The sequence below is a fragment of the Chelonia mydas genome, chromosome 10, assembly GCF_015237465.2.
Source record: "Chelonia mydas isolate rCheMyd1 chromosome 10, rCheMyd1.pri.v2, whole genome shotgun sequence".
NCBI classification, from domain to species: domain Eukaryota; kingdom Metazoa; phylum Chordata; order Testudines; family Cheloniidae; genus Chelonia; species Chelonia mydas.
The window spans coordinates 13,268,736-13,390,631 of NC_051250.2; the positions used below are offsets into that span (position 1 = coordinate 13,268,736).

The 121,896-nt window shown below is 45.0% G+C and overlaps 1 protein-coding gene across 4 annotated transcripts; it reads left to right on the forward strand.

The window, feature by feature from the left end:
• The first annotated feature begins 16,666 nt into the window (after nucleotides 1-16,666).
• Nucleotides 16,667-121,691, forward strand: ADAP1 (ArfGAP with dual PH domains 1). 4 transcript variants are annotated; one of them, XM_043523899.1, is made up of 11 exons: nucleotides 16,667-16,769; nucleotides 36,807-36,937; nucleotides 39,348-39,439; nucleotides 53,156-53,238; nucleotides 91,993-92,105; nucleotides 97,456-97,602; nucleotides 105,267-105,350; nucleotides 108,752-108,814; nucleotides 112,889-112,960; nucleotides 115,203-115,431; nucleotides 116,371-121,691. In XM_043523899.1, exons 3-11 carry the CDS (start codon nucleotides 39,351-39,353, stop codon nucleotides 116,397-116,399), a joined length of 909 nt encoding a protein of 302 aa, XP_043379834.1. In that variant the 5' UTR covers nucleotides 16,667-16,769; nucleotides 36,807-36,937; nucleotides 39,348-39,350; the 3' UTR covers nucleotides 116,400-121,691. The 4 variants fall into 4 exon arrangements, with proteins under 4 accessions (XP_043379834.1, XP_007065422.1, XP_043379835.1 ...); XM_007065360.4 differs by lacking the exon at nucleotides 16,667-16,769 and adding an exon at nucleotides 19,172-19,964; XM_043523900.1 differs by lacking the exons at nucleotides 16,667-16,769; nucleotides 39,348-39,439 and adding an exon at nucleotides 19,435-19,964.
• The last annotated feature ends 205 nt before the right edge of the window (nucleotides 121,692-121,896 follow it).

The following is a 121,896-nucleotide window of genomic DNA, read 5'->3' on the forward strand; positions in this document are numbered from 1 at the left end:
CGGATGCATTGAATGGAACATATAGTAAGATATACATATATATATATATATATATACACACACACAGATAAGTTGGAAGTTACCATACAAACTGAGAGGCTAATTAGTTAAGACGAGCTATTATCAGCAGGAGAAAAAAACTTTTGTAGTGATAATCAAGATGGCCCATTTAGACAGTTGACAAGAAGGTGTGAGGATACTTAACTTAAGGAAATAGATTCAATATGTGTAATGATCCAGCCACTCCCAGTCTCTATTCAAACCCAAGTTAATGGGTATATTAATTCAAACTCAGCCGTTTCTCTTTGGAGTCTGTTTCTGAAGCTTTTCTGTCGCAAAATTGCCACCCTTAAATCTTTTACTGAGTGGCCAGAGAGGTTGAAGTGTTCTCTTACCGGTTTTTGAATGTTATGATTCCTGATGTCAGATTTGTGTCCATTTATTCTTTTGCATAGAGACTGTCCGGTTTGGCCAATGTACATGGCAGAGGGGCATTGCTGGCACATGATGGCATATATCACATTGGTAGATGTGCAGGTGAATGAGCCCCTGATGGCATGGCTAATGTGATTAGGTCCTATGATGGTGTCACTTGAATAAATATGAGGACAGAGTTGGCATCGGGCTTTGTTGCAAGCATAGGTTCCTGGGTGAGTGTTTTTGTTGTGTCGTGTGTGGTTGCTGGTGAGTATTTGCTTCAGGTTGGGGGGCTGTCTGTAAGTGAGGACTGGTCTGTATCCCAAGATCTGTGAGAGTGAAGGATCATTTTTCAGGATAAGTTGTAAATCTTTGATGATGCGCTGGAGAGGTTTTAGTTGGCGGCTGAAGGTGATGGCTAGTGGCATTCTGTTATTTTCTTTGTTGGGCCTGTCCTGTAGTAGGTGACTTCTGGGTACTCTTCTGGCTCTGTCAATCTGTTTTTTCACTTCAGCAGGTGGGTATTGTAGTTTTAAGGATGCTTGATAGACATCTTGTAGGGTTGCTGAATAAGGATCAACTGAGACACTTCAATGTTCAAACTACTAAACTAAATGTAGTTCTAGCTGGTGTGGGAAAAAATAGCTTACTCCTATATACCCAGTACTGACTCGTGCACTGGCTGTCTGGGGCAATAGTGGAAATCAAGCCATTTATCTAAGAGATCTTAATCTATTAATGCCTACAGCTTTCCTTTCTATGTGGTTTAATTCCCATGGTAACTCCAGGCTTTCTACTAGTTATAGTCCAATCACAATGAACCTCTGAGAGGTTGTAGCTCAGTAAAACTCTGAGCACTGTATCTAATGACAGCATCACCCAAGGAATCTCTTAGTTATGATTAAAGTCAGTTTAGCCAAAACCTTTTAAATGTGAATATTGCAGTTATTTCCGCAAAGTGAATACTGCCATGAGGTAGCCCTTCTTTGGCCTCGCAGTGTGACCTTAACCACTCAGAACCTTAATGTATCCACCCATGTAATGGGGCTATTAGGACTTAGCTGGCTTCCAGACATTAACATTTCTAAAGCCCCTGGAGTACCTTGCATGAACAGTACTATATAAAGGCCTGATCCAGCTTCCATTGAGTCATTCCATTACAACATTGCTCCTACACAGACTGTATTTTACAGTTTTGAGAGCTGAGTTCCTTCCACCCCACTTATCTTTATCAAACAGTTCTTAAACTCACACACCACATCATGGGGAGTTTGTTTTCAGTTGTGTTCTGGTTCATCATAACAACCTGCAACGCGTGATTTATGAGATGTTACAGGCAGAAGTTTCTCCTTGGAACGTTCACCTGTCACCTTGGAAAGGGGACAAATACAAAATCGATGAAAAGACACTGTAATCAGACACTTATGTAAGTTCAGGCCACAGCAAATGAGCTGGACAGCACATCCACCTACGCTGCTTCCTGTAGATAAGGAGCCACAGTGGCTTCAGCTGCAACTGTTGGCTTCTCCCTCTGCAGCCTTTAAGATCCTGTGTGGTTTTTTTCACACCTGTGGAACTGTGTCTGAGCGCTGGCATCAGTCAGGCATGAGGGTGGGAGGGGGTCTCTGGAAGAGTGAGACCTGTCAAGTAGCCCTGATGCTACATGAGACCTCCATCATGGAGGTCTGAACCACCCACCCTTTCTTTACAGAGAGATGAGGCCTGAAATTTTCTCTTCTGACATGGGCTCATAGTATGAAAAAAGCCGAGAACTGCTGGCCTCAAAGCAACAACCCTTTGGCAGGATGGCCTGTAACTTCCTTTTGTATTCTATATAGACTATATTAGCCTTGCAAAATGGTCACAAAGCTATCAGCCTAGGCACAAAATCAATTTGACCTTCCTTTGTCATAATGTTTAATTAGTGTGAACTGCTCCACCTCAGCCACACCAAAGTGTTTCTTAAGTGAAATATTCCTGACAGACTATTAGCCTGGCTTGATTAATTTTATACTAAGGGTATGTCTACACTACAAAATTAGGTCGAATTTATAGAAGTCGGTTTTTTAGAAATCGTTTTTATATAGTCGATTGTGTGTGTCCCCACACAAAATGCTCTAAGTGCATTAAGTGCATTAACTCGGCGGAGTGCTTCCACAGTACCGAGGCTAGTGTCGACTTCCGGAGTGTTGCATTGGGGGCAGCTATCCCACAGTTCCCGCAGTCTCCACTGCCCATTGGAATTCTGGGTTGAGATCCCAATGCCTGATGGGGCAAAAAACATTGTCGCGGGTGGTTCTGGGTACATGTCATCAGGCCCCCCTTCCCTCACTCCCTCTGTGAAAGCAACGGCAGACAATCGTTTCACGCCTTTTTTCCTAAGTTACCTGTGCAGACGCCATACCACAGCAAGCATGGAGCCCGCTTAGCTCAATGTCACAGTATGTCTCCTGGGTGCTGGCAGACGCGGTACTGCATTGCTACACAGCAGCAGCAACCCATTGCCTTGTGGCAGCAGATGGTACAATAGGCCTGAAAACCATCCTCATCATGTCCGAGGTGCTCCTGGCCGCCTTGGTAAGGTCGGTCAGGAGAACCTCGGCAGATATGGGTGCAGGGACTAAATTAGGAGTGACTCGACCAGGTCATTCTCTTTAGTCCTGCAGGCAGTCCTATTGTACCATCTTCTGCCGAGCAGCCAGGAGATGTGGAAGGCTTCCAGTCCTTCTGCACCATCTGCTGTCAGCCAAAGATGTAAAAGATAGATGGAGTGGATCAAAACAAGAAATAGACCAGATTTGTTTTGTATTCATTTGCTTCCCCCCCCCCCCCCCCACCCGTGAAGTCCTGCCTGAAATACCAGAGGGAGGGATAACTTAGTGGGTTGAGCATTGGCCTGCTAAACCCAGGGTTTTGAGTTCAATCCTTGAGGGGGCCATTCTGTGTGACAGTTGTTTTTGTTTCTCCTTGAGATAAAGCCACCCCCTTTGTTGATTTTAATTCCCTGTAAGCCAACCCTGTAAGCCATGTCGTCAGTCGCCCCTCCCTCCGTCAGAGCAACGGCAGACAATCATTCTGTGCCTTTTTTCTGTGCAGACGCCATACCATGGCAAGCATGGAGCCCGCCCAGATCACTTTGTCAATTAGGAGCACATTAAACACCACGCGCATTATCCAGCAGTATATGCAGCACCAGAACCTGGCAAAGCGAAACCGGGTGAGTAGGCGATGTCAGCGTGGTGACAAGAGTGATGAGGACATGGACACAGACTTCTCTCAAAGCATGGGCCCTGGCAATGCATGCATCATGGTGCTAAAGGGGCAGGTTCATGCTGTGGAATGTCGATGCTGAGCCCAGGAAACAAGCACAGACTGGTGGGACTGCATAGTGTTGCAGGTCTGGGATGATTCCCAGTGGCTGCGAAACTTTCGCATGCGTAAGGGCACTTTCATGAAACTTTGTGACCTGCTTTCCCCTGCCCTGAAGCGCATGAATACCAAGATGAGAGCAGCCCTCACAGTTGAGAAGCGAGTGGCGATAGCCCTGTGGAAGCTTGCAACGCCAGACAGCTACTGGTCAGTTGGGAATCAATTTGGAGTGGGCAAATCTACTGTGGGGGCTGCTGTGATGCAAGTAGCCAACGCAATCAAAGATCTGCTGATATCAAGGTTAGTGACCCTGGGAAATGTGCAGGTCATAGTGGATGGCTTTGGGGCAATGGGATTTTCTAACTGTGGTGGAGCCATAGTCAGAACCCATATCCCTATCTTGGCACCGGAGCACCAAGCCGGTGAGTACATAAACTGCAAGGGGTACTTTTCAATAGTGCTGCAAGCACAGGTGGATCACAAGGGACGTTTCACCAACATCAATGTGGGATGGCTGGGAAAGGTACATGACGCTCGCATCTTCAGGAACTCTCGTCTGTTTCAAAAGCTGCAGGAAGGGACTTTATTCCCAGACCAGAAAATAACCGTTGGGGATATTGAAATGCCTATAGTTATCCTTGGGGACCCAGCCTACCCCTTAATGCCATGGCTCATGAAGCTGTACACAGGCAGCCTGGACAGTAGTCAGGAGCTGTTCAACTACAGGCTGAGCAAGTGCAGAATGGTGGTAGAATGTGCATTTGGACATTTAAAAGCGCGCTGGAGCAGTTTACTGACTCGGTTAGACCTCAGCGAAACCAATATTCCCATTGTTATTACTGCTTGCTGTGCACTCCACAATATCTGTGAGAGTAAGGGGGAGACGTTTATGGCGGGGTGGGAGGTTGAGGCAAATCGCCTGGCTGCTGGTTATGCGCAGCCAGACACCAGGGCGGTTAGAAGAGTACAGGAGGGCATGGTGCGCATCAGAGAAGCTTTGAAAACCAGTTTCATGACTGGCCAGGCTAAAAGTTCTGTTTTTTTCTCCTTGATGAAACCCGCCGCCCCTTGGTTTACTCTACTTCCCTGTAAGCTAACCACCCTTCCCTCCTCCCTTCGATCACCGCTTGCAGAGGCAATAAAGTCATTGTTGCTTCACATTCATGCATTCTTTATTAATTCATCACACAAATAGGGGGATAACTGCCAAGGTAGCCCGGGAGGGGTGGTGGAGGAGAGAAGCAATGGGAGGGGTGGTGGAGGAGGGAAGGACAAGGCCATACAGCACTTTAAAACTTTAAAACTTTAAAACTTATTGAATGCCAGCCTTCTGTTGCTTGGGCAATCCTCTGGGGTGGAGTGGCTGGGTGGCTGGAGGCCCCCCCACCGCGTTCTTGGGCGTCTGGGTGAGGAGGCTATGGAACTTGGGGAGGAGGGCGGTTGGTTACACAGGGGCTGTAGTGGCGGTCTGTGCTCCAGCTGCCTTTCCTTACTCATCCATACGCTGGAGCATATTAGTTTGATCTTCCAGCAGCCTCAGCATTGAATCCTGCCTCCTCTCATCACGCTGCCGCCACCTTTCAGCTTCAGCCCTCTCTTCAGCCAGCCACTTACTCTCCTCAGCCCACCACCTCTCCTCCTGGTCATTTTGTGCTTTCCTGAACTCTGACATTGTCTGCCTCCATGCATTCATCTGTGCTCTGTCAGTGTGGGAGGACAGCATGAGCTCAGAGAACATTTCACCACGAGTGCGTTTTTTTCACCTTCTAATCTTCACTAGCCTCTGGGAAGGAGAAGAGCTTGTGATCCTTGAAACACATGCAGCTGGTGGAGAGAAAAAAGGGGACAGTGGTATTTAAAAAGACACATTTTATAGAACAATGGGTACACTCTTTCACGGTAAACCTTGCTGTTAACATTACATACATAGCACATGTGCTTTCGTTCCAAGGTCGCATTTTGCCTCCCCACACCACGTGGCTAGCCCCTCACCCCTCCCCGGGGCTAACAGCAGGGAACATTTCTGTTCAGCCACAGGTAAACAGCCCAGCAGGAACGTGCACCTCTGAATGTCCCCTTAAGAAAAGCACCCTATTTCAACCAGGTGACCATGAATGATATCACTCTCCTGAGGATAACACAGAGAGATAAAGAATGGATGTTGTTTGAATGCCAGCAAACATACACTGCAATGCTTTGTTCTACAATGATTCCCGAGTATGTGCTACTGGCCTGGTGTGGTAAAGTGTCCTACCATGGTGGACGGAATAAGGCTGCTCTCCCCAGAAACCTTTTGCAAAGGCTTTGGGAGTACATCCAGGAGAGCCGCAAATGCCAGGGCAAATTAATCATTAAACATGCTTGCTTTTAAACCATGTATAGTATTTTAAAAGGTACACTCACCAGAGGTCCCTTCTCCGCCTGGCGGGTCCAGGAGGCAGCCTTGGGTGGGTTCAGGGGGTACTGGCTCCAGGTCCAGGGTGAGAAACAGTTCCTGGCTATTGGGAAAACCGGGTTTCTCCGCTTGCTTGCTGTGAGCTATCTACAACTTCATCATCATCATCTTCCTCGTCCCCAAAACCTGATTCCGTGCTGCCTCCATCTCCATTGAAGGAGTCAAACAACACGGCTGCGGTAGTGGTGACTGAACCACCTAAAATGGCATGCAGCTCATCATAGAAGCAGCATGTTTGGGGCTCTGACCCGGAGCGGCCGTTCGCCTCTCTGGTTTTCTGGTAGGCTTGCCTCAGCTCCTTAAGTTTCATGTGGCACTGCTTTGGGTCCCTGTTATGGCCTCTGTCCTTCATGCCCTGGGAGATTTTGACAAATGTTTTGGCATTTCGAAAACTGGAACAGAGTTCTGATAGCACGGATTCCTCTCCCCATACAGCAATCAGATCCCGTACCTCCCAGTCAGTCCATGCTGGAGCTCTTCTGCGATTATGGGACTCCATCATGGTTACCTCTATTGATGAGCTCTGCATGGTCACCTCTGCTGATGAGCTCTGCACTCACCTGCAGCTTGCCATGCTGGCCAAACAGGAAATTGAAATTCAAAAGTTCGCAGGCCTTTTCCTGTCTACCTAACCAGTGCATCTGAGTTGAGAGTGCTGTCCAGAGCGGTCACAATGGAGCACTCTGGGATAGCTCCCGGAGGCCAATACTGTCTAATTGCGTCCACAGTACCCCAAATTTGACCCAGCAAGGCCGATTTCAGCACTAATCCCCTTATCGGGGGTGGAGTAAGGAAATCGATTTTAAGAGCCCTTTAAGTCGAAAAAAAGGGCTTCGTCGTGTGGACGGGTGCAGGGTTAAATGGATTTAATGCTGCTAAATTCGACCTGAACTCCTAGTGTAGACCAGGGCCAAGTCTCAAGACTTTTATCCACAAGAGTCTTTATTCTTAGATCCAGGTTAAGAACATGGAGATATGCAAAAGCACAAATGGGAGGCAAGTGCCCCACTCCCAGTGGCTGTCAATGGGAGTTGGGTGCCTCACTACCCTTCCCCCAGGTTTTTTAATCACTCCTGTTTCTTTGAGGAACTCTGGCAAAGCTGAGTTCCCATCACCATAGGAGAGATTATTGGTTTTTTGGCTTGCACATTTCATGATAAAATGCTTTGGAATGTAGCTAATAATGCCATATGGCTTCCAACGCAAAATGTCAGCGTCATCGCTTGAGACAAAGGCTTTGGAGATAGCAATCCAGATCAGTTGCGTAGGCATGCAGAGTTCCTGTTAAGCAGCAGCATGTGCTTTAATTTCCTGGGGCCCACTGTTCTTATGGTGCAGTGGCAGCGTAATGGCACATCCTCACCTCGAGTGGCACCCCTTCGTGACTCAGGGTGCAATGTTTCCCGGGGTCCTCATCCCTGGCCTCCCCCAGTAACCACTTCTTCAGCCCTTCAATGGGCCGGCTCTCTCTGGGTCATCTGTAGCTGGACCTCCAGCCAGGTCACATAAAAGTGAATCCCCTTCCGGAACACTCAAAGTTCCAACATAAACAAAAGACCCTTTGCCTCTCCTGGGTTCAACTCACAGTTCTTCTCGATGGTCTCTTCATTTTCCTGCTCCTTAGAGGCCCTAGCTCAGGACTCCCCAACAGGAGCATTTCCTGCTCCCTGTGGGCCTCTTCTATTCCCTGTGCCCCTTCCATAACACTGCCCCAGGAATACCTCCCTGGACACCTGGTCCCTTGTTCCAGGGGTCCACCACAGAGTTTAGTGTGACTCTCATAGCTCAGCTCTCCAGCTCCAAACTGCTAGGCCTTCCCTGGCAGAAGAGTCCTACAGTCTCTCTCCACACTGAGTTCCCTCAGCCTGCTTATAAGGTCCAGCTGTCTAATGGATCATCACCTACGTCTGCCCTCTGTGGCAGGGAGGCAATCCATCACCCCAGAAGAGAAACATATCTCTAATTTTTTTCCCCTTTCTCCTGCAGGCGATGGGAGAGCCCCATCACAGGCAGTTTTCATTGTTCTTCATGGGGCCTTTTAGACAACTCACTGATGGCTCTCTTTCTGTCTAACTTCTGGGTTAGCCATTGGTTTCTGGATGACGTCACTTCTTCAGGAGATTGTCAGGTCAATAGGGGGCAGGTCAACAGATGAGCTAATGTGTGCATCAATTTCCATTGCTTACTAACCCCCACCCGGGTCTGGTTAAATGAATGCCATACTCTAAACAACATGAAGACTTGACAGTCATTGTATTGCATTGGTGAGCCTTAGTTTTGTCATGAGCCAAGGTGAGAAATAACCTAGCAAAGAGAAGAGTCAGATGCAGAAGTAAATGCTGTAATTATCAACAGTCAGTCTCGAGGGGAGTCAGTATGATGAGTTGGAATGATTCAGGCTTGTTTCTTTAATCGAGTGGTTTGAAAAGAACCAGATGTGGGCTGTCACTTCCCTCCTTTCAGGGGGCAGGGTACTTCTTCTTCTTCTTCTTCTTCTTCTTCTTATTTTTTTTTTCAGTTTCAACAACAGCTTTCCAGGACCTGGCTGATGAGGTTCCTTGTTTGCTTTTTGGATTCCCCGGTGCTAACAAGCCCTGTTGAATGGGAGTTCATTGTTCTATCACACCTGATACGAATGGCCGGATCCTGACCTCACTGATACAGGTGCTGAATCAAAAGGAACATGTTGGAAAGCAAGTACACAGGTGCCAATGCTCTGGGAGCCTGGCAGCAAGCCCAACAAAAACTTCTCAAATTGTTTGCATTCCAGATTGTAGCAAGTTCTGATGTAAATGCTCTGGAAGTGTTAATGGCTCTCCTTACGGGACAAAGCATAGAAATTAGGGCAGTCACTTAATTGCAATTAACTCATGCGATTAACTCAAAAAATTAATTGTGATTAGGGCTGTCAAGCGATTAAAAAAATTAATCACGATTAATCGTGCAATTAATCGCACTGTTAAACAATAATAGAATACCATTTATTTAAATATTTTTGGGTGTTTTCTACATTTTCAAATATATTGATTTCAATTACAACACAAAATACAAAGTATACAGTGCTCACTTTATTATTTTTTTATTACAAGTATTAGCACTGTAAAAAAACAAAAACAAAAGAAATTGTATTTTTCAATTCACCTAATACAAGTACAGTAGTGCAATCTCTTCATCATGAAAGTTGAACTTACAAATGTAGAATTATGTACAAAAAAACTGCATTCAAAAATAAAACAATGACAAATTTTAGAGCCTGCAAGTCCACTGAGTCCTACCTCTTGTTCAGCCAATCACTCAGACAAACAAGTTTGTTTACATTTACAGGAGATAATGCTGCCCTCTTCTTATTTAAAATGTCACCAGAAAGTGAGAACAGGCATTTGCATGGCACTTTTGTAGCTGGCATTGTAAGGTATTTACGTGCCAGATTTGCTAAACATTCAGGCCCCTTCAGGCTTTGGCCACCATTCCAGAGGACATGCTTCCATTCTGATGATGCTTGTTAAAAAAAAAAAATGCGTTAATTAAATTTGTGACTGAACTCCTTGGGGGAGAATTGTATGTCCCCTGCTCTGTTTTACCTGCATTCTGCCATATATTTCATGTTATAGCAGCCTCGGGTGATGACCCAGCACATGTTATTCATTTTAAAAACACTTTCAATGCAGCTTTGACAAAACGCAAAGAAGGTACCAATGTGAGATTTCTAATAGATAGCTACAGCACTCAACCCAAGGTTTAAGAATCTGAAGTGCCTTCCAAACTCTGAGAGGGAGGAGGTGTGGAGCATTTCAGAAGTCTTAAAAGAGCAACACTCCGATGCAGAAACTACAGAACTCAAACAACCAAAAAAGAAAATCAACCTTCTGCTGATGGCATCTGACTCAGATAATGAAAATGAACATGTGTTGGTCCGCACTGCTTTGGATTGTTATCTAGCAGAACCTATCTTCAGCATTGACGCATGTCCCCTGCAGTGGTGGTTGAAGCATGAAGGAACATATGAATCTTTAGCGCATCTGGCACGTAAATATCTTGTGATGCCGGCTATAACAGTGCCATAAGAACACATGTTCTCACTTTCAGATGACATTGTAAACAAGAAGCGGGCAGCATTATCTCCTGCAAATGTAAACAAACTTGATTGCCTGAGCGATTGGCTGAACAAGAAGTAGGACTGAGTGGACTTGCAGGCTCTAAAATTTTACATTGTTTTATTTTTGAATGCAGTTTTTTTGTACGTAATTCTAAATTTGTAAGTTCAACTTTCAAGATAAAGAGATTACACTACAGTACTTGTAATGGGGGAGTTGAAAAATACTATTTCTTTTGTTTTTTACAGTGCAAATTCTTGTAATAAAAAAAATAAAGCGAGCACTGTACACTTTGTATTTTATATTGTAATTGAAATCAATATTTTTAAAAATGTAGAAAACATCCACAAATATTTAAATCAATGGTATTCTATTATTAACAGTGTGATTAATCACACGATTAATCACGATTAATTTTATTAATCGTGATTCATTTTTTTAATCACTTGACAGCCCTAATAGAAATACATGTAGCCCCTACAAATATCCGTCCAGCTATACTTTGGGCACAGGCCTGGGCTCTGGCCTTCCCTGTGGACTTGCTATGATACTCTAGGGGACAAATCCTTCAAACAGACAGGACTCTGACCATAGCTGAGTCAGTGCTGTTCTTCTGCTGAGGAAAAGCAGGATTTGGGGGAGCCAGCACAGAGGGTCCAGATTCCTGCATGTCATGGGGGCTACTGGCATACTTGGATCCACTAGCCCTTCCTTTCACTCATGGAGGGTGGGGATGTAGGACTGGCATCTGAGTTACTGCAACCTTGATGCTTCAGGAGCAGCCTTGGGGTGAAATCCTGGCCCCATTGAACTCCCATTGACTTCAATAGGCCAGGATTTCACCTACGGAATGACCTGCTGTCATGCTGAGGATTTCCTCACTGGGTTATTCAGGCAGTGCAGTGACCGTACAGTTTGCTCCATGCCCATGAAACATCCGCTGACTTCATGGGAGATCAGAAAAGCAGCAAAGACAGAGAGTCAGGATTAAGATCTGCCGGGAAGATCCAAGAGGAGAATTTTGCCCTTCCTCTTAAATCCAGGGTGCATTCAGCATTGCACAGAAGCTGCAGGGTAGGGCAGTGCTGAGAAAATCATTAAGAATGCAGGCCGCTGAACTGAACAAGAAGAAATCATCAGTAGCGGATGAGGTCTGAAGTCACCATTAATAAATATTAATACAAAATGTCAGGGGACTGAGTCAATGAGTTTAATGAGGCTGGCTCAATCTGAATGCTTTCATTTATCTGTCATAGCAGAAAATTCCCATTTGAGGTAGCTTCCCTTTCCACTTGGGCTTCTGTGTCTTGGGTTTAATCTGAGTTCAATTTATGCAGGCTGCTGACTAAAAGGTGCAGGAACGCATCATTAACCCTTTGAGTTCCCCACCTTGTGCTACGTCCTAGCCACTTACAGAGCACACATTTTCAGGGGTCCATAGTCTGGCCCAGTGTGCGTATGTCTCCAGAGCATGAGCTCAGATAAGCTGCAAAGGCAGCACCAGCATGTGTCCATATCCTGGCTATATATTTCTGTCACTCCATCTCTGTCCAGACAATCCGCAGCTGGCTCATCTAGATACAGTAGGTGTTTATGCCATCATGCCTGTGAGTACCCACCTCAGATTATCTCAACCAGGAGTACCAATACACACATTATTGCCATCGCTGGCTCAGGTGGTACCAGTCTATGTGCATAGACTATGACACTCTACCCTGGCATGCCCCTCTTTGGCTTCTGTTGAGAATCAATGTGATATCATGCAGATGAACTGAATTTGCTCTTCAGTTCAGTCCCTGCCTCCCTGAGAGTCTGGGAGCACTGCAGAGGCAGCAAGCATACCTCCAGGGGAGTGCCTTGCACCATGTAGAAGTGGACAGCATGGGAACGGTGTTGATCCACTCTAGATGGAGCTACATCCAGCCCTCCTTACCTGGGGAGACGTGTAATGTGTGTGGCATAAGAACCTATGTAGAACAGAATCCATGTAGGGCCTTTGCTTGGGGAAATGTGGTGCTGGGGGAATCCCAGAGTTCATCCCCATCCCCTCAAAAAGAATCCGGAGAGGGAGGAATGAATTTTGCCTGGAATCTCTGCCCCCAGCTTCTTAAATATTCACTCCAGGACGTTTGCAGGAGTAGCTGCTCCGGTGCCAGCTAACATGGCTAATTTAAAGCAGAGAATGTTCTGGGTTGATGGCTTCATCTGGGCTGCCAGTGTGTGTAAGTGATAAGCAGGCTGGTGTTGTTTATTGTTGAATCCTGAGCTGGCTAATATTTTAAATCATTCTGGCACTAATAGGTTGGGCTGGCTGGTACGGCAAATCGCTCAGTGGCACTAAAAATGTGGGCTGACTGATATATTAAACCCACTACTGCAATAATAACCTGGGCTGGCTGGTACATGGAATCAAATTGGCACCTATAACCTGGGCTGGTTGGTTTAATAAAGCACTCTTGCAGCGGTCCCCTGGGCTGGCAGCTGGTCTAAAAAATCCATGGGTACAAAGAGCCTGGAAATGGTTGCTCTGTCTGTCTCTCTCCTGCCATTTTCTAAGCTGGCTTGGATCACTTTTATAACCCTTGGTAAAACAGTTTATTTTTTGCACCTGTTTATTGTAGCACTGAAGAAGTTTGGCTGCAGGTTCTCATGATGTCTTCATGCTCCCGCATGGCTTTGGCTGTGGAGCCGTGCTGCCCTCTCTTGCTAGAAGTAATCACTGAAAGCAAAAATATTTAACCAATATAATAAGGGTACAGCAGATATTTCTGGTTATGTTGTATGTTAGATGCCAAGTTATAAAGCCTTCCCAAAGCTATTCAGACCATTTTGTCCTATGGTATGCGAAAGGCAGGATTGTTAGGGCAACTTGGGACTTAGAACTGATTAATTTTTTTTTAATTGTGGTGAATTTTTTCCATAAAACATCTTTTTGGGGGGAGGGGAAATTGTGGGGAACATTGCCACCCTTCTCCAGCTAGCTCTGCTTCTTTCCTCTGCCAAACAGCCTCTTTCCAGAGAACCACACCTTAAATTCTGCCTAATGTTGTGTCCCCATCAATGCTCCGCAGTACTAGCATTTAGCCACGGAGGGCGACATGGTCTCATATGTTTGAATGGGTCTGACATTCCAGCCAGCAGTGGGCATTGGTACAAAGCATGGCTGGAAGACAGACTGACACATATGCCATATTATTATGAAGATTTACTACTTTTCTCTTCTCTGGGCCCAGTTTTTAAAGACCTCTTTCTGAGATACTAGGGCCAGAAGTGACCTACTGCTACTTCCTTTTTCTCTCTGTCACAGAATGCTCCTGTCATGGTCTTACTTGCAGGCAGCATTATCACTTCCATGTTCTATATACTGCATCACTTACAAGAACCACCAGTTCCCCATCTGCATGCAGCATTCAGCCCTTGGCATGCTTACTTTCACTTTCATCTCTGAAGCACAGTGAGACATTGTGCCATGCAGACGGCTGGTTCGCATGTCTCAGAGCTGTTCCCGTAAGGATGTGCATTTGAATAGGAAGAGATTAAATTACTGGAATTGAGCAAAACCAATTTCCCTGGTAAGTGCTTGCCTTGCATGCTGTACACTGTGGAACCTGTCCTGCTGCAGTCTCCTGCTAGGAATGAATTGATGATCGCCAGCACTGAGAAATCACTTCAGCTTTACTTGAATAAGCTGATACATACTTAGGGTCTGCGTCTCCTCTCACTCACTCCAACTTTCCCCCACTGGGCCAATTCTGCTGTAATTAGGAGTAATTCTGCTGAAGTTAGTGGATTAATAATGGTGTAAATGAGATCCGAATCAGGCCTACTGACTTCTGAGGAGTTTCCCCTGCAGTAAGTGTGTGCAGAACAGGGCTCATTGGTAGGGCCGGATTCTCAGCTGATGTAAAACTGTTTAGCACCATCAAAGTGAATGGAGCTATGCCACCTTACTCCAGCTGAGGATATGGCCCCAGATGTAATATTTCACACATACAAAACTGGTTCTGTTCACTAATGACAAGAGATCCATACGCGTATGTGAGTTTCATGTAGTGTGTTATATAGTTTATGTTACAAAGCAGAGGAATACAAATATACAAGTATCCCAAGTAGTGGGGGTGCTGAAAGCCATTGAATCCAACTGCAAACCCTGTATATGATGAAAACCACTTCAAGCTAGGGGTGCGGCAGCACCTCCAGCACCCCTAGTTCCAGCACCAGTGGCCATTAAAGGAGAAAAGCAGCTGTGGCCATTAACGTTCCCTTTTGTGATTTCCCCTTGAGCACTTTGTATGAATGAGACTCAGGACTCCAAATAATGTGAGGTGAAAATGGACATGACCTGGGTGCGGCTGGGGGCAGAGCTCACTGGCTGTTATGGTAACAGATTGAAAATGTGGGTTATGTGTCCAAAGTATCTAGACAAACCTCCCAGAAGCATCCAAGAAATCAAGCTCTTCTCCTTCCTCCTGCCCACGACCAGCCTAACTCTTCCTGTTCTCTCCCTCTTGCGTGTACCAGGAGTCCCGGTGAAGTCAATAGGTCTGCTTGTGTGACTGTTAGCCAATGGGAGGATGGGGCTCACAATCAGTCCAGGTCTCTGTAGTCATGGCACTGTGCTTTTGAGATGGACCGTGTGCTACTGGAATGCAGTGATGTTGAAATTACACAGGCCCTAAGCCTCCAAGCAGCCCCATCTCTGTGCAGTCCTGGATTTACATGTATCCCCCCCTGACTTCTGGCACAGGTGCAGGGGTCTGCCTGGGAAAGCTGTTTGCAGGGGTGAGGCTGAAGATTATCACTTTGCTACTTTATCACCCCTGCCTAATTTTCTTTTGCACTTTCATAGCCTGCTTCATCTTGGCAACATCTGATGTACATGAATCCATCCTCATGATTCCTCTTGGGAGGGAGTTGAGGGTTCTTGTCCCTGTTCTATGAAGGGAGATTTGCTCAAGGTCACGGAAGGGAGTCAGTGTCAGGGCTGGGATTAGAACTCAGGAGTGCCCCGTCCTGTGCTCCGCTCACTACTGAAGCTCTCTCTGAAATGCATCCTTTGTTTATGGATGGAATTTAATTATCCAAGAAACAAGCATATCTTAAAAAGGGAAACCCCTGAGGTTTGGTCTATGTTAACAGGAAGACCACAGTGTAACTGTTATCAATTCAGTTAGAAGTGGTAGGAGGAATTGCTTTGTACCCATCTGCTGATAAGGAAAAGTGTAATGGGGAAGGCTGCCTCTCTTCTGCTCATTGGGAAACTAACGATGTCCTTTCCAGATGATATAATATTCCAGACAGTTTTGCTTGTATTCAGTTACTGTCTGCCTGAATTATGGATATTTCGGTTAGGCTTTGCTGTACATGTATTTGCTGTGAACGGTTTACTTGTGTAATGGACTGAATACCCTTTAGAGTCACGTACAGGCTTTGAGTTTAATACCTTGCTACTTGCATAATCATGGTATTGATTTAGCCATTGCAGGATCGGGGCCTTAGAGACTCTCTCTCAGCTTCTTTGAGTTATTATTGCTAATATGTCCTCTTGGTTTCACCTATGAGTATCTCAGATTCCCCCTTTTGGGACAGCTGCCTTTGCACTTGTTCTATGTAATTCCCAATAACAGACCGAAGGAGTTTTATTTTGTAAAACAACTGCTCTCGGCTCTTGCCAGCTGCAGCGTAGACGAGATTTTTATGGCCAGTAAAACTTGAAAATAGAATTTCATAAGGGAAGATGCTGACACAGCTGTAACCATTTAACAGTGCAAATGGCTCCTTCATAATAAAAGGAAAGCAGCCTCTTTTCCTAGAGAGGAAAGAGACAACAGTGGGGAGGAAAAGATGGCCTTTTTGGTAGTCTCGGTCAGATATTTTCAAAGTATCACCAAAAGGAAGAAGCTCCTAGGCAGAAAGATTCCTATGAAACCGCCAGTGTTTCTCAGCTTGAGTGTAACTCTGCCACACAGGGCAGCATTTCCAAAGGTGCTTAGCTCCCACTGACTTCATTATGAGGGCTTGGAACTCAGCAGATCTGAAGATCAGGCTCACAATGGCTGCTACTAAGGCTGCTATTTTGCAATTCAGAAAATATTTGCTGGTTAAAAAGGTTTAAAATATTATTTTTTAATTAAATCTGACTAAAAATGCTGATTGGCAATGGAAACACAGAAACCATCGGTGTGAGGACAGCCTAGTATCAGAGCTGATCCCACCTCCAGTGGAGATAGTGGGAGCTTTGCCAAGCTTGCTAAAGTCCCCCAGCTGGTTACGCTCTCTGGGCTGATCCAGCACCTGTTGAAGTCATTGGAAAGGCTCCCACTAACTTCAGTGGGCCTTAGAGCAGAACCCTGGGCAGCATGATAGCAGGGGCTCCTCTTGTGTGTGTGCTTAAATCCATCCCTGCCTTTAAAGCTCCCATCATTGTGACTCAGGTCAGTAGGTGATTGTGTCTTTGCTGTGATGGGCCCTGCCTTGTGGAACTTGCTTCCCCCCAACAACCACCACAGAACATTCCTTCCTACTTCCGCTGTTTGTGCTTTCACATTCCTGTACGGCAGGCATAGCTCCACTGAAATGCATGGCATGATGAGGCCAGATCCTCAGCTGCTATCCATCAGCATAACATTGTTGACTTTCATGGAGCTATGCTGATTGACTAAGGTTCTGGATCTGGTGTAAATCAGGAGTACTCAACTCAGCTGAAATCTATGGCGTTAACACAGTGTAAATCAGGAGTGAAGCCATGGAGTTAGTTATGTAAAGTTGGTGTAAGTGAAAGAGGATCAGGGCCCTTTATTTCCAAAGCATTTTTACTATGACTGCTTTGGGTCTCATAGGTATGACTTCTCCACCTCCCATTCTCTTCTTATGCTGGGCCCCTGTCCTCTCTCCTTACATGCACTTTTTGTTCTCCTCATTTGAAGTTTGCAGTGGGATTTTTACTACAAAGTTTTTCTTGCATTGTGGCACGGCATGCTCCACAAATTATTTTATTATTAGATTTAAATAATGATGATTGCTCTCAATTAATCTTCCACCCCTACCATCCCCCTTTCCTTTATGAGAGGGCTTGTTCTGATCATCTGCAACAGTCCCTGTTATATTTGATTTTATTACAAGATATAAATTTCTTTCTGCAGCCCTGGCACACAGCATGCAGAGAGGAGAGAGGAATTGCCTAGCAACCAGGAGAACAAAAAATTAAGAGAATCAATAAGCCTGGATGGAAAGCTAAACAGGGACTTTAAAACAAAATCTTTTGTTGTTGTTGTTCCTCCTCTGGTAATGATTTGCAATATCTCAGCTGTAGCATGGAGAAGCCTTTGTGTGCAATGGATGCTTCTGGGGGCAGGAAGGGCCAAGGGACTGGTCTGCATCAAAATTAAAGGATAGGTGAAAACCCAGCAACGGACTTACATAATGCCCTCATCCTGCAAACACGCATATGAGTAATCCCATTGACTTTAATGGAACTATTCACGTATACAAGTATTTGCAGGCATGGAGCTAAGAGTCTGTCTGAGGGCCAGTTCTGTTGTCATTTACACTTGTATAAATCCAGAGTAATTCTACAGAAGTCAGTGGCTTTACTCCAGATTTACACCCGTATAACTGGAAAAAGAATTTGGTTCAGAGTTTTAAGGAGGTGACAGGCTGTTTGACATACGAGTGGGGGGCCCAATTCTATAGATAGTCCAGATAAAGTCAATAGTAGGATTACTTCACAGGAGTTAGAGCTGCAGGATTGGACCTTTGGTTAGCATGATAGAAAAAGCAACCTGTAATGTACAGAGGGTCGCTTCATGATCACATCAATTTTAAAAAAGATCAGAAATTAATGCAGTTAAACTTAGTATCTATCCGTAAAAATGGCAAGATAATGTAGGAAAATATTTTCCAGATTAAGGAAGAGTCCGATCGAAATCAAAGGCACTATTTACAGAACTGAAGTTACACATGTGATTAAGTGATTGCAGGATCAGGGTGATAATTTGGATTTAGTGGTGGTTTTCTGTTGGGTTATTTGAGTCCTGATCCTGAAAACATTTGCATACATGCTTAACTTTGGATAGAAGTCAAGTCAATGGGATTCCTCACCATAAAGTCAGACTGATAAGTAAGCCTATGCACGATGAAAGTTTTGATTTTTCTTTTTAAGGGGATGGGGTATACTTGAACAAGTGGATTCACTTCACAAAACCAAAAAAGGTTCCATAATGAAACTGAAGTTGTATGAATCAAAAATTACTCTAGCACAGTAATTTCTAGGCTATGTATGATCTCGATGCAATTGACTAACAGTTGGAGAGGAAGGATGAGCCAGCATTTAGCATGTTCACCTAGGACCTGGGAGACCAGGGTTCAGCTTGCTGCTCCACCACAGACTTACTGAGTGACCTTGGATAAGTCCCTTAGGCCCAGCTCCCCATCAGTACAGTGGGGATTATAGCTCTTCCCTACCTCACAGGGGTATTTTGAGGATAAATATATAACAATTGGGAGGTAATCAGGTGCTATGATGATGAATAGATTTGTAAAGTGCTTTGAGACCCTTGCAAGGAAAATGCCATTGAAAGAAATGAATCAGTATTTTTTTTTTAATTTGAAATTTTATCAATCAAGAAGAAAAAAAAAGCAGGAGGGTAGGGAAAAAAATGTGGACATCAGTCAAGTTTTTTTTTTTTATTGAGGGGGTAGATATTTTAATTTTACTAAACAAAAATACACTAAATGATCAATAGAAAACAACAAAAAAAAGAAATTCCGAAATATCAACCCCCAACAACATCCGCTGAAATAAACACAAAAGAAGGCCCTGCTCATACTTAACTTTATGCACTGCGAGTGACCCCCTTTGGTTTCATGCAAACTAAGGCCCCAGCCTTGCAAATGGCTCTGTCCAGGTTCATCTTGGCACCCAGGCAGCCCTTCACTGCAATCAGAAAGTGCCCTGACAGATCCATGGCGCCGAGGGCCGCAGCCTGCCAACGCATAGGCAGGGGCTTACGCTGAAACCTCTCGGCTGTGGTGTCCGTGAAGCCGGCGGGGCTACTCGCCTCTGCAGGCTCGGGGGCAAAAGGTGGGATTGGGAAGAAGGTTTGGCTCTGTCCCCCCACCCACGCAGCGCGCCGCTCTCGCACCCAGGGGGCTCCGTGGTGCCCGCCTGCAGGAGGGAGGGTTGGCCACTGGAGGTCGCGGGCGAACAAGGCTGGCCAGGCGAGGGCCCGGCTCGGGTCTCCTGTGAAAGGCGGACCGTTCCCCGGCGCCGCGGGAGGAACGCGGAACCAGCCCCGTGCAAAGAGCCGCGGCTGCTGCTCGGGCTGGAGGCTGCTCAGAGCCCAGTGAGGAGGATGGGGAAGCGGGAGCCCTAAGCGCCCTGCTGCCCAGGGCGGTCCGCCTTGCCCGTCGGAGCCGGGGCCAAATGAAGCAGCCCCCGGCGGCGAGGTAGCCTCTGCAGCGCCCCCCAGCCCACCCCCATGAAGCTCATCTAGCGGAGGAGGAGAGAAGCCAGAGCCGAGCCCTTCTCACTCGCGCCGTCCCCATGGCGAAGGAGAAGCCCAGGAAGGCTTTGCAGGAGCTGCTCCAGAGACCGGGCAACCAGCTGTGCGCGGACTGCTCGGCACCTGGTAAGGGCGTGGGGCTGGAGCGAGCCCCCCCCAGCTGCCGCCCGGGGCTGGGGAGCGGCGTGGCCGGAGCATGCGGGGGAGTTGGGGTCCATGGGCGGCCGCCGCCCTGTGGGGTCAGGGCTGCACCTGCTCCCCTTCCGCCAGCCGCCCGGGCAGGGTGGGGTCCCGTCCAAGTTTGCCTGGGCCAGGTGGCCGCCCGCTCGGGGAGAGCCCTGCTGCGGCGAGCTCAGCGGCCAGCCTGCAGCGGGTGCTGGCCCCTGGCCGGGCGATTGCAAAACTGCGGGCTCTGGAGAAAGAGGAAACCGGCCGCCGGGCTCTCTGGAAGGGGGCCGCGAGAGCAGGGTCCGACCCCACCCTCGGCCGGGGGTTCCCAGGCCGCTCCCGTGGGCGACGCAGGGCAGGAGGAAGGTCTCTCAGCTGGGGAAGGGGATGACCCAGGAGAGGGGTGAGGCCCCGATCCGGCAGCTGGCCGGGCCAAGCCGTGCTCTAGACCCTGCTGGGGTGCCAGGAAAGACAGGGTGCCCTGGTGTTCCAGCAGGGAGGGCCGGGGTACCTCGCTTCCCCTCCCCCCCGCTCTCTGGGGCTGACTTATGAATGCTGATGTCATCCCTGGCTACTTCAGCCGGTTTGTGTGTGTGAGCTGCAGTGCAGATCAAGCCCTACGCTCACATGAGAATGCCACTTTATTATTTTGCCAGGGTGGGCAAGCAGGCAGCGCTGGGGTATGCAGGCGTTGGGCTGGGCCATCCATGTCAGGCTGGGTGCTCTGCCTCCTTGCTCCTGTCCTTATTTCCTCCCTGCAAACTGTGTGGGGCTTTTGTTGCCAAGTAGCCACGGTTCCCTTTCTCAGTGAATCAACAGACCTGGTGTACCCAATGCCTGGCTCTGTGCCGCTTTCTGCCAGCCAGCCTTTGACCACCACACAGGTGTTTGCTGAAGACTTTGCCTCTTTCTTCATGATTCATAACTATAGATGATCAAATACCAGTTGTGCTGGTTGCTGGGAGGGAGGGGATGGCCGGGTTGATTCTGAGCCAGATACACACCCTTCCTTGTCCTTTGAACAGAGAAGTCACTGGGGGCTGAGCCTGGTGGTTTGAATGCCTTACTGAGTCCAGTGATGCTCAGGTCTGTGTTTGCAGGTGTCTGTACAGATTCCCTGGGGAAAAGTCCTGTAGAGTTTAGTAGAAAATAACCTTCTGGGGGAGAGTGACCGAGAATGATACCCCTCTTGCAGAAATTGGTAGGTTGAGTTTAAAATATCAAACCTGCAGAAGGGCTATCTTAAGCTATTACGCTTGATAGGTTTTACGACGGTTCTACAGAATGTTATTACCTTTCTGTAGCACCTTATTGAGTTCCACCTTGTTAAATATCAATAGGACTCTACCATCTGGGATGGATCATTAACTGTGGGTTGGTGTCCCTAATCTGCATTGGAGCTGAACTGGGATCCCGAAAGATACTTTCAGTCACATTGTACCTGGCTAGTGATGCCTAAGAACCTGCTACTACACAGTGTGTGTGGCTTTGCTGGCTGGTAGAACTCCTCCTAGTCACTCCTACCACTTGCCGTATAAGCTTATTAATCCACCTTTTAGGCATCTTGCTGTACACAACTGGAGTCTGATTGCAGTAGGAATCTCCCTAAAAACCTTCCTGAAGAAGAATTTACAGGCCAGCGCTGTTCAGATGGATAGAATAAAAACCCACCCAACAAAACAGGGAGCAGTTACCCGGTGGTATTGTGATTAAGATGAAACTATGGTTCAATAAAATAGCTTGTGTTGTGGATAGGTTGTTAGGGACTCCAAAGGCGGGTTTTAAGGCTATGAAGCCACGGTCTGCTGTTGGTTTATGCCTCTGACTGGGGTTCAGTAACTGTAAACTGACATGTGGCTGCCTATGCATGTTATTTAGGACAATTAAAGATGAGACACACACACAGTGTGCATGTGTATGACATATAAAATCAGTGGACCAAATCTGGTTATTCGCATTGGGGTAAAGGAGAGTAGGATTTGGTGTAGTGTTTTCCAGCCTAGGCTAGGCAAGGCAAGGAGCAGTGAGGTGGGAACAGTTACATGACCCTTGACTTGCGTTGCCCTATACTACATCCTGGCATGTGCAGATTAAATAGCAGGTGGTGTATTTCCCTGATCCTGCAGTGGCTCCCAATACAGCCAGTCATGGGAGTTTCTCCTGTTTACAGGGCTGCAGGGGCAGGCATATTAGCACAAATTTCCCTTCTCATCCTAAAAAAATGTTAGTCTCTAAGGTGCCACAAGGACTTTTTGTTGTTTTTGGTGATACAGACTAACACGGCTACCACTCTGAAACCGTTCTCATCCTGTGTCTCACTTAGCTCAGGGATGAGGCCAGCTGTAGTCTACAGCAATGGTTTTCAACCACAGACGCCTGGGGTCACAGACTATGTCTAAAATTTCCAAAGGGGTCTGCATCTCAATTTGAATTTTCGTTAGCGTTCTGCAAATGAAAAAAGGTTGAAAACCAGTAGTTGAAAACCCATGGAGTCCTCAATGGAGAATAACCTTCCTTTTAGAGAGAATTGGGGCGGGGGGGAGGGGAGGGGAGGGGGAGAACGCACACAACAAAATAGAAATAGGGAAGGAAAAATTTAAAGAAAACAAGATGAGAATGGGAGAAGAGAGGAGAGAGAGCAAACAGAAGACAGGAAGGCTGGTGCCAATTGGCAGATGGTGCAAGGGGACAGAGAGAATAGGCATCCAGCTGCCAGTCCAGTGCAATCAGGGATTTGGTGAAAGTAAAGGCTGATATTCTCTCATATGGAGTGTATCTCTCTCTCTAACTAAAATACAAGGGATAATTCATGAGCCAGTGATGATTGGCTCCAAGATGCAGCTATTTAGTGAAGGGATTCTAACAATAGGGTAAATAATAGAGCTGTTTGGAAAAACAAAACAAAATAGCTACTGTTTTCAAATGATTTTCATTCCATTTGTAATGAAAGCAGCTCACTTCTTTTGAAATTTTCTGCAGAATCAAATCTTTTTTTAGAAACCAGTGATTTTTTTAAAGTTACATTTTTGTCAGTTTTGGAAAAACTCTCCCTTATCATTGATTATTTGTGTTGCGGTAATGCCCCAGAGTCCCAGTCACAGACCAGGACCCCATGGTCCTAGGCGCTGTACAAACTCTGAACAAAGAGATGGCTCCTGCCCCAAAGAGCTTGCAATCTAACCTCTCCTAGTGACTAAGCTGTGCAACCTAACAGCACAGCAAAAAAAAACCCAGCCCCCAGAATGGTAAATGAGCACACAAAAGTAACCTGAAATAAGCACCTTTCCCTCCAGGTTGTATAGGCCTCCTGGTCCACATACTCCCCCTGCCCTCCCCTGACCACTTAGGTTAACTGCTCCTCCCAAGCCTTATGGAAACCAAAACCAAAGGGAAGACCAAAACCCAAAGATTGGAAAGCAAACTAACAGGCTTATTTTTTCATTTTCAGTTTTTATTGAGCATTTTTTTTAAAAAAAGCAGAAACCTAATTGTGGGGGCGGAGGGGTGTTGTGGGTGTGCAAAAGTTCATTTTTGCAGAAAAAGGTTATTTTTGACGATAAGTGCGTTCTGTCCAAGAATTCCAACCTGCTGTAGGGAACAATGAGAGAGCATGTTGTCTGAGTCTTCGAGACTGAATTACAAATGCATAAACCATTGTAATAAAACTGTTACTCGGAACACATGGCCCTGGATCACACACACTGCAGGACTCTTCGTTGGATTGTGTGTCTCACCTGGTAGAAGCCAGGTTGCAGCAAGTCTGTTTCACTGGACCAAGGTGTTGGTCATCGGGGAAGGCAGAGGGTGGTGCGCAGGTCTGACGACACAGCGAATAATCTCTCCTGACGGCTGGCGTGCAATGTCTCCTAATATGTTGGAATTTTTTTTTTCTTTAAGACTAATATGGCAATGCAATTGGTTTTAAACCATTCTTTGTTTCAGGCAGTAGCTTTCTGCACATTTTGAGATGGATAGTTGTCTGGGGGCATAGCAAGGCTTTGCATGTTTCTCTTCATATTTCCATTCTTATCCAGTTTAGGGTTGCATTTCCACTGGTTCAGAATCTTTTTACATTGATTCAGGGAGGAAGAAACATGGACCCGCAGGCAAAAGTGCAAATGCCACGGGAGTGGTGCTACGGCTTAGAGCTCGTCAAGTGCATTTTTATGGGCTCCAACCCATTCATTGTTAATTTTCTGTCATGTGCTTTCCCATTTGACTGGGGTTGTCTGTACACAGCCACACACTGGAATGATTGAAATAAATGGGAAAAAGTGTAACTTCCACTTAGAATTAGATGAAATTCATCTAATTCTAACAGGATGGGTGATAGTGGGAAGGCCAGGAATGATAGTAGGGCGGGACCATGTTATTATAGGGCTTGATCCTGTAAGGTGCTGAGCACTCCATTCCCCCTGGAGTTGAGGGTATCTAGTACCTTGCTGTACTAGGCCACTCAGAACAGCCTGAGGGGTAAGGAGAGAGCTTACAGCAGGGGCCATTACAACCATAGCTCCCACATACCCAGGAACCGGGGCATCTTTCTGTGCTTAAATTGTTGCTCTAGTTAGGCAGAACCATTTAATGGAATAAATACATGACATAAGGTTGGTGACTGCAGGAAAATGTAAAGAAGTGCAAGAAACCCCTTGCCTTGTTTTGGGAGAAGGAGGGCATTGAAAGAGGTGGGCTGCGGCGGTTAAGATCAATCAAAAAGATGGGTAAGGAGCTAGCGGGCAGAGGCGGAGAGGAAAGAGTTCCCATTGTGTTTGTGTTTTGCTTTAGACCATCTCTGCAGGGAGAAGGGCTTTTTGAACCACCAGAACGCTTCATGTTGCAGGGCTGTGACTGTCCACCCCAATTTCATAACTCGCTAAGCTTGCAGCACTGCTGTGATCTGCAGATAATAAGCCGAGGGGGGTGCTCAGGCCCCGAGCGCTGGATGCAAAGGGTTTGGCATATTTGTAAAAATGTCTGGGTAAAAGCTCCGCTTACAGGGAGTAGTTGTCTGCAGTATTCATCCTCACATGTAAAGAGCAAAGCCCCTTTCTAAAACCCCAGCATTTTCTCCTAAAGTACAGTAGCTTCGAGACGCAACAAAATCCTGACTCTGCACACAAATGTCTTCTGATTCCAGCATTAAATCAAGCCTTTCAGCTAGCTAGCTACTGAAGAGATATTTGCTCTAGACTGGGCCAAACTCAAGAAATTGAATCAGTGGCTGACGTTTCTAATGTTTAATTGTATTAAAATTGCCATGGTTGCACCATGTGGTTAGTTAACATTCCTATTACATGGGAAGAAATGTTTTGCCTACCTGTCAAACTTCCCCCAAGGGTTTCTTCTTACCATCAGAAACTATAAACCTCCTACTAAACCACTGTTGCTGTCTTCTTAATAGGACATCAGTGCCAACCACAAATGGTTTATCTTGGATGCAAACATACTGAAATTATCGGTCAGGCCCTTTTTTCAGAACGACATGTCTGAGCCAGTGATGTCCACTGGAGGATGCATTAACATGTTATAGCATTACTGGCCATTGAACAAGGTCCCCGAGCAGGGTTGCCAGGCATCCAGTTTTCAACTGGAACTCCCAGTCGAAAAGGGACCCTGGTGGCTCTGGTCAGCACCATTGACGAGGCCATTAAAAGTCCGGTTGGCAGCACAGCAGGAGCCCGGGGTGAAGGAGGGCTCCCTGCCTGCCCTAGCTCCGCACGGCTCCCAGAAGTGGCCGCCAGGTCCCTGCAGCCCCTAGACCAGTGGTTACCAAACAGTCGATTGTGAGCTACTGGTCAATCCTAGAGGATCTCCCAGCCAATTGCGATCTCCATCGGTGCAGCCAGGTTCCCACTAAGGCTTGCTCGCTGCCTGCCCCGGCCCCACACCGTTCTCAGATGCGGCCAGTGCAGCCCCGGGGGCACGGGTCTCCATCTGCATGCTGCTCCTGCCTGCAAGCACTGCCCCCGCAGCTCCCATTAGCCGGGAACAGAGAGTTGCACCCAAACTCCCTCCCAGAGCCTGCACCCCCTCTTGCACCCAACCCCCTTCCCCATGCTCAGCCCAGAGTCCCCTCCCACATTGTGAACCCCTCAGCCCCTGCCCAGAGCCCGCACCCCCTCCCAACCCCCCACCCCAGCCCGGTGAAAGTGAGCGAGGATGGGGGAAAGCAAGTGACCGGGGCGGGGGGGAATGGAGTGAGTGGGACAGGGCCTCGGGGAAGGGGCGGGCTAGATCCTGGGTTGCATAAAAAGGTTGGAGACCACTGCCCTAGATGCATGGGCTGCCAGGGAGGCTCTGCACGTTGCCCTGGCCCCAAGGATCGGCTCTGCAGTTCCCATTGGCCAGGAGCAGTGACCAATGGGAGCTGCGGGGGTGGCACCTGTGGGTGCGAGGACAGTGTGCGGAGCCTCCCTGGCCGCCCATGTGTCTAGGGGCTGCAGGGACCTGGTTGCTGCTTCCCGGGAGCCGCAGTAAGCGCTGCCGGGACCCCGCACCCTAAACCCTCTCCTGCACTCCAGCCCCCTTCCCCAGCCCGGAGTCCCCTCCTGCACCCAAACTCCCTCCTGGAGCCTGCACCCCCACAACACCCTGCCCCAGCCCCCTCCTGCACCCCAATCCCCTCATCCCCAGCTCCACCCCAGAGCCCACAACCCCAGCCAGAGCCTTCATCCCCCCCACCCACATTCCAGTCCCAGCCTGGAGCCCCCCCTGCACCCCAAACCCCTCATCCCGGCCCCATCCCAGAGTCTACAACCCCAGCCTGAAGCCCTCTTGCACACCCTGAACCCCACATTTCTGGCCTCATCTGGAGCCTGCACCCCCAGCCCAGAGCCCATACCCCACCCGAACCCCCTGCCCCAGGCCGGAGCCTTCTCCTGCACTAAAACTCCCTCCCGGAGCCTGAACCCCTCCAACACCCTGCCCCAGCCCCCTCCTGCACCTCAAACTCCTCATCCCTGGCCTCACCCCAGAGCTCGCACCCCCAGCTGAAGCCTGCACCCCCCTCATGCATCCCTGCCCCAGCCCAGTGAAAGTGAGTGAGGGTGGGGGAGAGTGACAGAGGTAGGGGCTGGTTGGGGAAGTTAATTTCTGAATCCGCTCTAAATTTCCCATATGTCCTGGGTCCTTCTCTCGCCCTTGTCTAGCAGTGTCTTCATTTTCTGTACTTTCAAGATGAATGACCCATAAAAATGCCATCCGAATATCTCGCTCCTGGGCTTAGTTTGTAAAGATAGGCATGATAATAGCAGATTTGTAACTTTAAAACCAGTATAGTCCATCAGTAAACACCATAATTATCTGTAGTGTTTTGCAGTGGAAGTAGTCTGAAACTGGCATCTGTTGTACTGTAGCAATGATACTTAAAGATCAGTGGCTTATTGCATTTGTGGTGGTGTGTTCTATTTAATAATCTCCTAGATCCATGTTATTTTCCTTATATTGGCTTGGCTTAAGGGAACAAAGCCATTTGGTTGGCACTTAAGAATGCCTGGAGGTTTTCTTTTATCAGGTTGTACTGCTATTTACTAAAGGTAAAAGCTTGATCATAACTGTTTTTTCAGTAGTGGTCATGGTGATGGGAAAACTAACAGCAAGAACTGATTCCGTCAAACTTTATCTTGGGCAGACATAAACCTGCAATAAATTGAAACCAATGGAGAAAAAAGTGCATGTGAGTGACAGTATTTGTTACTGGCTCAAAAGGGGCACGGCACATAAGTTGTCTGAAACATAATTATTTTTGAAATACCTAGATTTACATTAGACAGCCTGTGTAACTGTGGTTTCACTATGGGGCACTTAACAAGAACCTTCTCTTTTAAAGCATAGATTTAATCAATGTGGTTAACTACAACTTGCTGCAAAACTTCGTCGGTGGCTCTTCTTTAAAACAGCTTCACGAGTGTAGTCATTTGCTTGGTTACATCAAATCCTGTCTCTGAAATCTGCTCGTGGTCCATCAAGACAACCAACTGCTGGGATGAAACCTGTGACTACCTCGAGGTCTGGGCATGTTTTAGGCTGCTCTGTGTCTGAGCTGAGAATTTTTCAACATGTTACCCTGGGGAGCAGTAATGAGGACAGTGAGGCTATGACTGGTGGTGGTTGTTATAGCTTCCTTCATCCAAAAGTAGAGCAAAGCACATTACAGAATAATACATGCAGAGCTGGGGACCAAACCTATAAACTGTGCAGGGAACTCTCTGACTCCAGTGGGAGTTCCCTGTGTGCAGGGTTTGCAGAATGGGGTGCTCTAATAATAATGTTATAAATGTACATAAGAGGACTACACAGTAGCAGAGGCAAGAGGGGAAAAAAGGGAGAAGCTGGGGACGGGGTGACCGTGAGTAATTGGAGGATGGAGGGGAGTGGAGAAATCAGTAGCAGATTATTTAACAATAGAGTTTCGAGGGCCAGTTCCTCTTGCGGAGCAGACAGTCCTGGCAAATTTTAATTCTCCACAGTTCTTTTCTCCCCCAGCTTAGGTTGGAGGGGATTAATTTCACTCTTGACACTTCTGAGCTATGCTCCTTTCCACTCATCCTGCCGGCACCAAAAACAATCACCAAGTTATGCTGTGAGAGGACCGCAGCTGTCGGTGCTCAGCAAAACACAGACATCAACGCACATCTCCCCGCTCCCCACCACCTCCTCCCCATTGCCATTCTGCATTTAGGAGCAGCTAAAATATTTGAAAACCAGAAGAGCAATAAACAGAAAGTCATTGCTAACACACAAGACGGTTAGTGAGAGCTGCCCAGCTTGAAAAATGAGTCCCTCTACCTTGTTGCTTATGCAGCTCTTTCATTGTGCTGTAGAAAAGGTTAACTTGCTCTGTTGCAGTTTGGTGGGACTTGAGTTTGGAGCAACTCCGCCTCTGTTGTAGGCTAGAGCTGAGCAGGTAAGGTTGAAAGGAAGGTGGCAGAGAGAGAGAGATGGCTAGAACAGCCAAAGGCTTTATCGGGTAAACTGGTACAGTCGCTCCAAAAGATTGGGTCTTCCCTCCCCTCGTGCTTTTGCCGCGCTCTGTTCTTCGGAAATATAAACGGACTGTAAGGTTCAGGAAAACGTGGTTCCTGCTAATGGCCCAAATTCTGCATCCTTAATCAAGAAAAGCTGCCACTGAATTCAGTAGGGGTTTTGTTTGATTAAGGACTGCAGAATTTATTTCAAAGAACAGATTAGTTGCACTAGGGTTGTGCCTAGAGGCCCCACCTGGGCCTGGAACCCCTTTGTGCTTGATAGATAGTAAAAGACAGTCCCTGCCCACAAGAACGCACGCTCCGAATAGACCAGACAAAGGGTGAGAGAGAGGTAGTGTAACTCTCCCCATTTTACAGGTGGGGAGCTGAGGCACAGAGTTATGAAGGGACAGATTCTGAGCTGGTGTAAATCATTGTGGCTGATTTATGCTAATTGAGCATCAAGCCATCCGGGGACTTGACCAAGAGTCACGCAAGGAGGCAGAGCTGGTTAGTGAAACCTGATCTCCTGTGTCCAGATTGTCCAACAGTTCTGAAACTGGCAGTCGTGAGATTGTTATGTGCGGGATCGTGAGTTGTCAGCCTCCACCCCAAACCCTGCTTCGCCTCCAGCATTTAGAATAGTGTTACAAATTCAAACTTTTTCTTATATTTAAGGGTGGTCGCACTCAGAGGCTTGCTGTGTGAAAGGGGTCACAGATACAAAAGTTTGAGAACCACGGTGATAACCTATGAAATGATCCCATCTCGAATATGGATTTTCTTCCCTTGATCTGTGATACTCTGTCCTTCCTCTTGTGTCCCACATTTCATCAATGGCAAGTTGCAAGCTTGGAGCCTGATCTAGTGGGTGGAGTAAAATGTGACCTCTCCCATCGGTAGAACACATTTTAACAGAGCTTTTCCAGGAAGGTTTTTGGAAGCTTGCACCTAGACAGTTCAGACAGTCTAAAAATTAAAAAAAAAAAAAAATCCCCCTAAATACTTCTGCCCGTTTAAGATAACATTTGTTTTGTAAAGAGACAAACCTGGTATTTTTTTTTAATCTCTTCTGACAAAATTCACACGGACTGATGTGCGCTTTGGTAGAAATTGTGCTGAAAGAGGCACTGCTTTGATCTGATCTCATTACGCTGAGAAATCTTAAAGCATGATAACGTCATTGCAGAATTGCTTTACTGGGACTATGGTACCAACCATCACTTGAGTCAGCCTCTGACAGGTTTATTCCTGTGGTTAAACACATGCTTTGCAGCCCTTGATGTTTATATTTGAGCCTTGTTCATGAATTTGTGAAAGAAAAGCAGTTAACAGCACTTTCTGCACATCTTGGATGTGCCATGGCCTAGCCAGATCTCAGAGGGCCTTGGTTCAAGAATAGGTTAGGGGGCCTCTTTCCCAATTCCAAAATCTAAAATTTTGCTTACATTTACCAACTTGGAAAATCAGAACATATCCCTCTTTTCCACAAATCCATGAACACAATATACAGGCTGTCTCTATACATTTTTGCAGGCTGTCTACACACAGAAACATTCTATTTACACACTTATACAACAATTACGTAAAATTGTTGTTTTCCAGCTTTCGGGTTGACAAATATATCAAACTTCTCTATCTTAAAGAGTAACTTCCAAAGTAACCATTAGAGTGTCAGGAAATTCAAAGAATAAGGCTTCTACAGTAACATTAACTCAGCCATATGGCACATTCATAGCAATTGATGTTCCTTTCTCACTCTTCAGTATATATTTTAGAACACGTTTTTGTCAAAACTATACAGTCACAGGTAACATTGTTTTAAAGCTTATAAAGATGCAGGTTAATCTTTTTTCATTGTTTCCTTACCTTTGCTTCGAACACCATTTTAGAGTAAGACTGAAAGAATTTTAAAAGTCTACTTTATTTCTCCACACTAAAGCTTAGTGAAATGCAAAGAATTAAAAAAAAAAAAAAAAAAAAAAAAAAAGCAAAATCATACATTCAACAAAGCAAAAGTAAAGGATACTGGAGACTCCATGAATTTCCAGGTGACTATCCCCCATGTGGAACAAGCAGGGGGAGTGCATGGGAGGATTGGGGAGCCTATCACCACAAATTGATGCGGTTGCCAGGTAGACAAACGCAAAACCGGAGGAATAATGTCTATATTTATTGGAATATTTGAAGTGTAGTGTTTACATGTGCTACTCCCTCCCCCGGATACTAGTTTGGGTTAAAAATTGCTAGAGGGGTATTTAAACAGTGTTATGTAAGGTTTTTGTTCTCCGGGGGTTACTGGTTAGCTTGATGATAAAACTGTGTAAACCATGTAAAATTGCTTAAAAGCTCATATGAGAAACTCGTAAGTGCACTCCAGATTTTTTTAAGAGCCTCTCTATCAAGAGCAAGTATTATTAACAAATTGATATAGTTCTTTATAATAACTACACACAAAAAACCCCAAGAGGCCAGAAAAGGGTTTAGAAGAGTTTGTAAAAATGACTTTCCTGTAGTTTCACTTCTTGTTTTGATGCATGTGTGCTGCGTGGTGTGCTGACAGAGCGGTATCGTAAGTGCATCAGTAGACTTGCAACATATTTTGCTACATATACTTTATTTTGTTTTGAAAACTCATGAATTAATTTAGCACTAATTAAGGTTTGTTTACACCAGATTAAATCATGCCACTGTCTGAGACAGGATACTGGACTGCAAGTACGAGATGCTTCACCGGAAGGTGCAATACCACAGCGGACAACCACAGAATAACCTCTCCATAGGGAAGTGTGTTCCAAATCCCAGCAGTATGTGGTTGGTTTAAACGCTGAAGCATAAGGGATATAAATATTCATTTTTAAAAAAACTTACGTGAGAAATTTCAGGGCGCTCTAACAAAGCTTGGTGACTGGGCAACATGTTAACAGATAGATGAAGTTCAGTGCTGACAAATGCAAGTTAAGGCACGTTGGAAGGAATAATCTGAACTACTCATACACATTGCTGAGTTCTACATTGCTGACTACTAAATTAACAGGACGGAAACCTAGGCATCCCTCTGACAAGTACAATGGAAATTGGAAACCTTTGTTCAGTATGCGGGGAATCCACAGAATAAAGGGGTAGGATATATAGGGACATCCCACAAAACACTGATGTTAGCATAACACCATAGATGTATATACTGTGTCCTCAACTCAAATAGCGTGTGCAGCTCAGGTAATCCTCCCCCCCCAACCCCCCCACTGGGAATAGAAATAGCAAAACCAGAAGGGGTTCTGAGTGATAATGAAAATGATTGAGGCAGGGAGAGACTGTTGAATGAAGAGAGAATTAAACTGTAGTTGACAGAGGAAATGAATCAGAGGGGACTTAAGAAAGGCGCACACAATAATTAATGTTATAGAGATGGTAAATTGGGGGTGCCCTTTTTTGCGGTGGGCACCCACCCGTGCAAGTGGGACACTCATGGCAGTGGAGAGGCAGCAAGTTTAAAAAGGCTAAAGATATTTTGCATTACACAGCATATGGTTAAAGTTTCACAGTTTGGTAGGAGACAAACAAGAATTATCCATTTATATGGATAACTAGAAGATTCACAGCTATTGTCAGTAGCTTTCAAAAAATGAAGAACTTGTCTACCTGAGGAAATTGGCTGGAATACCTGTTCTGGAATAAAGTGATTTTTATTTCAAAATAGCTGGAAGAGCCAACCCGGTCAGTTTCCCCTTGTAGTCTTCCAAGAGTTTGTCTATCAACCCTCATGCTTCTGGGCACAAACAAAGCAATAAGTGGGGCAGGGGGTGGAAGCACCTTCCCCAATGGATGGGTTCCCATTTGCTTGGGTTTCTTGATCTAGTTCTGAAGCATCAACCCCGGCTGGAGGCAGGATATTGGCCTGGCTGCTGGGCAGGGCAGTTCTTGTGTCACAAGCTGGTGTCCTCGTTATCCAGCCTGCCCAGACTCCAGGCAATGTCCTGTGGCAGGTTGTTCTGCAGACTGCTCGCATGCAGGGTGTAAGTGCCTTGCACAGCCTGGGTAAGGCTAGTTCCCCCCCCCCCCCCCCGAGCACCTGGGCTGCAGCAAGGCAGCAGCTATGGGGCAGTGGTTTGGGGGCTAGAGGGTTGCCACCTCAAGACAGAGATGATGGTGGGGGATGGGCAGGGGCTCTTTTCTAACACACACGTTGTCATCAGAACAAGAGACACGGATACTGATATGTGTCACAGCACATCCCTGTAGGAAATATCAGAGAAATTGATTGTTGCCCCAGGCATGGGCTACCCTGGAAGATGGCCCCACCTCCTGACAACCCTTTCCCTGTAGCCACTCAGCTCAACCACAACTGGACCTGGGGATCCCCCTTTGGCCCCCCTACACTCCACACCCCTACCCTGCACCCCCAACCTAACTCAGCCTGCACCCGCTGGTCAGCTCCCAGCAACTCCCACGCTGCCCGGTCCACCCTCCACACTTTTCCAGATGAGCTCCTCACTGCCTCAATGTGTGAATCCAGGCAGCAGGGGCTGGGGTCTTCCCAGGTAGCAGACCTGTGTAGGGGTTGGACATGGACCAGCAGGTGGGCAGGGTGCTGACCTGGAGTCAGGCGGGTTGCTGCTCTCGTGGCTGAAGCCCCAGATAGCAGCACCTGGTGGTGCTGCCAGGAGCAGCTCCAAGTCGCTCAATGTCTGAGGAGCTGTGGCCATGACCTTACTCATGCTGTGGATGGGGAGTAGCTGGGGTGGGCGTGGAAGCGCTTCCCTGGCAGGGAGGCCATGTCCTGCTGTGTCCTTGGAGCCTCGTCTGTCTATAGGTAGACTGTGGCCTTACTATAATGGGGCCGAAGGTCGAGTGACCTATTGGGCCCCCGTAACATCATGGGCACTGGTGTGACTGCACCACTTGAATCTTTGTAGCTATGCCCCACAGACGTGTCACGCGTCACTTTTATGAGCCAGGACTCCCGGGTGTGATTGGTGATGGCTGTCCGTGGTTATAAAAGTGCTCAGAGTCTCTATACAACTTGTTAATTCCTCTCCAAACCAAAGTCAATGAGAATTATAGACCCTACCTGCATGGGGCTGGAGTGAGAATAAGGTTTCATAACGATCATATCCACACCAATGTAGGAGGTAATTTTAAAGAGAAGCAGGTAGTAAAATTCTCTTTGCTGTTTGAGATGCGAGGAGTAAGCACCACTCACTAGAAGGTTATGGATCTGAGCATCTCACTGGGACTAGGGCTAATACACTGGCTGCTGTATTAGAGGGACAGGTTAGAGATGCCACCCTTCAGTCGTGATATTAAGCTGAAGTCCGGCCTTCCTTCCTGGCTGGAAGCTGTGCAGGTAGAAGTGAAGGACCTGCTACTTTTTGAGTCCTTGATGCTTCGACCTTGCCCAGCATTCCTCAGCAGATTCTGAAGGCCAAGGCTGTATGTGAGCTATTGTTGCACTTTGGACTCATTTACTGTTTGAAGCACAGAGATTCTGGGAGGTACCGTAGAACAGGATTTGATTCTACTGGTATGTTCTGAGATCACCTGATGGAAGGGGATAGAGCAGTGCAAAAAATTAAAGTGTGTGTTTGTGTACACGCATATCACATACTTTAATCACTCTCCGGGTACGCCTATAATCTATCTCAGTGGTTTTCAACCTTTTTTTTCATTTGCAGACCCCTATAAAATTTTGAATGGAGGTGTGGATCCCTTTCGAAATTTAGCTGACCACAGACTGAAAACCACTGATCTATCCCCTGACAACAATCTTCATTACTTTTGTGGTAGAAATATATGGGACCTGCATCTCCTCTGAATTTCGTTAGTGTCAATCTGAGTCACTCCACCTAACTCAATAGAGTAACACAGATGTAAGTGGGAGGAGAACCAGGCTGGTGGTGCAAAGTGCTGAGCACTCTCAACTCCCACGGATCTTGATAGGGCTGGAGGGTGCTTGGTATCAGACAAGATGTGCTCAGCATTTCACAGGATCATGGATATATCCCAGGCTTGAGCCTCGGCTTGTGTCCCAGAGCTTCCTAGGATGGTAGACTCCACAGAATGAAAGGAGCCCATAGGGTCTGGAAGCTGGATTCCAACCCTGGGACAGTAGAATTGTCACTGGTTCTCAGGACTAGGGTCTTCCTGGGAATAGGGTTTCTCCTCCTGTGCAGATGTGACAGAACCTTGTAGACTAAAATGGGGCATAGTGGTCATAAAATGAGTTTGACCAGGCAATTCATTTTGGTTAATTGGTTTTAAATCAGAACAACGAAACTGCAGGTTGATGTTGATAACCCATATTCCTCTTTTGGGGTGTGCCTGGGGAAGCAGCTCATGGTCCTCTCCTTAAGACAGACTTTAACAATGGATCCCAAGGAGCAGCTCCAAGCTAGCATGGGAGAACCACAGAGACTACCTAGAGCTGAGTTTCTTTGACTAGCCCCTCCTAACCCAATTCCTGTTGTTCGGTTGCACAAATTGCAATACAAGGGTGCCATTAAATATGCATAAGGAGAAAAAACACATTCTCTTGCCTTTTATAAATAATTGCTGCTCTGTATAGAGTAAATGTTTAGCATAATTACTGCAAGAGAATAAACAAGTTATGACAGTTTGCAAGAAAATGATCGTTCCCCATATTCATTAACAGCCTGATCCTGTGAGGTGCAGAGTGCCTCACTGCTCCTGCTGATTGGGGGCGGCTGAGAAGGAAGCTCAGCTGCTCCGAGGAGGCAATTTGCATTTGAGTTGGGATAGCAAGTGCTGACATTTATTACTGGGCGTTCAAACAGAGATCATTGCATGGGCATTAGCCAGAGACGCTGGCGTGCGTGTCCTGCTGTAACGCCTGCTCTTTTTCTCTGTTAATCGCATTAACTTACTTTAACCCTGCGTTTATCAGTAGAATGTGACGTCCCTCATTTGTGGTGCTAAGGAACAAACCAGGGATTCAGTGAGAGTGGAATCAAATTTAAAGTGCCCTTGCTGTTTGTCAGCTCAGAGCCCAGCACTGTAAACAGTGGGGCTTTGCTCAGCAGAAATGCAGAGCTACAGCTCAAGCATTCATCTTCCGCTCAAGCAAAGCCTGAAAACCCTTCTGGTTCAGATTCATCCGATGAAGTGAGTTGTAGCTCACGAAAGCTTATGCTCAAATAAATTGGTTGGTCTCTAAGGTGCCGCAAGTCCTCCTTTTCTTTTTGCGAATACAGACGAACACGGCTGCTACTCTGAAACTTTTCTACCATGGTTACTTTGGGGCCCTGTGTAGAATTCCTTTATTCTAATCAGAGAAACATAGGGCTGGAAGAGACCTCAAGAGGTCATTTAATCCAGCCCCTCGATGATGTCTCTTTTGTCTGGCTTTTTCTTGGCACAATAGTATGCAGTTTTTTTATGATTATTATTATTGTGATGTGTCTACTATAATTATAATTGTTTTCTTCAGTGCCTGAGCACCTCAGTGGGACATAGGTTTTATCACAAAAGTTGGAATTTCTCCTCTTCATTTCATGAACAAATGCTGACGATGAAGAGAGATGAACGTTACAGTGGTTAGGTTCACTATGACTGTGCATGCAGATCCAGGAACTGTGTGAATAAATGAGCCCTTCACATGATTTTGAATGTAAATTAGACCCACAAACTTGCCTTCCTTTTGCATGTACATTTTGCACATTAAATGCCTTCAAAATCATAAAGCCCTTCTGAGCTCTGGGAGATCTCCAAATTTCACTCTCTTTTAGTCCACTTTTCCCCTCGCTAAATTCTGTACTCCAATTAGCTGTCCCAAAGCAATACTTTTCCTTTTTTTTTTTTTTTTTTTGTCTTTCAGATCCAGACTGGGCATCGCATACCCTAGGAGTGTTTATCTGTTTAAATTGTTCAGGAATCCATCGCAATATCCCGCACGTCAGCAAAGTGAAATCAGTCCGTTTAGATTCGTGGGATGATGCTCAAGTTGAGGTATACGTTATTTTTTAACAAGTCACAAAAAATGTGATTCCATTTTTGGCAAGCTCAGACAAGCAGCGATATTGGGCACATTTTGTTTTCTCCCATAGAAATTTTGACTTTGTGTGTGTGTGAAAATTGCAAATTTCAAAAACTTTTAACCAGTCCTGCTGCTGACTCATGTTATTTTAGTTGCATTCTATCACCTCTAGTATGTTGGCTATTTAGGGCCTGAAAGCCCTCGAATCCCATCTTGCAGAATTGGGCTCTTACATTGTGCTCTCTGTGACAGAGACCTTAACTCTTCTCTGTATGAAAAACACCTCGCTAGCTGGCTGTGGGGCTATACTAATAATTAATAAATCTAACTAGAAAACCTGTAGGTTCTCACATATATTGTACTCCAAGGCATGAGCCGTGCTACCAACTCTCAGTTTCATCACGAGTCCTATGATTGGGGTGTTTTCTTAAAGCCCCAGCTCCTGGAGTCATGTGACATACATGAGAAAATGAGCTTTCATTTTAAAAAAATTGTTTCCAGCCTTCATGGCTATAGAGAAAAGTTAGAATACAGGAACCATAAAGCCTCAATCCATATAAAAGAACCCTAACATCATTATTTTTAGAGACTTGTGGTTTTTATGCAAATGTCATGATTTTGGGGGCTTTACTCATGTTTTTTGAATGCATAAGAATCTCTGGGACAAAATACAGCTTCATAGAGTGCAGAGGTTTTCTCTGTGTTTGTTTGTTATTGAATTTGTACTGAATTCTGTGAGCAGGTATGTGTCTATCACTGCAGAGTTTTCAGCTTAGCACTTTCAATCCTAGAACAGAAGGGAATGTGGACAGATACTGCCATGACAGACTGACTAATCATGTTAAAGGGCAGCAAACAAGTCCATTTTCCAATGTTGTTGTTGCTGAGGTAGTTGTAGGATGAAGGTTTAAAAGCACCTTTAAACTAAACTGCCAACCTTCAACCTACTTCCTGTAGTTTCTTCTCCAGGAGATCAAGGTTCTAGCCTTCCTTGTGATGCTGATTTCGCGTAAAACTTTGGATAGGTCATGTAAGCCTAGGGTTTCAAAAGTGGGTACTGACTCCTTGATTCTTCCATTCCAGGGGCCAGTTTGAGGCATGCTGGGTGTGATTTTTTTTAGAGTGATGAGCATCCATGACTTCGTTGACTTCAGTATGAGTTGTGAGTGCTTAGTACCACTGAATATCACACACAAGGCGTCTTGAGCTGGTCACCCAAACTCAGAGGCCACTTATGAAAATATTGCATGAAATCCTGGCTCTGTTGAAGTCAATGGAAAAATTCTCATTGACTTGGGTCAATGGAGCCAGGATTTCATCCCTTGATCATAACCTCTCTGATCCTCATTTTCCCTGAATGTGAAATAGGGGTGGTGTGTTGATCAACTAAATTTTGCCTGCAAACACCTCTGAGTGCAAATTACATTTATGCCACTGAAGTGTCAGAGGCAGGGGAACAGCTGCTTCTCCTTCTCTCTGCTGTATAGCAGCAGGAATTGCACTCCTCAAAGGCATGTACCTATGAGGAGTGAGCATAGTGAGACCTAGAGGCTGGTCAGGGTAATCATTCGCTGGTGTGAATTGCAAGAGCTCTTGTCAGTATAGCTCTTAAATTCTGCTTCCTTGTATAACAAAAGGGCCAGAATTGGATTAAGACACAAACTAATTGCTGCGTCCTGCACATCCTCATGCACCATCAGCAGCAGGGGGCTCTTCCAGGAGATTTAGCTTACTGGAGTGGCTTTGCACAGAAGCTTCACCCTTCATTTTTATGCCGATCACTTAATCTTTCCCAAGGAGCAAAAATAGGTACAGATTTCTTTAAAACAATAATAAAATCAGAGGATCTTTTTCTGACTGTCATTTGGCTAGGGTAGAAATGCTAGGGAGCAGATTCAGTGCCAGATTCTGCCCTTGAACATGGCCAAGTTAAGGCAGAATTTGGCTTGGAGAATCCGCCAGTGTGAAATGGGGGAGACCTGCCCTTAGTTCCATGCATTGACCTACACCTACCAATGAAACCAGTGGGGATCACACATGTGACCAAGGGCAGAATTTGGACCCGGGGATGAAATGTCCAATCTTGATGGAAGAGGTTGTTCCCAAGTTTGTAGCAGCCTATGTAGTCACCTGCCTGATGAATGATGCATCATGTTGACGACAGCAGCTGCTAAGAGAAATGGAAATCTATGGGTCCTATCCTGCAGATACACTGCTACAAGATCTAGCACGTCCTTCCATAAGAAGCCCCAAAGGAGTGTTGCCATACATGTGTGCAGAATTGGGTGCTATTACTACTCTGTTGAACCAAAGATGGGTGAAAGAACCAGAGCTAAAATTGCTTAATTTTTTCTCTTTTTTTTTTTTTTTTCCCTCTCACAGTTTATGGCCACAAATGGAAACAATGTAGCAAAAGCAAGATATGAATCTAAAATACCACCATTTTATTACAAACCAACATTTCCTGACTGTCAGTAAGTAACTAAATATTTTCACTGGTAAACAGCATTTATTTGTTTGTGCAACTGCAGCCTCTGTAATATTTTAGTTTTCAGGGTGTGGTTTGGTTTTAAATTCCCAGCGGGGTTTCGGTTATAAAGGGCCTTGAGAAGTTCCATTCCTCTGGATTTATATGGTAGGCTACTCCATACTACGCATGAGATTTTATTTAATAACTACAGTTGGATGGGGCAGGGAAGAATCAATAGATTGCTCATTCCCTAGACTCGTCCAAGTTTCTAAGGAATTTTTAACTATGGTTTTTAGACCCTCCCCCACCTTTTAAAATAGCCCTTCTGCATGAAAACGTGGCCCTACCATCTGATATACTAGATGCTATGTTGTTGTTTGTAATACAAAGATGCTCTTTTCTGTAGTGCCAAAGCTATCATCATATGCCCAAGACATAATCTTCCAGGATAGGACAATAAAAGAGAGACTCTACATAGTACTGTGCGGGTAAACACTCACAATGGACTGGGATTATTACAGTGGTGGAATCCAACATGACAAAGGTGCCATAGTATGCCCAAAATTACTCTGCTTCAGCATTTGAAGGGAGGGGAGAAAATCGGTTTATACTGCTTGTCTGATTAGACCCATCTCTAGGGCCCGATCCCCCAAAGTCCAGCGTGCCCTTGACACCAATTGAAGACAGCACTCTGCAAGATTGGGCCCCTGGAAGGCAGTACTTCCAGGAACGAGGTTGTAGTGTTGGCCAATCGGCAAATGACAGCACCACTTTGTCACTCTGTCATGGATCGACATGGATGCTCCAGCTTTTAAATTGTCCCTTGGAGGAATCCCTTCTGTTTGGCAGACCTTCCCCTCTCCCCAAGGGGTCATACTTGTATTTAAGATTGGGCTACATGGTCTCAATGCCTGTGAGACTGAGCCTCTAGGCTCCAGCACTCCTGTTTCATGCCGGGAGCTCTGCCCAGTGAGTCCAACTGAGAGAGACTCCTGGTCAGGGACTTGTGCATCCTTCAGGGACCCATGTACCTCAGCAAGTATATGCAGTGACACCTGGCAGCTTTTTAAAAACAGAGTAGGGGTTATTAGTGAACTGGAACACAGCATCGGAAGTCCTTGGGTTAGCACAGAGAAAGGTTAAGACGTAGTCCATCTGGCCACGCCAGTGCAATCAGCCAGCCAAGCTGCTCTGGATTCCATTCCAGGCTCTGTCTCTCTGTTCCTTTGTCAGTCCAAGTTGAGGGCTCTGCCTGTCTGCAGAGGGCAACTCTTAACCCTACCACCTGCCATCTTTCCCTTTGTTCTCAAGCTGGGGCCTTGGCTCTGCTTCCCTGCTGAGAGTGGGGGAAATGATTGAAGGATTCACAGAAGGGCCCATATTAAATATCAGATCTGACTTCCTGCCTAAAGCAGACCTGAAAATACCTCCCAGTAAGTCCTAGACCGAACCCATGTGCATGATACTGCTTTTACTAGATTCTTAATCCTGTTGCTATGGCTGTTAAGAAAAGTTAGTTCTCTTAGTTTTCTATCTCTTTTTTTTCTTCAAAACAAATCTTCCATGGAGAGGAAGAGAGTGTATGGGATCCCTAACTGATTTCTCTTGTTGTGTGCTAGAATCTGTGTGTGTCTTTTTCTCCCCAACCCTTGTTTTAAAATACCAATGGTAAGTGTAGGATTTTGGAAGCACCAGGTTGAGTCTGTCTTGGCTTGGCACTAAAGAATTGTTCATTTGCAAAGTGTTACCAGATCATGATTTTGGTCTGATATGATTTTTGGTATCAGATCCCAGTACTTACAGTTAGAGAAATCATTTGAGTAAATCACTGTAAATGACCGCTTTAGAACAATAATGCTGTAAAATGGAAAACAACCTCATCTTGTTACTGTTCCTCAAAAAAGCCTGCTCCCTCTCAGAAGAGTGACACCAAACCATAAAACAAACAGCCTGCCCCCAGGGCACAATTGGAGCCCCATTCATCCTGGAGGGTAACGTTTCTAAGGACTGGTTAGGAAAACATCTCCCAAGAACCTAGAGTTGTGGCCATTGTATTCGTGGGAAAAATAACAGAATTCCGGCTGGAACACTGGAGCTCAGTCATCTCAAAAAGTCATTTCAAAGAGGGAATAAAGTGCGTCTTTACAAATTCATGATATTTCTACAATTTGCTACTTTTTTGCCCAAATTTTCTGCCTCTCCATAGAGGGAGCATGGCCCAGAGCCTTGATTACAGGGCCGGGCATTCAGAACCTGCCAGGATCTGTTCCTGCCTCTGCCTGACCTTAATGCTTTGCTTGCATGCATCAGATGTTGAGCCAGACCTTTTAAATGCTGCTCGTGTAAGTGAGTCCCATTAACGTCAATGGGATTTCCCCTGTGATGAAGAGCTACTTTCACAAATAAGTTTGGAAGACAAGGCCTATTATTTAATAAGGCCTCCTAGCCCCCCCGGGAAGTTACGTAAATGTGATTGCATCCCAACCGAGGTTTAGAGAAAGTGAAGTGACCTGTCCAAGGTCGCACAGCCCAGCAGTGACACAATCTGGTGCCACCTGCCTGCCATTCCCATGCTGAATCGACAAGACCCCCGCCTCCCCATGCAAGCCACTGAATCTCTTTGACCCAGTTTCCCCATTCACAAGTGGTGGCAATAATAATTTACATAATCATCCCCGAGGTTTCTCATACAGTTTTGATTGACCTTTGGTTAAAGACACGTCTTGGCTGGATTGCCAAGTTTTTGTTTACCCCTGGGGCAGTCCCTTCAGACAGGTTGCACTGTGCCGAAGGACGGGACAGGGCTCTTCTAAGAATGGTGTTGTTGACACCAAGCAAGGGCTCAGATAGTGTCTGGCCCCCCCAGGTGCATATGGAGAAGGGAGGACACAAGAACCTTCCCTGTTGACTTCCCAGCCACAGTCAAACAAGAACTCCTTCTTGTTAGACCCCCACAAAAGGCCATGCCACTCCTTTTCCCCCCTGGACAAGCCGAGCTGGCCAGCTATGGAGGGGAGCACCCCTTACTGAATGATTCAACAGCCTCCATCCTCTTACAGACCTGGTAACACCCTTGAAGCAGGTCTCCCAGAGTCCCCATTGGCATGGTGCAGCTCAGCTCATCCCCAGGGCTTAGCTGCTGTAGGAATGGTCGTCACCATTCAGCTCCGTGCATGTGCAAGAGGAAACTGCTGCTGATTTTCTCTCTTGCATTGCTGGACTGAAACTGCCAGTCTATTTACAGCTTCTTGAAAGATTCTGTACAAAACATTCGTCATGTTAATTTTCCTGATTTAGCCTCTCTTGTCATACAGAGGAAAGTGGTCTGAAATCCAGTCCTCCTACCAGCAAAGACAGAAATTACTTGATACCGATGCAATTGAGACTATAGGGTAGTCTGTAGCCAGAAGAGCAAACTGTCCACTCGAGGACCGATAGCCACGTCTGCAGCTGTTTCCAAGCCCAGTTAGTCTAGGTCTCTTAGCTGCATTTCAGGCTTGCCCGGGGAGAGCCTAACAGAGGCCAGATGCTGGCAGTGTTTCATTCACTGTGTTGTCTGTACTTACTCTGAGCAAAATTAGACAACACTGTGCTTTAAAATACACCTGGAACCCTGTCTACAAATGCACTTCATATGCTCTGTAGCGTCCTCTCAGGTGATTCCATGTGCTTTGGGTGTTTACATGCCAGCTTCTTAAACTGTGCTAGCAACATCAAGAATAGTAAGACAACAAGCCATTGTTCCTGGTGAAACTGGGAGAGGCTTTAAATAGTGTTTTTAAATTACAGGTGATGTACATGAGTGGCCTGGGGCAAGTGACCCTTAGAGAGGGGCTAGGATAGGAAAACAGCTATCGGTCATCTGGCAGCCCAAAGGAATCCAGGTCGGGTGTTCATTACTCACATTGATTTGCTACAGTATCTAGCCAACCCCATTTGCTAGGGAGCAGAGGCACTGCAAGCATGGAACGAGGGCTATTCAGGAAACAGTCACACATGGAGGGTTGTCTGAGCTGTGGTTGACGTGCCTGCTCCTGCAGCCTCTGATACCTGCAGCCTCCGACTCGCAGGAGTGGTCCTACTGGTAAAGGCTAAGCTCTGACTACTCCCTCTTCGCTATGAGCAAGGACTGCAAGGGTGAGTAAGGGTTTGTAGGATCATGCTCTAACCATATGTCTACTGCAGGGAGGGGGCCTCCCAGCCCTGGTAGACAGACTCACACTAGCTGGAACTAGCATGCTAAAAATAGCAGTGTGGACATTGCACTTCGGGTGGTAGGTCGGGCAGTGGCTAGAGCCCTCAAGTCAGGGGTGCCAGAACAGAGGGGCCAGGGGGCCATGGCCCCATCACTTTTAAAAGTGGGAGAGCATAGTCTTAAGGGAGAGCAGGGGAGGGGGATGGTGTAGAGAGGAGCAAGCGGCGTGCAGGGCCCGGGGAAAAGGGTGGAGCAGCGGGGAAAGGATTGGGACTCAAGGGGGAAGGGGCGGGGCTCCACTTCTCAGGAGCTTCTGGCATTCCTGCCTCAAGGCCACCTGAACCCCTGGGTCGGAGCTCAGGTGGCTAGCTCCCCCAGAGCTGCAACATCCACGCTGCTCTATTTAATGTGCTAGCTTGAGCCTCTCTAGTGTGAGTCTGTCTGCCTGGACTGGGCGGCTCAGTCCCAGCTGCAGGGTAGACGTACCCGAGGTGAGCTGTGGATGAAGAAGGAAGCATACCAATACTTATCAACAGAGGCAAAGACAAGTCTTAATTTGTTGACACAGCTGGCTGAAAACCGATTAGAAAAATACAGAAACGCCCCTCTGTATATGGCTTTACTTTCTGTGGATCTAAATCCACACCTTCACTCACTACTTACCAGCAGCAAGATCTTCAGATTGAGTTGTAATCCTACTGTGGCATGACTAATGCTATAAGTGAAATCTAGTGTGTTGCCTCAGTCTATACGTTTCTTTGGACCAGGTTTTGATCTTGGTTATTCAAGGCTTACGTTGATGTGAGTGAAATCAGCGTCAGGCCCTTCATCTTTAACAACATAATATTTTAATGAATCAGCATTCAGTGCCCAAGTGCTTCTGGTGGGAGTGCGGGACACATTAGATTTAAATAAGAGTACAAAGTACCATGGGCTGTTGCCGTACCTGGGGTATGATGAGATGACAAACCAGAGCGGTCAGGTGCTTTCAAATCATCCAAGAAACAGCAATGTCCCAGTAGGGTCCATGCCCTGGATAGTCCTAAGAATATAAAAAGAGATAATTATAGGTAGAAAAATAGTGGTTTCTAATATCATTGCTATTGTGCAGTTATAAGTACTTTAAAAATGTGTTCAGTCTTCAAAGCGCTGCTCTAGTTGAAAAAGCAACTATGATTATTTATTGATATTTTTTCCAGGTTTAATGTGCTCAATATACAGATCGTTAGATGCTCGCTTGTTCTGTTCTGTTTTTGTCTTTTCCCTTAACTACCAGCCCTGCAAACCCATGCTGGGCCCTGAAAGTGAAGCTGGGTCCTCCCCTGCCCATGCAGCAGCTGTAGCAGCATCAGTAATGGGGTTTCTGTGTGCCAAATTCTGCCCAATTTGTTTCCCTCTTGTCTATGCAATCCCATTGTTTTTAGATCATGCCATCAGTTACAACTGTGTAACTCTATTGCCTTAAGTGGATTTGCACAAATGTAACAGACTGGAATTTAGAAAGCCATTCTGTTGATGTTCTGCAAACAGAGCTAGGATCCAGCTTTCACACTCACAGCTGGTTTGCGTCTTCAGACCTCACAAGAGCAAACGCAGTAGACCATGTTTATGTCTCTGAAGGCAGCAGGTGTGAAAACATGTATGGAACTGATCTGCTAAGGGAGAAGACTATCTACCCATTTACATAGCCACTTTTGGGCCAAAGCCCAGTGAAGACAAGGGAAAGGCTCCCATGGACTTGAAAAGGCTTTTGGATTAGGCCTATTAAGCCAGGTTCTAGCGGTGCATTCTAACTTGTGGTGTTCTTTCTAGCCATGCCACTGTAGTCTGTCTATGTTAAGCAACTATTAAGAATGACTTCTAGCTTCGTAGAAGTGTAATTGTTTTGATTGCCCTTTGCACCAGCCATGAGATACCAGTGGTGGTTTGCGGAGGATGATTGATTTATTTGGTGTAGTCATTTTTTTTAGAAATAAGCAAGTGAGAACTTCTGAAACCATCATAAATGGGCATTAGCTAATATAGGTAGCTATGGTGACGGTAACAGTGTCTTCTACACTTTGTACAGCATTGAGCATGTTGTTGGGGCTCAATAAATCATCAGGATATGGAGCATTGCGGGAGCTCCTTTGTCTCTCAGGCCACATGCTTCTTTTAGCCAGGTCCCATGTTTGTGCTATTGTGAATTTTCCATACTTGAATCACACAACAGGTGGCCTTTTCACAAAAAACACATCTCTTTTTTATTATTATTTGGGTTTTTGTATCTTTAAGCAAGGCAGTTCTCACACAGAAGATGGAATTTGAAAATTGGCTTCCCCAGCCTGTTAAAAAGGGTGTTACAGGGGGACTGGATGGTAAGCTAAGCCACAGGGGGTCTGTGTCTGGTCAGATGAGCCTGTGGCACATGACAGTGGAAACTGTAGGCAATTAGCAGAAGTCTTATGTCAAACTTAAAAAAAAAAATCCTCCATTCTTATTTGCCTCTATGCGTCTTCTGTTTTGTAGTCTGAACACATCCCATTAGGGGTCTTTTCGCATTTCACCTAGGTATTCAGGTCCAACCTGAAGAGAAGCATCATACAACACTGGCACCAATTTGGTGCTACTACACCTAGCCAGAAATACCTCTGCTACATCGGCTTAAGCTGCACTGAGAAGAGGCAGTGAGGTCCAGTGACTGGGACCCTGGACTGGGAATCAGGAGAACTGGGTAACACTCCCAGTTTACCAGTGACTTGCTCTATAAGCACTGGCAAGTCGTATCCCATCTCTGTATGTGTTTCCCCGCTCACGCTCTGTCTGTTGAGACTGTGATCTGTCCGAGACTCTCTCTTGCTAAGTGTTTGTATAGCCCCTAGCACAGCAGGGCCCCAGCCTCAGTTTGGGGCCTCTAGGTCAGAGGTGGGCAAACTACGGCCCACGGGCCACATCTGGCCTGCAGGACCATCCTGCCTGGCCCTTGAACTCCCAGCCGCGGAGGCGAGCTCCCAGCCCCTCCCCTGCTGTCCCCCTTCCCCCGCAGCTATGCCGCTGTGCGGGTAGCGTGGCTGGCTCCGGCCAGGCGGCGCGGCTTCCAGTTCTGCCGCTCTGAGCGGCATGGTAAGTGGGTGGGGAGCGAGGGTGTTGGATAAGGGGCAGCGAGTCCTGGGGGGCAGTCAGAGGACAGGGAACGGGGGGGGGTTGGATAGGGGGTGGGGTCCCGGGGGGGCAGTTAGGGGTGGGGGGTCCCTGGAGGGGGCGGTCAGGGGATGAGGAGCGAGCAGGGGGTTGGAAAGGTCAGGGGTTCTGAGGGGGGCAGTCAGGGGGCAGGAAGTGGGAGGGGGTGGATAGGGGGCAGGGGGCCAGGCCGTTTGGGGAGGCACAGCCTTCCCTACCCGGCCCTCCATACAGTTTTGCAAACCCGCTATGGCCCTCGGGCCAAAATGTTTGCCCGCCCCTTCTCTACATGCTCTTGTAATACAAATAATATGTCCAAGTAAGTCCTGCTTGGCACACACAGTGCAGTCCTGGTAAGGCAACCAGCCGCATAGGTTGGTGCAAGAGAGGTAAGAATCTTCAAGGGCTGTGGGCTACCTACAGGTAGATGTGGGCCACAACACACTGCACATGTTGCAGAATTAACCAGTTGCCGTTCTCCATGGCTTTGCCGCCATGCTGTCAGCCGCTCTCTGTGCAAACCCTAGTTGTTATCAACGTATGGCCCTGAGGCACTGTTTCCAAATTGTCGCTTCGCCGGGTGAATGTTTCAGAAAGTTGTGAGCCTATGAAAACAACTGTCATGGAAACGTGACAATAGCCAATGCTACTGGAATCTGGTATCGATACTAACAAGATCTTCTTTCCCTTTAGCCATGAAACATTGTGGTTAAAGGGTTTCATTTTATACCTGACTCTTGCCTACTTACTAAGGTATTATGGCCAACATTTTCAAAAGTCACCATTGCCCAACTTGAGACATTGTAAAATGGCCTGCTTTCAGAGAGGGGATGCTCAGCACTTTCTAAATCAGAACTCTTTATGGTGTCTCAGGCTGGACACCCAGAATCACTGGTCACTTCTGAAACTCTTGACTGAATTTGGTAACTTCTACTGGCACGTGATTGCTTATAATCTACCCACTTTCCTCGATTCAGTGCTATGGAATCTTGCCCCCCCCCCCGCCCCATACAAATCATCTTGTCTTTTGCCATGAGTCCTAAAGATTGATTTATTTAATTCATGGAGGAGTTCTGGGTTACAAACAGTACAGATACACAGGCTGTTTCCTGCACGTTTCTAACCCAAATGCTCACCATTTTAAAAAACAATGCTGCTGTGAGCCAGATGTGGTGTTTAACTGGCCCGTCCCTATGCAATGACTTTAACTGAGCAGGTGTTTTTAACCAGAGTATAAGTGTTTTTTGGTTGCTTTTCTTTCTTCATATCTCCAAAAAGAAAAGGAGGACTTGTGGCACCTTAGAGACTGACAAATTTATTTGAGCATAAGCTTTCGTGAGCTACAGCTCGCTTCATCGGATCTGCTCAAATAAATGTGTTAGTCTCTAAGGTGCCACAAGTACTCCTTTTCTTTTGGGGGATACAGACTAACACGGCTGCTACTCTGAATTCTTCATATCTGTGACACTGAAGCTGGAGGGAGACCGTTTATTCAAGGAAAATTGGCATTGGATTAGAGCAAGTTGAAAATTTTCAGTCAAAATTGTTTCTTGATGGAAAACTGTGTTTTTGATTAAACAAAATTGTTTGTGAAACGTGTCTGCTTTCTGCGGAAACTTTTTGTCAGAAAAACCCAGCACCTGAAAACCAAACCTTTCAATTCAGAAAGGACGTTTCCCAAATCACAAGGCTTTGTTTTGGCTTGATTCAACATTAAACTACATCCTCATGAGCCACCACAGTGCTACATGGGAATCATAGTTTGTGTGCGTTATGTCCCTATCTCCTATGTGGGCTAGATTTTCTGGCTGAACTACATCTTCCATGATGCCTCAGAGGCAGGTGACTTCCATGATGCAAGATAGGAGACTTTGGGGCATCATGGAAGATGTAGTCCAACCAGGGAGCCTGGCAGTAAGGGAGACTGGGGGCATAAGGTACTCTAATTACACCTCCCATGAAGCACTGTGGCAGTGCAGGCAGATACAGTTTGTCAGACTGCTCCAAAATGGAATGTTCTGTTTGGATTGACCCAGTATTTCATTTCAGTGTTTCCCAACCAAAACTTTACGTTTTCAGCCAAAAGGTTTTGGGCTTTCAACAATAAGCCTAAATGTTCCATGGAATTTTTTTATTATTATTTTTTTGGATGAAAATGAATTTTTTTCATCAATATTTTTCAAGGGGAAAATACCCTATTCGCCAGCCAGCTCTTTATTGGACACTCCTGGTGTTTTTGCTTTATATTTTCAATGGAAAATGGCTTTGAAGCAGTGAGGAAGGGAGGAAGACATCTGTTTCTTTCCTATTAATTTCACCTCCATAAATATATTTTTCCTGTGATGTGGTATTTTTTAAAATGTTATTAGACAGAAGCTGTGCCAGCTACTTGCTTCATTTTAAATGGCATCTGACTCAGAACTAAAATGACTCAAATGACTCCATCTGGAACCTTTGCTGCTGTCCCTTTGACCTGAAACCATCTACTTTGTCAATGGCACATTCTCATTTCCAAAAGCAAACAAGTAAAAAAAAAAAAATTATGAGATTTCGAGTTCTCAAGCACAACGCCATCTGACCCTTTCTTTGACCTCTCGCTCTGCCATCTCTTTCATTCAGATGGAAGTTTTCCATTTATTTTAGTGGTAGCATATTCAAGACCTGTTCTGTTTTCTTCTCCTCCATTAAAGTTTGCTCTCATTTTGATTTTTGATTTCAGTTTGCTCTTGTGTTAATTACAGAACAAAGAGCCCATTACCATCCTTCTAGTCATTTGCCAGGAATGACACATTCCCTGTATCTAACAGTCTGGCAGACTTTAGGTGGGCTGTAAGTTTTGGATCAGATTGCAAAAGCTGTGTATCTTCTAAGTTTTGAAATAGAAATTGGATCATTCCTAGAAATATCAACCTCATTACAGGGCCCACTGGTCACTATAAACCTAATAAATGGCGGCCGTTATTTCTGCTTAGAGAACTCCTATTGATGTTAATGGGAGTTTTCCATATTCGGTCCTCTATTTGGCATGTATTGTCTGTCCCAGCTTCTTTAATTCTTTACTTCTTTACCCTTCAGTTCAGTTTATGTAGAGCCTACATCATGGTAAATACAGCTAAAATCAAACATGCAGAAATAAGTTTACAGCACATATGTAGAGCAGCCCCAAGGGTTCATTAAAGTGAAACATCGGTCTGATTCAAAGTCCAGTGAAAACGGTGGAAGGACTGCCATTGAAATCAGTGGGCTCTGTGTTCTGAAGCCTTCAATTAAGGCTTCATTGGTCCTAACCACTTACAACTCCCGCTGACACCAGCGCAGAAATCCAGCCCCTACTGAACTTAATAGGAATCTTGCCATTGAGTTCAATGGGTCCAGGATTTCCTTGGGAGTTGCAAATTATTCAGACCTCTCAGGATCAGGCCTTTACGGCCAAATAAGCATATAGAGTGCATCCTGCAACTGACCTGCTCATGCAGAGCCCTGATCAAACAGATCGGAGTCCCAGCATAATGGCTCATGAATTTGTGCACATCTGCAGGTGTGTGTAGAAACATAGATTCTTGAGCATTGCCAGTTTCATAGAAAATACAGAATTGTAGAAAAGTGTTTCCTAAGGCGTACGGATGACCTAAAATACCTGCTGTAGAATTTGCATTGTACAGTGAGGGGATGTGTTTCAAACTTGTGTACGTGAACCTAAATCCATATTTAAGCACCTACATAAGAAGCCTGACTTTCAGAAGTACGAAGCGGGTGCAGCTCCTATTGAAATTAGCAGACTCCACTGAAGTTAATGTGGGTGCTCTGAATTTTCCTCCCCAAGGTAAATTCTGACTAGTGTTGTTTGAAAAGTTTCAAAGATTCAGTTGTGATCAGCTTCTCAAATGTTCGGCTGTGGATATGACAGTATCTGAATGTGATGGTTTTTGTTGGTCCCTCAGTGTCTCTCTAAGCTGTACCACAAGTACCAGCCCTCATCCCCAAAAGGGTAGCAGGTGTGGAGGTTTTAGTTTGGCTGAGGAGATATTGGCCTTCTGCAACAGCCAAACTGAAGAAAATAGTAGGATAGTAAAATTAAAAGTATTTGTGATTACGTCGCGTAATAGGTCTGTAGCTTCCTAGATGGACATAGCCCTTTACAAACATAAGAAGACAAGATCTGTGCTGCTCTGTAGAGTTTACAGTCTGGATTACAGCTACAAACCTAACAATTAAGGATCAGATATGAAAATAAGACGAAAAGGGATTTGGAGGCAAAGGGGGAAAGGCAGATCCAATACATTTATATTGTAGTAATGCCTAGAGTTCCCAACTAAGATTGGGCCCAGTTGGCCTATACACTGTGTGTACACACAGGGTATGTCTACACAGCATGTGAAGGTGTAGTGGTAGCACAGTTAGGCATGCTCATGCTAGCCTAAATTTGGGTAGCCTGGGTAACAGCAGTAGTGTAGACATGGTGACGTGGGCTTTGGTATGGGCCAGCCCCCGGAGTACATATCCAAGTTCCCTGGCAGGCTTGAACTCAGGTGGCTAGCCCATGCCACCATGTCTACACTGCTGTTGTTACCTGTGCTTGCTAGATTAAAGATAGCATGGATGTGCCTACCCATGCTCCAGTGACACCTTCATTTGTGGTGTAGACACACCCATAGTGAGAGTCAGTTCCTGCCCCGAAAAGTTTATAATCTAAGTAGATAAAACAGACAATGGATGGGAGAAAAGAAATATCACTATCCCCACGTTTACAGACCAGGAAATGATTATATCTACAGATATGGATGAATATTCTCTTGTAAATTTGATTAAGTTGTTTGCTGCAGCTAGAAATGATTTTTTTATGATGAATTTTGTATTCATTTTCATAAGGAAACAAGTACAAACAAAAGATAAATGAATTACAGCTTGTAGCTGCTACCCAAATACTGCACATTTCACAGGCTATCCAATCAAATAATGCAATCACGCAACTTTACAACTTGTCAAAGTTGCAAGGCCAGACAATACAGAATCAGGCAATATTACACAGACATAATACATTAAGGTTGGGGTAACAATAAAAGAAAAAGACATACACAAAGAGGCAAACAACGAAAGGAAGGAAAAAGTGGATGGGAAGAGGGAGGGGAAAAGGCAGAGAGGTCAGATGCAATGGAAGTCTGATATCATTTGAGCTATCTCAGCATTCTGTATCCAAATATATCAATTTAAAAAAAATTAACACTTTTTTTCTCCTCTGAAGCATTTTTTGAGAATGAGGAAGTTATGCCAAGCAGATACTGTGTTTAATTTTCATAAAAGCATGAATACATATGTGCTCCTTCCATGCACACATTATTTATTTATTTATTTGGTCTCACAGATATGATGGGGTTGAAGTGCCATGAGTTCTGCAAATGATGAGCAAATCTAACCCGATACGAGGTCATTGCTGAGTGATACTCTTGCTGAGATCAGTATAACCTACTTCTAAATGTGCCCACAAAGAAACAAACTTGGAGTAACACATGGTGCTCTTAAGATTGTAGGTCAATAGACAATTAGGAACAATTAAAACAGTCTTGAGGCTACAGCAAATTCCAGGCCAAATACCCTCATTAATGCTAGCAGTCACTTTTTTATTTTAATTTATTTGTAATCTTTGATCTCAATGTTTTTCTGAAAATAAAGACCTTGTGTGCCGTATAAATGACACCAGTTTCCTTTCTGGAGATTTCAGTTGGAAATGTAGGGCATTTAATAATAGACGGATGGTTTTCTACAAAGTTTTCTGCTATGCGCTTCGAGTTCAGCTCTTTTACACTGAGGAGTACCTTCTCATCCTGATGCACAGAGATCTCTTTGCATAGGCTCCAGGCATTGAGAAGAGACGATACCTCTCAATCTTTAATTGCTGAAAAGTCAACCATTTAAATGCATTGTCATTGGCATGCCTGATTTCTGCTGTATACCAGCAGCGCTGAGACAATCTTCTCCTTTTGTTCCTGGACTGATCCCCCTTGTTAAAGAATTCAATCCGACAAAAGTATTTCCTGGCCTAGCATTCCAAATTGAAATGAAATAATATTTGAAATTACTCTTATGTTAAGAAGGACATCTTGCACTGAGGCTAGATGCTGAGTTACTCTGCTAATTTTTGCATATACATTTTTAAAAGTTCCATTAGAATTGTGTGCACAAGAATCAACTTGTGGTCTAACTGACAAACAGAGAAACCCAAGCCAAGCCAATGACTCCGGCTCATGTACAGTTTAATTTTTGGAGGGCTTTCAACTTGCACTCACATTTCCATTGAAGAATTAATGATCATAAATTATTTTTTAGCTTATTCTGGACTATGTCTCCTTTTCTGTGTTTTTTTTTCAGACTGCTACGAGAACAGTGGATCAGAGCCAAATATGAAAGAAAAGAATTCATTTACACTGAGAAGCAAGAGCCTTATTCTGCAGGTAGTGAAAGAAATTCTCAGCAGATGATTTTTGCTGTGTACAAAAGCATCCATTTACTTTCCATGGTCTCCTTTTCTATAACATTGAAAAATTACAGCTCCCTAGAGAGGAGGGGAAAGTGCAACTCCTTGGGAAAAGACTCCCCTTGGGGTTGGGTCGAGACTTCAGAGTCCGATTCAAAGCCCGATGAAATCAATGGAGGGGTCATTTCATTGACTTCAGTGGGCTTTCGGCCATGCATGTGACCAACAAATAAAGTACAAATAGGATACTTTCTGGTTGCTGGGTGTGTTAATAGGAATTAAAATATAGGTCACTACTTGGTAAGGATATGACCAGGAAGAGTTTTCCTTTGGGAATGATGAAGTGGGGTTATTAACTCATTTGGTTTTGTTGTGATGTCTTTGCAGATAAGTGTTTGGGGGCAATATTTTTAAATTGTTTTTCATGCAAGGTGACTGTGTGTGTGTGTGTGTGTGTACATGTACGTACCCACAGGTACCTGCTCTTGTGGTTAGGGTCAAAAATTCAGCCAACGTTTAAGTGCCATTAAATGCAAGTTGACTGTTGTTTTTAACAAAAGAAATTGGGGGTTTATTCTTTAGAATTATCTGATAGCTAAGCCATCTGATTTGATTCAGAAGTCATGGGATCCACCCCACCTCCCCATTAACTTCAGGCCAGGAGGTTATTACTTATGTATATAGGGACTGATCCTTCTCCCATTGCAGTCAATGGTAAAACACCCATTGTCTTCAGTGGAGCAGGGTCAAGCTCATGGCATAACAAGTGTACCATTGAAAAGGCTTTCCATGCAGCCATTGAAGTCCCTCCTCCAAATAGTTCCAATCAATGCACGCAATACAATACAGCGAGGAACTGTGGAGTTTGTAGATAGATTGACTTGTGGAGCAGATGGATCTTCAGAAGAATTTGTTGGGGATCTTTTTAAGTGGAAGTATGGAATTTGGCGAACATTACTTTTGAGGCTGTTGTGGGTGACGTGAAAGGAGACATAAAATTGGCTGGTTTCCTGTTCTTTTCTTTTCATCAGATGAAGGTGGCATTGAATTTATTCTGTATTTATACTGTACTTTTTTTTTCTTTTGGTTTTTTTACACCAGCTATGTGCATGGATGGCGCCGGAATAATTATATTAACAAGGACCATGTTAGTGATGAAAAGGTTAAAATATTAATTTCATGCTGCTTGTGGAGCCTAATAATAAGCAGGTAGCACCTGCGGTTTGCTGCTAATAGAGCTACAATTAAAATCTGACCTCATGTATACCCAGCTTATGTTCAAAGAATTTCTGCTATGCCATTTTATGGTTATATGTCACTATAGGTAATGTACATATTAGAGTGAGCGAGAGAGAGAGTGTGTGTGTGTGTGTATATGTATGTATAAAAGTGGAGTATTTCAGATTTTCAAAGCTGCCTAGCAGATTTATATATAGTCTGTTAATTTTAATGGATGGGGGGTGTGTGTGTGTATATATATTTATATATATATATAAATCCCCTAGGCAGCTTTGAAAAATATAAACTAAGATATGTACAATACACACCCACAGAGTAACACTTTACTGTCCACGGAATATTAATCTTTAGTGTTAACGGACTTTAATTACATGCCTAACTTCAAACACATGAGTAATTCCACTAACTTTCATAAAATGACTGGTGTTTAAAGTTAAGCGTAAGAAAGAAAACATAAGAATGGCCATACTGGGTCAGACCAAAGGTCCATCGAGCACAGTATCCTGTCTACCGACAGTGGCCAATGCCAGGTGCCCCAGAGGGAGTGAACCTAACAGGTAATGATCTAGTGATCTCTCTCCTGCCATCCATTTCCACCCTCTGACAAACAGAGGCTAGGGACACCATTCCTTACCAATCCTGGCTAATAGCCATTAATGGACTTAACCTCCATGAATGTATCCAGTTCTCTTTTAAACCGTGTTGTAGTCCTAGCCTTCGCAACCTCCTCAGGCAAGGAGTTCCACAGGTTGACTGTGCACTGAGTGAAGAAGAACTTCCTTTTATTTGTGTTAAACCTGCTACCCATTAATTTCATTTGGTGGCCCCTAGTTCTTATATTATGGGAACTAGTAAATAACTTTTCCTTGTTCACTTTCTCCACACCACTCATGATTTTATATACCTCTATCATATCTCCCCTTAGTCTCCTCTTTTCCAAGCTGAAAGCATGTCCGAAGCATGTGCTTAAGTGCTATGCTTTGGATTGGGGCTTAAGTGTTTTGAGAGTTCTAAATAGATATTGTAGCAAGGACTCAAACAGGAGTTAATTTTAGCTGCATATTTTACAGGCGTTGTCTGATAACTTCATTAGTCAGGAAAAGCTATGCATTGTTTAAGCACATATTGATGCACTCTGGTTTTTTTTGCTTTTTTAAAAAATCTTCATGAAAAATTAAATAGAGAACAAAGTAGAACAATGAGACATTTTTAAATGAACATCACAACCATTTCTGTCAGTCTCTGGACAAAGGAATGCAACTACATGCATATGCATTGCTTTATGCTTTTAGCTTGTCTTTTTTTGGGGGGGAGGAGGGGAAGAGAATTTGTCACAGTTAAGACCTGACACAGGCCCATGTATATTAGCTACAAATGTAAACTAGAAATATTAGCCAAGATCTGCAGCTATGGCCAATGAACGCACAATACAAATCAGCCATGGGGTTGCAAAAAAGTTTGTTAGATACATTACTGTCCCTCAGTCCTAGGCCTGCTGCATGCCAGTTTGGTCATGTGGCACAAGGTAGAGCAGCCTAAGAGCTGCTCTAATTTACACTGCCTGCAAATGGCTCCAAGATCAACTGCCGTTTGTCAAGACCGAGGAAAATCCTGAGTGGAGATGGTTGAAACTTGGAATCTTCAGTTCACTGGAAATTTCAATATTTATTCTTGATCCAGATCAGAATGAATTTTCAAAATTTCCCATGAATCAGAATTTCCAAAAGATTTGAGTTCCAAAATTTCATTTTAATGTGTTCATTGTTATATTTATAATTTTTACATTATTTCATAACATGGCAGTACTAGTAGTGTCTAATATGTGCCGCTGACTTGTCATAATATGATGTAATACTTGAAATAGTCTTTTTATTTATTAGTTTTCAATCATTAAAGGCAGTTGCTGCTTAGTACACATTGAAATATTTCATCTTGTTTTTCTAGATCAAAGTTTCTACTGTCCCTATTCCTATGAAACAGTTTGACGCTTTGTGTCAACGACTCAACAGAAGCCACAAATTATGCACTGCTGCTACTGACGTGTTCATGAAATAACGTGAAAGTAATTTGACACTGACAAAAATCCATCCAATAAAATTATGAAGCAAAATTTTGGAGTTCTGAAATGAAATTTCATTTCCGTATTCATGAACATTTGTCCAGAGGAAAAAGCTTTTCGTTTGAGAATATTTCTTCCCATGGGACTGTTCTTTGAAATCAGCGCAGTTTCCGAAATGATTTGATTTTGAAGAAAATGGCATTTTTCATCGAAAAAAACGGTTTCAGTGCAACACTTCCAACCAGCCCTAGTCCCGACCACACTGCATGCTCCGGCCATTCCCCTCCCACCAAATGCCAGGGTGACGTGGCTTACGAACCACAACACCAGTTTGGTCAATTCCTCATGTGCTGGAATGAGCAGTATGTGGCTGGTGGCCCATGCTTATGGCTTCTTTGCACTGCAGGAACACATCAGGGGATCTGGGCTGCTGGTGTTCATTAATGACCTCATATACAAAAGGTGTCTTATATCACAACCATCTCACTGGAGTGTGCATTTTCCCTCTTTTGTCTTCCATGTGAAGTTATGTTTTCCCCCTTAACACTATGTTTGACTATTTTTCTCACCATTCTGAATTCCCTGGAGAGGCGCTAGATTGCCAGTTTCCAAGTACGAAACATTTTGCTACTAATAGAGACATCAAGATCCATTTCCTGGTGTTCGCTGGAAGATTTAATTCCATCTTCCAATCCCAGGGGCAATTTTGTGCTCTAATATCTTTGCGATAATTGCATATAAAATAGGAGAATGCTCTTCTTTCAGTAGCTCCAAGCGAGGTCCTTTTCCAGCCAGTCTAATAACGAGAAGTATTTTTTTGAAGCCCTCATCAGAAATTCAGCTTCCTCTGTTTCCGAACAGCCTTTGGGGAGAGATTGTCTAGAGTCTGTAAATGCCAAACAAAAACTACTGCAGCCTGACTGACAGTCACAGCTTAAAGGAGTCTCGGGACTGGAATGTCAGATGTTGCAAGTCAGGACTGAGGTGCACAGGGAAGCAGGAACAGAGTCTGCCAGGAGGATGTGAGTAAACCCTACAGCTGCCAGAGAGCAAGAAGAGGAAGGACCCAAGGCTGTGCAGGGAATATAAGGTTCCATCGCTGCTCCCATAGAGGTTTTGCAGAGCCCCTGAGCCAGCTGTCGTTGGGTCCCTTTGCTAGGTTAGTCTGCCTGGGGGGATAGGAGTGGTGAGGTGGGGGGGAGAATTCACTCTTACAGCCAGAGTAAGATGGGACTTGCACTGCTGCTCTGATTTCATACCCCAAGTGCCATCAGAGCACGTCCCCACCCATCTTATCCCCCCGAAGGGTCTGCAGGTTTCAGAAATCAACATCCAGTGTACCTAGTTTAACGTTCATTAAAATAAATCCTTCTTTCTGCAGGTGCAAGGCCTCATGGTGTTCCCAGCTACATCCATATCTTTCAGCTCCCAGGCTTTGATTCTCCCCCGCCACACACGCGCACCACACTCTGATGGTTTCATTGCTTCAGAAGAACCATCGTTAATGGATATATGAGCCCCACAGATTTTAGAGTGAGGAGTCAGTTCAAGTTCAGATGGCGCAGGAAGATTAGCAAGACAGCAATTAAATGCTTCAGTGATCTGCTATGGATACTTAACTGAGTTATACCTTTGATCTGCGGGAGCTGTTTAATTTCAAATGTAGTATTAGAGCTAAATAATTTGTTCACCCTCACCAAATTTTGAGGCAAAGAACTATTTGCATCTCAGTAATTTAGATTAATGCCGAAAGTTTGCATTCCTCCGGCAATTGAAACATTCGTTGCACAGTGACATATAATGATACTAGTTTTAAAGTGTCTCATATCATTGTGTGTGGTTCAGCCTGGCTTAGTTCCTTTTGATAAATGAGCTGATTAAATTACTGTCAGTCTACAGATCGTTATTCCCTTTAACTCAGTTTAATGGAGCATGAGTTCTGAATTTGTTTGGAACTCAGATGGAGATAATCCCAAACAAAGTATAGGGAAGATCTGGAATCAGAAGTCATCAGATAGGATTTCACTTTTCGTTCAATCATTTTGAAAAACTTAACATTTTCCCTTGGAATATCATAGTTAGCTGTCGGCATTTAGGGGAACATTTTCAAAAGAGCCTTAATCCCACTGAAAGCCAAGTCACATAGGTGCTTTTGAAAGTGTTACCCTTAATCAGCTGCATGTATATTTGTGACCAAGGAGAAGTATGGTGAGAGGAGGGAGGGGGTGCCAGCTTCAGGGTTAAAAGTATTACAATAGTTTGAAGTGATGAAGGTTGCAGCACTTGGTGCGTGCTGGGCAAAGAGCAGGAGAACGGTGTGGATGTATGGCTTGGAGCTGGTGATGGATACAAATGGGAAAAGTTAACTGATCTGAAAATGACCAGCATTCCAACTGTCCCTTTTATTGTCCCTGGGTTCCTGAATAAATCACTGCCTGGCCAGTGCTGTTTGTATGCTGTGTTACTGTGCATGCTGAACCCTAAGACAGGTAAAGGGGATACTCCTGGAGGATGCATGTGTAGCTCGTCTTTGTACTTGCTTTAACATAAGAAAACAAGAAGGGAGAGCTGGTGATTCCTGTCTTCAGTGGGTAGTAAGTCACTTGATCCTTGCAAGGAGAAATGACTTGACTTCACTGTTAGGATCTTTAAAGCATCCATTCAAAGGCTTGATATAGTGAGTGCTCTCTCTGAGAGGGCTAATCTGTGTCTTGGGAAGCTAACAGAACTGCCTCTGTATATGTGTTTGCCGAGGAAGGCAGTAACATCTCTTTCTCAGCTCTGCCTGTTAACCAGCGTTAGGATTTAGGAGTCCAGCACATTAATGGGATCCCTGCCTGTAACGTACACTGTACTTTCACCTGTACAGGCAAATGCAACCAACCCTATGCACATCAGTAATTTTATTTAACAATTTTTATCCTATACTCGTAGGATCAAACAAAATGAATCTATTGTCTAACTAAACACTTTCCCCAGCCAACTAGAATGAAATGATTGACGGCAACTAAACCAGCTTTAAATGTTCCCTCCAGCTTTCACTCTTGCTTCCCTTGTCCTTATCCTATTGCCCTTCTCTGGTGGGAGCAGCCATCCTTCGCTTCCCTCCCCGCCTCCTCCTGTTTCATCATCATCATGCATCTTATACAGGCTGAGATTTTTCAAAGATGCCTAAAGGTCAGGTGCCTAACTCCCTTTTGCTGTGGAGATCACAACCGATGCAGTAGAGATGTTCTGTTTGGGGATATGTAGACGCTATAGTCACTAGCTTTCATCTGTTTTGGCAAGATTTAAGATCATCTTAATCTTGGTGGCTGACACGGCAGTGCTGCCTTATAGGACAAGAGGCAATGTTGTCAGGAGTCAAGGCTTGTTGGCGCTACAGCTGCTTATTCTCTGTGGGATTTATTTTGCCTTGCGATCGCTCTGCAGGAGATGGCATTATAGATGCTCCAGAATGTTGTAGCCTGGAACATGATAAACTGAGCGGGGCAGATAAACGAATGAAGCATATATGGGACAGAATATATATATAACGTATCGCTAGGGAAAAAAAAATGAGCCCTCTTTGCATTCCAGTGTGTAAAATGGAAGGCTGATTTTAGAAGGCTCCAGTTATCCAGGCCCTTGAAACTTACCCCTGATTATCTTCTGGCTTTCACTAAACCATTCATGTCAGGGCTGTCATTGTGTTGCTACTAAGGTAATGCCCTAAGGCTGAGGTCCTGCTGCGGTGTGAGATGTTGTGAAGCTTCACGACGTTGCGCTGAGTGTAAGAAGCACTGCATAGTTCTGTCAATGCCTGTGCTTAAATCCTGTTGATCTTGTTGTGAGTTACACATATTACAAAAACCATGCCTGGCTAGTACAGTTGTAGCCCCAAACACTGCCGTGTTCCTCTTGTGAGCTGTACTGTTACAAACCATTGCTGTAGACCACTGGAGCACTGTCACTGAAGTGTATTCATAGCACCACTAGGTGATAACTATGGGCAGTCAGGGCACAATTGTGTATTAGCTGCACTGGGGGTTGAAGAAAGCTGTAGGGGCTGAGTGGAAATGGCGTGGGGGTGGGGGTGGGGAGGGGTTGGTGCAGTACCCTCTCCGCTTCTCTCTACGTCCTTTTGTAAACTTGACCAAAGGAGTGGATGTGCCGAAGGGAAGGAGGGAGCGGGGCAGAACCCATAGCACTCTGTCTCCTCCCCAGCTGGCTGCAGCTGGGGTAACCCGGAGCAGTCCTGGGGCGTCCCCAGCCCCACCTATGCTAGCTGTAAACTCAGCACAGCTTAGGACAGAACTCCCAAGTATTTTGTCTGCCAAAGTGATGCTGGTGTAGAATGTAGATGAGAGATCTTCTGCCATCTGCTGGTGTAAATGTGGTTGGGCAAAATTAGTGAATACAAATACCTTGCATCATATTTGTATGTGGCAGGTAACGGGTAGCAAGGACACGACACTTCTGGTGTTTGTGTGTGTGTGGGTAAAACAATCTCTGTGGAGAGTGGGAGAGGAAGGATTTCCCAGTGGTCACAGCTCTAGCCTGGGATGTAGGAGATCGACATCCAGTTCCCTGCTCCATCACGGATTTCCTGTGTGACCTGAGACCGTCCCTTAGTCTCTCCGTGCCTTAGTTCCCCCTCTGTAACATGGTGATAATAACACTGTCCTGCCTCACAATTAAGTATATTAAAGCCTGAGAGCTGCTATTGAAGACTGGGGTATCATAGAGTGAGTGCCAACAAGGAGAGGGGGACATTTTAAATGTTACATACCCTATTACCATCCAAACGCATATGCTTAGTAATTGGATCACATACTGCTCTCTGTTAAACTGGTGTAAATGCCGAGTAGCTTCACTGACTTGCACTGGTGTAAGAGAGAGAAGGATCTGGCTCATTGTTCTTAAAGGGTCAGCGTTCCGGGTATAGGAAGGAGAAATCCCATTGGTGAGCTACAGACACGGGAGAAATATGGACTGCTCAACAGTTTACCTGGTGTAGAGCTTTGTTATTTAATAAAATCATCAACACAATTCAAGAAAGTGACTTGTGTGTTTCAAATCAGAGGGTGCAAGTGCTTTTAAATACAACACAAACTGACAGTAAAACAGCTTCATCTAATGAAAAGTTCAGCCTTCTGCAATTTTACTATGGAATTTAATGTAGTGCCACTTTCTTGTTTGTTTGTTTGTTTTTTAATCCTATAAATCACATTGTTGTTAATTCCCAGACCCCCTTTACCAGGTTACAGAAGAACAATCAATGATAGGAGAGGATTTAGTGGCAGGAAAGGTGGATAATTGCGCTGCTACCAAACCTGTGTGCTGGCGTGAAATCGCTCTAACAGAATAAGAAACCTGTGGGCTTCCCTTAATCACTCCCTTCATTGTTACTAAGGATCCATAATGAGACATTTTGATTTCAACAAGCTTCAATCCAGACGCTGAATTGTCACAATCATTTGCCAGGGAAGGGGTGTAACGATCAGTGTCCATCTTTATGTAGAAGTCACCTTTCATTACTAATAAGCCACCTTGAATCATAGCAGGCCAGATCCTCAGCTAGTGTAAATCCAGGTAGCACCCTTAAAATCTATGGGGCTGCTTGGATTTGTGGCAGCAGAGGATCTGAAATGGGATCTTTAAGGTGGAAGCCAGAGCAGGTGGATGTGCATGTGACTAAACACACAGAGGATGCTATATCATATTATATAACGTGGAGGAGGTGTTTATAGCATGGGCCAATTTTTACTCTATTCAAGCCTATTGAAGGCAATGAGTGGGTGGAACTGAAGGCAGTGTTTAGCTGCGTATATGCATGCACTTCCATTACACTTTTCCCAAATGTTATATAAAATAATAGCGTATGTTAGTTCATATGTTGGCTATATGAATACAATATTAATGTAGAATTTTGGAAATATTACAACACCCCAAAATACCAGCAAAATCTCTTACTCTGTACTGGAATATTATCTGTTTTCTGCGCCAAAAGATTTTCATGTGACTTGGGAAATGTAGCTGGAATTCTTTCCCATCTGCACTTGAATTTGAAGGAGCCTTTGGTGGAAAGGAAATAGAGAAAATGCCTGAACATAAATACACTCCTCTTGGCTATGAGAAAGATGCTCTTATTAGCTCTGTCTGACCTGCTGAGACCCGGTGCAGTTTATTTTGGGCCTGATCAGACAAAGTGGTGAGGAGCATAGCAGCTAAACCCCAATTATTTTAGCCGCCAGACCTCATCCTCTGTCTCGGACCTGACTGCCACTAACTAGTGAAAGAGCGAAGTGTCTGAGCAACACATTGTCTCTAACCCACTGCAGCCTTGTATGTTTGTTATATTACACACAGCCTCAAAACCGAAGCTCCTCTCTCCTCCTCCTAGCTTCTCAAGCTGTGTGTGAAGGCTGAGCTGAAGCAAAAGAACAAACAAGCCCAAGTGATAATCTAACGAGGGCAAATCTTACTACTCATCAGACACAGCCCATAACACAGGATGGGCTATGTTAACCAACCAGTGCAAAGAAAATAAAGCACAATCTGGGAGGCACAAAGTCATTTGTCTAAATGTGAATGCCCAGGGTTCTTAAGCAAATGCGAATGCAAAGGGAGCTTGCAATGATATCCGAACCAGCACATCCGTCTTGGCTATGCAAACGTTTGTGCAGTACAGTGCGAAAAACATGCATAATGCCTCACTCTTACAATTGTCCCTAAAGCCCAGCAGCGGAAACGTTAGAGTAAGAAACATGGTAATTGATGAGGGAGGTAGATAAAGAGATGAGTTGTTGGTAAGAGACCGTGTCAGTGTGTGGAGTTAGATGTTGCCTGTGGGTGGGAGAGAAGAGCTGGTTGTGAGCTGTGATTTTAAAAAAGGATGAGGAAGCAGAGAGGACAGAGGTGGAAAGACTGTTACAGCTCCTACTGCAGGTAGGTAGGACTGGAAAAGGAAAAGGAGGACTGAGATGAGGCTAGAAGTAGAGTGCGATGGTCATTTTTGAATGACATTTTTTCACTGGAAAATGCCAGTTGTTCAAAACTGAACCTGTTCACAGGAAAAGGCCAGTTTTGACAAATTTCTCATTTCAAAAAATGTTTCAAAATTGTCAAAACATCCCATTTCAACACTTTCAAAATGAAAAAATTCTCTTTTAGGGGTTGAAATAACTTCATTTTGAAACTTAGGTTTTAATTTATAGTATTAAAAAAAGACAAAGAGGAGAAAAATGTAAAAGCTCAAAATCAGAAGGAGACATTTTGAAATTATCTAAATGAAACATTGTGCTTGATCCAATCTACAATAATTTTAGGAGTTTTGGTGAGTGAAAATTTTTGACTTTTTGGGTTGGGGGAAAAATTCAAAATCTCAAATCACAATGCAGGGAAAACATTTCCTGCCCGCCTCTAGGTAGAAGATGAGGGCAGACTGGGGCTGTCTCTCCAGATGAACTTTACAAGTTCAGAACATAGCAGGCAAGAAGGTAATCAGAATAATGGAACTTTAAGGATTATGATGCAGCTGTTTCCAGGAATGCTGGGATTTGTGCCCAACTTGTCAGTGACATACAGCATGCATTTTTAGCCCTGGTGGTTTCATGAAATTGTCACTGGACTGATCACTGGTCATAAAGAACAGGCCATGCTTTCAGCACAAGGGGTAACACCATCAGGCAGCAGAGTTTCTAGTTGGAATTGATGTCCAGAGGGGTAGGGGGGTGGTTGCAGAATAGGCTACCTAAGTCAGTGATGTTCTTGGGTGGAAGAGCTCTGCTCAGGACAGAAAGCTGCAAGCTGAGATGAAGGGTGTGTTGTCATACTGTCAGCAAGCTTTTAGATTGCAACCCACAGGAGAAAAGTAGTGAGAGAGAGGAAAATCCATACCCCAGCTAGGGAGATATTGAATAGAGAAGAGAGAACACCGAGGTTAGAGGGAAAGAATTTTCGCCAATGTCTTTCGTTCTCTCTCACTCTGCTTCCCTACAATATAGTCTATGTATACTTGGCTGCAGTTCCTTTGGCAGGAGGGTCAAAGCAAAAGAGAAAATGATGCTTGGGGAAAGGTCTTTGTGAAAGAGACTGCTGCAAAGTCTCAATTTTGGACCCTCGAACGGTGTCAAGTGTAGAAACCATTTGTTCATTCTCGTTTCTGCAGTAGATGCTGGAAGTAGCAAATTGTTCCATGCACTGTACTAGCACCGTACACTGGCTGTGAGGAAGGTGCACCAATACAGTTGAGATTTATGTCCGAAAGCATGCAAGCTTCGTGCACAAGATCTTGAACAATTGCTTGTGAAACAACTCTATTTGCAGCAGCAAAGGAGTGTGCTGTTCACAGGGGAGACTGTTTAGCGGTTAGTGCTCAGAATTAGCATCCTGGGTTCTGGTCCTTAACCTATCCCTGACTGGCTAGTGAGCCTGAGCAGCATGCTTGTGTGCCTGTATGTCCAGTTTATCCATTTGGAGAGTCACACTTTCTCTCCCATGCACAAGTGTTGGTATGCAGAATTAATGTTTGTAAAGCACTGTCTGGGTTCTTACGATGAAAAGTGTTACATAGATAAGTGCAAAGAAATTGGTGATGGTATTTTCTGATTGGAGCTAGCTCCCCTGCAGAAAGCTACATGAAAATAGCATCCATGTTGTAAGAAACCTCAGTCCCTCTTCTTACAATGTGTATGATAAACACCCATTTTTTCATAGTCTGTGTGTATATAAATCTCCTCACTGTATTTTCCACTTTATGCATCCGATGAAGTGAGCTGTAGCTCATGAAAGCTTATGCTCAGATAAATTGGTTAGTCTCTAAGGTGCCACAAGTCCTCCTTTTCTTTTAGTCCCTTGGTTTTTCCTATGAATGTGTATCCTGGCTTCTGTTTTCTTTCTATGTTTAATCAAAGATTTCCCTTTTCTGAATTTTTCTGCTAATATGTTGCCTGAATGATATGCACTGAAGGGCTTGATTCCCTTTGTGGGGAACTCCTGCTTTTTGGGTGCAAGTATTTTCAGTGAAAGTGAAATATACAGGGGAGTAAAGAGTTGGTTGCATTAGTGGCTCTGTAATAGACAGGCAGCATTTCTAAAACTCTGATGTTTATACTCGGACGCTTTGGGGAGGGTGAGGTGACAAGGAAAAATACAGTATGGTTTCAAAAGGGAAATTTACAAAGCATTGTGGGTAATGCTATTCTAATTAAGGCAATGGAGGTGGTAAAGTTATATATACACATACAACTTACTTATTTCAAAGCAATAAATTGTGACTATATGGTACCTGTGTATCCTGTCAAAGCTGGAAGAGAAACCACACGCACAAGTCTAATTTTTCTCAAGGCTACGCAGAGAGGCACAGCTGTTACTCCAATAAGCTGACGCTTCTCTGACTTAGACAACAGCTGCATCATGGTGATAGGAGTCAAGAAGTGTGTCAGGAGTTGCTATGTTAATTCAGTCAGGGCCTAGGCTTGCATCTGTTGCTGTTGGTAGGGAGCAGTTCTTAGCATCGCTGTCCTCATGGCAAGACTGCTTTCCACCATAATGCATGTGCTTTGCAATCTTACTGTAAAAGTGTTAAACTATAATACCCAGAGCATTTATAGCACCTTTCATCCAAGGATCTCAAAGTGCTTTATAGACATCAGTTAATTCACAAGGGCCTGATCTTCAAAGGTGATGAGCACCCACAACTCCAGCTGAAGCCAATGGAAGCTGTGGTTACTCAACGTATCCAAAATCAGGCCTTAGCCTCGCCTCACCTCACCTGTTCCCATTTTACAGATGGATAAATTGAGGCAGACAGACTGAACTTAAGTGGCTTGCCCAAGATTACTCAGTGAGCTAGGGATGAAGCAGGGGTTAAATCCAGGGCTCCTGTCATCTAGTCCTTTGCTGTCGAGACTACACAACATTCTTTCCAGACCTTAATTTAGATCTTGATTCTTCTGTTCCTCTGTTTGTCGACAGCTGTTTATTCTGAATTGTGTACAACTTCCAGCATAAAGCATAAGGGATCATAAATAGTTCCTGCCCCTTGTGGCCTTTGGAGTAAAATGTTCCAAGCAGGAGATTGGAGCTTTTAGAGGTAAACGAATGGCAAGAGATGGACGTGACCTGCCTCGTAAGAGCACATGTTTCTGTGAATGGCAATTCACAGCTGCAGTTAGACTTGTCTACAAGCCACCTCTAAAGTGCTGCTCAGAATATCAGTGACATTTCTGTTCCCCTCAAAATGCTCCCAAGTGGCAGGATGGCGCTTGTTAGTCTGGTATTTGCTGGGCTTTGCATCGGCCATAATCAAGTTTATGCAGCATCGTCACCCACCGTCTTTTTGGTACGGCATCTGCTCCAGACAGAGGTCCAGATTCTCAGCGTAGCACCATTGAAGCCAGCCAGTAGATTTAAGCTGGCTGACAATCTAGAGACCGAGACGTAGTCTCATCACTTGCAAAATGTGTTTTCACAACATCATCGTGGCAGCATTTGTCTGCAGCTGCATTCCCTTGCACAGTCCCTAATGGTACATGATCAAATGGTGATCGGGAAACCCGAGTGGCTATGCTATATGTAGTTCAATAGGCTGCTTTGTGAAATGAAACCACCTACTCTCAAGGGGCTTGAAGAAGTGTGGATGTTATCTGCCGAGCATCTTTACTGTGGTCATTAAGCTAGATGTGTTAAAACAACAGAGCCTGCTGCTCAGAAACTACACTCTTGCAGAAATGCCAGCAGCTGGAGAGGAGGCTCCTTTTAGCATGATTTCTGTTTGAATGCTGGCTGGTCCAAATCACATGAGCTATCTTACCTATTTTTTCCTAGAGGACAAACATAGCTTCACAAATGTAGTCTGCCAAAATTGGCCTGTGGGGCCAGATCCTCAGCTGATGTAAATGGGAGCATCTCCATCAACTTCAGTGAAGCTTTGCTGATTTACACCATACAGTTGCTGTGATTTCAGCTTCTCATAGTAAGTTTATTATTATTGATATCGTGAAAGCACATAGAAGGCCCAGACCCATTGTGCTAGGCACTGTACAGAACACAAAGATGGTCCCTGCCCCAAAGGCTTACAATCTCAATACAAGACAAGAGAGCACAAGTGGACTTATTACAACACATGAGAAACCAACATACAGCTATCCCATTAAGGACCCAGTTCAGCCAGGTACTTAAGCACATGGTTAACTTAAACATGTGAGCTGTCCCATTGACCTAGTGCACTGAAGCCATGCTGTGCCCCTCCTGTAAAGCTGATATGAACACACATCACACTTCTTCTGAGCTTCTCTAATATATCAACATCGGTTTTTTTATGGTGGGGAGCAAACTATGGCCTTGCCAAGTCCATGCTCTGGAGTAGTCCTTCTGGATAAAATATTTCCAGATTCAGGGCCTGATCCAGCTCCCACAGAAGTAAATAAAGTGACCTCTGTTGCATTCAGTGGACATTGGCTCAGACATGTGATGCAGAGATCAGACGTTTATCAAAGCAGAGAGAAGTATAACATCCACAGGGGTGGGAAATAGAAAAGACTAGGGCTATCAAGCGATTAAAAAAATTAATTGTGCAATTAATCACAGGATTAAAAAAATTAATTGCGCAATTAATCGCACTGTTAAACAATAATAGAATACCATTTATTTAAATATTTTTGGATGTTTTCAAATATATTGATTTCAATTACAACACAGAATGCAAAGTGTACAGTGCTTACTTTATATTTTTGATTACAAATATTTGAACTGTAAAAAACAAAAGAAATAGTATATTTCAATTCAGTTAATACAAGTACTGTAGTGCAATCTCTTTATAATGAAAGTTGAACTTAGAAATGTAGAATTATGTACAAAAAATAACTGAATTCAAAAATAAAACAATGTAAAACTTTAGAACCTACTGGTTTCAGAGTAGCAGTCGTGTTAGTCTGTATCTGCAAAAAAACCAGGAGTACTTGTGGCACTTTAGAGACTAACAAATTTATTAGAGCATAAGCTTTCGTGGGCTACAGCTCACTTCATCGGATGCATTGAATGGAACATATAGTAAAAACAGGTTTCAGAGTAACAGCCGTGTTAGTCTGTATTCGCAAAAAGAAAAGGAGTACTTGTGCCACCTTAGAGACTAACCAATTTATTTGAGCATAAGCTTTCGTGAGCTACAGCTCACTTCATCGGATGCATACTGTGGAAAGTGTAGAAGATCTTTTATACACACAAAGCATGAAATATACATACACACACACACACACACAGAGAAGGTGGAATTTGCCGTACAAACTGTAAGAGGCTAATTAATTAAGATGAACTATTATCAGCAGGAGAAAAAAACCTTTTGTAGTGATAATCAAGATGGCCCATTTAGACAGTTGACAAGAAGGTGTGAGGATACTTAACATGTGGAAATAGATTCAATATGTGTAATGACCCAGCTCCCAGTCTCTATTCAAACCCAAGTTAATGGTATCTAGTTTGCATATTAATTCAAGCTCAGCAGTTTCTCCTTGGAGTCTGTTTTTGAAGCTTTTCTGTTGCAGAATTGCCACCCTTAAGTCTTCTACTGAGTGGCCAGAGAGGTTGAAGTGTTCTCCTACCGGTTTTTGAATGTTATGATTCCTGGGGGGTGGGTGGGTGGGTGTGTGTGTATGTGTGTATATATATATATATATATCTTCTTACTATATGTTTCATTCAATGCATCCAATGAAGTGGACCATAGCCCACGAAAGCTTATGCTCTAATAAATTTGTTAGTCTCTAAGGTGCCACAAGTACTCCTGTTTTTTTTACGAGTCCTACTTCAGCCAATCGCTCAGACAAACAAGTTTGGTTACAATTTGCAGCCCACGTCTTGTTTACAATGTCACCTGAAAGTGAGAAAAGGCGTTCGCATGGCACTGTTGTAGCCGGCATTGTAAGATATTTATGTGTCAGATGCACTAAAGATTCATATGTCCCTTCATGATTCAACCACCATTCCAGAAGACGTGCGTCCATGCTGATGATGGGTCCTGCTCGATAACGATCCAAAGCAGTGTGGACCGATGCATGTTCATTTTCATCATCTGAGTCAGATGCCACCAGCAGAAGGTTGATTTTCTTTTTTGATGGTTCGGGTTCTGTAGTTTCTGCATTGGAGTGTTGCTCTTTTAAGACATCTGAAAACATTCTCCACACCTTGTTCCTCTCAGATTTTGGATGGCAGTTCAGATTCTTAAACCTTGGGTTGAGTGCTGTATCTATCCTTAGAAATCTCACATTGGTACCTTCTTTGTGTTTTGTCAAATCTGCTGTGAAAGTATTCTTAAAATGAACATCTGCTGGGTCATCATCATCTGAGACTGCTATAACATGAAATATATGGCAGAATGCAGGTAAAACAGAACAGGAGAGATACAATTCTCCCCCAAGGAGTTCAGTCACAAATTTAATTAATGCATTATTTTTTTAACGAGCATCATCAGCATGAAAGCATGTCCCCTGGAATGGTGGCCGAAGCATGAAGGGGCATATGAATGTTTAGCAAATCTGGCATGTAAATACCTTGCAACACCGGCTACAAAAGTGCCATGCAAACACTTGTTCTCACTTTCAGGTGACATTGTAAATAAGAAGCAGTCAACAGTATCTCCCGTAAATGTAAACAAACTTGTTTATCTTAGCAATTGGCTGAACAAGAAGTAGGACTGAGTGGACTTGTAGGCTTTAAAGTTTTTAATCATTTTGTTTTTGAGTGCAGTTATGTAACAAAAAAAGTGCAACTTACAAATGTAGATTTTCACAATAAAGAGATTGCACTACAGTACTTGGATGAGGTGAATTGAAAAATAGTATTTCTTTTGTTTATCATTTTTACAGTGAAAATATTTGTAATAAAATTAATATAAAAATAATATAAAAGAGCACTTTACACTTTGTATTCTGTGTTGTAATAGAAAATGTAGAAAAACATCCAAAAATATGTAATACATTTCAGTTGGTATTCTATTGTTTAACAGTGCAATTAATCCCGATTAGTTTTTTTAATTGCAGTTAATTTTTTTGAGTTAATTGCGTGAGTTAACTGCGATTAATTGACAGCCCTAGAAAAGACCTTAGGTGAAATCCAGATTCTACTGAAGTCAATGGGATTTTTTCTTTCTTACTCACAACATCGACAGTACCCGTTCTGCCTGCAATAAACCCCAACCATCCAAAACAATATAATAAAATGAAACCGAAACCCCTCCTCAAATAAATCAACCTAACTCCCTCCAAATAAATAAAAGTAAATTAGGAAAATTAAAAAAATCAAAAAACTCTACCCCAAGCAGTGTTTTCACCCCAAAAAGGCAGACGGTCCAGAGACTCCACGTAGTCCAGTAGGGATTTATATGGAAGGTGCTCAGATACAACGTGAAAAACCCAGAGATACATGAAATTTCATCTGTATAGTCCATCCCTCTGCAAGGGCAGGATGAGTGAGGGCAAATCCCATGAGAGAAGGAAGACTTTCCCATCCCCAACGTCTCTGATCTTACGGTTTTTCATCTTTCGGGAGAACAAGAAAGAAGTTAGCAAGACCCTTAAATTTAAAAAAAAAAATAAAGAAAAAAAAATTTTTTTGGCTTGTCTACGCTAGTGAGCTTTACAGCAGCACAGTTGAACTGATACAGTGACTCTGCTGTAAGATGCTCGTGTAGCCGCTCTATGCCAACAGGAGAGAGCTCTCCTGGTGACATAATGAAACCACCTCGACGAGCGGCGGTAGCTCTGTCGGCGGGAGAACTTCTCTCACTGACATTGTGCTGTGCACGCTACCACTTACACCGGTGAAACTTATGTCGCTCGGGAGGAGGGTCACACCCCTGAGCGACATTTTGCTGACAGAAGTGGTAAACACCCATTTTTTCATGCTTTGTATGTATAAAAAGATCTTCTCTACTTTCCACAGTATGCATCCGATGAAGTGAGCTGTAGCTCACGAAAGCTTATGCTCAAATAAATTGGTTAGTCTCTAAGGTGCCACAAGTCCTCCTGTTCTTTTTGCGAATACTGACTAACATGGCTGTTACTCTGAAACCTGTAGACATGGTGTAAGCCTAACATCAGGCACAAAGCTATGGAAAAGTTGCAGCCTGCAAAGTGAAAAAAAGAACTACTCTCTGGCATCAGGGAAAGAAACATTATGCATGTGTAATGTGTACACATGGGAGACTTAAAATGTGAGCAGGAAATGAAATGTGACATCCAGACTCAGCCATAGAGATCCTTGACTTAATATTTTATGTGACCAGTGAAAATCATGAATAAATCCAACCCTAGATGTGCAATCTGAACACTGGAACTCCCAAGCCTCTGTAAAGTACTTGGGGAAAAGGGGGTGGGTTGGAAATTCTAGAGCAGACTCATCCAGGCTGGTATTTACTTTTGCAGAGCGTCAAGTGTAAGGAGGTCTGTGAGAGGAGCTTGACACCTTTCTTCATGGGTAATGTGTGTGAAGTGAGCTGCTTTCATTTCTGAGCTCTGCCTTTCATCCTGTGGATCACTTAACAATAACGTTATTAATGCTGGGGGTGGGTAGGACTGGATGTGGTACAGCTGTGTGCATCTGGGACTTGACTCCATTAGGGAACACACAGTATCTTTCTCGTTATATGCGAGATCCTTTTGCCTTTTTTTTTTCTTCTCTCCAAAGAGTTCACAACAACTCCTTGTGGTTTAAAAAAAAGACCCTTGTTTCGTGGCCCGGCTGTACGAGGCTGAGCAGAGCCCCTGTAGATCTGGCTGCCCTTTGTTTTAAAAGACAACAACATAAACAAGGGAAAGGCTTGCAGGAATATTAAATCCTGGAGCACATCATGCGGCTAATGTGGCATGCTTTATAAAGCAGCTAGGAGCAATTTGTAATAAACCATAAATATATTTCTCCTCACTTAACAAAAGCCAATTTACTACATATGCATCAGTTTCCAAACCTCCAATACCTGCTTCTTCCTTTTGAGTAATGGGGAAGTAACTATATAGCAGTTGTCATAATTTTTACCTAAGTAGCCTCTTTCGTCCCGTGGTCATCAAAGGCTTGATCAAAAGCCCTGTGAGATCAAAGGAAAGAGCCTCATTGACGTCAATGGGCTTTGAATCAGGCCCCAAGTGTTTTGCAAACATGAAGTAACATTAGACCGTAAGTGTCATAGCGTACGTCGTAAGATTATATAAATATAATGTCAGACCATAAGCCTTTCGGGCCAGGGCTTTGTCCATCTTCCAACACTTCTGGTGCTGCATAAATAATGGATCTGATTCTCTGCTCACTCTGGTTTAGCATTGGTGTAACTCCATTGATTTCAGCAGAGTGACTCTTGATCTACACCACTGTAAATGAGAGGAGAATAAGGTCCAATACAGGAACAGCTGAATCACATACAGAACTTTCCTGAACCTGGCTCTTTTGTTAGGAAAATATAATTTTAAACACTGTTTTCCTGGATTTTTATCACTGGTTTTAAACTATAAGACTGTCTGTCTGGAAAGTGGTTGTTCCTGTATTTGGTTGTGGTTGTGCATTCTTAGCTTCCTTTATTAAAGATCCAAATAGTTAGTTAAGCCTCTTAAAAGAGCATAGAGCCAGACTGTGTGTGGTGTGTCACCGCCTCCCAGGCAAGTTCTGGGAGGGACTGTGCCTAAAGAACATTTCCACCAACGGTTGGCCAGCTTGCAGGTGAAGTGCACTCACTGTACACGGCCTGTGGATGTTGCAATGTGCTCCCCTCGGCATACCCCTCCGGTTCCACCAGCCAATGCAGCGAGAAGGCAGAGCCATGGCGGAGAGTCGAAGGGAGCAGTCTCTGTAGCTCTCGGAGCACCGCCCCCATGCACAAATAGTTTTTCCTCCAAGTTTGGATGACTTTAACTCCCTTCAATTCTCTTCCTCCTTGAACCTTTTTATGTTTTATTGTCTATCTTGAATGTGAATGTTATTTTCGGTGATACCATGAGTTGGAGCTGATCTACACAATAACATAAAGTATGTCCAAGGTGCTGGTCTTGTGCACACAGCGCAAATCAAGGAGGGTAAGCCACTAGTCAGTGTGTAATTGTCGCCCTCAATGCCTGATTCTTGTGCAGCACAGTTAAGTTCCATCCCACTGCAGGTTTTGACTGTATTGCGATCAGATGTTGTTATAATTAGGGCTGGCTGAAACTATTTTTCAATGGAAAATTGGGTTCTTGACTAAACAGATTTTTTTGTGAAAAGTGTCAGCTTTCCATGGAAAATTTTTATTATTATTTTTTATCAAAAAGCCAAACTCCTTCAAACTGAAATATTTTGATTTGGAAATGCTGCTGCAGTGCCTTATGGGAATACTAGTTTGGTTGCCTCATGTCCTCGTGTTCTTCTTATGGACTGGGCTTTTCAGCTGGACTACTTCTCCCATGATGCACTGTGGCCAGGGACTCCCAGGATGCACCGTCTCACCTTTCCAAGAAAATCAAAACTTTCTGTCGAAAATTTAGACAAAAATTCATTGAAATTTTTTCACCATCCGTAGTTATAACTAAATCTCCTTTTTTTTTAGGTAGCATATCTGGAGTTACATTTATAATTTTGGTTTCAGAGTAGCAGCTGTGTTAGTCTTCTTTTTGCAAATACAAAGGAGGACTTGTGGCACCTTAGAGACTAACCAATTTATTTGAGCATAAGCTTTCGTGTGTCTGTCCACCTATGCAAAATGTCACAGCCTGATCTTACATATCGAAAGACACTGACATATTAAACCCCCATCACCACAGCATATGAACCTCTCACAATCTTTCGTGTACTTATTCTTACAACACCCCGATGGGGTAGGCCAGTGCTATTATCCCCATTACGCAGATAGGGAACATGACTAAGGATATGTCTGCGCTGCAAGCAGAGGTGTGACAGCAGCACGGGCTAGCTGCTCGAGTACGTTCCCCTTGTACAGCCCGCGCTGCTCCTTCACAACTATTATCTGAGCTAGCTAGAGCCACGTGCTACAGTCGCACCCTAAGTGACTTGTCCAGGGACGCATAGAAGTTTATGGTAGAGCAGGGACCTGAATCCATGTATCCTGACTGTGTCAGGCTAGCACTATAACCACTGGATCATACTTTCTCTCCTGGTGCTCTGGTCTTACTACCTTTCCTGCCCCACTCCTCAAATCCCCTCACCGGCCTCCTCTTCAAGCACCTCATCCTGATCTTCCAGGTCCTGCCCAGCTCTGCTGCACTCACTTACAACTCTGCTCTCACCTCCCTGTGCTTTGGCTTCTCTCCTCTTCCACACACCTTCTTTCAGGCCATATACCTGAAACCGCCTCTCCCACAGTGCACCTGGTACCTCACTCGTCTCCATCCATTCTTCCTATCTTTTTTGAAGCCTCTGCTCTCTTTCGTTCCCCATGCCTTCTTGTCTCGCTGTGTAGGGCCTGATTCTGCAAACCCTTTTAGTGGGTTTCAGTGGAATTATGTACAGAAGGAAGCATGGCATCTGGCAGGGTTTGCAGGATTGGGCCCACAGATTGCAAATTTGCTGGGTTCAGATTTTCAAGTCCCACCGTATTTTGAGTTTGGGCCCCATCTCCATTTACCACGCAGGGACTGGGAAAGGAATAACATGATCCAATGGCTGGAAGTTGAAGCTAGACAGATTCAGACTGGAAATAAGGCATACATTTTTAACAGTGAGAGTAATTAACCATTGGAACAACGTACCAAAGGTGGTGGTGGATTCTCAGTCACAGACCATTTTTAAATCGAGATTGGATGTTTTCCTAAAAGATCTGCTCTGGGAATTGTTTTGGGGGAGTCCCGTGGCCTGTGTCATGCAGGAGGTCAGACTAGATGATCACAATGGTCTCTTCTGGCCTGGGAATCTGTGAAAAGAAAACAGCACATGTGTGTCATTTATCCTGCACTTTGGGGCTTATCAGTTTCCAAAGAGAGGGTGTGTGTGTGTATTAAGTGTCTGTGTTGTGGTCTAGGCGTGGTCTAGGCATGGACCAGGACCCCGTTGTGCCAGGGCTGTACAAACACGGAACAAAAAAACGATGCTTCCTGCCCCAAAGAACTTCCAGTCTAAGTAAGTTTGACCCTCTGCGTGCATGTGCTCTATAAAATCCCTCCTGTCCAGGCTGAGAGTTTAGATCATACACATCTACACGCACGTTCCCAATGACATTAAATATTGGTAAAAGAAAATATCTAAAAACGAACGTCAAGGTTATCGGATATACAGGCTTTACAAAATGCTGATGTGCTGTCGTCAGGGGTGGTTTAACATGCAGAAATTTCCCAGCTGAGCAGTGCAGAAGTAATAATGCATTACTGACAAGGCAGACACCTCCTGTACGTGTGGCAGGGGAGCTGGAGAGAGGGCTCGTGTTCTTTAGTCAATTCCATCACTCTACCATGCAGGGGAAATGACTCATCGTGAGAAGCAGGGACTGGACATCAGGGAGTTGGCTGCCGTACACAATACAACATGCTTTAGTGCTTCTAATAGGAGAGCTTTTAGACATTTCATTTAGCACCAGAGACTGTGTGGGTTCAAAGAATGCGTGCACCTAATATGGTAGTTAAAGCAAAACCTGGGCTGTCAGTCAGCTTAGTCACACATGAAAGCCTCTGTGTTCTATAGAACTAGGTGTATGAAAACAAGGATGTTAAATGGGAGTTGAGAACTGGCTATACTGAATATTAATACTGTCCACTGCTGAGAGATTATCCCACCCGCAAAAAGAGCTTATTATGCAGTAAGAAACCCATAGCACCAAGTCTCAGAGCCCGGGTCAGCTGACGGGCTCATGGGGCTTGGGCTGTGAGACTAAAACCTGCAGTGTAGACATCCAGGCGTGGGCTGGAGCCTGGGCTCTGAGACCCACCCCCATCCTAGGGTGTCAGAGCCCAAGCTCCAACCCAAGCTTGGACGTCTATGCTGCAATTTTATAGCTCCAGGACATGAGCCTTGTGAGCCTGAGTCAGCTGACCCTGGCCAGCTGCGGCTGTGCCTCCGGACTCTTGTGGCAGTGTAGACGTACCCTTTAAGACTTACATTACCTGCATTTTACATTGCAGCAGAGACTTGTGTGGGCCACAGTTAGAAGGGCAGAGTGTGCTATTGTGTTTGCTCACTCTCTCCAGGAAACTAACACACTGAACATGTGCCAAAGTGGAAAGAAATCAATATTCCTCTGAAAGGGAAGGTAGAGTAAGAAGGAAATAGACATGAGTAGGTAAATGAGCTGATGCCGTGGGCTAATGTGAAACATGGTGGCTCTTAGGAGGCAGAAAAGATGGGATCTGATTCACTGAGCTACCATAACTAATTTCAAACCAACCGGATTAACTCAGTGCTGAATCAGGTCCAAGGCTTCTACAAGTACTCACAATAGTAACTTTTTTTGCACAGATTAAACCAATGGCTTAATTTGCTACAGTAGAAGCAGGATTGTTTTAAAAATAAGGAGGTTACATGAGATGGAGCGAACTTTGCTCATAGGAACTATAGCTGCTCAGGAATTTTTTCATCAGTGTTTTGTGGTTTGCTTTCCTCTCCCCCCGCCCCTGCTCTCCTCCTCTGCCTCCCCAGTTTTTCTATTTGCCATCAGGAAAATTGGAATGAAGTATTTTGTTTCAGGTTGCCTCATCCTGAATTGAAATATTTCGGTTTGTCAAACCAAATTAAAATGTTTCATCTTGGGTCAGTTAGGCAGACACAGATTGATGTCAGAGCTGCCACAACATCTCATGAGAGTTATACTTTGGGTCCCTCGTGCCTCTGTTCTCCCCGCAGGCTAAGCTCTCTACATCTCCCATGATGCTCTTTGGCTGCTTAGCTGGGGGAGCACAGTGCATCAGAGGAGATGCGGTCCAGCCAGGAGACCCAGCCCACAGAGAAGAACGGGGGCATGAGGCACCCGAACTATAGCTCCCAGGAGGCATTGCAGTAGCTCAGGTTGGCACTGTTTAATGTCAGTCCAGCTAGAAACAAAACACTTTGGTATTGCCAGAGCGTGTGTAAAGGGAGTCTTCAGGAGGCTTAAAACATAACTCAGGGCTTCCCTGTGTCTATAACAACTGGTTGATATTGTTTCTATTCAGACATAATGGAAGATACAAATACAAGGAAATAATAAAGCTTGCGTGCATATGTCTTTGATGATACACTTTTAGGTGCAGACTAGCTGAGTCCCTGGTGTTCCTGACAAGTTGCCAAGGAATCCTGCAGTGTGGTCAGTTTGGAGATCTGTGCATTCAATGTTGTTCAGGGTTTAAACACCATATAAAGCACTTTTCCCTGCTTCCTGATATGGAGCCAAAAAGTTGGTCTAAATTTACAATGCAGCTAATTCTGTTTTAACAGTAAGGGAAAAGTGAGTAGACGAGTAATAATATAACTAAGTACTGTGACAAATTTAATTTCAGTGCAACTTTTCTTGTCTAAGCCTCCTGTAAGCAAGGACTGTCTCTTACATTTGAGTCCTGTGCAATGCCAAGCAGGCTTTTGGCTCTGACCAAATAAAGCTTTCCTTGGGGCAGGGCCCCGCCTTCCTCTGTAGGTTGCTGAGTGTATAGTTGATGCTTAACAAATAACAGGTCAAAACTGATGATAACTAACAGCATTTTGCTGACGTTGATGCTTGTATGGAACCGTCACGTCTCTCCTTATATTTCCAGGATCCAACAAATAAAATCATGAAAAAACACAGATATTGCAGATTGTAGAATAAGCTCTCATCCTGTGATGTGCTGAAGCCCCCCTCAACTGCCGTTGACACTTGTTGAAGTTGTATGTCACTTAGCATCTCTTGGGGTCAGCCCTGAAATGAACACCTGCCCTTTTCTTGAATGGAAAAGAGAAAAGTGAAAAAAGGCAACCATTCATTGATTTGGGGGCTATACATCTGATAGCATCATGGAAAGTAGGTCAACTTGCTAGAGCTACTGTTTCCAAAACCTGAAGCTTTGGTATGGTATGTTATACTAGGATGATTGCTGCTGGAAATGCTAATGAGGACAATATGAAGGAGTATCAGACAGCGGTACAGAGCAGAGAGGTGCATTGCATTCAGCCCCTGCATAAGCCTGTCTCTGTTTTCACCTTGAAATCTCTGATTCAGCAGATACATCTGCAACAGTAATTTCTTTCTTCAGATGCTTGGAGAGAAGTATTTACATTGCTGAAGAAGCTGTGGTCAGCACTGGATTGGAAGATACTTTGTCAGCACATCCAAAGCTGGGGGTCAGAAAACTTTTTGTGAAACAACACACAGTGGCCACCTTGCTGAGCTGTGAGCTCTTTTGCAGGATAGTGCCTAGCTCAGTGGAAATCTCTAGCTAGGACGTTCGCCACCACGGCAGTAACAAATAATAATGGTCTCCATTCCCATAGCATCAAAGGCCCTGTCTACATTGCCCCACAGTTCAGACTACAAACTCGAGACCTTTAAGCCCATGCCACAGTGTTCCCATGGGGGAGGTTTGCAGTTCAGCACTTTAGTGCACACTGCTGTTTGCACCCCCTTAGTCTGAACAGTGGGGCAGTGCAGACATGCCCTAAAAGGCCAGAAAGTTACACAATGGAGAGGGGAGTATTAAACCTTCACAAAGTACAGAAGCTACTGATGAAATCCTGAGCCCAGTGAAGGCAATGGGGGTTTTGCCATGGACTTCAGTGGAACCCTGGGTCCATACAATTGGATCATTCCATAAAATTAGATTACACTATTTTGTGGCAGTGCTCCTAGAAAAGTAAAACATGTGAGCGAGCACCCCTTCCCCCTCCGACATGCAAATTGTTGCAGCAATGTAGTGCATCAAATCAGCTAAATCAGCTTGCTAGTTACAGAAACCTGCAGTGTGAGCTGATGGCTGGGACAGCTGCAGAACCGGCAGAGGAGAGCGGAATGATTCCTACATTTAAAAAGTTTTTAATATGTGCACTGCATAAAGCAACAGTTTTGACTCTAAATGTGAGGTACACTCAATCATCGATGATAAGGAGCCATTCAAGACAACAACAGATGTGCTGAAGCCCTTTGGATTGCTCTTCAAAGCAAACAGAAAGAGAATGTTGTCTGCATGAGATCTCTGGCAAGATGTTTGCCTGGATTTGTTACTGTACTGGATGACTGCTAGTGGGAGGGGGGGGAAGGGGGGCACTTAATCACTAATTTATTCCAGAGTGAGTGCTCTGTAGTTAGGGTCTGATCCTAAGGCCATGGGGATCTTTTTCCATTGACTGCAACAAGCTGTGGATCAGGCCTAGTGAGTGAGTTCTTCCAGTCATTGCTAGTCCTGATCTACGTGAGCAGCTGTCCTGGACCGAGTTTTATTTACAGACGTGGCTATGCGGCGATTCATCTAAAACTATTCCTGGCTTGGAGAATAGTTTGGACTATTTCCACAACGGTGGTTTGAACAGGGCTATGCTTCACAGAGCCTATACTGCTGAATTTAGTTGTAGACGTGTCGGTCCCAGCATATTGGAGAGACAAGGTGGGTGAGGTAATATCTTGTACTGGACCAACTTCTGTTGGTGAGAGAGACAAGCTTTTGAGGCCCACAGAGCTCTTCAGGTCTGGGAAAGGTACTGTAGCATCACAACTTAGCATAAGTAGTTAGCGCACGTTCTACGGGACCATGCCAGGTAGGCCCGTTCACACCTCTGCAGTCATAGGACAAAGAGCGGTGGGAGGGGTTTAGGGGGTTACAGATTGTTGTAATAAGCCATAAATCCAGTGTGTCTATTCAGTTTTTAGTGTCTAGCAGAGTAATGGATTTAAGGTCCCAGGCTCGTCTTTTGAAAGAGTTGTGCAGGTTTCCTTTGTGGACGAGGACTGATAGATCAATATCACTGTAACTGTAGTTCTTCTTCAAGTGGCCTCTGCCATATTCCTACTGGACCTGGATCTCCTTGTGGGAATATGCAGAAGCCTCTCAAAGAAAAAATATTTGATTTCTCTGCAAAATTGGATTCCATGCCGCAGTTCTCAGTAATGCAACCACAAGACTTCCAGTAAAGAAATTCTCTTTAGGAGAGCACTTCCGAATTTCCCAGCAGATCCAGTCTAACTTTGCTATAGCTGCTAATTGCTGTGTTATCTTTAATATGTAAACACTCAGTAATTAAGTTATCAGGAAAGCTACTATATCAACCATCAGTTACAGGATAAACTGATAGAAGAGAAGGTGGCTGCAATCTCCATAGTACAACTTTATCAAATATCTCTGAAATGATCAGATGATGAGCTGGAAACATACTTTAAGTTTCAATATATTTCCTCCCCCTCCCCCAGCATTTTCTGAAAGGTTTAGTACTGGCTGAAAGGTGATTTTTCTTTCCTGGAACACTATAAATAAAGGAATCTTTTCTCTCCCATAGTCTGGGGCCTTTTCTGAGTCCGAAGCGCTGGCAATCACTGGGTGAGATTCTGGCTGCTCTTGCATGATGCACAAGTGAGGAGAAAGAAGATGGCATAGAAAGCTCTTTGCAACCTGGCTCACTTGTGCAGGGGACAGCCAGAATCTTGGTATTCGAACTCCCAGAGTCCAAGGGTAGATAGAAATATAGCAAACCCAGTGGTGCTAGATACGTCCCCAGGGACCAGGACGGGTGTGTGCATGCTGCATCCTGGTGAATGGACATACCTTCTTGGGGAGTGCATAGCATGAGCTTCCCCAGTACCACCCCTGTACCCTGTGGGGTTTCTAGTGCCATTGGGGGTTTTGTGCCTTTCTCCCTTTGTGTTCAGTGAATGCAAGTCTCAAGATTCTGGCTGCCTGCTGCGCAGGTAAACTAACCGCTCTTCCCCATCCCCTGGGCATTCATGGAAGCTGTAATAACCAGGAGTGCATCCACCCCTTCTAGCACCTAACCTTATAATTGCTAACCTGAATAGTGTAGTCTTCTGATCACTTGAATAGCTACCACCTTTCATCCCAGCAGCGACTTCTTTTCATTTCACACCTGTGCATCTTGCCATATGTTATTCCTTATGCACCGACTATAGATTCAATAAATGAAGGAACAATATGATGTCATCTCTGATACCGTCAGGGAGTATTAATGAAAATAGTAATTTCTTGTTTGCTGAGAGGGGCTCCAGTGGGAGTCCTAACTTGTGATTAAAGGAACTAGTTAAAAACAACTTATAAAGCTGGATTAGATACATGATCTCCTATTATGTTCCCTTTAGCTGACAACTCTCTGAGAGAAGGGGGGTCTGGATTATTCTGGGTAACGTCAGAATTGGCTGGAGTGTTTTCTGACTGTTAGGTTTAGTTGGTGTCATGAATGATTTTAATCAGATTTAAATCGTGGCAAACATCACAGGCTTAAAGGATTTTAGCTTTATTGTTGGAGATTTACTTAGAAGCAATTTGGATTTTCAGTCATGAGCCTGCAATGCAAATTTGTTCATGATGACATTCACAGGACCCTAAATCTCAGGAACGGACCTTGTGTTTCAATACAACACAAATCCATATAGGAAAGGTCCAATGCTCTTTGAAGTGAGCCAAGGACTCCAACATTTTGTTGAGCTCTGTCTGATGTTTTTCTTTAGAGACACTGTATTTTGGCTCCTTTTCACTATATTGATTTCCAACAGATGAGTAGCAAGAAAACTACACATTTGTCATTTCAAAATGCTCTCTTGCTTAAGATACAGCAAAATAACATAGGTATTTTTGCACTGATCTATCTATCTATATATATATATTTTTTTTTTTTCTTCCTTACCATTCACCTGGATCCAGCCCAAAAGTCAATCCGGATGTGGTCTAACCCTGTCTCCATTCTTGCTTCTGAGGCTATTAGTTCACACTGCTTGAACTCCTGGTGGTCAATATTTGTGTTTGCTATATTACTCTGCTTGAAAGCTGGGAATGTGCTGTCTCTTGGGCCAGTGTTGTTTGATCTGTGATTCATCCAGACCAGTACATAGATTTTGGAGAGGACGATGCCTATGTACATTGTCTCTAACTCCATATAGTCCTGACACTGCCTGCAAGTCCGGTCTTTAAGTGGTTGTGTGTTATGTTGTGGCAAAGGATACCTTGCATGAAAATCTGTGTTCAGACGGTTTTGTGAAATGTGTTCGACTTAGCTTGAAGGACTGGTATAGTGTAAGAGAGGGAGCCTGGAACCAGTAGCTTACCAGTTTGAGTCCAGCCAGGGTCACTAGTGATTAAATGCTATCGCCTCCTGATAGCTGTTCTTTGGCCTATGTGAAAGGGTTGGTGTTCTCAATGCAGCTTCACATGTGCTGATGGTCCCCACCCACCCACCCACAAAGTAACAAATGATCTTTCTGGGCTCCCTTGTTGGCATTCTCAGCGGAGGCGCTGAGCCTGGGAAATGAATGAACATTTCGTGTGTAGAGGATGGGTCCTCCAGAACCAGGTGGAGGCACTTTGCCGGCATGATGTGGGGAAGCTCATTCCACCCCACCACCGCCTGTGCAGTAGAAAATGACAAATCTTCCATCTTCAGGGGCAAATGATACATTTCCCTTTGTTATATGTTATACGCAGTGGTGTTGATGCTGTGTTGGTCCCAGAATATTAGAGAGGCCAGGTGGGTGAGGTAGTATCCTTTAGAAGTTGGTCCAATAAAAGAGATTACCTCACCCATCTTACCTTTCCCTTTATCAATAACATGTCAATTTTTCCCTAAAATCTTGTCTGAAAATAGCCTCTGTGTGCATGCAGTCTCTCCCCTCACCGCCCCTCCTGTCTTCCATTTTATATTTCAGCTAAAACCACAGACATGCCATTTCAGGCTGCTCCAGTACTGATCTGTACATTAATAATGACGTTATCCCTTGGAAGGTCCACTGAGATGTCCCTAACATGGCATCTCAATCACCTTCCAAGATATCTCTTCCTGCAGTGATTTAGCCATTCAAGTGCTAATTGCCTCTGATTAAGTCAATCATTTGCAGAGTGAGTGGGTTAATTGGGTATAGTGGAAGCAATCAATTTAATCAGCAGCTTGGTTCCATAGCTGAGGCGCTACAATGCAGCAGGACAATAATTGGTTTATTAGCTCCTGGAAGGCAGCAAAGACAGATTTGATGGCAATGGGAAACTCTTTTCTGTTTAAAATGGCCTTCAGGAAAGATAATTTGCATATTAAGTGATTGTTAGGAAAGGACTGATTCGTTAAAAGACTGGAAATTCTTGCGTTTGAAATATGTGCCTGCATAAGAAACCATTTGGTGCTAGTGCGTGGAGACCTGGGCCTTGGCAGCCAGTTACAATGTGAAGAATATGTGTTCTGTCTCCAAGGAGACTGGTTGTTTCAAATATCGGAGTGATCCTGACGGGTGCCAGAATGACAGAACTAGCAATGGAAGATTCATGTTTGGTCACAAAAAGGCGATGGCACAAGTAGCCGCAGTGCCTCCCACTGGCCTGACGAGCGTGCCTCCGCCTGATTCTTCAGGTACCACGTAAGCGGGCGAAAGGGTAATTCAGTGTCCATGCTCACTCTGCGTTTACTTGTTTGCCTTTCTGGCGAGACTCTCATTTTATACAGGCCACTGAACAACCTCAGCTGGTAACAACTATCAGTTGCAACCGACCTGATCCAGATATGGACCAGTGACCTAGAGGCAAAATCTCTCGTTAGCAAGTCCCTGAGCCACTCACTCCCTCTTAATTGACCTGCAGTTGCTGACATCTACACACCAGTAAACACTTACCTGGTAAAAAGAAAAGGAGGACTTGTGGCACCTCAGAGACTAACAAATTTATCTGAGCAGAAGCTTTCGTGAGCTACAGCTCACTTCATCGGTACCTGGTAGTAAGTGCATTTGTTCCAAGAAATGACTGTGTAATTATTTGTAAGACGCTGTGCAGCCTAAACTCTTCAGCACCACTACAGTCAGGGAAGAAAGAGCTGGAGACATTCAGTGGTAGATGAAGAGTGCATTTAGGGCCTTATACCGCAAACCCTTGTTTAGATAATTAGTCCTTCGTAACTGAACTAGTCCCATTGACTTATGTAGGGCTACCCCTGTGAGTCGGCGTTGCAGGTTGGCCTGGTCGAAAAATGGAATTTCTGCTTCTTGGGAAATTCTGACATTCAACATTTGTTTTCATTCTGAATCAGTAAGGGAAAGGGGTTTAGTTTTTCAAATCTAATAGCTTCCCCTGTAAAATGCTCTGCTTTTAGGAAAGCCCCTCCCTGCCCCCATTCTGCAGCCAGTATATTAAATGCCTTCCCGTAACTGTTTTCAGGATCTTTCAGACAGAGACATTCAAATCAGAGCCTCTTGCTGACATATTTAGTTTGCCTAGGGAACCTGGATGAGTTCGTGTTCAGTTCAAGTCCAAGTGAATGTTTTTTCTACTTATCGGTGTTGACAGGGGTACAGACTCTCATTTTGGGCAGGACAGAGAAGTAATTCCTAAGGACGTTGCCCTAAAGGAAGGCAGAGAGAAATGAAGCAAGCAATGTGCTTATGAAAATCCATGCCAGTGCATAAAGGGAAGTAGCAGCAACGGCTTTACAGCAACTAGGGTTCTCAGGACAAATTTTTTGGTGGCCTCAGAGAGCGGCCACCAACTCTTGCTGGTGGCCACTCTCACGCTTTCCCCTAAAACACATAATTAGCTTTAGGAAAAGCGAATAAATCTGCACATAGACACATCCAAATCATTGTCATTTATTTATTGCTAGCTAGTAAGTCCGTTGTGACAAGTGATATTAACAAACATACAAGTATCACTTTTCACAGCGCACTTACTCAGCCCTGCCAAGCCTGGGGACAAATTAATTAAGGCCTGGATGGGGGCCAGGGGAAGCATCGGGGAGGCTAGAGCCTTGGGCCTGTTGCCGTGCAGCCGGAGCCCAGGACTGGTGCCCGAAGCCCCGCGGCCAGAGCCTGCCACCTCGCTACCCCAGGGCTGAACCCCAAAGCCTGAGCCCCACCGCCCCGGGAAGGTGGGGAACTCACTGGGTGCCTGCTCCTCCAGTGTTGTGCCCCAGGTGTCTCCAAAGGGGGGCAGGGCCCAACCCGCTGCTGGTGGCCCCAGCAACCAGCACCAAGGCAGGGCAACCAGGAGCAACAGGGAGGGGGAGGGGACACTACTTTGCCCTCCCCCCCTTCCCCAGCCCAGGAGGCTGTGGCCGCAAGAAAAGTCCCTGGTGGCCACATTGGAGAACCACTGAACTAGACACCGAGCCAACTTGGGCTCGGGCTGCGGCGGGGCTGTTTCATTGCTGTGTAGACTTCAGCCTGAGCTCTGGGACCCTCCCACCTCAGCGGTCCTAGAGTCTGGGCTCCAGCCCGAGCCCGGAAGTCTACACAGCAATGACACAGCCCTGCAGCCCGAGCTCCGCAAGCCCAAGTCAGCTGGCATGGGCCAGCCGCAGGTCGGTGTCTAGGTGCCACGTAGACATACGTGTCTTGTAGCAGGGGGGTTCGTTCTGGAGACATCCTCCAGGTGAACTGCAGAAAAATATCACACAGTTCCGTTTAACGGATACTCAGGAGGTAATGCAGATAACACAATGCACCATGAAGTGATTAAAAACTGGAGATCATAATATTAAAAATCCATGTGTAGTAGGATGGCTGGGAGATCTGGGTCCTAAATCTGGCTCTGCCACTGAATCAATGTGTGACTCTGGCAAGTCACCAAATCTCTCTGTGCCTCAGTTTATATATATATATAATTTCTATAAAATGGGGATAACACCAATCTCCCAGAGGCAAGTGTGAGGTATAATTCACAAATATGTGATGCTTTTTGAGATCCCCCTAGGGACAATACTGTGGAAGTCCAGAGTATTAGTATTATTTATTCTTTAATAACAAAACCAAAGACGAAGAATATGTTTCTGTGAAGGAGCGAGTAGATTTAACAGAGAACAACTAATGTGTCCACTACCCAAGATACTACTCAAATATTTATAATTTTCCACTAAAATAAATGAAATAAAATTAAAACAAAATTCAGCCTACGGCTGCTTCATGGGCTACAAAAGACGTGTGTGCTGAATACAACATGGGGAGCCAGACCAGGCTGAGCTCTGATCCTCACTGTGCCACCTTCAGCAAGTCACTTGAGCTCTGTGTGCCTAAGTATTCCTGTCTGTAAAATGGGGGTAATAATGCTGCCATACTTTTCTACTTTACCAACGGGGTGCGGGGATTGGTGGCTAATGTAGCACACTGATGATCTGAAGTGCTGCCTAGGGGCGAAGCATTGTTTTTGTTCTGAGGGAATCAGCATAAAATCACAGTGACCCTTCTAAGCTCTTAACCAGGATAACGAAGCCTTGATACTACCTGACCTTAACTACCTGCACATTGAGACTGTGTCCCCACACAGTTAGCGCCTGGTTAGCGCCTGGTCTTTTGGGCAAGTCCTGCACCTCACAGGATTTTGCCCCTGCAGGGAAATCCTGCCCCTTCCTCTGCAGTTATGGAGAGGCGCCTGGCAGTGGAACCAGTGCCTGTTGGCTACCAGTATGGTGGGCAGTATATTGGGGGGTGGCACAGAAGGAGTGTGCACCTTCGGCATGGCACAGAGCCCCTGTGGGGGATGGTGGGGATGGGCAGAGTCAGGGAAGAGGATCACTTTGTGCTGGAGGGGAGGTGTGTGTTGGGGCCTAGGAGTGCTACCTCAGCCAGCAAGGTGTGATCGCCTCCCCAGAGCAGCTCTGCCACCTCGGGGGGGACTTCCTCCCAAGATGGTACCAACAGGCATTGGGAAGCTTGTTGTGGAAGTTTGGCTTGTAGGGAAGGAGGACTGTGAAGCCTCCAGTGGTTGAGATCATCATCATCTAAACTTCTAGATCTTTGTCTGAACTGCAATACTTCCAGGCAGCCCTGGAAGCTGAGAGCCCAGAGGCCCCCGGCCGTCCTTTATCCCGGACAAAACATCTGAAATGTTGGCAACTCTGAAAACCTGGAGGTGAGATTTTAAAGGGGGAAAAAAAATGCTTCCCTGCTATGCTTTGTTGACTTTGACATTGGTCACTGTGTCAGGCAGGTATCAGATGTTCTTCCTGTTCACTCTCTCCTGGCAATATCCTCCCCCCCCCTCCGCCCCCAATTCAGCCTCTGGCTAGCCTGTCATGCAGCTTCTTAAGAGGTGTTCTTGTTTCCCAGATGCCCCATACTGTTAAGTGCTGCTGAGATTCTGGAGCCGCCTCTCTAGTTTAAAGGGATGAATAGAAATGGCTTCTGATGTACTCTCCAATCCCTTCCATTAGCTCCATGTTGAATATTGATTTCCTCAAGGAAATACAAACACTCTAAATATCTACCCTTGATTTGAAACCACATGGCAAATCTTTGAGAATAAGCTGTATAGCATTCATTATTCAAGAGAGCAACCAACAGACACAGACCATCAGAACCCAGTACATGTTTCTGCCTCATGTGAAGCAAAACTCGCACTTTCATATCATATCAATGAGGCGTCACCTGCAGACTGTCTTCTATCAGCACCCTCAGAGGAGAAACACATTATTCCCATTCAGATCCATTGTGTACAGAGTATGTAGCATTTTCACTGATGGATACAGACTTGGCAGGTAGATGTATCCTATTAAGAAGACTTCAAAGCTTCAGTTCCTCATGAAGTCAAGTGAATTAATCTGTACCATGGTGGTGATGAGAGTCCTCTGGTGTCAATCAGTGTATTTCATGCTCACCTTGATATTCTCAGCTGTTGCAGTTGTTGGCCAGGTTGACACTAGAGCCTTTTAGCTGTTATACTAGTGGGCCACATATAGGCCAAATTAGGTGTGGGATTTTTCAGCTTGCTGCTTCTTCTCTTCTTCTTCCGACTATTCAGCTTCCTACTGACTCCCAGTTCTACTGTTTGGTGAAATGCACCCAGAGCTCCCAGGTGACTATTGAACTCAGATTTTTTGTTTTATTTTTTTCATTAAAAAATGAAAGAAAAAGACAAAAAGGGGGGGGGAGAAATGCCCCTGTAGTTTGAATTGGATTTGATGGGATAGATTCTCTGGCCCGCTCTGTCCTCCGAGGACAGGAGGCCTGTATAGGTCATTGGAAAGGACAATTTTGGTTCCAACTTGCAGTTCTGCAGAGAATATTTGTGCTTTTTTTTATTAATTCTTTGGATTCATACGTGTCTCTGTTGCTCATACTCGTGCAGTAGACAGATGTTTAACCTAAAATGGCAGAGCTTTTGCCAACACAGGAGAGAAGAAGAGAGCTGACAGGTAGAAGAATTTCACTGACCACAGACTGTAAAGACAGTAGCCCTGCTGGGGGGATGTGGTAACTGTAAAGGAAGTTGTGTAACACATCCTGGTGATCCCATGGGAGCAGGCTGACTAGAAGCATGGAGTAATGGAGCCAAATTTTGCTCTGATTTAAATTACTGTAAACGTGGATTAACTCCATTGACCATTTACATCAGTGTAACTGGGATCAGCCCTGAGGAAACAAAGAGAAACTGACGAGGAGTCCTTGTGGCACCTTAGAGACTAACAAATTTATTTGGGCATAAGCTTTCATAGGTTAGAACCCACTAAATTTGTTAGTCTCTAGGGTGCCACAAGGACTCCTCGTTATTTTTGCTGATACAGACTAACACGGCTACCACTCTGAAAAGAGAAACTAATTTATTCTAGATTTAGTGCAGGTGAACCAGGCAGAGGTGGTGGTTGGTGGGCTACACAGAGTCTGAGGAAAACCAGTGAGCAGGATTTTGACTGTAAAAAGTTAGTGAGGGGTTGGACACTGAGAGGTGGTGAGCAGCTCCTCGAGAGACTTGCTCTGCTGTGGTCTGAGGGACCAGCTGAGACCTGCAGAATGGCTGGCATCAGGCTAGTGAGTCCGTGGGACTTGTGGCACTTGGCAGTATTTAGGTTCAACTGACCTCAGGTAACAGGGATTGTACAGTGCTGTGTATGAGTGGGTACTGGCTCCAAGGAAGGATCCTTTCTGTTACACACCTGCTTCCATAGGCGCCAACTCCATGAGTGCTCCAGCCCCGGAGCACCCATGGGGAAATATAATAGTGGCTGCTCAGCACCCACCAGCCACCTGCCGACCAGCTATTCAGTGGCGGGTTGGGTGGGAAGAGGCAGAGCGAGGGTGGGGTCCACTCAGGGGAGGAGGTGGAGTGGGGGTGGGAAGAGGCGGAGTAAGGGTGGGGCCTTGGGGAGGGGGCGGAGCAGGGACAGGAAGAGGCAGAGCAAAGGTGGGGTCTTGGGGGAAGAGGCGGAGTGGGGGTGGAGCACCCACCCAGAAAAATGAAAGTCGGCGGCTGTGCATGCTTCATAGCTGTGTGTGTGTGTGGCTGTGCACAATCTGTACTAATTTTAAATGATAGGACTGTCAATAATGTATTATGGGATATCCCTAGAGACTGGTGAAAATGCAAGTGCTCTTTCCTGAGTGGTAGCACACATCTGTACCTATTGGCAGCCAAAGGGGTTGTCGGGGAAGGTACGACGGGGCCCAGCATTTTAAAAAGGAAACCCGCTCCACTATCTGACCCCGATAGAGGGACAAGGAAAAGAAAGCACTGCCGACAGGCTCTAAATTGTTCCATCACTTACATCTGTATCAAGTTATTGGCCCATTTACCATCCTGCATTCCAGCGGTCTGATGTGTATTTTGGATTTATGATGTGCTGTGGAGTTCACATTCGGAATTAGCAACAGCAGGGTTTTCACCATTGCATTTATTTATGCCTAACATTGATGGCTTTGATTAACACTTCAGGGAAGGTCCATTTCAGCTTTTGGGAGACCGGTTGGCCTTTGCTTTCATAAATCCAGAAGGGGTAAATATAGTCTTGAAAAAAACCCCAAAACTGTGTGATACTGGTTTACAGACTATAAACATAGGCACATTTAGGGGTTTTGTTTGTATCTTTAGCAGTAGCATATACAACTAAATTATCTTGCTTCAACCTCTCATCCATACAGAACATTTTTATGCAGCTCATACCTAGAAGGTGAATAGCACTTTTTTCCCTTTTTTGGGGGTCTGTGGTTTATATAAATTTGACATGGTGATGGACATTTACAATAACAGTCACTGGTAGAAATTTCTGAAATGCACTCCCAGGATGACATTTCTGTAAATTGCCGTTTTATAACGTGCATACAGATGATAGTCTGCCTGCTAATACTGTAGCTACTTTGCATATAGAGAAAGAGCTTAGTTACAAGTAAAAAGCATTTAATTTTTTCACTTTACAATCCTAGCTGCTGAGAGTCAATAATAAAAACTAGATAGAACAGAGAAGATAAATTGAGAGAGAGAGAGAGAAATCTCGACGGGAATATTTTTATAATTAAGATCTCAAACTGAAGGAGAGCATCAAACAGCTCAGTCAGTATTTATAGGGATTGTGTAGGAGACTGCTTGTGAAAAACAAAAAGAAAAAAAATGTTGCAAAGTAAGGACAATGCTTAAAAATATCATTTGGCTGGTTAATCTGCACATTCTGGCTATTGTGCACTGGAGAAGAGCGTGCAGTGGTGAATTGCCATTGTGTTTGCTGTTCGGGAACGCTGTGGCGGAATAAAAATCAGCCTTTTCCTGATTTGTTTTAAAAATAATCTAAGAAAACAAAACCCTTGTATTGACTTTAGTGCTGGTGAAAGCCATGTGGGGAAACAGAACAGGAGCAATATGGGTGGTGAAAGCTTCTTCTTCCAGTGATGGTCCCTATTGTATTCCACTGAGGGTTATGCGCATGCTTCCCTGTGATGTCTTGCTAAAGAATCTCAGAGCTGGATGGAGCAGCTCAAAGCGGGAGAAAGTAGTTGAGTGTCCCATGGCTCAGGTGCTGATCCAAAGTCCAATGAAGTCAGTGGAAAAGCTTGTAAGTGGGTTTTTTCCCTGTTTGTTTTTTTTAAGGTATTTGGAAATACTCCCATTGGCTTCAGTGGGCTTTGGGTATGTCCTGTTTGAGCAGACAGACAACAAAAGCAGTCAGCTATGTCCTTGTGGTTTTCTGTGTTATCAGCCACTATCCACCGGGAACTGGGTTTTATTTTTTCCTTCTGATTCCTTAGTAACGTCAACACGTGGGGCCAGATCCTGCTTGCCTCAGTTATGCTCGAAAGGGCTACTGACGCAAGCAAAATGAGCAAGGTTCATGGGGTGAGACATGCTGGTGAGGTTGGTGTTTTGGGAACCAATGAAAGAACGCAGCAGTGCTCCGAAGGCTTCCCCAGTGTCTCTGAATGCACTGTGCAGTGCGAATCCCAGACGGCCTGTCAAATCCCAGTATCAAAGAATGGTGACCTTTGAAGCACAAGATACAAAAGAAAGAGCAAGAGAGCAGAGTGAGGAAGGCACGTCTGAGGGGAAAGGTGGCTCTGTGGCCTGTCGGCTCTGTGTCTTGTAAAATGTTCATTTTTCAGCTTTTCTCTTTGAAAAACAAAACTTGTCAGCCACGATTCTCTGATTTTCTTTGCAGGGTACAGAGAAGGGCTTCTCTGGAAAAGAGGACGTGACAATGGGCAGTTCTTAAACAGAAAATTTGTGTTATCGGAACGGGAAGGTGCACTGAAGTACTTCAACAAAAATGATGTAAGCATCTGGGGCCACAGCACAGTCACCAGAGGTTTTATTCACGTGGGTTTGTCTTTGATCAAACAGTCCTCATGGTACCGTTTTGTCATAAGGAGTCACCAACTTTTCGAAGATGTCAGGTCGTTTATTCTTCTACTGCTCGAGGAACAAAAGCCCAAGGCCCAGATTTGTAAAGGTATTTAGGTATTGCTGGGCTCAGTGATGCAATGCTGAACTGATTTAGGAGCCTAAATTTCATGTTAAAAGGGGGTTTAGGCACTTAGGAGTCCAAATCCCATCAACTCTCAATGAGGGTTTGGCTCCTCAGTGCCTAAACCCCCTTTCAAAATGATATTTGGGCTCATAAATCAGTTATGCATTGCAACACTGAGCACAGCAACGTCTAAATACCTTTAGAAATCTGGGCCCACACGTATAGAGCACTACAGCTACCTGACCCCATCATCTTTGTTTTCTGAGAGGAAGAAGTTTCCCTTAGCTCTAGCTCTGCAGTGCTAGATCATAAGGATCCGCCAATCCACTCTACATCAGTTTTATGTCTGTGGCCACACTGTGGTGAGGACGATACCACGCAACAGAGGAGAGGCTGCAGCCCACTGTGGTGTTTGGATAGCAGAAGGAATTTGAAAGCCTACAGCAGCTGCAGTCCTTGGTTTGTAAACTCCAAGGGCACAGAGGGGCAGGCAGTGAAGAGTTCTCCTTTGGATTCTGAACGCTCCCTTAAAGATGATGACAAACAGTTACAAAGGAAAGTGCATCTGGTTTTTTATATTTCAGTGTCAAGCTAGGAAGTATTTGTCTTCTTCTCAGGAGTGGATCTCATCTAGTGTAAGTGAAACGTGGAGCCATTAAAAAGAAAATTACATTTGTGATGAATGGACAGGAACTTTATCATCATGCACTCACCAAGTAGAGAAATCCAGTGTGCTTTCCTGGCCTTTTTACATAAACCCAGAGGTGCCTTGCTATCCTTGTGAAAACCTGGCACCTCTGTGGGCCCCAGTCAGTAGGGAAGAGAAGCTGATTTGCCACCTGCCCCACTGCCTGCCCTTGACACATAGCTGTGCTGTATGTCTGAACAGTATTCTGTGCCAGAGGCAGCTCTGCCATTAAATGCATGATGGTGCCACTAGTCTGAATGAATGCTGGATGAAAGTATGTGGTGAGATGTGGACACTGGACATTATTTGATTTGTTTTACCCCCAAATCCTCTCGTTAGTTTCCCACACTATCCTTCCCACCCAAGTAAAACTGTTGTTAATGTCAAACCCAAGCAGTGCTGTACCCTCTCCCTCTCTCCCCCTCCCCCCAACTCCCCAATCTTGGTGCTTATCTGTAAGTACCATTGGGCCAGTTCATTTAGTGATGTCAGGAGTGACATTCAGATTCAATACTAACCTGCCGATGCATCAAAACAGCGTCACTTTTAATGCTGATCCCTCTCCCTCGCCCCTCAAGCATTATCCCTCTGCTCCCTGTAGCCTTTTTTAATGTCAGCCTTATTTCCTCAATCCTAGGCTTTGCCAGCCGTTTTGTGTGCGGGCTCAATGGTTATAAGATCTCTTGCTAACCAGCTGGGGGCAAAAGTTCCGTTAAAATAATAGTGGCTCGAACCAGCAGCAGTCTTTTCCTGGCTGATTGGTGAGCGATGGCGTCATGGAGGGGAATGGCAATGGAGGGAGCGACAGCTCTGCCGGTACTTTCTCCTCCATTCCCAGCAGCTAATTTAGAGGGGTATCGCTGTCATCATCTCTGCCACAGGCTCTATGATGCAGTCCTGGTTTGTGGGTGGGAGAAATGCAATCCTTGCCTAAAAGGAAGTGAGAGTCTCCAGTAACCCAGATGAAGTTGCTGTCGTCCACTCCAGTGGTTTAAAAGCTTCTTTCACGGTACTCAGTGTGACGCCAGCACCAACCATGGATGTGATGGGGACCATCTTGTCCACACGCTTCTGCCCTGCTTGGATTTCCCCACCACCTCACACATCCACATCGAAACCACAGTAAGGCTTCATAAGCCCAGGACTGCACACTTGTATCCACTGTGAGGTGGGGACTTACCCTCTGGTCACTGGGATACAGGAGCTCAGCTAGTCTGACCATATGCACACGGTAAAAACCAGCTGCTGTGATCCTAGATGTACTCCGCTCCCTGCCCAAAAATAATTGTGGCAGATGTCGCATCTCACTCAAGCCAGTAGTTGTAAGCCAAGTCGTGGGAAAATAAAAACCTTTCACGATGCCTGTCCAGAGAGATAGCGATGTTCATAAATCCAGGATTTTGGTTTCGGCCCATTCTTCCAGGGTCCATTTCTAGTGGGCCTGCTTGTGTATTGTGTCATGGCCTCCGTATTGGATGTCTGTCTGGCTGCCATCTCTGAGGCGTATTAGATATATTTGAAGTATTGCCTGTTCGTCAAATTCAGTGCAAGGATCTTAGGCCACCTGCAGGAGGTGGGAGCTGGTTTATTTTTCTTCTTGGCTGTAGGTGGAATGGGCTGGCATCAACATTTTTAGATTCTGCCCCCAGTTATTTTTCATCGCTGCCCTCTCACTTGTGCGAAGTAAGTGCATGTCATAGAATCATAGAATATCAGGGTTGGAAGGGACCTCAGGAGGTCATCTAGTCCAACCCCCTGCTCAAAGCAGGGCCAATCCCCAATTTTTGCCCCATCCCTAAATGGCCCCCTCAAGGATTGAACTCACAACCCTGGGTTTAGCAGGCCAATGCTCAAAGCACTGAGCTATCCCTCCCCCCCTGTGAAAAATGGAATGTTTCTTCTGTCTCTAAAGCCCAGGGATCCAAAATCATCAGCAGGCTCTCCTCTGAAAGGACACTTGGCTGTTTTGGGATAACTTTGCTCAGGACCCAAGTGGTCCATGACATGCTGTATGTGAGCCTCCTGTGAAAAATGGGTGTAATGATGCTTTCCTACTTCGTGATGGCCTTGGAGGCTTATTTCAATAAGCACTTAGAGATCTTCGCCTAGAAGGGGCCTTGGAATAGGGAGTATGAGTATTGTAAATTCACTGTTGAAGTGGCTGGGAGAAAAGATTACAAAGAATGAGAACCAGCCTCCTGGTCATTGTTTCTGTTAGAACAAAACAGATACAAACTTCTGGCCAATTTCCACCACTGAATATACATGGCTTCCAGCAAGTTTAGTGGCTGTTCCACTCTTATGCATCTAATCATAGAGTTTAAAGCACTTGGCGCCTCCAGCCAAGCATCATAAAACCAGTCTCCAGTTTGTTCCATCTTCATCATGCCAGCGCAACCCGAGAACTGCATGTTTCTCTGAATGGTCAGAAGGTGAAGCATGAAGCAGAACCGATCTGTCTAGGTATGACCTTAGACTGCACACTGAGTTATCATGCCCACCTGAAGAAGACAGCAGCTAAAGTTAATACGTGCAACAATCTTCTTAGCAAACTGGCAGGTTTGTCGTGGGGCGCTCGTGCTCCAACTTTGCAGACGTCAGCTCTTGCCACCCCGTATTCGGTGGCGGAGTCCTGCGCACCAGTCTGGAGTCGATCGTCACACACCAAACTGGTGGATACGCAGTTACATGCCACCATGCGCGTCATCTCCGGTACCCTGCATCCAACTCCACTCCCATGGCTTCAGTTCTGAGCAATATCGCTCCTCCTTATATCAGATGAGAGGTTGCTACTGGCAAGTTACTGGAGAAAGTACGTGCTAACTCAAGCCTGCTGCTGCACAATGACCTTTTTAAACCACCAGCTGCATGTTTGCCGTTACGTCATTATGCTCTCATCTGCCACTCCAGGATGTTAGGGCGGAAACGCTCTGGCAAGAGGAATGGATATCTGTTATAATCCCCAGCCAGTCCCTCATTGCTGACCCCACAATTTGCCTGCCTAGTTTTGACCTGCCCTGTCGCCAGTGGTCCCTGTTGAACGGGTTCCAGATCGGGCAAGGTCTCTGTGCAGCCAACCAGTATTGCTGGGGCCTTCGTGACAGCCCTTTGTGCAGCTTTGCCGCAACACAGACGATGACGCACATTGTTGATGAATGCCGGCCGACTCGGTTCAGCAGTGACTTAGAAGAACTGGACCACGCCACTGAAGATTCCATCGCTTGGCTAGACGACCATGCACACGCTAAACAAATAAAAGCACTTACAGGGCAAGATCTTTGACTGACGTCGGGGAGGTACTTTGATTTGCACCAGCTGAAGTTCTGACACGCGGTGCATAGGACTTTTAGGGCCTAGTTCTCCATTGTCTTACCCCAGCTGCACCCAGTTGTAAGTCAAGGGAGCTACAGCGGCATAAAACCAGTGGTACCAAGTGGAGAGTGGGGTCTTTAATCTTCAAAGGGCTTTATTCACCTTCAGTAGCTAAATCCACAGAGGGCCCCTTTGAGGCAGGTTAATTGTTAGACCTACTTCATGTGTGTGGAACCTGTGCTGCAGAGAGATGTTCAGTGAGCTACCCGGAGGGAGTCTGTGTCAGCCCTGGGATTAGTGCTCAGGAGGTCCCAGCTCCCAGACTCCTACTTAGACCTAATCCATAAAACAGATCTAACCAGAGAAATACATGATTTTCCTCCTTTGTGAGGGTTGGAAAGTGCTCTGCTGTCTCTTGCTCTGCCCAAGGACCTCCCAGTGTGGGGGCAGATAAGAGCAATGTGAGGAGTTCAGTTAAAAGCAAACAAATGTGTTTGTGTAGGAGAGAGAGCATGACCTGTGTGGAAACTGGCACTTTGTGTCCAGACAGATAGCGTGGCAATAAGAGCTTCATTGTCATTGGCAAGGGAATAATGTTCAGTCCTTCCAGGCCAGCAGTGGACTGGTCCAGGATGATTGGGATGCTAAAAGCATCCTGGCCTATTTGGTAAGTGGTCTGTATTTTTTACGTGGCTGAGCACATTTGTAATAGTGTTCAGCCAGGCAAAAATACAGGCCATTTACTAGTCCAGTGAAGATGCCAGTGGGAATCTGGAGTCAGGAGGGAGGTGATTGAGAAGGGCATGGGAGCGGGGGTTCTTGTACTAGGGAGGAGGCATTTCTGAAGTCACTGTGTTGCACAGCATCCTATCTTGTGACCTAGCTGGTTCACCCCACTTCTGGCCTGAACCTTCCCCCTTGTGCTATAATATTATACCAATTCTTCTGTATTTCCCAGAGCTGCAAAGCGCTTTCCCAGGCTGACGGCAGCCATTCATGGTGGGCTAGGAAAGTTTACTGCATCATCACCAGGCCGTTTTGTTGGCCAGCAGCCTCAATAGGGAGTGTTTATGATTACATGAACTGCACTGTGATTTGAAAGATGCTTTTCTGGTTGCTTTTCAGATGTTTATTCATTCAACTGTGTTTTCCAGGCAAAAGAACCCAAAGCAATTATGAAGATTGAACATTTAAATGCGACTTTCCAGCCTTCAAAAATAGGGAACCCACATGGACTGCAAATCACTTACTTGAAGGACAACAGCACAAGGAATATCTTTGTCTATCATGACGATGGCAAGGTGAGAGCTCCAAGTTAACGGAATAGGCTGGTTTAGGCCCCAGGGGACATGAGTGCTTCCACAGAGCCTCGTCTAAGGGATGCCCTTAGGGTGACCAGATAGCAAGTGTGAAACATTGGGACGGGGGTGGGGTAATAGGCGTCGGTATAAGACAAAGCCCCGAATATCGGGACTGTCCTTATAAAATGGGGACATCTGGTCACCCCAGCCTAGATGACGTAGTACAGCGACATGCGGTGCCCCCTTGCCCAGCGTCTTCCAAGCAATGGAACCACAGGGTTAGCGGCAATAAAAATTTTCTTTTTATTTAATAGAAAGCAAATAGAAGGGGCAGAAGAGGCAGAGCCTCCTGGGGAGGGGGAGGGGAGAAACCAGGTGGTCCCTAAATGCCTCTAAATAAATGAATGTACCGTGTAAAAGCTCAAAAGCTGGTCTCTCTCACCAGCGAGTTGGTTCAATAAAAGATATTACCTCACCCAGCTTGTCTCTCTAAATATATGTGAGATCAGCGCTGCCCATGGGCGTCACAAAATGCAGTCCTAACCCGCTTCCCTCTCAGCTGTGGGGCAGCCAGATTGGAGGGGCAGTTGCGACAGTTTGGGGGGGTGTCTGCCTCCAGTTATGAATTCCTTTGGGTTGTTGAATGCTATCTGCAATTTGAACCGTCGCTCTGGATCAGATCATCCGCTCTGCAGCAGGAGTGTGCCATGTAGTGGGGAAGCTGTGTCTCGAAAGCTGCCACAGGCTGCCATCAAGGGCCATCTACACTGAAAGGCTCTCCCCTGGTGAAACAATGGGGATGCTCCCATAGGGACAATGACTTCGAATAGACTTTCTAGGCAGAAACCAGTTGGAGGGGGGAGGGGTCTGGAATTCCCACCCTCCTCCAGCCTACGCACCCAGGGTGTTTCCCTGCTTGACCACCTGAGCTAGAGAGGCAGAGATTGTTTCAAAAGGCGTGCTCCTCCTCCAAGCCAAAGGAAGCTGTTCCCACTCCAGGAAGAGAGAGCCCAGCAGAGGAGAGGAGGCTGGAGATACCGTGCCTTCCCTCAGGACCTAACTCGGGCTCTCAAAAGGGGATGAGATCAGCCTGAGAAGGGTGGTCAGCAGTTTGTGGTTTTCCATAGATCTGTTACTCTCTTATCCTCTGTGTGTGTGTGTGTGTGTGTGAGGGGGGGGGGGGAAATCCCTTTCCTAAGCCTGTGTGCCTTGCTTTACTGCCATGTGGTCCCTGAAGGGTATAGCTAAGACCAGAGCTCCCACAGCCACGTGGTCTCTGGCAGGGAATGTGTCCAAACACCTCGGGGGCTCTGGAGGACAGAGCCTTCAGGGTCTGCACCTCAGAATGCACCTGAGACACCCAGACCAGAAGCAGGGATCCAGAGACGACAGGTAACTCTTGTTGGGGGAGGGTGACCGCCCCATCTGTCGCCTCTGGGCTGAGGAGCAGCAGCAGAGCCAGGAGTGCCAGGGCAGCAGCGAGAAGTGCCTGAGGGAGCTTCTGGTGGCAGCCAGGCTCTGCGGGCAGGGGCCAGCTCCAGGGGGCATCGCTGGCTGGCGACAGGCTCCTTCAGGGGAGAGGCAAAAATGCATCAGGTGTTTACGTATCACCCTGCCTGGGGCACGCCCAGCCGTGCAAAGGCAACCCGGCTTGGGGGGCGGGCAGGAAGGGCTGCTGGGCAGCCAGCAAGTGCCCTGGCTTTCACAGAGCTGAAAGACAGGGGCCAGGAGGCTCCCACCAGTTTCTGATCCGCCGGTTCCTGGCAGGAGGTGATGGTTTTCATGGGGGTGCGCTCCACAGATTGAAAACCTCTGTGCTAAATAGAAGACAGAAATCGGGAGGGGAGGGGCTGCATTGCCTCTGCAGTGGTCAGTCACTATCCAGACCCAGGGAGCTTAGCAGTGGATAGGATCCAGTGGTTGGCTCCCATCACTGGTGTCTTTTCAGAGAGTAGGACCAGAGTGACAGGAACCATCTCGCAACCTTATTTCCTTCCCCCAGCTACCTGGAATCCACTGGATCATAAGGCCAGCCCTGAAATGGTCATCAAATTAAAGCCCATCCATGCTTATGGATTTATTTTCCTTTGAATGTCAAGCTGCCTTTATCCTTGGACGCTGCATGAAACTAAGCAGGGACTGTCAGAATAGCACAGCAGGGTTTCACAGTACTAGCCACTCCTGCAGGAGAAGGATCACCTTGCTGCTTAACCAGTTGCTCACTATCTGTCCACACAGACATTGTAAATCCAACAGCTTTCCTAGTGGCAAGCAGTCAAGATGCAGAGCAGATTCACTCCCCAACTCATCTCCAGACAAAAAGGCCCGTGATGCTAGTAGGAAACAATGCTTCATTGATAGATCTGTAACCAAAGCGATCTCTTCCCCTGTAACAGATTCAGGGTGAGGTAATTATTGAGAACACCTTTTTGCTTCCGTGTCTCACTGTGGTGGATCTGAACTGGCTTCCTGCTTAGTTCTGACCCTCCTTGTAGGCAGCAATTAGCGCATCAGGTCAGATTAGTCAGTGGAATGGTGTGCTTCTATGGTGTTAGCTTTTCTGTCTAGCAAAGGATGGATGGACGGACGGATGGATGAAAGCAAACACCGATTCCCCATTTTTAAACGGGTAGGTCTTGGAAGGGTTGCTTGATTACGTCTGTGTACCTTGTGATTGCTTTGGTGATTTACTTGCAGAGCTGTTTTTCGTTAGCCTAGTGGTCTGAATCAAGTGGCGGTGGCTTCTCCGTCTTAGCACACTGCAGTTCATTGCTCAGCGCACCAGGAGACTCGGTCACAGTTAATAGTGCAATGTGTTTCTGAATCTCAATGAGCTACCCCCAAACTCCCACTGCCCCACATGTGAATTCTGTGACAAGGTATCAGAGTCCTATACAATGGAGGTGGTGAACCTGATCACGAGATAGCTGTTCAACATGGCAAGGTGTCACTCATGTCATGAACAGTCAATTCCCTGGCAACAATTTTACTCCAGCGACTCCTGCTTATGAAAGATGTAATTGTTATCATGACTATTTATGATTGGTTTTGGGCTGATAATCTACTTGGCCCTGTGCAACGCACAAAATAGAAACATTCCCTGCCCCGAACAGCTGGAAGACAGATACAGACAAGATGAAACAAACGGGGAAACTCAGACAAGGCTAGTTTTTTTTCTTTTAAAATGATAAAGTCCCTGCTGAACAGTCTCATAGAAGAAGTGGTTTGTGTGGCTTTGTCTGTTCTTTTAAGAAGAACTTTGTGGTCTGATTCTCCTCTCGCCCTGGAGTTATTCCTGCTTTACAACGGTGAGACAAGGTGGGTGAGGTAATATCTTTTATTGGGCCAACATCTGTTGGTGAGAGAGACAAGGTTTTGAGCTTACACAGAGCTCTTCTTCAGGTGAGTGAGAGGAGAATCAGACCTCTGATGTATCTTTTATATGCTGAGCTAATGTTTTTTGTGCAGACTATAAAGTAGAGGTTTTCAAACTGTGGGTCTGGACCACAAAGTGGGTCATGACCCCCTTTGAATGAGGGTCATCGGGGCTGGCTTAGACTTTCTGGGGCCCAGGGCTGAAGCCTGAGCCCCATTGCCCGGGGCCAAAGCCAAAGCCCGAGGGCTTCAGCCCTGCGCAACATGGCTCAGGTTGCAGGCCCCGGGCCTGGGGATGAAGCCCTTGAGCTTCAGCTTTGGCCCCCCTGCCCAGAGCGGTGGGGCTCAGGCTTCCGTCTCCCCTTCCGGGGTCGTGTTTGTTGTCAGAATGGGGGTGGGGGGTCACGGTGCAATTAAGTTTGAGAACCGCTACTATAAAGGAATGACCTGATTTGGGACCTTTACCTCTACTGTCTCCGGGCCTCATTCATTCCCAGTGTAACGAGTATTCAGGGTTTAGCTACTGAATTGGTTTTCTGAGCTTTTCTCTGCAGCTGGAGCTCATGCTACAGGAAGTCTCCTGTCGGGCACCCTGCTTGGAAGGTTAAAAGCCTCAAGCTGCTAGGTTACTACCAGGCTAGAGATGAGATGAGTTGGGGGAACCCCTCTTCCTGAAGCTTCCCGGGTTTCTAAGCCATACACCAAGCTTTTGGTAAGGTTCTGAAATGTTTGGTTACAGGATTGTGCTGGGTCCAACAGAACTGAAAGAGGTGTCAACATAGCATCTCTAATACAACTGGGGATGCGCATATCTTAAGCATCTGTTGCTTGAGGGCCAGCTGTTCCAGGGTCTGTCAGGTAGAAAGGCACACTGGAAGGTTGTATGTTTACCTGGGCTCATGAATCTGAGGCTGGCCCCACAATGTATGGATGTTCAGGTTCAAGTCTGGGGCTGGAGGCACAGTGTGGTTGCTTAGAGTCAAGAATCTGGAGTGGGAGTCTGCACTGGCAGTTGTTCTTTTTTTCCTTCACAAGTGAGGTGGCAAAGAGCTGAGACCCCACCAAAGTCAAATGTAACAGTCAATAGCTTAGTTTCTGCAGCTGAGGGTATTAGAGGCATAAAGCGATAAATGAGTCTCTTTTTTTAGAGGCTGTTGAAAAGACATCTTTTTAGTCCTAAAATAGGCAAGGAGTTTTAAGTGTTTTTCTGGTTGATGTTATTTTGACATTATTTCCCTTATATTTATAATTTAATTTCAATTCCTGATGGTTTATCTTTCTGTCTTGCCATACTCAGCTGTAGATTTTTTTTCTGACTTGCTAGAATAAACTTGATTTTACCATTGCCCCACGTTTAATAAGCTAAGAAGAAAATTAATGGAGCAATGACAATTTACCCTAGCTGGGACCAGCCCCCATGTAGGGAGGAAAGATGTCATAAAACACTATAACATATTATAAGGCTCAGGGAGGCAACCCTCCAACCTGAGATCCCAAGCAAACACACTAATGATCCATTTGGTGGCATTGTATTTATTCTTCATCTGCATTTTGATCATAAACCTTCCCCCACCCATAATTCTAACTCAATTTGCTCTTCACTAACATCAGATTCCACTGCCTTCTGCTCTTCCTCTTTCTGGTAGTATGGCGAGGGCTGGGTCTGTTTAGTTACTCCAGATAAGAGTAAAAGACTATTAAGTAAAACCTCAGCCATTTGTCCAAGACTTTCCAAAATGCCTAGCTATTTTGAGTGCTACTATTTTTGCCGAACTTGAGACACTTAAAAGACCTGTGAGTTTTTGAGGGCACATCTTTAAGGTGTCTCAGGTTGGACATCCAACAACGGAAGCCTTCAAAATCACTAGCCGATCTTTAAAATCTTGGCTCTGAAGCATAGAAAAGTTTAGCATCCCTAGAAGTTGGCTTCTGGTTTGATTTATTCTCTCCTATGCTAAAACAACTTCCCTTGAAAGAGTTTGAGATGTTTATTGTAGGTTCAGTTCTTGCTTATTTAAAATGTTCCAGACTTGTGAGTTAGTGAAGTCTTCACATGTATTAATAACATGCAGTTATTTCAAAATCTTCCTCCACACTAATGATTATTGAGACGCAGACAGGTGTCAGACATCTCTTCCAGAACACCTTCCATTGTCCCGTACCTTTGAATTGTTATGCAATAGTTGAAAGTGCACCGATGCAGGTAATTTACTTTAAATTCATCTAAAATTTCCTGAATGAAACTTTAAAAAAGTCCAGCAGCACAAGATCTGGAAATCTCTCCAGAAACAAATCCACAAATCAGCCTGGGGAAAAAAGGGAACTTAATAAAATCTAAATAACTAAAGACATAACCCAAAAAGGAAAAAGTGCTAGGGACTCCAGGAAGTCCATTAAGGACTTTACTATTACTGTAGATTTTACATGGAAGGTGGTCAGAAACTACAGCGATGAGTGGCAGTATAAAACCCTAAGATAGGCCCAAATTCAGCAAAGAATTTAAAATATGTGCTTAAGCCCCATTGGCCTCAGTGAGGCTTAAGCACATGGTTAAGTCCTTTGCTGAATTGGAACCTACCTATAGTCTCTCATTCACTATTGAAATGTTGACTACCACTTTTTATCAGCCAATGATGCCAGCCTACGTTGCCTACTTGTTACATTTTCAAGCAAGCATTCTAGCATACTGCCACTCACGCTTGGGGTGAACTCACCGTAAATAGCTACAGAGCTCCCTCGTTATTTTCCTTCAAATCCCTCCTTAAAACTTTCCTTTGCTGTGATGCCTACAGTCAATTTTACCACTGGTTGCTGGTGTGCTGAGAGCATTGCCTGTCAGGCTAACCAATATTGTCTCATTGTTTCCTTGTATTTCCCCCTCTGTCTGTGTCCACCTGTTGTCTTACACTTAGATTGTAAGCTCGTTGGGGCATGGACCTTCATTTTGTTGTGCTTGTACAGTGCCTAGCACAATCGGGTCCTGGTCCACGACTGTGACTCTTTGTTGCTATGGCAATACACATTATAAATAGTAATAAATGCACCTTCTGATTCACCAACCTCACTTCCTGCAGCACCTGGGCTTTCCTCTGGAAACCACCCATCCTAATCAATCCCAGTCCCAGCTTGACTTATTTTACATAGATAGAGACCAGACCTCTGAGGTGTTGAGCTGCAGGCTGGGAGCTATGGATTATGAATCATGTGGTACAAGTTTTTCTCAGCCCCAATAGAATTTTGTTTCTTTGTTTTGTTCTGAGAAATGAAACTTCCCAGTTCTGTAGTGACGGTTTTCTGTTGTGGCATCTGGAGACTGCTACATGTTACCAAAGAACTAATAAAATGCACTCTGTCAGATGAAATGTTGTGTAAGCATCCTTTATGGTAAGCTTTGGTGCAGGGACTTCAGACGTATGTACACTGAAATGGCAGCTGTACACTGTGAAACTGTGTGTTCTGTATTGTCCAATCCTCATCATAATGTCCCACCTAGTAAGGAGACAGGGCTCTGTTGTAGTGAACAAAGAGGGGGTTTCTGTTAGTTCTCTGACTCTGTAGCCTCCAGTCTGACTAGAAGAACATGTGTGGCTTGTGGTTGCCACACAGGGTTTCCCCATGGCCTGGCCTGAGCTAAGCAGTTGTAGAAGAAATTGCTGACTACGCCCCATGTGTTAATGAAAACAGTTACTGCATAGTGTAGGAGTGGCCATTGCCACCTGCATGCATATTTTTGTCCTGTACTCAAAGGGTTAATGGTCATTCCATTATTTACTATAGAATATGAACTCTGTGCTGCAGAATGTCGCCAGGTCTTTCAAGCTGATCACTGCTGGCTAATGAAGGGGGGAAAATACTGAAGGAGCAAAACTTAACTTCTTTTTAAATAGAATACAGTGTTCAAAGAACACCATTGAGATGAATGTGAGAAATACTGGGTAGTACAATTCAGCCATGGAAACTGAATTACATTCTAGATTTTGATTTAATTTTGTTTGTACCTTTAGGCTGCAATTCAGCAAAGCACTTGAGTACGTGCCTTAACTTGGGGCATGTGCTTAAGTCCATCCCTCTTCAGCAAAGCCCTTAGGCACCCTTTGAGTTCCGTGGGGCTTAGGCATGTTTTTAAAATCTCTGCTTTTGCCTGGCCCTCCCTCTTCAGAACCACAACTCAGCTGAGCCCTGTTACCAGAGTCAAAATGATGGGAAAGACAAATCGGAGCAAAATCACCACAATGATCACTGTGTAGATTGTATGTTTGCTGACTCCAATCTCTCTTTTTCATTATCAGGAAACAGTGGATTGGTTCAATGCCATCCGTGCAGCACGGTTCCATTATTTACAAGTGGCGTTCCCTGGAGCTAGCGATGTCGATGTGAGTTTTTCCTAGTCATTTTTAGTATCTTGTTAACAAGCTGGAAAGCCTGGCGAGCGCTCGATTCTTCAGAGTGTGCTTTACAATTATTATGTTTAAATGATTTTACTGGGAACTAGAGTCCAGGTGCAACACCTGTTACTATGTCTAACCACAGAAACTGGGGTGGGGGGTGTACATTTTAATTCCTGCATTCTCAGTATTGTGCCAGATTCTGTTTCTGTGTTTGTAAAGTGCTGGTTGCTACGAAGCTACTCAATTAAAACTGTGTTTAAAATAAAACGGTGAGGAGGAGATGTCCTACCAAAACCCTGCCTTCTGGCTGAGATCAAGAGCAGTATTGCTTTACAATTTGATGCAGCTTCTGTTGCAAGAGTCTGCCTTGCATTTGCTGGAGGCTGGAATTGATGATCTAGCTACAATTTGCAAGTATAGTCACAAAATATAGTATAATATTAGGATGAGTTACCTTTATAATGAGTTTATTAGGTTGTAGGTACACTGCAATTACCGTTTAATTACACTATGGTTTTGCTTTTAGATATGTGTAATTACCACTAATTCATATAATCACCAAGTTAACAACATGATTGAGTTATCCACTGTTACCTCCTTGGTTTTATACCTAATACATGTATTTTAGAATCCACTTGCATTAACTAATGATTGTATGAACTAGTGGTAATATTGGTATTGAAGAGCATCACCAGAGCATAATTACTCTGTACTTGCAGTGCAAATGCCGCATAATTATAGCCACTGTAGTGTAACCTTTGTCTAATAAGACTTTTCCATCTCTAAGTACTTGATTCTGTTAAAATTTGTTTACACTGCCATATAAAATTCTCATGAAAATGCACAAGCCCTAAACACAAAATGTTTTTGCCTGGCCATTCGCATGATGATTAATGTTAGAAATCTGGTTGCTCTCCCAATACCATTGACAACAGAAGAAAAACTAACGAGATTTTACGTGCCCATCAAAATAAATGATTACCTGGTGGGGCTAGGTTGTGAGTAGAATTTTGGAAGCCTGGATTTATGACCTTGGAATGTAAAATTCCCGTATTTTTATGCTGGTGGAAAACTCTGTCAGACCTTATTGTTGTTTACACTAACGCATCTTACAGTGGGTATTACTGGAATTTATACCCACTTTCAAGCTCCTTTCCATTGCTAGAGTGGTGTAAAGGGGCCTAGATGTAAATGAGAATCAGGCTGAGTGCTTCAGGAGACAGGTACTGTAGATATTTTGATATAGATACAAGAACCACAAACTACACCTCTGAAGAAACCTGCAGCCTTTTATAATGTTTTAAGCTGGCCCATCCCTGCTATGTGAGGAAAGTCTGTGTCCAACAGGAAGGATTACACAAAAATACTGCACCCTGGACGCAGCTTAGCATGATGCTTGGCGGCAAAGGGTTAAGAATCTTGAAGTGATAAAGGTTCTTTCCAGTAAATACAAGACTACTTTCTAAAAGCAGCTGGCTGCCAGTCTAAAGACTGGAGATTAAGATATTCAGGATCTCTGCAAACTGGCTGTGGGATTCTCCAGGGTGCTTTTTATGTGATCACATAACCGGTTTATCAGAGCCTTTTGTTAGACAGAATTACATGTCTCAGGAATATAATTTTTAAAGCTTTGCCATAAATAACTTGTTTAAATGCGAGGCTGGGAGTGGGGGAAGGTGAGAAGTGTTTAATCAGTCCTGTCAGCTCCATTTGCTGGTGAGTCTCACTTTTCTTTTTAAAGAGCCTCACGCATCCATCTGCAGAGATCTCACAGCTAGCAGCTCATCTGCAGCAAGCATTTTTAAAAATAACCTAGGCCCTGTAATTATTGTCAAGTAGATCTCAGCAAAAGGGGAGTTCACAGACATGTGTAATAGCCTTTAAAGGCAGATGGCATATTAGAGCTTGTGGGTCTTCTGTATGAGCTTTTGGGTCATACTGATCTGAGAACAGAGGAGAAAAGGAGAAAACAACTGGGTGTCTGGGGCTCATACCTGATGTGAAAATGATCTGGGACCAGCTCTTAGGGGCCCAATCCTGCAGTCCTTACTCCAGCGAGTAGGTATGTTGGTGTCCCTGGGGCTACCTTCCTGTTCAAGGGTTTACAGAACCAGGCCCTGAGTTTTACTCAGCCCTTACTCCAGCAAAACACCCTTTGCGATGAGAACCTACCAAGTCGTGATGATCCCAACCCCATAGAAATGAGTGGGAGTTTTGGCACCGAGTTCAGTGGAAGCAGGACTGGGTTGAAGGACTTCATGAGCAATATCTGTAGGCCAGTTAACCATAAATGGGGCTGCCTAGAATGATCCGTCTCTTTACTTTAACCAGGTTGAATGTTTAAGGACATAGTGTAACTATCGAAGAGTGAGCCAGGGAACCCTGGCATGGCCCCAAAGCTGAGGGACAGTGGGCATGGGAAACTGGGACATGGGAAACTGGGACCATCTCAGGGCTTCCCTGGAGTCTGCTCCCTCCTCAAACCCAGGAGCAGGGATCATCTTTTCATTATGTGCATACAGCACCCAGCACGGTGGACCCTGACTGGGGCCTCTAGGTGCCACTGTAGCACACGTAATGAATTATTAAATATTATCGCTACATCTTTGCATACAACCCCAGTTCTCACACTACCTGGGGACGACAGGCTCCTGGACTGCAGCCTGATTTGGCTTTCTTTGAGGTCAATGGGAGTTGTGTTGTTGACTTTAATGGGAGGCAGGATTAGGCCTCAGAGAGCTCTTAGGTAAGAATTTAACAACTGGGAGCTTCAAGTTAGATCCTAAATTCATAGTTTGGCATTTAAATAAGTGGCCTGATTTTCAAAAGCACTGAGACCCTGTAGTCCTCATGAAAGTCAGTGGAGCTAGTGAGTTCTCAGTACATGTGAAAACAAGGCCACTTATTTAGGTGCCAGACAATGGATAAACCTAACTTAAGGCCTCCAGTTCTGAATATTCTGACACACTCACCGGGTTTCAGAGCTCAAGCAGGAACATCTACACTGCTGTTTTTAGCCCCATAATGCGAGCCCGAGTCAGCTGACCTGCACTCTGAGACTCGCAGTGGTTGGGGGTTTGGGGGGTTTTTTGCAGTGTAGTCATACCTGTATTACAAAGCTAACACGGGGTCAAAGAAGCTGAAAAATTCTTAGGGGAAGATGAGAGAACAATAGGAATAAATAAATCCACTTCAGTATGCCTTGATAAGCTGACCCCAGCCTGCATGTGGGCCGGAGGTAACTCTTTCTCTTGGCATTTTTTTCCATAAGCTCCCATTGAAATGATAACTGGGGGACTATGGCATGACAGCACATAAGCCTGTGTTTGTGACTAACGTGCACTAACATTGTACTTTTTTTTGCTTTCTTATTTTGACAACTCTAGTTGGTGCCAAAGCTTTCTAGGAACTACTTGAAGGAAGGTTACATGGAAAAAACTGGGCCAAAGGTGGGACATCATGTATTTTGTCTTCATACCAAAAATGAGTTTGTTCTGTACTGCGTTGTGATCCACATAATGGTGGGGCAGATATGCTTTGAGAGGGTTACTGTGTGAATCCAGCCATGTACCAACACTTCAATGCCTTTGAATGTATCTCTTTGTTCTGCACCTCACCCTGGATTTTATGTCCAAGTTTCTTGTGTTCTCCCCTCTACCCACCCTTGTTTCCACTATTCATTGCACTTTTCTGTGTGCTTATAGTTTTGTAAGCGGGCTAGAGATAGCCTAAAGGTAAAATTCACATTCCCCCATGCAATGCACGAGTAAAAGAACTTGGTGTGGGACTGAGAGATGGAACTTGTCTCTCCCTCCATCAGCCCCACATCAGAGGTAGTACATGCAACCTTTCCATATCACTGTTTCCCCACTACATGGTGTTCTGGACCAACGGATCCACCAGCTCAACCCCATCACTGCGCTCCCAGCAAATCCCATGCACAGAGCCACTGTTGCTCGCTACTTTGTAGTGCCTTTTCCCCTCTCTTGGAATGGAGGGCATGTGGCTGGCATGGCTGCAGAATGGGAGGTTTCCCTGCCCAGCTGGCAGCCAGGAAAAGGGGTGTCTGAAGGCGTTCAAGGCCTCTGTGAAAGCACAAGGAGTTGCTGCGTACGTGGGAAATGCCCACGTCGCTGGATTCACTGCCAGTCTCAAACCAGGGAGCGGGTTTGGCTTTTCAGGCCCCTTTGTTAGCAAGTGAAAAAGAAAGAATAAAATCTCCTACTGTGCCAAGAATTGAGTAATGACTCTTCTCTTTGGGCTTTATATCCCTCTGGAGAAAAGGAAATGCTTCCGCTCTTGAAGCTGGACTCACACCTTTCCTGCCAACTAAATCCCCATTTTCACACTCTCTAGTACATGGACTAACCGCTTATGACTCAGAACCCCCTCTTCTCGGTAGCTATTATATGAGGTCACCTCCCCGCCCCCTGTTCATTAACACGGGAGTGCACAGCTGCAGTGGGGACACAATCAGGTGAAAGAGGAGCATTTTGAACAGTATAATCATCTATTCATACATGGGTGAAATTCATCCCCATGCAGAGAGCTAGCACATGGCGTAAACACTGCTTAAGCCCACTAGGCATAGACCTCGTGCTGGCCTTCTTCATAGTGGTAAATGTCATCTATGCATGAAGAAACCTTTAGGCCTGATCTGCACCTGGTTTTTGTACTGCTATCACTATGTCGCTTAGGGGTGGGATTTTTTACCATCATACTGGTACAACCCCTAGTGTGGGCACTGTTATACCAGTATAAAGGTGCCTTATACCTATCAAGCTTATTCCCCTTCCCGTACTGGAATAAGCTACATCAGTATAAGCACTCTGACATCAGTATCACTGCATAGACACCAGGTACCAGTACCGCTTTAACTGATAGAAAGTGGTGCAACTATTGTGTGTAAACAAAGCCTTAAAAACCACTGGGTGAAAAGGAGAATGCCATAATTTATGGCAGGCCCTGGATATTAGTAATGTACGTACCATTGATTTTACATGATTTACATCTATTTTTTTAATGACTATTTCCCCTAACAGCTGCTGTATGTTATGGGGCCTATCTTACTAAAGAGCTACAGAGGGTCTCCTTATGTAGCCCTGTTACGTGTTGGGAACTTCCCAGGGTTTTTCAGCATTTAGTGGGTGGAGGTTGAGTTCATCTTTTTAGACGCAGGAGCATTTCTTTAGCACTGTAGAACTCTGTTTCTTATTCTCTCTTAAAATTCTTTTTCTTCATTTTAAGGGAGAGGGGCAAGAGATTGTAGTTGACAGAACAGAAACATTTCAGAAGCCAAGACCAGATAAATTGGTTAGGGTCATTTTTGTTTCCTTCTGATGCCTATTCTGTGATCAGCCCTTATAGGACTGGGACACCCGTAATTAGCTCAACTGAGAGCTACATGGGCAGGGCCAGAGAGCTTCATAAAATGCATAATTTGCATGACATGGAGCAGATTGCAGCCATCCACTTATATAATACAGAGCTGAGGTCTCCAGAGACTACAGATCCCAGCATGCAATTCTACAATTCAATGCACGTGGATGGCTGGGTTGAGAACATACCATGCTGGGATCTGCAAGGTGCAGCTCCCTGTTAAAGATAAGGACGGCCACGGTTTGCTTTCTAGAACTCTGAGGGCCACATTTGACCTCCAGGCTATGCTTTGGGCCTCTTGTTTCAGGGACAGGCATTTGCCATCGGTCCTGGTGATTCTCACACTTGCAGAGCAAACGGCCTTCAGTGTCAGCACCAGCCATTCCAGCACTCTGCAAATGACTGAGTGATGAGGCTCCTCAAACAGCACTTAGCTTAGAAAAGCCCCGTCTCGTAGGCACTGAACTTTTTCCACTCCCACTCCACCCCGAGGCCCCATCAACATTCCACCCCCTCCCCCAAGTCCCTGCCCTCGCTCCGCCTCATCCTGCTCCGCCCCCTCCCAGAGGCTCTGCCCACCCACCACTCGCTCTCTGCCTCCCGCAAGCCCCTTCTCAAGCCACCAAACAGCTGTTTGGCTGATCGGAGGTGCCGCCAAACAGCTGATCGGCAGTGCCTCCAAACAGCTGTGGCTGGTGGGTGCTGTTTTTCCCCAGCACTCTCAGAGTCAGCACCTCTGCCCTGTCTTCATTTCTAATAGAGGTAAATGGGGCATTCCAAGAAAAAGCACAATCCTATCCTAAACAAACCAGCCCTGCTGGAGATTTAGAGCTGCAAGGGCCATGACATACCTGGACCAATTTAGATATCTGCTAATCCGATAAAAACACCAGCCAATCATGAGATTCCCAGACCTTCTAGAATTCAGTGGGATCAGCTGGTAAATTGACTAATGGTGACAAATCCACTGAAATTAATGAGGCCAGTAGCCTGGCAGTTTACTGCCTGTGCTAAAATATAGGGATCTCAAACTCCTGGGTTGGTCAGGTGCTGGAGGCTCTGCTGTTGGAATGGAGGAAGCATCTTATGCCATTCTCCAGCACTCTTTTGGCTATTAGAGGAATGGCACTGACATACTGACAGGGAGGAACAGCTCTCAAAGTGTGAGGAGCTGGAAGGAGGGAGGTAAAAAAGCTTAAAGGCAGCCTGCACTGGGGAAAAAACTGGTTCATGTCTTGGTTTTTTTTTTAATTCTCTATAAGGTACAAATATGGCCTTGAGTGGATTTCCATTCCCTACTCCTCCACACACAGCCTGCCCCCAAAGCAGAAAATTTGAAGGTTCTGCTTGCTTTTCGTATGAGAAATTCAGGTCTTTTCTACAACTTCTCTTGAGGTCTGAACTTCAGCAACCTGTGTTGCTATGAGACCCTGAATCTATTTACATTGGAAAATCAGGGGCTGTGGGACAGGAGGTTTCAGCTAATCAAACTGCTTACTGTATTTTTCACTCCATGCATCTGATGAAGTGGGTTATAGCCCACGAAAGCTTATGCCCAAATAAATGTGTTAGTCTCTAAGGTGCCACAAGGACTCCTCTTTATTTATGCTAAGATGGTGTCTCTTTCTCCTTGAAACATACGTCCCAAGGCATTTGTTCATCATAAGGTGCATGGGGTCATTTCCCCCCTCCCTCCAATCTAATGACTTTACGCATGTGTAAAGCAGCGAATGCTATACCTAAAAGACCCACAGTGTGGGAAATGTTGATAAGGAGGAACTGTGAAACAGCAGTGCCAGGGTGCAGGGAGGCACAGGCTGGGTGGTGGAGGAGGGGATATAAATGTATCTTAAAACAACTGACAGATTAGCCTGTCAATTCTCCCTCCCTAAAACTCCTTGAAATGAATGGCCCTGTTGTACTGGGAAGTATTATAAGTATTATCACCCATTGGCAGATAATAGCCACTCGGCCCTTAAGTTAGTGCAGAACCTGCCCTTTCTGAACTGACTGAGTACGTCTCTCCCACCAGAACTACCTTGAACAACACCAGTGCCCCGTAAATTCCCTCAACTTCTCTCTTTAGAAGTGAGCCGGGTTTTCCTTTGCCTTTGCTCAATCACTTTTTCCCCCCAACTCTTTAGCAAACGGAAGGTTTCAAGAAGCGATGGTTCACCATGGACGACCGAAGGCTCATGTATTTCAAAGATCCTCTGGTAAGGCAAAGGCGTTTGAGCTCCACGCACGTCTGCACGGAATAGCCTGTAACAGAGTTTGGTCTAATTTGGGAGTAACGTGAAAATACTTGGGGCCGGTTGTTCAACTTTTGTCCAAAGCCCAGTGCACAATAGCCTGGTTCACAGTTAGTCACCGAAATATCCAGGAACCCCTATTTAAATGGCTGTAAACGAGTCCCATCCCAACCTTTATTTCCTTCACCAGATTTTTCTTTCTCTCGGCCCTTTTGCAGGCTTTTCGGTGCTTTGTTGCCATCGGGGCTGGGATTGGTAAAGGATTTCAGGGGAGTCACTTGCCCCGTTCCACTGGGTCCCTCTCTCCATGAGGCTTCTTTGAAAATCCCAAACTAAAATCGTTGCCAGTAATTAACATTGCCATGGTAGTCACAATATTAATTAATATTACCACTGAGAGGAAGGATGGGCCATGGTTAGGGCATTCAGCTAGGACTTGGGAGACCTGCTGTGCCACAGGCTTATTGTTTGACCTTGGGCAATTCACTTAGCCCCCCTATTCCTTGGGGTATGTCTACACTGGAGCTGGCTCAGGTACACATACCCATGCTAGCTCTGATCGAGCTAGTGCGCTAAACGTAGCAGTGTGGCTGCAGCAGTGCAAGCAGCAGGACCGGCTAGCTGCCCTATGTACATATGTAGGGCTTCAGATGGGATTGTACTTGGGGCTAGCCAGGGCTAGCCTTAGACCAAATGGCGCCCCCTCCCCATTTGTTAAACTTTTGAATATCTTAATTTTTTATTGCATTTGTAGCCCATTTCATGACTTTGATGCATGATTTGCATGCCTGATTGATCCCTGTCCTACAAGACGATAAATTGCACACTAGGATCTGTAAATCTGCCAACCCTGTGCCCCACAAGCCCGGCACCCCAGGCAGTCGCCTGGCTCACTTGCCCCTAAGTCCGGCCCTGGGGCTAGCTTGTCTCACCACTCACACAGCCGTGGCTACACTGCTCTTTTTGGCTGGGGTCTGTGTACCACAGCTGGAAATTACACCTCCAGATCCAGTGTAGACATACCTTTAGTTTCCCATCTGTAAAATGGGGGCGATAGTGCTGCCCTACCTATGGGAATGGGGCCCACGTAAGATAGACAGATGTTTATACTAAGCACCAAGCTGTAAAGATTTTAATGTTGACCATGGGACCTTTCAAAGCACTGTGAAAACACTCATCTTCACCTCATCCTTCCAGTGTAGGCATGGTGATTATTATCCCCTCAAAGGGCCTGGTTCTGATCTCATTCCACTGGAGTCACTTCTCATTTATTCCAGTGTGTGATCAGAATCGGGTCAACAGTGACTTAAGTAATTTGATGAGTGCCTCATATCAAATCAATGGCAGAGCTGGGGTTAGAATTCAGGGCTCCTAATCTCATGTTCTAAGCGACTGGCCACCCACCTTTTTCTCTTTTGTCTTGATTGACATGTCTGGTAAGAGAATAATTGCCACACAATCAGACCTTTATAATAGTACATGCAATGTTTCCATTTCACTGGAATTAATGACACCAAAGATTATATACCAGAGAGAGAGAGAGATTTCTATCTTGCAGGCTAGAAAAATATCAAGCTGAAAAGTTTAAAATGCAGCAAGGAACATGCAGGTTAAATGGTTGGAAAACTTCAATAATAGAAGAGTCTGGGATTGGGGCAAGCTCCTGAGAGGCTGCAGAATCCCTGGGCCCAATCTGCAGCTGGTGTAAAGCGAAAGAACCCCACTGAAGGCATGGAGGCAGTGAAATCAGAAGTAAATGGAATTGTGATGATTTACATCATCTGAGGATCTGACCCACTGTCTCTTGGAGTTGATACTTACTAATGAGGAGTTTGGGGGGTGAGACGTTAGAAGGATAGAGGCAGTAGCAGGTCTCTCTCTCAGAATGAGGTCAAAGCACAAAATGTGTGTGGATTTAGAAGTTTGGGAGTGTGGGGGGGGGGTGGAATCCAGGGGCTTGGTTTGGCTCATTATTAAGTAGGAGCTACAGTATTTGCAAAACTGAAATCTTGTGGATTTCTAATCTTTGTGGGTGTTTGACCTTGGGAATTTGCTTCGTAGACCTCTCTCGCTGTTTTCTGTTGATGGGAGTGCTGGAGGCTGTGCAGGGAGAACGCTAACGTTAGTTTGCTGCGTGATCCGTATTCCACATCACCTTGACAAGCAACTTTGAAAGGGCTCTGAATCATTTATTTATATCTTGTAGGATGCCTTCGCTAGAGGGGAAGTATTTATTGGGAGCAAGGAAAACAGCTACAAGGTCCTGGAAGGACTCCCACCATCCACCCAGGGAAATCACTGGCAGTATGGGATAACCATTGTGACCCCAGACAGAAAATTTCTCTTTGCTTGTGAGACAGAAAGTGATCAGCAAGAATGGATTACAGCTTTTCAGAAAGTCATAAGCAGGCCAATGCTGCCTCAGGAATATGCAGGTAAGTTACCCTGCCAGACTGAGACCCCTGGAGAATTAAGGCCTCCGTTTATTCACCATACGTTAGAGAATGGGGAGACTGAAGGAGAGACAGAGCCTTTTACCTTTAAATCAAATCTAGTCTGTATGGGAAGTCCTTACCATCTGCTGCCTGTTCTGTAGCTTATGCAAAATGTGTCCATTTCCTAGTAGATAGGTGTCCACATCAATGGGACAATGGCAGTCCCTTAGGCCCATCCTTTGTCTCCTTGTCTTTTTGGATTGTAAACTCTTCTCTCCCTATGTTTATGTACAGTGGGGCCTTGATCACAGTTGGGGTCTTTATCTGCTACTGTAATAATAATGATCCCCATCACCACCACCTGAAAGTGGTACCACTATCAACAGTATCTGCAGGCTGAGGAAACCTACCCTCTCACTCCTGGAGGTGGTGCTGCCAGTCCAGAGTGGAGGCCCTTGGTAGGCACAGCATAGGGGAAGCTCTATTATGCTCTAACCTTTCTCTGTGCCAGCCTCTGGCACTATGAACATGGCATTCAGTTGAAGTTAAAAAAGAGTTTATAAGTAACCTTTCATGGGAATCCACTTAAGTGCACGTAAACTTGATTTTTAACAATTGAGTTAAGTGCTGGCAGATCAGTGTAGACAAGGATGTGTCGTGTTCAGTATCTTGTGAACCGATTATCAGTAAACTCTTCCGGGATCAGGGTTTAGCCACAACTAGCTGACTCCATGGTGAACACAACTTGTCCTTGTCTACGCGCTGTATCAGAGAACTTGACTCTTTGCAGTCGTGTTCTAACACAACAACATTCACAACGGCCGCTCGTTCAAAGCTGAGCCCGGCCGGTGGATTGGATCCCAAAGGGTTGCGTGATAACCCATGTTCTAATATCCATTGTATTGTCATTTTCGGTTGGTTTGTTTTTTTTCATTTCAGTGGAAGCCCATTTCAAGCATAAACCTTAGCTGGGACTGTCGGAGCAGACGCAAGGAATGAGATTATGTTTACAACACAAGATGGTTTTATTTGAAATGTTAAAAAAAAAAAAAAAGAAAAGAAAATTAGAAACCAGTCATTCACTTAATCCTGCTGGAAGCCAAGAAGTCAGCGGCAAACGTCACATAGAAGCTGCTGGGCCATAGCAAAAACAAACCGTGCACTTCTCTAGGTAGGCGCTGCGGGATCTTGTTTACAGCACTACCTAATGCTCGTCCATACGCTACACGTCCATGTGCCACCATTTTGTGTATCTCACTCCATTAGGTAACGAATTACCACAAACGCCTGAGCATGTTGTCAGCATAGTAGACTCTGAATAATGTGCACCAGGATGCCCCTGGGTCTGTGCTAACTTGTAATAATAACACAACCCAGTCCAGAGTGGTCCAGAATGCTTGTGAAACAAATTTGGTTGTATTCCTTAAGTAGCATTTTCACAGGGTATTGATGATTGACTTGAAAACATCAGTGGCACCTCCCAAAGGTATGGTGTGCTTGATAGTCTGCAAACATGGTCAATGGCTAGAAATAACTGATGCAAAACATCCCACGGAATATGGAAATGAGCAACTTAGCTCTTGATGAGAAGAGAAGAAAAAGCGCTTCCTATTATATCTCTCATATATAGACCTCTTCAAAAACCAGTTATACTAATGACGACTGGGTTTTGGCTACCTGCCTTTTATCTTCTGTAATGATTCAATAGTTTAGATCAGGAATGGTTCTAATTTGGTCCTCGTTTTTCAGATCTGAACTTTCCCAACATTCTGGAGAGTCTGGACCTGGTATTGTCACAGGGGTAAATTTGTGAAGTTCTGATCCAACACTGAAGTCTCTCAAAGTTCACATCTCTGGCCTTTCTCTCAGTCTCTAGTTTAGACACATTAGTCTTTGGGATACCTTCTCCTGGCGGGGCCAGGATATTTGAATTCAACAGGGTTTTCCCTGATGAACTCACTGTCCGAACTCTCTTTTTACAAAGCATTTTCTCATCTCCCAAAAGATCATGAAGTCCTAACAGAATATAGAGCACAAGCTTAAAACACAGAGTAAAAAACCCCATTGTCTTTAAGTGAAGGGAATGATAAATTATAACCAGAAAGGAGAGTTTGAAATTAGCGGTGATGCATCAGAAACGAGTGTAATATGCTCTGTGGTGTGGATGGTGCAAATGCTTTAAAAAGCAAGTAACATAAATACTGCTCTTTAGGTGCTTAAATTTAGGTTCCCAATCGTAAATTGCCTCTGTGTTATTCCATACAGACAGTGTATTCTGGACAGGGTCTCAGATGCTTCCTTTTTTATTCTGTTTGGTGGTTAAGTGACTAACTGTTTTGCTTCTGTTCAAAGTGTGGTGATGAGGAAATGATTTGCCAAGACATTTTATTGACGCCAAAGGCTTAGGGGAGCATTCTCCTCACACCATAGTGTGGCTCACTGTTGGATTAAGTATCACTCCCAGCAAAGAGCTTTCACTGACATCCAGGATGCTGGCGTCAGAGATATGCAGCGTACCTTGGAGAAATGAACATAGCCCACACTTCGAACAGAATCCATTAAAGACTTAATCCTGCATCCCTTGCACAATGGAAGCGCCTTTGGGCTCCAATCGGGGGGTAAGGAATGCAGGATTGGGGGTATATTTCGGGCATGATTTAAAGTATGACTCGGTGCAGATGCGCATGCCAATTGCACAGATCACTCCTTCGAACAATTCCTTCTGTATTGCCAATGCCTGTCCATGACCTTAACATGCTATCGTGGCATTTCTTTAGATGTGGAGAGGCTGAGCTGAATGAGGTACTAGCCAAAACAAAGGGCTCTATTCATAGCAGGTCCAGCCAGTTGTCTTTACAGTGCATTGCAGAAGCACACCATGACTTGAAGAATATTGCATGTGTACTTCCTCGGAAGCTCAGACAAAATGGCATTTTGAAATAGTTCGGCTTCCGTGGTCTTGTGATGTGTAAATGTTGCTAATGACTCATTCTCAAGCTATCATAAAGGTGAATTTATAAATAAATTGATGTAATGTAAGTGACCGTCACACCTTGTAAGTAATGCTAACTTTATGTAGGCTAGTTTCAAATGGGATTTTAAAAAGAAATCCGTGGGGTTGGCCTCTTTAGCTGCTTATCAAAGTGCACATCCAGGAAGTGCCCATGACTGACAAAAGAATGTCAGCTCAGAGAAATCCCACAATGACCGTGGCTTGTGTCCGCAGGAACAGTGTAGGCCTACACAGTGGAGCGTGAGAATTCAGCATTTGGAGTCAGATGATAAGCACACACAAAAAGTCACTGTCCTTCAGCTGGGCACATGCAACTCTGGTCCTGTTTGCAGGGCATCATGGGTCTAATTATAGTTCAGAGCTTTCCAGTTTACTCCCAAGAGAAAACATTGCACAAAAGCAGGGGGGATTGAGCAATACCCTCCTAGTGCATCTGCATGTTGCTATTTCCATGCTGGGATGGGACACAATAGTGAGATGAGCTTTGAAATACATACTTCCCGTCCAGGACCATACATCTCCTCATAACCACGTTCCATGGCCTCAGACCCGTCAGTGTATGTTGGGTTTTTATGTCTTCTCAGCTCACACTTGAGCAATGATCCCTGTTATTTATTCAGCCCAGTTCAGAGGCCCAGCATGAAAGTTATGCACTACTTATGTCCAACCTTGAGGACTTAAGCAATGTATAGGGCTTCTGTGGGCCCTCTGCACAAGGGTAGATTTCATTGTAAGTGCACTGAGTAGAAGGAAGCGTGGAGCCTGAGCGGGAAAGGAACAGACAGAGTACATCTACACTGCAAAAACCGGCAGACCTGTGGCAGTCAGTTTCAGAACCCAGGGAGCTGACTTGGGCTCCTGCTACAGGGCTAAAAATAACAGCGTAGATGCACAGGGCTCTGAGACCAATATCCCCTTGCTGGGTTTCAGAGTCTGGTGCTCCAGATCGAGCCTGGACATCTAAACTGCTATTTATAGCCCCGTAGCGTGAGCCACGAAAGCCTAAATCAGTTGACCTGGGCTTTGAGACTTGCTACTGCAGGCCTTTTTTGTACAGTGTAACCCACCCAGACAGTCTAGTGGGGAAAGACAATTAAGAAGGGGGACAGAGAAAAATTTCACTGAAAAGGTAGATCCAGAAACGAGCGAGGCCACCCAGCCAATCTTTTGCGGGTGCTCTTCTATCTTTGCCAAAATAAACACTTCATAAAGAAACATGAATCATATACCAGTGAATTTCTCTCTCTGCCTTGAACAGCATCCAGCACAGCAACAAATCAGAGGAGGAGGTGGTGAGCCCTCCCCCAAGGATTTAGCCCTCTGATGGGTACAAAATGATGCCATTTGAGTGGTTTAGATTTGATATTCAGAGTTGGCTGATGTTTGTGGGCCTCCCAGAGGCTGTGAGGAGGGTGTGTTGAAAGGCAAGGAGATGGGGGGACCTGGATGCGGGAGGGGGTTCCAGGGGGCAGTGTGGAAAAATTTAGTGAGAGAGAGACAAAGCAGGTAGCAAGGCAGGATGAATGGGTGGCATAATGTAAGGGTGGGGAGCCTGTGGAGAATGCAGATCCCACCCCCAAAACGCTAGACCGTGAGCTGAGGAGCCTCGCTGCCCAGAACACACTGGGGTAGCATGCTTAGACATCAGTGGAGACTTCACATACGGGGGGAGGGTGATGCCCATGGCCTGGAGCAGGAATCCACCTCTGTACATGGTGCTGGAATTGGGCCTGTTGTTCTCCAGGGCTTCAGTCCAGTCCATTATATGTCAAAATAAGTGGGGCCTCCTGGTAAACGGGCCTTGGCTCAGCAAAAATGTAGACAACCCTGCCCTAGAAAGTCAACAGATTCTCTCGAGCTATCTCATATTCATTTCTTTCTAGCTCATCTCACTTACGTTGTGTCCCTACCTGTGGCATTTGAGCTAGACCATGGGGAGCATTATTGAGCCTCATTCACTGGTACAGCAAGCTGTAGACCATCTGGCCAATGGCAGGGTTAAAAATAGGAGGCCTAATTCTCAGTTACACCGAGGCCGTTTTATACTGCTCTGTGGAGCTACCTTAAAAGGCCTCCCTGAAAACACGACAGGGCCCCCGTGGCTGGTTTCGACCTCGGCACCAGTCCACCTCCCCCAGCATAAAGAGTGTGGCAGGGCTGTGGCAAGAGAACGGTACACTATCGCTATTCTCTGCTTACCTGGGCCAGAGGGGCCCATGAAAAGTAGAGTGCAAGCCTTGAGGCTGCTCTAACTTGCACCCAGGGCTGGCTCCAGACCATAAAGGTGGCATGAAGCTAAGTTCCCCTCCACCAAGCACAAGAACAAAGTAATTGAGCATGAGGATATGTAGGAGACAGCCACCAGCTTCCTCCTGAGGCTGCCATGATGGTGACACCAAGTCAGTCCCAGTGATTTTTTTTTTAAACTGGATAGAGTGACTCTGTCCTTAACCCTGACCACACTTTCCTTACATATTTTGCGGGGATGGAGGGAGAGGGATCTTTTTAATGACATCCTAAGCTTGTGCCAAAAGCCCTGCATGAATGAATTGTCACAAGAATCAAAGTTTTTTGGTAAACAAATATTGCACTCCACGAAGGGTCACCATGATAGATTTACTTGCCGTAAGTATTCATTATCAGTCTGGTCCAGAGAAGACTCCCCTCCCTCCTTGGGATGGGCAGGGGTCTTAGTTCAGTTATTTTTTGTCACTCAGTTGTGAAAAGAGCTGAATAGGTCCTGGCGGGGGGATGGAATCCAGCTTGAGGCATGAGATTTGATCTTTCCAGTTCTTTTATACTGATAGGTCCAGCACAAACAGTTTGACCCATTGTATCCTATACATTCCTTCACAGCTCCTTGGCCGACATCAGGTTTGCCCGTGCTACAAACTGGCTGTTGCACTTTTTTAACTATATTTCTCTTAATTTTATTTGTCAAAAGCTGCTTAAAGTGACATTTCAACAGAGTTGCGGAAAATGGTGACTAAAGGAAGTCTTGGAATGTCCAGGTGGATATAATGGGTATTAGTACTGTACATAACATGTTTTGAATTTTTACCTGAATTGATGAAACATGTCCACTTAAATAATGGAACAATACATTTGAGTATCAAATGCATTTCTTAAGTTAGTGTTTGTAAACTGAAATCCATCATGTCAGTTGTACACATTTGTTATGTCACTGGTAATAAAACGGTGGTACTAAATGGCATTCAAACCAATAAATTATTATGTCAAATCAATGGAACATGTGTCCTGTTAAGTCTGTGACAGAGGTGAGATGAAAGAAAATATGACCTATTAGATCGGTCTTAATGTACAGCATCCAGTTAGAGGACAACTGTATTTCTCACAGAGGATAGTAATGAGCCAGTTATTCTTATCAATGAGGTGTAATTGTGTAGGAGCCTTTGTCACGGCCCAGAACCCCACTGGGCTAGGCACTGGAC

Excerpts from the sequence above, each read along its gene's own strand:
- ADAP1 (XM_007065360.4), top strand. The coding sequence starts at position 19,880 with ATGGCGAAGGAGAAGCCCAGGAAGGCTTTGCAGGAGCTGCTCCAGAGA. Across the intron at positions 19,965-36,806 it reads CGCGGACTGCTCGGCACCTG|ATCCAGACTGGGCATCGCAT; the intron begins GTAAGGGCGTGG and ends TTTGTCTTTCAG. Across the intron at positions 39,440-53,155 it reads CCAACATTTCCTGACTGTCA|ACTGCTACGAGAACAGTGGA; the intron begins GTAAGTAACTAA and ends TTTTTTTTTCAG.